The 144,179-nt window shown below is 38.2% G+C and overlaps 4 protein-coding genes across 10 annotated transcripts; 3 read left to right on the top strand and 1 right to left on the bottom strand.

Annotated features, from left to right (window-relative positions):
• Window positions 1-13,465: 13,465 nt before the first annotated feature.
• LOC307008980 (NLR family CARD domain-containing protein 3-like) lies at window positions 13,466-28,030 on the top strand (the record flags this gene model as incomplete). Of its 2 annotated transcripts, XM_079632340.1 has the most annotated exons (8): window positions 13,466-13,621; window positions 14,027-14,188; window positions 15,340-15,501; window positions 16,867-18,726; window positions 25,174-25,347; window positions 25,860-26,021; window positions 26,873-26,919; window positions 26,997-28,030. In XM_079632340.1, exons 2-8 carry the CDS (start codon window positions 14,040-14,042, stop codon window positions 27,554-27,556), a joined length of 3,114 nt encoding a protein of 1,037 aa, XP_079488466.1. In that variant the 5' UTR covers window positions 13,466-13,621; window positions 14,027-14,039. The 2 variants fall into 2 exon arrangements, with proteins under 2 accessions (XP_079488466.1, XP_079488467.1); XM_079632341.1 differs by lacking the exons at window positions 25,174-25,347; window positions 25,860-26,021; window positions 26,873-26,919; window positions 26,997-28,030 and having other exon boundaries at window positions 16,867-18,730.
• A 2,855-nt stretch (window positions 28,031-30,885) lies between these two features.
• LOC307008981 (NLR family CARD domain-containing protein 3-like) lies at window positions 30,886-42,790 on the top strand. Of its 3 annotated transcripts, none has more exons than XM_079632343.1 (8): window positions 30,886-31,008; window positions 31,313-31,470; window positions 32,646-32,765; window positions 36,107-37,972; window positions 38,693-38,866; window positions 39,319-39,480; window positions 39,816-39,862; window positions 39,955-42,790. In XM_079632343.1, exons 1-8 carry the CDS (start codon window positions 30,985-30,987, stop codon window positions 40,041-40,043), a joined length of 2,640 nt encoding a protein of 879 aa, XP_079488469.1. In that variant the 5' UTR covers window positions 30,886-30,984; the 3' UTR covers window positions 40,044-42,790. The 3 variants fall into 3 exon arrangements, with proteins under 3 accessions (XP_079488469.1, XP_079488468.1, XP_079488470.1); XM_079632342.1 differs by having other exon boundaries at window positions 30,923-31,008; window positions 31,298-31,470; XM_079632344.1 differs by lacking the exons at window positions 38,693-38,866; window positions 39,319-39,480; window positions 39,816-39,862; window positions 39,955-42,790 and having other exon boundaries at window positions 30,923-31,008; window positions 31,298-31,470; window positions 36,107-38,401.
• A 5,092-nt stretch (window positions 42,791-47,882) lies between these two features.
• daam2 (dishevelled associated activator of morphogenesis 2) lies at window positions 47,883-128,539 on the top strand. Of its 3 annotated transcripts, none has more exons than XM_079632336.1 (26): window positions 47,883-48,080; window positions 73,055-73,285; window positions 80,125-80,214; window positions 88,555-88,629; window positions 90,985-91,079; window positions 100,618-100,951; window positions 102,247-102,357; window positions 103,918-104,021; window positions 104,318-104,384; window positions 104,546-104,663; window positions 106,311-106,449; window positions 108,401-108,459; window positions 108,537-108,721; window positions 108,941-109,255; window positions 110,512-110,619; window positions 110,996-111,025; window positions 112,592-112,698; window positions 113,991-114,075; window positions 114,186-114,292; window positions 115,411-115,499; window positions 119,163-119,331; window positions 119,671-119,778; window positions 119,890-119,950; window positions 120,409-120,540; window positions 123,427-123,597; window positions 125,554-128,539. In XM_079632336.1, the coding sequence occupies exons 2-26, from the start codon at window positions 73,118-73,120 to the stop codon at window positions 125,767-125,769; spliced, it is 3,243 nt and encodes a 1,080-aa protein (XP_079488462.1). In that variant the 5' UTR covers window positions 47,883-48,080; window positions 73,055-73,117; the 3' UTR covers window positions 125,770-128,539. The 3 variants fall into 3 exon arrangements, with proteins under 3 accessions (XP_079488462.1, XP_079488461.1, XP_079488463.1); XM_079632335.1 differs by lacking the exon at window positions 47,883-48,080 and adding an exon at window positions 59,556-59,870; XM_079632337.1 differs by lacking the exons at window positions 47,883-48,080; window positions 110,996-111,025 and adding an exon at window positions 59,556-59,870.
• Window positions 128,540-129,864: 1,325 nt separating this feature from the next.
• On the bottom strand, window positions 129,865-143,510 carry mocs1 (molybdenum cofactor synthesis 1). Of its 2 annotated transcripts, none has more exons than XM_079632339.1 (11): window positions 143,195-143,510; window positions 141,379-141,511; window positions 139,250-139,417; window positions 137,903-138,067; window positions 136,198-136,259; window positions 135,640-135,751; window positions 134,256-134,368; window positions 133,887-133,997; window positions 133,677-133,797; window positions 132,953-133,015; window positions 129,865-131,772 (listed from the first exon to the last, which is right to left on the bottom strand). In XM_079632339.1, the coding sequence occupies exons 1-10, from the start codon at window positions 143,480-143,482 to the stop codon at window positions 132,960-132,962; spliced, it is 1,329 nt and encodes a 442-aa protein (XP_079488465.1). In that variant the 5' UTR covers window positions 143,483-143,510; the 3' UTR covers window positions 129,865-131,772; window positions 132,953-132,959. The 2 variants fall into 2 exon arrangements, with proteins under 2 accessions (XP_079488465.1, XP_079488464.1); XM_079632338.1 differs by having other exon boundaries at window positions 129,872-131,772; window positions 132,968-133,015; window positions 143,195-143,507.
• Window positions 143,511-144,179: the final 669 nt, after the last annotated feature.

The following is a 144,179-nucleotide window of genomic DNA, read 5'->3' as shown; positions in this document are numbered from 1 at the left end:
CCTTGAAGCTTGCAGAAAAAACAGTTTGTTGTTCATCGCAATTTCAAAATAAAAGTTCCCTCGCTCTGAATTTGTTTTGATGTGCACATGTTCTTTTTTAAGAAATTACAGCGGCTGTTGCATGTCTATCATACAAAAGTGACCAAATATTAAAGATTAAGTGGACATTGAATTAAATGTTGTTTGGCTAAACTGTGTAGGAATTACTCCCATCTAGCGGTGAAATGGTATATGACTACTAATTGAATATTACTTTCTAGCCCCTCCCATTCCGAGGGAGTTTTATTTCGTATTATTTCAAATCTGCCGGCAGTCGCGAGTAATCTCCCCCTCGCATTCGTCACGGCACCACTGAGTGTAAAAACACGAAAGGCGAAGCTTGAATTTCCCGGTATGTCCCTCTTTGGCTAATTTTCAAGATGGAGGCGCAACATGGCTTCCGCCATTCGAGCAGCTCACCCGTATGTATTATAAATGGCAGATTCTGCTCTTACGAGAATACTTTATTAGTTGGTAGAAGTAATTATACATTAATGAGCACTTATAATTTTGAAAGAACAAAGTGTTTTTTGCTAAGAATCAACTTAAAATTACACAGTTTAGCTTTAAACAAGGATTTGGTCATGCCATAGTGTAACAACACACAATCACATCTGTTATACATTGTAGGCCATTATAAATTATGTTAATATTATATAATTTTTTTACATGGTGTTTAGGCCTATTTTAAGTATCGTTCAATAAAACCCATATGATTACTTGCTTTGAAACTTAGTTTAAACCAATTAATGCTTGTTATTATATATTTGTATTTTAAAGGCTGTTATTCACTTGGATCTATCTTTATTACCACATTTTTGTCCGATTACTTGATTTATCGATGGAATAATCGGTAGAATACTCTATTACTAAAATATTCGATAGCTGCAGCCCTACTTTACATTTGCTTTAAAAATGGATTTCATAGACATTTGGATTTTATTTGGAGCTTTACTACTGAAGTCCTCTGTTGTTATTTTTCATCTGTAATGAACAAGTCCAGAACATGTGGATATATTGACATTCAGAACATCTGACTTTCTCAGACTTTTGTTATAATTAATATATTTTGTATTAATATATATTTTCATTGTTATGTTTATTTTTTTTTTACTTTTGAACATTTTTACTCTTTTAGCATTACATTTTGTCGAGGGCTTGTTTACATTTATACTTTTTTTTAATGGTATACTAAATGCCAAAGTTGCAAGTTAAATACAATGTTCTTAAAGGAACCTTATGTATGATTGTGGCCAAAACTGGTACTGCAATCACTTTCAAATGACTGTAGAGCGGTGTATCCCCTCCCCCTGACTCGAGGTTACCAGATAGGCGTTAACGTTAGACATTTTTTATCCGACTAGAGTTATAGCAGACTAGAGCAGAGCTGGCAACCCGGATGCCGAAACACTACTGACTTTGTGATTGGAAGATAGGTGGAGGGTGGCGCATCAGGGCAAAACACAACATGACAACATCAGTTGAGGGCTGCAACTTCACTTTTAAATGACAATATCCTGGCCGGACTACTGTTGTCAGTGATATACACTCTAAACACAAATGATGCTAAATAGCACTAAAAGTGGTTCATTGGCTTGTAATCATACCATTGTCAAATGGTGCTATGTAGAACCATAAGAGCACCTTAACCACCCCAAAGAACCGGTGAAGAACTGCTGAAGAACCGCTGAAGAACCAAACTGGGCTTAACAGGTTCTTAAAATGGCAGTGGTGCTATATTGCACCATAAGCACTGCAAAGAACCCCTGAAGAACCGCTGAAGAACCACTTTGTAAGGAGTGTAAGTATTTGAAATGAACATGATTTCTTAATGTCTACTGACATATCAGAGTCATTTTATGATGAATTGAAATACATTTCTTACATACGGTTCCTTTAAGTAAAATTGTTGATTTTGGGCGAAAAATTTATCATTTAGATTAATCGTTTAGAAAATATTTATACATTTATTTATTTTTATTTATTTTGTTATTATTATTTTTATTTATGTATTTTATTTATTTATTTATTTATTTATTTATTTATTTTTAATTTCTGCAAGTTTGGTCCTCCATATCCTTGGGGTCTATTTGACCAATCGGCTTTACCGTAGTTAATAAACACTGTTCCCTTCATCTCAGTTGCATAACATTTAATCACTTTTTCTACATTATCTATCTATACACACAAAAACTGGGCTTGATTCGGTTGTTCTAAAGCTAGCCTATGTAAAATAAATAAATAATAAATAAAAAAAAGTTCACACTTCTGGTCTTTCTGGTCAAAATAACCCCACAATAAAAATGTATGGGAAAAAAGAAAAAAAAAAGAAAAGAAAAAAAGAAAAAAATCTGAAAATGTTTATACCACAATGAATGCCTGATACTAGAGCAACAACGCAATGTGGAACAAACATGAACACTTTAGCGTAAAATCTAATATATATTTTAGTTATAATATATTACAAATAATCTTGGTACAGGTTAGTTAAGTCATGGGATACATGCTCAGAAAATTGGAATTAGATCTAGAGATGCAGAGCATAATTTTTTTACAGATGTCAATTGGTTTGATATTTATCACATATAATGGTGTTAAAATATTATAGGTTCATCCTAAAGATACTTTCCATAGACCCATGCATTATTATTTACAACAACAATTTAAACTGCCCCCTCTTAATCCGCAAACAAATAATCCCATAAACGTGTCAAACAACATAATACTGCGTAGTGCACAATATTGTTTGTAGATAATATGTGAAGCCGCATGCAGGCAGGTGTGTGTGTGTGTGTGTGTGTGTGTGTGTGTGTGTGTGTGTGTGTGTGTGTGTGTGTATGTGTGTAAGAGAGTGCTGGTGATGGTGTTTACCTCCTTTATCATCCTCGATCATTCCAATGGTTCCACCGGTGTATATGACCAGGACACTCACCTCATCGTCAAGAGGCTGGCTGGGAGATTTCTGCACCTGAAACGCATCAGGCCGACTTATCCTGCTTCGAGAAAGAGCTGGACCCAGAGAAGACATGCTTGTTGAAGACGGAGCCGGAGTTGTGTGTTTCCACTGCCATATCAGACTCATTTATATGAGTAAATAAAACCCCTCCCTCTGAAAATCTCTAGGACAGCCCAAAAAAGTCTAAATTATTCACAAGAACTGCCAAATTTGCAAATGAAGTACAAATGTGTGTGTGTGTGTGTGTGTGTGTGTGTGTGTGTGTGTGTGTGTGTGTGTGTATGTGTGTATTTATGGGTGACCAGGCATTAATAATCATCAATCAAGTTATAATTAAATATCAAAAAAGACAAAGTTATCGGGTTCAAGGATTTAACTCATGTTAAAGCAAAACTATTTGTATGTATATAACAAAGGCCTGAACCACATGTGTGATAATTTTAGTTGAAAATGTTCATACAGACTGAAACCTAAACATGCATTACATGCATTACAAAGAACTTTACATCTGAGGCGTTTAAAGACTCCATTTGTCCATTATTTATTTCTAAAGAAACATGACAATGTATAAAAGGCTCCATTACTTTGTATCTTACGTTATGGCCCCGTAGAAGCCGTTTTTTGTAAAAATAGGCTAACGATTGATTCATAACCACGCGACTCTCTGTCGCACTGTGGAGAAATTACCGTATAGACCGGTGGAGAAGCTCACAAGCAATCGGGGGGACATGGAGGCATAAACTCCGATAAAGTCAAGGGAGAAGCGCACAGAGAGTGATAAAGTTGCTCCCGCTGCTAGCTCATGGACAGCTAATGCTCACGCTCTCCGTCTCTGAGAGATTCGGAAGGGAATGATTCAGATTTCTCTCGGCACAGCTACTAGGAGACTTACAACTGTCAGACACGTTGCTCACGTCACCAAGCTCAGTTTGAGCCTGCGCAGTTCGCCCAGCCATCAGGAAGTGAGTGCTTCTAATGGGCTTCACTTTTCTCCGTTGAAATCAATGGGGTCGCTGTGTCCATCTTATATACTGTCTATGGCCCGCACTGATGCAAGCTCGGCAGCACACTTCTTCCCGACAGTCAAAGCGGTATTACGTCACGAAAGTGTGGACTCAGAGGAAGACCGCGAGTGCTTAGGGTGCCATTTGGGACAGGGCCGAAGTATCCTAGTTCAAGACAGTTTTACAGGCAGTTGCTACGGTTCACATTCCAGGCTGTCTCTCTCATCACGCGTGTTCACATGATGTATACAGGCAGGTGTATTCTACAGAAATTCACTTGAAATTGGCCATTCTCTTGAAATTCTGTACATCTGGTTTGTTTCCGAAAAGTATGGTTATCCAACTATTTCAAAAATTTTACGCACTACTGACAGGATGCTATGACTAGCCATTGTATTTTTATTTTATTTTTTGCGTGTGAGGCATAATATATTTAAAAGAATGATTGTGAATTAATAATAATAATACATTTTATTTATAATGTGCTTTTCTAAAACCCAAAGTGTTAAAGGCAGTAAAAACAAATAAAATACAGAAGTACAATAGTAAAACAAAAATAATCATTACAGTACAACACAGTAAAATACTAATCATGACAGTCTATAAGCAATTTTAAAAAGATTTGTTTTTTACAACTTCTTGAAACTGGCTGATGTAGGAGCATCTCTAACAATAGAGGAAGTGCATTCCATAAGGTGCAGCAACAGAGAAAGCTCTCTCCCCCATAAATTTTAATGTACAGGAAGGCTGCTGAAGAGTAATTAAGTGAATCAGTAGACCGAAGGGAACGGGAAGGTGCGTATAGGCTAAGTCACAGATATAAGAAGGGACTATTTCATGCATAGCTTTGTATGTTAGTGTGAGAGTTTTAAAAGCAATACGCGACTGAACAGCAAGCCAATGCAAGTTATAAAGCACGCCTGTTATGTGCTAATGTGGTGAAGTGTGTGTAAGCACACGTGCTGCTGAATTCTGGATGTACTGCAGCCGTTTTATAGATTTAGCAGGTAAACCAACAAATAGAGCATTACAATAATCAATCCTGGAAGTAACAAATGCATGAATAAGCCTTTCAGCGTCAGGTAGAGTAATTCTTGCAATATTTCTGAGATGATGGAATGCAGATTTTGTAATAGACTCTTAATATGTGAGTCTAGTATTAGGTGAGCGTTGTGATGGAATTTTTTATTAATCATGACTAACATTTATTTTTCTTGCAGGAATAACATTCATATGCTTTTAAATCTTAAATGTTTCCCCTTTGGTCGAAAACTCGTGACTTTGGGTGTGTGAGTGTAAAAATAACAAATACGGGAAATAAACCTAGACAGATGTCTAGGTTTGAGACCTTGTGATTATGAATGTAACTCCAGTAATGATACCCGCTATATTAAATTGGAGCCTGTGTAAGTATTTGTTTCATAGTTATAATTACCTATAATAATCACATCTATTTGCCATTCCCTTCAGCAGCAATACAGACTATTGAATCCAATACCAGTCTTTTTATAGATTTAAATAACCCAATGAATTAAGTAAATTAATGTGAAAGTAATAAAATGTAAAATTACACTTTTTTGAAATTAAATAAAATGTCATCCTTTTAAAGGATTTACAATTATATGAAATAAACCGAACACTTATCTTTACCTTATTTTCTTGACTGCAAATTTCAAGACTTTTCAAGACTATGTACTGTATATGGCATGTTTTGTACATGCAAATGGTACTGCATTTATATAGCGCTTTCACAGACCCAATGGCCACCAAAGCGCTTTACACATTGCCTCACATTCACCCATTCATACACCGACGGCGGTGTCAGCCATGCAAGGCGCCATCCGCCATCCGCCACAGAAATTCACCAGGAATATGTTATTGCCCATTCTCATGAAATGCTGTATACGCCTGGTTATTACCCAACTAGAAGGATTATTTGTTTTGTCTTGCCCACTCCTTCCTCCCTCTGATCGTTGTCTCCTGTGTTTTAATTTGGTCTTAAAGTAAGATATCTCTCTCAACTGATTTCAACTCAACTTTAACTCTGGGTCTTTGTTCATTGTCTCTCTATTAGACCAAGCTGTGTTCCCCAATACGCATCACAAGCTGCATCTATCACCTTTGTTCAGTTTCAGAATGAGAAAGTGTCTAAGCTTTGTCACTGCTGCCTCTGCCATCGAAACCTGTGGAAGTACAGAGATAAATTACTAACTAGCAAGCTATGTGTTAATCAATGTGTGTATAGGCTGTGTTCCCTGGACATGTATCGGCCATGTCCATAAAAGAGGGCTTTTATAAAATTGACAGTAAGATATGATAGGGTGACATCACATGAACAAATGTAACTACTTTTTTTCAAAAAGCAGATTTCACTTAGTGCACTTAAATGTACTATACAATACAGTACATGTTAAGAATGATTTAAAATATTTTTATTATTATTATTATTATTCTGTTAATGTTATGATAGGATTCCCTAGAGTCATTGGAGCAATAGACTGGACACATGTTGCAATCTCCACTGCTAGGAGAACATGAGGAGGATTATATGAATAGGTTCTTTCACAGCCTTAATGTTAAGGTAGGACTAAATGTGAGATGATTTTTATTTTCAGTGAGATGAATCTTTAAATGAATAGTAAGACTAACAGATACGACAATGATCTACTAAAAATTTAATCTGCAGAACGTATGATCACAAGCTTGAATGCCAAATGACCTGGCCAGTGCATGACTCACAAATGTGTCTGTGTCAGCGCTTTGAGGAAGGCAAGTTAAATTTAGTACAGTACAAAACACTTTAAAGTGTTCATTTTAATTGTGACAGCAAAACCTACACAATTTTCCCTTTTCTGTGGCAGGGCTTTTTGATGGGCTGTTGGTAGGAGACAGGGATTATGCATGCCAGAGGTTTTTGCTAACAACCTATTCTGACCCTCATACAGGGCCACAAAACTGCTTCAATGTGGCCCTCAGTAAAACCAGGGTCAAGATCCAAATGACCTTTGGCATCCCAAAGTTTCAACTGCCTTTGGCGCTTAAGAGTATCATCAGAGCGGGCATCAGAGATAGTGGCTGCATCTGCCATTCTGCACAATATAGCATCTTAGGCATTTAAGGTATGTTGTAGTTTTGAAGTTTACCATTGTGGTGAAGAGTTTATTAGCACTTGCAAGTGTGTGCAGAAATTCACCAGAAATATTGTATTGCCCATTCTCATGAAATGCTGTATACGTCTGGTTATTACCCAACTAGAAGGATTTTTTTTTCACTCCCTCCTCCCTCTGATCGTTGTCTCCTGTTTTATTTGGTCTTAAAGTAAGATATCTCTCTCAACTGATTTCAACTCAACTTTAACTCTGGGTCTGTGTTCATTTTCTCTCTATTAGACCAAGCTGTGTTCCCCAATAAGCACATCACAAGCACATCAGAAAGGACCGAGTACCACCACAAAACCAGCTTCTCCCAGATGAAATTGACCAGATCACACTGCAGCTGTCAGAGGTGCAATCACCATACAATATTTCACTTAATAAAAGCACATCGAAACATGCAGATATGTCTCAAACTGTTTTATTGGTTTTGTGGCATTGAAGGGAGAAAGAGAGCAAGAGAAAGTTGCATTAATATATATTCATAGTATTCATAATAAAGTGTTACTTGGTTAAATAAGTTCACATACTGTGATATGTATTTTTTCCAGCTGTTTGATCTCCAATTTAATTTTTAATTTTTCAATTTAATTTTTAGAGTGTCCTCAGCTCACAGTCCAGCTCCTTTAGTGTGCAGTCAAGGTTTGTAAAGGGCCATGGCTGAGTCTGTTTCCACCTGAAACATAAGTCCACCACAAACATGATCCTTACAAGTTTTCTGAAGGTTAACCAAATCACAAAAAGTGCCATGACTTCCTATAAACACAGGACTGACTGTAATTTGTTAAAGTCCCCCCATTATGGATTTTTGAAAATGACCGTTCATAGTGTGTAACAAGTTCTAAGTGAATGAAAACATCCTGCAAAGTTTTAAATCTGAAAGTGCATCGTATATAAAGTTATTGTCTTTCAAAAGTAAGAGTCGACTCTGAGTCAATGAAATTTAATAGTTTTTCAAACGAGTCATAAGCCGTTTCGTTGTGACGTCAAGACGCCCTCAGACACTGCAGCTGATTCCTGTGGATACTGGATAGCATCATGTCGAGAAGACGCTGTGCTCTACAATGTGAAGGTAAAGCCATTTTTTTCACTGCCCAACTTTTAACTTAAGTGAACTTAAAAACAATCCTCACATAAACCCATTATAATAAATGTCACATTTACTGGTACCTGTCTAACAGGTAGGAAATATGCAGAAATTGAATAAAGTTATAAAACAGTTTGCACTGCATAAATTATAAATGATATATAGTTTAATCCTTATTAAAGCTACAAAAGTTATTTAGTCAAGGGCAGTAAATTATTTTCTGTTACCTTCCTTTGATTAACAATAATGGCAGACAGCATTAGTGCTGTCACTTTAAGACCAGCCACTGCTGACAGACACACACATGCATCATTTTCTCACAACTCTTTACGTTCATTTAAAACGTTATTTAAATCACTTAAGACTGCTCTTATAAGCAGAGTCGACACAACGGACAATATGGCATAATTGCGTGTGTTATTGTTCGTTTCAAGCCAAAAGAGAATTTGATTCTGGCGCATGTCTTTCTGTGCGTTGTGTGCCACAGATGGTTTCAATGGTTTAAAAGCAATTGCATGAATATGAGCGTGATATAATGTAATGCTAGCCAACGGATGACAGAAAAAACGGATGCTGCGTTAAAGGGGTGGTATAATGCCACTTTTTACAATATGTAAAATGAGTCTATGTTGTCCCCAGAGTTTGTATGTGAAGTTTTAGCTCAAAATACCCCACAAATAATTTTCTACAGCATGTTAAAATTGTCCCTTTTTGAGGGTCAGTAAAGTGTCCCTTTAAATGCAAATGAGCTGCTTCTCCTGGCACAGAGGGCGGAGCTTCAAGAGTGTGTTAGCAGCTCAGATTACCTCACGCAGACAAGCACTAATCTATTCTGCCTTTAATGTTTAAACTGGATTCGGACAATGATGGAGAGACTCAAAAAGAAGTGACAACATGTTGAATGCATGTTTCTGAATGGTTAGTTGATGAATTTATGTTGCTGATGTTGAGTTAACTATCTTCAATTAGGATATTCTGTCGTGATAGCCTAATCTATAAAATCGCTTGTGTGGGAGCTGTTGTAGGATGCCTAAGGAGTGACCCGCTATTGCATTTGTGTTATGTACTGTATTGCATGTGAAAATGCGGATGCGACAGTTTGAGCAGACTCACAAATGCGCCTGACTACAACAACTCTTCCTCTTCTCAACATGGACTGTGTGTTCCCGGGTTTATGTAAATGTTAGAGTTAGTGATGTCACTAATCCGGGAGGAATGTCGTGTAGTCCCTACCAGCCGTTTGTTGTAGTCAAGCGGCAAACTCCCCATCTCTCTCTTGAAACCAACACGGAAGTGAGTTAAACTGCAATTCATCGACTGGCCGCTTGAGGCTGGCTGCAGAAGTGAGTCAAATCTGTATCTCCCCCATGTTAAAATTACCAACTGTACAGTAGAAAAAAAACATGTTTACAGCCTGGTTCTCTCTGTGGCTTTGTTCTATACAGCTAATTTTGCCCTTCTAATTTTAATAATCAACAGTCACTTTAGCACGAGGCCCTGTGGAGTCACAGACTTGGTACTGTGAGTAGCATACTGTATAGCATTAGCTCCCAAGCCTGAGCTAACTGATAATGACGTCGAGCTAGGTGGGCGTGGTTTCAGATAGCCAGGCTCCTCAGCTCCGCCTCTTTGCCCATATTCTGTTATCCGGGAGTGACGAGCGGTGACGCGAGGCCAAGATGGCGATGGCCCACTTTAGGCTTCAACAATGCTCTTCAGAAACCTACGGGTGACGTCACGGAAACTACGTCCATATTTTTTTACAGTCTATGGTTGTAGTCCTTAAAAAAACTATTTCTTTAAAAGCAAAAATCTTCCTTTGCTTTGAACTTTGATCAGTTTAACTTTGCAGATGTTGTTTATGATCAAACAGCAACATTACACACTAACAAGAGTTCGAAAAGTGAAATCATACTCAAACACCCCTTTAAATATTTACTCTTCTGGGAGTCTTCTTCTCCCATTTCTACCAGTGATGCTTGATTTAACTTCCAACGTCTACTACCTGCGCAGACATCAACAGCGCAACTTTGGTTGTAGTGTAGGTTGCCAGGTTGAGGTCACAAATGGGTTGAATTTTTTTTTATGATGTTTTGATTGTGAGAGATGCGTTTCATACAATATGCCCAGTGAAGCTAAGCAGGGCTGAGCCTGGTTAGTACCTGGATGGGAGACCTCCTGGGAAATCCAGGTTGCTGCTGGTAGAGGTGTTAGTGAGGCCAGCAGGGGGCGCTCACCCTGTGGTCTGTGTGGGTCCTAACGCCCCAGTGTAGTGACGGGGACACTATACTGACAAAGAGCACCGTCCTTCGGATGAGACGTTAAACCGAGGTCCTGACTCTCTGTGGTCACTAAGGATGTCTTTAGAAAGAGTAGAGGTGTAATCCCGGCATCCTGGCCAAATTTGCCCCTTGGCCTCTGTCCATCATGGCCTCCTAATCATCCCCATATACAAATACTCATTGGCTTCATCACTTAAGCTGGTGTGTGGTGGGCGTTCTGGTGCAATATGGCTGCCGTCCAGGAATTGGGCAGGAGATGGGTGTGTGAAATATGGGAGACTCCCGGAAAAAACGGTAATGATAACAAAACGGGAGGGGGCGGGAGATGGGTGTGTGAAATATGGGTGACTCACGGAAAAATCGGTAATGATAACAAAACGGGAGGGGGCGGGAGATGGGTGTGTGAAATATGGGAGACTCCCGGAAAAAACGGTAATGATAACAAAACGGGAGGGGGCGGGAGATGGGTGTGTGAAATATGGGAGACTCACGGAAAAAACGGTAATGATAACAAAACGGGAGGGGGCGGGAGATGGGTGTGTGAAATATGGGTGACTCACGGAAAAATCGGTAATGATAACAAAACGGGAGGGGGCGGGAGATGGGTGTGTGAAATATGGGAGACTCCCGGAAAAAACGGTAATGATAACAAAACGGGAGGGGGCGGGAGATGGGTGTGTGAAATATGGGAGACTCCCGGAAAAAAACGGGAATGATAACAAAACGGGAGGGGGCGGGAGATGGGTGTGTGAAATATGGGAGACTCACGAAAAAAACGGTAATGATAACAAAACGGGAGGGGGCGGGAGATGGGTGTGTGAAATATGGGAGACTCCCGGAAAAAAAAACGAGAGTGTTGACAGACAGCTATTTTGAACCATATATATATTTCATAGTTATATATAGGTCTACACACACACACACACACACACAAATAAATTAATTAATATAACAAGTTAAAGGACGGGGCATAGAAACAATCAGATGTCTGAATGTGCTATTATGTATAGAATAACTGTTTATGACAGAAGGCCAAAACCTTAATGAACATTACAAAAAATTATATAATAAGGGAATTGTTTTTGTTTCAAATTTGCTAAACAGTAATGATGAGATTCATACCAACAATTTACTAACTGACCATATTCATGAAACGTTCTTAAGAACTTCCGCAATAATATAAGCCAGCTAGAAAACTTCCGGTTAAATGTCACTTGTTGGTGTGTTGATATCTTTATTGTCCTGAGGTAGCTTTAACAGCACCAATAAGTTTATAATTAGAATATAGTCACTTAAATAGTCAGTAGCATTAATTTAATTATTCAAATGTTAGACGGCATAAAAAAGATATCCTCCTCAGCAAAATTCAATTTGACCATCAGTTTTCACTCCATGTAAAAAAAAAGCATCAACACACTGTAAATTAAAGATTTACTGTATGGTGCACTTTAGTTAGATTAATGGACTTTTCACTAGTGTGCCTAAATCTTGCACTGCACTGACTGACAGCTTCTGTATGCGTGATTATAAGGTGCTCGCTTTCGGTGTAATTCATTCCCAAGAAAATGTATTGTTTTTCATGAGACTGTGAGTAGGCTACTTCATGTACTTCGCTTTGGACGTAGAGATTTTATAAAGCCATTTACCGGTATTCTAAATTATGACAGGAAATGACTAATATAAGCCAATAAATGCTCCTCTGCACCCATGTACTGGTTATAATTAATTAATGTATTTTTTATTTTTAAATAAAAGTGTGTGTGTGTGTGTGTGTGTGTGTGTGTGTGTGTGTGTGTGTGTGTGTGTGTGTGTGTGTGTGTGTGTGTGTGTGTGTGTGTGTCCAATTACAGACATTGTTTCTTATTTCAACATACCCATTAGCTTTCGTCTTTATTACAATCAATAAAACTGCTTTATTGGCAAATTAGGTAAGTGTGATAACAGCATTAAAATAAAAACACAACATTACAAATTCAACTGTTGATGGTTTTGTGACGATGGACAGCGAGTAGGCTACGGAAGGACAGCTAACAGTTCACCAGAAATGCACAAGCCGGCTTATTGAAAACCAGTAGGCTAACCGTGCAGATTGTTAATTGACAACATGTTAGATGTGCATTAAAAGCGTTTGCTTATTAAGTTAACGAAGTTAGATCTCAGTTAAAGTGGTGTTTATTATTAGGCTAGACTTTGAGGCAAATTGCTAACTGAACTGTCTGAAATACCCAGCATCTGCGGTTTATTTTTTCTTAGTGTGAGTGTGCATGCAAACTTTTAAAGCATAAAATGTTTATAGTTTTGTTAACTAAATGTTTATTACCAGCATTTGCTTAATCGTTAACCAATGGGAGGATCCATACACACTCTTTGTTTACATTAGTTCAAAGTTACTGCTAGTTTTAATGTAAGTTGTAAATGTACTGTATGTTATGTTAGGAAACCGTGACAGTGTTGCCAGATTGGACGGTTTTGAATTTGTTAGTGCGGGTGAAAATTGGTTTGGGCAGGTAGACAAAATTTGGGCTGCTTTGGGGTCAGTTTGGAGGTTTTCAGACATCTACATTGTATTGTCTTAATTGGTTAATAAACAAAACTCAAATGTGCTTGTACTCAATAAAATTTGTCATCATGAAGTTACTAAACACTGGCATTTTGGGGGATTAACTGTGAGGTAATATGTAAAGATGACATGTTTTAGATAAAGAATAATTTGAGAAATTTGACTTGTTTTGTACTTTGTCATCCTTATTTGTCACATTTCAAGTCATTGAAATTTGGAGAAAGAATCTCAAATCATGACATCTTCTTATATTATCTCACACAGTTCTGTTACAGTATGTGGACATATTCAGAAATGAAGAAAACTGCTTCACAAGCGCAGGTGTTTTATGCCCAATATGGTTTTCTTCTCTCACTGGTCATGTGACACTGTCGAAAGTGAAACTATTTCAACAGAGTCCATTTTGTGAAAGGAAGAACATGAACATCCGGAGAGAAAAAACTGTGAATAATGAGAAACGATCAGTTTAATGCTGTTATTTAGAGACAGTTTGGATGTATGAACTGGTTTGTGTGTGATGTTCTTCATTGTTGAGACAGAGGTAGGTTTTAACAAACACATTTCTGGATTCATTCTCATGTGTTTTTTAATAATGGCATGTGTAAATATCTGTTATAATCTATTGTAATATTAGTTTTGATGCTTAGTTTTTCTTTCTCTTGATAGCCTTCCAAACTCTATTAGGAAGCATCTCTTTGTTTTGAGAGTAATAAATGCATTAATACGTGCAGGTTTCCTCCATTTTGCAGTTTCTTAAACCATTGAACGGGTTTGTTGTCTTTCCACTGAGTAAAGGATACACTCTAGTGCGTATTAGTGTACCTATCCAATAATTCACAGGCATACTGGAATTGATAAAGCATACCCAAGACATTTATATGTTTATTAAATGTTTCATTCTGTATGTCTAAAGATGTCATTTTTTGTACGTTGTGTGTTTTAATAGCTCTGTCTGTAAAATGAGTCTCTACAAGCAGCGGAAAGAGGGTGTTTCTGTTCAGACACGTAAAGCAGCATCTCCAGAACCCAGCTGTGTGTCTATGAAGAGTGACGCATCCATGGACCCTCCCCCTAAACTCAGTGATGAAGCAGTGACCTCTGACCCTGAGTGAGTATAATGTCATTTTAGACATTAAGATCCAGTGCTGTAAAAAAAAAAAAAAACATAGGTTACACACGTTAAGTCAGTTTTTAAATATTTTTTTTATATATAGAAATCAAATTTGGTCTTGCGTTTTCAATCATGTTTATTTTATGTTTCTGACATTTAAATACAGATAACTTGCAAAAAACATTCATTGTTAATATAAAATATACACCGATGTCTATGGAAGCAGCAATAATTCTTTCAAATATAATTTGATGATGTGTTTTATTGATATCCGATACGTAGGTATAAAATTAATAGTACCCCAAAGTTGTCGAATATCTTAGTTTTGAGGCGAAACGTCACACAGCCATAGGTGATTCGTGCAGAACAATCATTTGCATTGCGGTGTCAGTGCATATATGTTTTAAATGCATTTGTTTCTATAAGCTACAAAATAAGTGGAAGACTGATTTGATGCAGGACTTATAGTCCTAATATTTTGGAATAGCGACAGTAAATGCGTTAATAATGTATGTTCTCGCTTCGATAACTCAAAGGTATAATCGGATATGATGACACTGCAGTAATTATTACAGTGAAAGCTAAAATTATAATAGTTATTTTTATTTGGGGGTTAGTTTTCCCACATAAAACACAAACAGTTCTGCTGTCAGACAGTTGGTCAGAATGAACGTTAAAAATAATTGTTTTTCCGCATATATATTTGTTTTTTTTTATGCAAAAACTTTATTAACATTATAAGTGAACCTCAAGGAACATATTAAAATAATACAAACAATTAAAAAATTCCATCATGACCCCTTTAAATCATGGATGACAATGACCAGGAACACTAATGCAAATGGGACACTTTGAACCATGTTATGAAGTAATTCTGCTGGATAAGTTTCGTTGCCCCTTGTGGAGTTGGATTTCTGTTCAACACTCTGTCCAAGCTTTATAATGTTCTGTGTGTCCGACTGCTGATCTAAACTCAACCACTATGGAGAAGTTGAACACAAATGCAAGCTGGTAAAAGACTCAATGATTAAAACCCAACATGCTCATCATGAGTTATAACTTTTAATTTGCATTAATCAACAGTGAACACGCCTTAACACAACAGTGGTCTTAAATTAAGTATATTTATGTTCTGTGTGTTTTAATAGCACTGCCTGTAAAATGACTCTCTATGAGCAGAGAAAGGATGGGGTTTTTGTTCAGACACGTAAAGCAGTATCTCCAGAACCCAGCTGTGTGTCTTTGAAAAGTGATGCATCCATGGACCCTCCCCCTAAACTGAGTGATGGAGCAGTGACCTCTGACCCTGAGTGAGTATCAGTGTGAGCAGTGTGTAGTTGAGTCTGTACTTTATTCAATTGCATCATTTGTTTTTAAGGCAAGAATCAGCCGTGGAGCCCAATCATGTTCCTGGAGATCTACCTTCCTGATCCTTCAACTGAAGCAGCTAATTGAGATCTTCAGGAGCACTTGTTAATTACGGACAGGTGCAGGGCTCTCAAGTCTCACGCATTGGGCGTGAGACGCGCATTTCAACCCGTTCACACACTCACACTCCTAAATTTCTCACGCTGAGGAGTAAGGGTTAACTTGTCTGGCTATACAATTAATAGACGAGGCGCAGGCAAACGGAGGGAAGTTGTCTGCCGAGTTCATAGCATCAGTTTCGAGTTATACAGAGTTAAATGCCAGCTACCAGCCAATCAGAAATTAGAATGTGTTGTTTTCGGGTAAATTACGTGTTCCCGCTGCAAGCACTTTCGTTACTAGGCAACACACGCACACACAGTCACAGAGTGGAAGTTGGAAGAGCAAGATCTGATGAGGTTTGCGGTAGGAACCTCTACATGTTATTTTTTTCCTGGACGAAATCTCTTGCCTGTGATCAAAGACAGTGAGAGCTGATGTTGATGAGTAAAGCCAAATTCGTGCTAAATTATTTTTGATGCAGTAAAAAAACTCTCCAACTGCTTTTAAAGGGGTCATCGGATGCAAAATTCACTTTTATATGGTGTTTGCATATAAATGTGTCTTTACAGTGTGTGGACACAACCACCATACAATGAAAAAATCCATTCACTTTTTTTTTCTCCTCAAAAAGCCAAAAAGTTGTTGCTCATTATAATTTAAAGAGACATGTACCGAAACGGGTCGCTGTGAACAGAGCTGTTTTTGAGGAGGTAAAAAGGGTGTTGGTTTACACAACCATCGAGGAATTTTAACCAAAGTACGTTACAAACTTTACATGAGGAGCCCAAAGAATCATACCAACTTGTGGAAAATGGGCATCCGATGACCCCTTTAAAGGTGACTGGTTTGAGCAGATTTGGAAGGCTGTCTACGATTGCCAAAATGGTTTTAATCTCCATTTGTGCTGGACAATTTTGAACAATAGGCTAAATTGCTAACAAAAATTTAAGCGAAGGGGATGCTGCTGCAAATATTTGGGTGGCTCCTCCCCTAACAGATCTCACTCCAAACTTTTGATAAAACTTGAGAGCCCTGCAGGTGTGTTAGATCAGGGTTGGATCTGAACCCTGCAGGTAGGTTGATCTCCAGGAGCAGGATTGGGCACCCCTGTAGTAGGTCATAAGCTAACATAAAGTACACATAAAGTACCGTGTACCATTTTATTTATTAATTTTATAGTATTATTTCATATTTTTATGCTGCAGAGTGAAGAGAGATGATGTGATCAGATCAGTGACGCCCAGTCTGACCTGCACTGTCTCTTACTGGCAGACCCTCATCAAGAAGAGAGTCAAAGACCAACACAAAACCAGCATGAAGAACAAGTATGAGAGCTTATTTGAGGGAATCAAACTGCAGGAGAATCAAACCCTCCTGAACAAGATCTACACACAGCTCTACATCATAGAGGGAGAGAGTGAAGGGGTGAATGAAGAACATGAGGTTTTACAGATGGAGAAAACAGCCAGAACTCAAGACAGACCAATCTACTGCAATGACATCTTTAAACCCTTCCATCAAGCAGGATGTGAGGAGAAAGACACGATCAAGACTGTTCTGACTAAAGGCATTGCTGGAATTGGAAAAACCGTCTCTGTGCAGAAGTTCATTCTGGACTGGAGCGAGGGAACAGCCAATCAGGATGTAGATTTCATATTTGTGCTTCCATTTCGAGAGCTGAACTTGATTAAAGATCACCAGTACAGTCTTCACAGACTACTGCTGGACTTTCATCCTGAACTTCAAGATCTGGACTCAAAGATTTATGAGGAGTGTAAAGTTGTGTTCATCTTTGATGGTCTGGATGAAAGCAGAAATAAACAGATTTTTTCATATATAAAGAAAGTTTGTGATGTGAAAGAGTCTTCATCACTGAGTGTGTTGATGTCAAACCTCATCAGAGGAGATCTGCTTCCCTCTGCTCATATCTGGATCACTTCCAGACCAGCAGCAGCCAATCTGATCCCCTCAAAATACATCAACCGTGTGACAGAAATTCAGGGATTCAGTGATCCTCAGAAGGAGGAATATTTCAGGAAGAGAATCAGTGATGAGCTTGAAGCCAGCAGAATCATCTCACACATTAGAAGATCAAGAAGCCTCCACATCATGTGCCACATACCTGTCTTCTGCTGGATCTCAGCCACTGTGCTTCACAACCTCCTGAAACAAGATGACAGTGCAGAAATCCCTCAAACTCTGACTGAAATGTACATCCACTTCCTTCTGACTCAGATCAACATGAGGAATCAGAAGTATGATGAGAGAGATCCAGAGAATCTCATGAAGTCCAACAGAGACGTAATTGTGAAACTTGCTGAACTGGCTTTCAATCAGCTGATGAAGGGCAATGTGATGTTCTATGAGGAGGACCTGATTGAAAGCGGCATAGACGTCACTGACGCCTCAGTGTATTCTGGGATTTGCACTGAGATCTTTAAGGAGGAATCTGTGATTAATCAGAGGAAAGTCTACTGCTTCATTCATCTCAGCTTTCAGGAGTTTCTTGCTGCTTTCTTTGTGTTTTACTGCCATGTAGTCAAAAATGAGGAATCACTGAAGTTGTTTCTGAATGAAGGATATAAGAAGTACAGTCGGAATAACTCTCTGTATCTGCTACTAAAAGCAGCAGTTAAGAAATCCTTACGGAGTGAAAATGGACACCTGGATCTTTTCCTGCGGTTCCTGCTGGGCGTCTCACTGGAGTCCAATCAGAGACTCTTACAGGATCTACTGACACACACAGTGAACAGCTCAGAACAGCTCATAACACAGTTCATTAAAGACATGATCAAGGATGATGATCGTCTCTCAGCTGACAGATGCATCAATATGTTCCTCTGTCTGCTGGAAATGAAGGATCAGACTCTGTACAGAGAGATTCAGGAGTTTGCGAAATCAGAGAATCACTCAGTGAATCAACTCTCTCCTGGTCACTGCTCAACAATCGCATACATGCTTCAGGTATTAGAGTTGCTGGATGAGTTTGATCTGAAGAAATACAACACATCAGATGAGGGCAGAAGGAGACTAATACCAGCAATGCTGAACTGCAGAAAAGCTCTGTGAGTATTAATTTATGTGTTTGCAAATGTGTCTGTTTTGTTGAGACAGTAATATTACAATTCCTCCATCAAATCATGACACTGTTCTTTGAAATGACTATACACTAAAAGGAAATCAGAAGCTTTTTTTAAGAGGACAAAACTGTTTTGGTGCAAACAGAAATCCAGAAAACATGAATAGTGTCAGTGCAACAAAAGACAATGGTAAACTGTGAAGATGAATGATCGGGAACTGAATGATAAAGTATAATATGTATATGAATATGTACAAGAACAATGGCTGTCATTCTTATATCTGTTGATCTCTTATTTCATTTAAACATTTGACTGTTATGTAGAATATATATGTAATATATTAGATATATAATCAAAGTGTCTTGGTTGTGTGATTTCAGCAAACAGAACTTTACCTGTGTCAAATATGACTAACTGATCTTGAGTCAGTTTTATAATTAATTTATAGTATTAGACTAATTTAAACATATTTGAGCATTGTCAGTCAATATTCAGAGTTTACCTCCTGATAAAAAATATTTGTCATGTGATTAATATGCAGTGTTGGGGCTAGTTACTCAAAAAAGTAATATATTACATATTACTTATTACTCTCAAAAATAGTAATGCCTTACTTTACTTTATTACTCCCTGGAGAAAGTAACTAGTTATATTACTAGTTATATTACTAGTTACATTTTTTTTCTTAATTACTCTATAATTGCCTGAGATGCATCAGATGGAGGGAGAACATACAAAGGAGGAGTGTTCTTTAGGGTCTTTATTACGCCAACAACAGACTGGCACTGTCTAGCACAAATAACTACAACCAAATGTACTTGTGCAATCAAGTACAAACAAGTATTAACTTCCTAAATGTTTAACAAAAAAGCAATTGTCAATTTATAACAAGTCCAAACATATATTAACTTCCTCAATGTTTAACAAACACTGTCTAGTGCAAACAATCAATTTGATTGTCAATTTATAACAAGTACAAGAACATATTAACTTCCTCAATGTTTAACAAAAACCATCTAGTGCAAAAAATCAATTTGATTGTCGATTAACGTACAAACAAAATGTACAAAGTACAACAAAAAAAAAAGATTAACTTCCTCAAAAAAATATATCCATAAATAAAATATATCCATAAATAAAAAAGACTGGCCTTACCAGCACTGTGTAGAGGAGAGGTAAATTGTTAAAAAGCAAAACACAGTGCAGAGGACAGGTAGGTTGTTGAAATGAGTTAAAGCAAATACAGAAGACTCAAAGTAAATAAAAGGAAAAATACAGTTGGCATTTACTGTAATGTGCAAAATATGAGCTTCTGAATGTGTCAGCTTATTTGTCAAAGTAGTGGTTATACCTCATAAGGAGGAGTCTCTCAAAGCGCTTGTCTCCTAACCTGTTCCTCCTTGGAGTGAGAACAAGGCTTCCCAGGCTGAATAGCCTCTCCACTGGAGCACTGGATGCTGGTGCTGTATTGTATTTTAAAGATAAGTTCTTATTTCTGGGGAAGTTGTCTAGGACCCCCATCTCTGACCCAGACTTCAGGTACTCAATCACCTCCCTGTCTGGGCCAAAAGATCGTGAATCCTGCTCTTCCTCAAACACAAAAAAGTCATCCTCACTACTGCTGGATGCTGGACTAATCTGTGGAGGCCTGACCTCATGCTCCTCATTTTGGGGGGCAGCCAGGGGTGAAGCACGACACTCTGTTATCAGCAGAGTCTTTAGGGCCTCTCTCCTGGTCTCTTCCCTCAACCACCTCATCTTGAACTTCGGCAGAGTGACAGCAGCCAGGAGACCCTCCCTACTGTCCAAAACAGAAGCAAATCGGGTTTTGATGGCCTGTAAGAAAGAGATTTCTAAAATTAGATATTTCTCTTAAAGAGGAAAAACATACCTTCCTGTGGAAAGAGATGACATGTAAATGATGCAACAGGCATATTGACTATACCAGGTCTTCAGAAACACAGTACCAGTATACAATTCTTAAATTCTCTAAGAGCCTATTTCAGTGTGAAATTTAGAAGACTGTGATAATGGAAGCATCTGTGATAGTGGAGGGATGTGCAATTGTGCATATGACAGGCTTCTCTCATATCACACAAAGTTACAGTCAGTAAGTCTTAAATACACACTCACAGCCTACCTGCACTATGACATCAGGCAGATTTGCCATCATCTCGGAGAGGCCGGGACGCAACGCCAAGGTCTTTGACATCAGAGACTCCAGTGTCGGTAATAGATTGCCATAATAACAATCATTTTCCCCTGGAATGAATGAATATGAATCAATGAATTAATTACTTGTTTGATTCAAATGTTTAACATTCAAAAAAAGGAAAGGCAAGAAGCCACAGGTTTACATTAACCTATACTTTATCTCACCTTGTAAACGGTCCAAAGCTTTTGTAAGCGGTTTTGTGACTGTGCAATAGTCTACAAGGAATTTGTACTCTCGCTCGGAAAAGGCTCGTACACCTAACTGACTGCAGAGAGTTGTCAACTGTGGTCTGGATATCTCAGTTATTCGTGCAACTGCATTGTGGAAAGAGTTCCATCTCGTCACTGTAGGCACCATGAGCTTTTTTCCACAAAGGCTTTCCACTAGCTCTGCAGCTACTGTAGACCGGCTGGCCTTAGTCCAGAGGGCAGAGCACTTTGCAGTGGCACTTCTGTAAATTGTTTTGTTTGTCACTGTCAACCATTTTTCAATATCAACAGTTGATATCAAATTAAGTGTGTGCGAGGCACATCTTAAGTGAGGGGGGAGAGTAAAGTGTCCTGGGTCTTCTTGTTCCGTGGAGAGCACTTCTTGTACATTGGTAAATGACACTTCTTCATCCTCCCCTGATCCCTCGTCCTCTGAATCGGATGCTGCTGCTGCATACTCCCTGAATGTGACAAGTGCAAGAAGGAAAAAAAACGGTAACACTTTACAATAAGGGTGCACTAATAAGCATTAATTCATGCTTAACTAATGCACAGATAATACTGAATTAATGTATTACTAATGATTATCTAAGCTATTCATTAATGATTGCCTAATAGTAATGAATAATGTATTAATGCATATTAGTTTACCTGTATTATCTGGAAGTTGAAATATAAGGCTTTGGTTCATTGTGGTAATTAACAAATTAATTAACACTATTAGTTAATAAAATAAGGTATTATGGAATTAATACACATACACATTTAATTAATAACAATTCATATATGAACTAATATATTACCCAGACAGACTCTTCATTAGTTGCTAATGAGGCAATCATTAATGAATAGCTTAGATAATCATCAGTAATACATTAATTCAGTATTATCTGTGCATTAGTTAAGCATTAATGCTTATAAGTGCACCCTTATTGTAAAGTGTTACCAAAAAAACGACAATGTGTGGCCTATTCAATTCAAATGTAATCATATCATGTGTCTTCTTGATTAATGCAATCAAATTAAACAATTCATTAACTTATACATTTGCAAATTAGTACAAGTAAACTATTATTCAACTGACCTGAAAGCCTTGACAAAATTTGATCCATTGTCTGTGACTGTTGCTGTGACCTTCTCTGACAGTCCATAAGATGAGTGAACCTGCTCAATTTCAGTGGCCACAATGTCATATGTGTGTCGTCCTTTGATTCTTTTGCAGGCAAGGGCTGCTTTTTCACGATGGAAGTTGCTTGGATCAATCCAATGGGCAGTCATGCCTATGTAGCTTTTGTTGTGACAAGTCCAGATGTCAGCGGTCGTTGACACATACTCAGTGCTCTCAAACGTTTTCTTCAGCTCACTTTCCATCATGGCGTAACATTTATCTAGGTACATTGCGAAGGTTTTCCTGTCAGAAAACGGCTGGTCTGTCCCTGCTATCGGTATTTTGCAGATTATCTTTCTAAAAGACGGCGATTCGACGGTAGAAAGAGGTAACATTTCTTCTACAACGTACGAGGCAACAAGCTTATTTATCTCGGAGTTTGATGTTGGTAGTACTTTATGTTCAAATGAAAGTTTTTGCTGCTTGTGGGGCTGCTCGTTCATGTCACTCTGTCGCTTCGCAACGAGCTTGATGTGTCCGTGCTGTCGCTGCAGGTGCTTCTTCAAGTTGGAGGTAGAGTTACAAGCGGTGGAGAGCAGCTTTCTCCCCGGGCAGAGTGAGCACTTCACCGTCAAATTATTCTCCTTTCGCTGAACATATTCAAAATAATGACTGAATCTCCACCCGTCGAAACTAGTTGTTGACGCGTCCATTTTCCCGATCTGTCTTTGAGGGTGCCGCTCTGCTGCTGGCAGCCGGGTGTCGACCAATTGGTGATGGTAAATGATACCTCGTGCCAAACCCAGACCAATCACTGTGTGCCATTCACGCCCTCCTCCCCCTCCTCCCTTCTGTTCTCTGTGTTGTGTGCCTGTGTGATGAAGGTGCTACTGGCAAATGTAACGCAAGTAACTAGCTCGGGAAAACTGTAATAATATTACCATTTTCAGACGAGTAATGCCTTACACTACTAGTTACTGAAAAAAGTAATATTATTACAGTAACGCGTTACTTTGTAACGCGTTACACCCAACACTGTTAATATGTGACCATTTATTAAAAGTAGCCTACATTTACCTGTTGATGCCTTCACAAGCACACGTTAAAGCTTTTGCGTTGTTTAATTTGAGTCAGGAGCGAAAGGGACAATGCTGTATTTCTGTAATTCCACTAGGTGGCACTAATGTCGCAGAAACTACATACTTCATCAATCGGCTGAGGACACACATATAAATCAGGACACATATAAACGACAAATAAGAAACACCATGGCAGGCGTCAATTTAAACGTATACCAGAAGTGTTAAAAATAAGCATAACAATCATATTATAATTATAAATACAAATGATGAATAAAAGTAAAATATAATTAGAATAAATTTAAGTATAACAAAAAAAAGAATTCATTAAAAATATGTTGAAATAATGCAAATGTATGACTTTAACAAATGCATAGATTGATTTACAGCCTTGGGTAATTACAGGAGATCTTCAACAGTTTATACGTTTTCGTTAAAAATAAATTTTCTTATGGAGAAAAGCAAATACCCGTAACTCTCCGTGAGTGGCAGAATTACATATGTATTGCCAAGATTTGATCATGTAATTATTGTGGTGCATCTCAAACAAGGTAATTTATAGAGCCCTACTTTAACAATCTAAGTGCATGGTCTAAATCGCATGGCGCAAGTGCACTTAGGTCATGTCCGAATCCACTTTTGCTAGTTTAACAATGGAAAAACATGGTCGACGCGGCAGGCACATGGTCTTAAAAGGTTGTCTCTATTCTCATAATGAGTAATGGGTGTGTTCATCTCTCGTTCCCTTTAAATGCCAGTTGCGCTCGCGCCATGGCATGCAGATTCGCTATTTACATGATGGAATTTGATAGTGGAAAGACCGAACGCGTCTCCACAGCGCAAGCGGAAAAGGTTTAAGCGCGCGAACAGACCATCCACAGGACAAGCCGGTTTCCACCATATCTTTATGTACACAATAATAATCTTTTACATTGTAATCCTTTTATTTGTAATATTTGGCATGTTTGTGAGCTGCTGCGTGTCCCTGTGAGTTCAATAAGCAGAGTGTAGCGCGTTGTGGACCCGACTATAGGCGCACATTACTAACGCACTCTTTAAATAACAAAAAAATATTGCGCCATTGACTTAAGACCAGGTTTCAGTTGGTCAATGGCACAGTGTATTTCAGTTGCCTCAAAATAGCAATGCGCCAACAATGCGCCTGAACACACACCTCTTTTTCAGACCAGAAGCCAATGGGCGCACAGATGGGTGCAAATGCATTTGCTATTTAAACAACATGGCGCAGGACGTGAAAATGATAACTGCGTCAGACTGAAACTAGCAAAATAACTTGCGTCGCGCTTGGCGTTGCATTGCACCAGGTGTATGATAGGGCCCATAGAGTTAATGGGGAAGAGAAAAATACAAAATAGTCACCAATATAAAATAAACAGAAAAATAAAAGCAGACCATTCTAACCTCAGCTCCTCGATGGCCTTGGAAAGGACTCGGATAAGCTCGAAGTCCCTGGCCCATCGCACCAATAGAGGGGTGCTGGTCTTCGTGGGTGAAGAGCACCAAGTAATCCTCACGCTGTGGGGAGAGTGAGGCACATGGGAAATGAGTTGAAGTGACTGTGTCCTGTTTGCTCAGCCTAGCGACTCCGCTCCTTCCCTCGAAGATTGTGAGAGGAGGCGGAAGAGAAGAAGAGAGTGAGAGGAGTGGGATTCAATCAGGCTTTAGTCTTTTCAGTCAGAGAAAGGGATTTACTCTATAGTGTCAGCTATTGAGCAATGTTGAGAGACCGTTGTCGAAAGGGAACAATATTTTAATCTGCCATATCCTCTTTATTGAAACATATTTCATCTTCTATTATAGACTTGCTGACTGTAATCTCACTGGTCAGTTCTGTGAAAGTTTGTCTTCATTTCTACAATCATCAAACTCCTCACTGAGAGAGCTGGACCTGAGTAACAATGACCTGCGGGATTCAGGGGTGAAGCTGCTCTGTGATGGACTGAGGAGTTCTCACTGTCAACTCAACATACTGGGGTAAGAAAAACATATAATATGGTTCACGTGGTTATGAAATTAAAGATGCCTTCTGCTCCCGGTCCTAGGGACGTCAAATTGAGTAGGGACGCTAGGGACACATGTTCCTACCAATACCCAGCAACTACTGAATCGTCCCTAGCCATAATTTCGCAATTAAAGTAAAATGTGAATATTGTGCAGTGTAGTCAGCTTAATTGATCATAACAGGAGTTTTTGCGAGACTGACTAATGTCATTGACTGCTTCAGTGATGACGGCGTTCTTTACTCGCTTTCTATACATAATTTATTCCCAATTTGAATAACAGCAGTTTTTTTCATGCTACTACTCTTGTGATCCAAAACTGTCATGAGTATAACATGCTTGCTCTGACCCACCTCTGTCCTATTAAAGGCAGCTCAGACACTAAAACTGATCAAACATATTTGTGTGTGTGCGTGTGTGTGTGCGTGCGTGCGTGTCTGTGTGTGTGTGTGTGTGTGTGTGTGTGTGTGTGTGTTGTGTTTGTAGATTATCTGGCTGTATGGTGACAGAGAAAGGCTGTTGTTTTCTGGCTTCAGCTCTGAGTTCAAACCCCTCACACCTGAGAGAGCTGGATCTGAGCTACAATCACCCAGGACAATCATTAGTCAAGCTGGTCTCTGATCCAAACTACAGACTGGAAAAACTCAAGTATGTTTAACATTAACAATCATCCTGTCATGTGTGTTTGGACATGTGTGCGTTATAAAGTCATTGAAAACTCTGTACATAGATCCCTGCATACAGCACATACACATACTGCAGAGTAAAATTAGGACGTGTCTTGAACTCTGTGACTGAAGATGATTTTGATTCAGATCAACAGCTGCTTGTGACTCTGACTCATAACAGCAGCATCTGAGAAACACACTCTTGTCTCTCATCCCAAAACATAAATTCAAAGCTTGTTGCTGCTCTAGAAAGTAAGTTCTCATTGCTGTCAGAGACATGGAGCAAAAACAGATCCAATATACAGACACAGAGATCCCAGTCTAAATTAGAATAAATTATGTTTGACCTCAAGATACTGAATATAGCAGATCAGCCGAACAGCAAGAGATTTCTGCAGTTAGTAGATGAATATTGGTTATTGATTAAAACACTTGCACAAATGAAAGTGTAAAGAAACAAATTATCAGTGAATGTAAAGGTGAGTCTGTAGCTCAAGGCTTGAGGATCCTATCTAATGATAAAAGCTGTGAATCAGGAACTACATCAAATGCTGGACGACAAACAGAGGATCTCAAATGATCCTCATCAGAAGAGACATCGACTTGAGTTTGGAGATATAGTTCACTTTATTCCAGGTCTTCTTATGATACACAATAACTTTGTGTGACAAACAGACCAAAATGTATGTCATTTTTACATGTTCATTATGAGCTCAGTTCAGACTAACATGAGCATTGAACTGAGAGAATACTTTTCAATGTAATACCCACTTTTATTTTTTATATAAAATAATGAATATGTTAATTGACTGTGACATCTTGTTTTTATAGTCTGGATCATGGTGGAAAGTTAAGGACTACAAAAGGACTAAAGAAATGTAGGTCACACACACTCAAGTCTTAATCGTTGGTTTTGTTGCGTTATAAATGTTTTAATCTCTCTTCTTGTGTTCAGATGCATGTGATCTCACCCTGGATTTAAACACGGCAAACACTCGTCTCGCTCTGTCTGAGAGGAACAGTAAAATGACATATGTGGAAGAGGATCAGCCGTTTCCTGATCATCCGGAGAGATTTGATGAATTGCCTCAGGTTCTGTGTAGAGAGAGTCTGACTGGACGCTGTTATTGGGAGACTGAATTTAATAGTAGGACGGCTGATATATCAGTGACATATAAAGGAATCAGCAGGAGAGGGAAAGGTAATGACTGTTGGTTTGGATACAATGAAAAGTCCTGGAGTCTGAACTGTTTTGAAAACAGTTTCACTGTCAGACACAATACTAAGAGTACAGACATATCAGTCCCTTCACATCCCTTTAACAGAGTAGGAGTGTATGTTGACGTGTCTGCCGGCACTCTGTCCTTCTACAGCGTCTCTGACACACACACACTCACACACTTACACACACTCAACAGCACATTCACTGAACCCCTCTATGCTGGATTTGGGGTTTATATTGGTGGTTCTGTGTCTCTGTGTGAGATTAAACAGCTTCCTGTGAGAAACAACTGAGACACAGTTGAGTGAAAGAAACACACTCACATTATCTCTCTCTTTAACTCACACAGCTGTAAACTCTTTCTCTCTTCAAATCTTAATTTCAGTGTGTATAGAGACTCACACACATCGGACTTCGGTCTAAACGAGACACACCACGGACTAAGATTTAGTTTCTTGCTCACAGGAAACAGTTCTTAGCAAGTGCTTGCTCTGTTACTATGGTAACTGAGGGTCAGAGTTCATCTTCTATGCACACTTCATTATGAGTTGAAGATATGGATCAAAATCGTGTCACATTTAGTCTTTGTATCTTTTCAATAATCAGCTCGTGTCTTGAGCTCAACATTTTATAAGCTGATATTTTATCGTCAAATTATGTTTTTTTTATCCTGTTTCTTCCTAATAATTTGTCATTTAATAGAAACGTATCATTATAGGCCTATAATTAACTATCATACATTTTCTATCAATAAAATTATATTTTACAAAAAAAAAAATCATGCGTTTATCATTCAGTATGTGTCAAAGCTGTTAGATAAGTAATGTGTCCGATATTTTATTATATAAATATATATATATTATAAAAACGAATGAGAGGTAAAGTTTGCAGCACTTTAAGAATTGTTGATTTGATGGTTTGGTGTTTCAAGGTCAATTGTGTGTGAAATCTGTGAATCCAGATCCAGTGTAATATGTTCATCTCACCAGCAGAGATCTCTGTCTCCCGCTTATTAAAATGGACTCTAATTTGTGTCAATTCAATATTCAATAACACTGATAGTGAACTTATGTTCATCACAATCACTGTTAGTGAACTAATGTTACAGTCCTGAGATCCAATATCTGTGTTAATCTTTTCCGTTTATAAATGTATAAATACAGAGAACTATTATTTTCTGAAAAGTATGTGGTTTCAAAGAGATTTATGTATATATTTTTCAAATAGCTTAGAGACCTGATCTAAATAGGCTATTATCGAATTTGTGTACATTGTGATGTGTGAAAAACCTCTCTTGTTCTGCATTAGTTTTGGTGTAGGCTACTTTTTGAAGAAGCCTCATGAGTTGTAAACATGCATGACTGCATACAAAAGGTAAATGTATAGGTTATATTGTGCTTTTGTCTAATTATTTATAAGGCTCCTATATATATATATATATATATATATATATATATATATATATATATATATATATATATATGTCATGAAACTGCACGTGGAACAGACAGTGGTGATCCAAATGCAGGCTTTATTGAGGAAGATCCAGAAACAGGTACAAGGAAACCGGCAGGGGTCAAAACCAGGTAAGCAGTCCAAACAAACGTCAAATCCATGCAGGGATAAGGCAAACGGGAAACCGGGAACAGGCAGATAAACAGGGAACCGAAACACTGGAATACTAGGAAACTGGGAAAACGCTAGGTAATGCAGTCAGACACATACAATACTGAGCAAAGAGACAAAGGAAAACCAAGGCTTAAATCATAGAAGCTAACAAGCATAATCAAAACCAGGTGAAATACATAAAGCATAATCAGTCCAAATCAAACCATAAGAAGTAATGAAAAATAGAGAAGGAGTGCCCAGTGGCTCAAGCGAGCACTCCAGCGCTGATTTGTCACAATATATATATATATATATATATATATATATATATATATATATATATATATATATATATATATATACAACACCTTATACGTAAGTACCTTTTACTATACGTTATATATGGTACACCAGTCATGATGAACAAATGTATGAATAAATAATAAATAAAGTTATGGTTTATAATTGAAGGGTGATTTTAGCCTACTGAATGATTCATGTGGTTACAACATATTTGTAAAAATAAAAATAAATAACATTAGGCTATTAATTCAATATTTTAATTATAAAAAAACATTATATTTTTTACAATAAGTTCTGGTGCATAATTAAATGGTAAATTATAATATATTAATATTAGCCTATATAGTGCAGTACAACAGTGTGTTTATTTTCCAGGCGACCTTTCTTTAGTTGCATCGTTCCGCCAGTATGCAACAAGTGACTGCATCTCATGATGAGTCAGTCAAGTTGAACCCATCGATCGATTTAACTGATTCGAATTGATTCATTCACGTAAACACCACAACTGCTCGGAGACAGGCAAATGGCTCTGTTGTGGACATATTTTCATTAATGGGACACAAATAGACAAAGTAACAGACAGCGTGTCTAAAATGTGAGTACGTTAATCGTAATATCAAGTTTGCTTGACTTGTTTATCCCGAGATTTTCCCGCAGCCTGCCGGATCCAGGCCGTATCCAGATCTGACGAAGGACCTTCGCCTGGACCTGATGACAACACACATAACTATAGAATTAATTCTTGATGAGCACGTGAGCGCCATCAGTGTTTCTTACAGGTTCCCGTTTAAAGTCTGTGTAGAGAGAACGGTGTCGTCTTAGCGGCCCCTAATTTAATAACAAATTATCCTTTCGATGGAAGTGAATCAATCAAAACTAACTTTAGCTGGAAAATAACATTATTCAAGAACCACTATAAAGCCAAAACAATCCGTTACCTTAAATTATACATTAAATCTCTGTAAAGCAGCTTTGAAACAATCTACTTTATGACTTGACTGTTATTTAAAACATACAGTCATATTGTGTCATAACCTGTCATATTTCATACATTACTGCAGAGCTTGTTGACATTTTCTGAAAACGACAGATGTGACAAGTGACTGCATCTCATGATGAGTTGTCGAAGTTGAACCCATCGATCGATTTAACTGATTCGAATTGATTCATTCGCATAAACACCACAACTGCGTGTTGCTCGGAGACAGGCAAATGGCTTTGTTATGGACCAGAGCCATAGAGAGAAATTTCTCTCTATGGCTCTGTTGTGGACATATTTTCATTAATGGGACACAAATAGACAAAGTAACAGACATCGTGTTTAAAATGTGAGTACGTTAATAGTAATATCTTGTTTAATTGACTGTTGTTTAAAACTGTTCGTCAACCATCATATTGTGTCATAATATCTCATACATTACTGCAGAGCTTGTTGACATTTTCTGAAAACGACAGATAGTTTCAACTTCAAGATATCTTGTCATCTTAGCAGAGGTAAAGTCAGAGCATGACTAACGCTTTTGTGTTTGTGTTTAGACTAATGTTAGATTTGGGCATATTCAGAATATGAAGAAAACTACTTCACCTGAGAAGGTCTTTCACACCCTGTAAACACAAAAAGGTAAAAAAAATGTAGACCAGTTGAACCAGTTTGTTTTAAGTTGACAATAGAATTAATTTTGTGTGACGAACCTAAACATCAGGAGAGAAACGCTGTTTGTGAATAATGTGAGTCAGTTTGAGAAGAGACCAGTTTAGTGCTGAATCTAGAGACAAAATGGATTTATGAACTGAATGAAGTTTGTGTTTGATGTTCTTCTTTGTTGAGAAAGAGGTAGGTTTGAACAAACATTTCTGCGATCATATAGTAGCCTAGTATTTATTATAATTTATCTGAATGTTATCAGTGATTACTGAGACATGAAATGCAAAAGCACATCAGGGTGGCAGTAGGAGAATCTCAAAAAAAAAAGATTAAATAACAAACCATTAACCAAAAAACAAACATTAGTGTTGCCAGTAAACAATTCACTGCCATACTCAAATATGTAAATCATGCTTAAAGCCTTTTTTTAAATTTAAGTTCTGTAATGTTGAAAATGAAAACTGTTGTACATTTTTAGTTTGTGTGTTTCAAGTGCACTGCCTGTAAAATGAGTGTCTGTGAGAAGAGAGAGAAGGATGAGGATGTTCACACATATAAAGCAGCATCTCCAGAACCCAGCTGTGTGTCTATGAAGAGTGACAAATCCATGCCAGTTTCCCCTAATCTCAGAGCTGTGACCTCTGACCCTGAGTGAGTATAAACATGATCCAACTGCTGTAGTGAAACAAAATACAGTATGGAGTAAAAATACTGTTCACCTCTACGCCCTATCTGATGGCAGGTATATACAGACAGAAAGAAATCTGGTTTACCTGTGTTTCATAAATGACCATCTTTTTCTCAGCTCTCCTCTTCCTTGTGAAAATGAAAACCAATTAAGCCTGTTTTATAGAAACATTTCTGCGACCATTATCCTGCATGACAATCACAACTGGATTCAAGCACTTCTATGGGAGCAATCTCTGAAATTAAGTTAGTTGTATATAATTTGTTATACATTTGAATACGGTGCTTCATTAGTTCAACTCATGAATAATTCACAGCCATACTGAAATTGGTAAAGAATAGCCTAGACATTCATGTTTTTATCGAATGTTTCTTCATAGCAGTGAATATGTGGATTCTAGGTGTGTACTAACAATTAATGTTTGTCAGTACTACATTAAACTACTGTATATATAATGTTGAATATAATGTATAATGCTGCAATGGGGGAATATTTGTGGGTCCTGATAATGCCGAATGACTTTTGTTACCCGTAAAAAAGTAGCCTACATTATTTTAAATATATCTAGTCAGTGACAGAGTGCAAGCATATTCGTCTAAAATAGTTCTGTAGCTTTTTTCTGGTGTCTCCATTGTCCTGTGCATTGGGTTACCAGCACCAAGTCCAACCTTATTCATTTACACCCACAATGTAATATAAAATGTAGCATTTTTATCATCCTTTTATCGTCTCAGATGGATCTCTTATCATGTCTCGGAGTATCACGAAAATATGGTATCGTGAGTTCAGTACCGTGATATGTATCGAATCGTGACTTGAGGGTACCATTAAAGTAGCCCTTGAGTGAATATTTTGTTTAGGTAGATGAAGAAGAGTGTTCACTGAAGAACTTAATTTTTGCATTATTGCAAACAGCAGAGAATCAGGGTTACAATGTTCTTCGAGTTAAAAGAGACATTAAATGTACAATCTTAGTTTGATCACTGGGTAAACTAACGGCTCCAGAACCAGTGAGCATTGAGTCAAGAAGTCGCAGCATTTAGCCTAGATCTTCATTATAACTTGGAGAAGATGCATCAAGTGAAGTTTGAGAGGAAGCCTAAATTAAGTATTTTTCTGTTCCGTCTTTTTTCTACAGCACTGTATTTGAAATTAGAAATACAGCTTCTCCAGAACCCAGCTGTGTGTCTATGAAGAGTAAAGAGTCCATGCACATTCCCCCTAATATCAATGATGGACCAGTGACCTCTGACCCTGAGTGAGTATAAATGTGACTTAAAGGGATAGTTCACCCAAATGTGAAAAAACTGTCATCGTTTACTCACCCTCAGGTTGTTCCAAACCTGTATCAATTTCTTTCTTCTGTTGAACACAAAATAATATATTCTGAAGAATGTTGATAACCAAACAGTTGATGGACCCCAATGACTTCCATAGTAGGAAAAACATACTATGGAATCAATGTCAACGGGGTCCATCAACTGTTTGGTTACCAACGTTCTTCAAAATATCTTATTTTATGTATTATGTATTTATAAAGCAGAGCTGCGCTTATAAACACTACATTATTATAGGCATGATACGGAGGTTATATGAAAATAAATGCCATAAAATATTTCCTGTCCGAAATGCGAGTTTACAGGTATGATATAAACAATCATAAATGTGGCATGAATGGTCTATTTGGTGATAACAAACTGCTCTAAAAGCACAAGCACATAAAACGTGCAACAGCACCACATGGAACATGGAAACATGCAGTGCTCGAGTTTAATTAATTAAATCATAGCCTTTTGAAGTTTAATTATGACATTTAACCAATACTGCGATTCCTGTTTTTCCATCCCCAGATTTAAAACCTCCTGAAATTAAAATTAAGACTTTAAAGCAGCACCGATGGAACACAGTGACTGGATCTAAAACCTTCAGATGACACACTGATTATATCCACACTAGTGGTTGACCGATATATCGCCACTGCCGATATCTTAAATATTGACATCGGCCGATACGTTTTTCTAATTGGCCGATGTGTTGGAAGCGGGACTTTTATTTTGACGGACGGCGCTGAGAACAACAGCGCTCACTCACATTCTCTGTCTTCATTACGATCTCTGTCAGTGATATCTAATACTTTGTTAGACAGAACTGGTAAACAAAGAAAGTATGCGAAAAAGTAAAGCGTCTGCTTTTATATTATTTGTAACAGAAAAGGCAAACAATCAGGCTAAAATACTTTCTCATTTACCGTCAAAAAATATCTGTCCAATCCAGTTCTGTTTACACAGCAGGGCTTTGACGAAAATGCAGTTGCGAGTCCTTAAAAAACTTAACGGCTGTGTGAGTTTGTTTAAATAATGTGGTTGTTGCTGCTGTAAACTCATATGCAAATAATAATTAGAAAAATATAATTTGTAGGCCCCTGGGCTTCAGCCCATGGAAGCCTGTGCATTAATTCAAGGAATGATTCATTCTCATTTTAGAGCGTTTGCCTGAGAATACGGGACAAATTGCGTTCCATATGGCTTTCATATGGGACACTTCATTGATGCCTTAAATTCGGCACGATTCCCCTCCCCAGTGTAGGCCCCTGGGCTTCAGCCCATGGAAGCCTGTGCATTTTTGCGCCCCAGCACGTTGTAAGACTGGAAAAACTAGAAGAACTGGAAGAGAGGGCTAATCTCGGAGAGAACAAAGGAAATTAACATTTTAACTCACTCTTTTGCATCATTCGAGACGCAAGTCTCACCTCAGAATCATTCTAATCTACATGTCTTTCCCACTTCCCCCACTCACTTTCTCTCATGCTAAGATCACCTGAAATTCACCCAAAAATCTATCTGGTTTAATGTGAGGAATTACCATACAGTATTATACATGTTTGGTATCATTTGAAATGTCTCAAATGTGAAGTGTGACTGGTACAAATGTCTCATTCCCAAAGAAGTAAACCAAAAGGTAATAAAGTTCTTAAGAGTTTAGAAATATCTTGCACACAGGAGGGTGTGGCTTCCAGGCAAAGGCCTCCTGCTCTCAAAATGTGTAACCTCTGCCCCTTTTCCACCAAGGCAGAGCTGGTGCTGGTTCGGAGCCAGAGCCTAGTTTCAAATCGGTTGTTTGTTTTTCGACCACCAAAGCACCAGCTCCGAACCAGTAAAAGTGGTTCTTAAGTAGCACCAAAACATTGCTGGGCTAGAAGTAAGAACCGCTTGCGTCAGGGGCTGGGGGCGGGGTTATCATGACCAACAAGACGAAAGGAAACTTGTGACCGCCATTTTTTAAATAGCTGCTAATCGAGCTAATAGCTGCTCGATTGTAATCTCCGTCTATGCAAGTTACGGCGAGCTGCACGAACGCGTTTGATTCGCCGTGTTTGGATGCCGATGTAGTTTCGCAAAGCCATGAGCATCAATAGTAACGCAACGACCACCATTGTTGATGTAAGACTTGTTCGAGATGCATCAGAGCGGCGCGGACCTATCAGAGCTCCGGGGGTGTTTGGAGAGCATACGACTCCTTGTGCTTTTGGATCGCTTTCGCAGTGCTTTGATGTCACGCGGCGATCGGTCTGCGAGAAGCCGAACCATCTCGAACAAGCCTGGTGTGTTTTTGTTTGGCGCTGCCGCGCTAGCGTTGCTGGGCAACATGAGATGTATACACAGTGACCTTAAAATCTGGCTCTGTTGTGGCGCTCTAGCCTGTGGAAAGGCAAACCGGTTCTTAGAAGACCCGTCAGTAGAACCAACTCCGAACCGGCTCTAGCTCTAGCTCTGAACCAGCACCTGGTTCTTGCTGGTGGAAAAGGGGTATGAATGCAAATTCCCATTGTTAGCACATGTTTCCATGTGAAAGAAGTTTCTGTCTATATAATGAAATGCAGCAAGAGGCTTGGGGCGATTTGTAAATCAAACTAGCCCGTGATGATGAGAGTGACCAAGACTCTTAGCTTCACGTATTTTCTAATGTCAGGTTCGCATCTTTTCTCTTTATTCCAGAGCATTTGATGTTTTGTATTTATTATCTTTGAATTGATTATGAAATTGGCATGATATATTTACCTGACATAATAAATTGTAAACATTTTATTTTAATTGATGTTATTTTCAGTGAAGAGTTAAAAATAAGGAAGATATTTGCTTTTAAAGAAAAGGACTACAACAAACGGCTGGTAGGGACTACATAACATTCCTCCCGGGTTAGTGACATCACCAAAGTAAAATTGTTTACTATAAGACAGAGAAAAACGGTTACAAAAAGCTAAAAATAAACAGCTTCTGTTTAAAACGTCATCAGTTAGTAAAAAAAAACTTCATGTATCCAAGGCAGGTGTCAGTATAAAATCCAAAATAACTAGTACTATTGGTATAAATAAAAGCCAGCTACACCTGGAATTAAAATGTATAAAAACAAAACAGAAATATGTAAATACAAAGAAACTGAAATTTCAAAATAATTTATGAAACCTAAAATTAAATTCTACATTTGATAATAGTGTTAAATTGGTCTAAATGTGATGTAATTTCAGTTATTTAAAACCTTTTAAATAATTAAATGTTAGAGTTACATGTTAGAAACATTTATAATACTGCATTTGCACAGCTGTTCTTGCAGACTGAAGAGAGATGATGTGATCAGATCAATGACCTGCACTGACCCCGACTGTCAGACTCTCATCAAGCAGAGAGTCAAAGACCAACACAAGATCACCATGAGGAGCAAGTATGAGAGCTTATTTGAGGGAATCAAACTAGAAGAGAATCAAACCCTCCTGAACAGGATCTACACACAGCTCTACATCATAGAGGGAGAGAGTGAAGGAGTGAATGAAGAACATGAGGTTTTACAGATGGAGAAAACAGCCAGAACTCAAGACAGACCAATCTACTGCAATGACATCTTTAAACCCTTCCATCAAGCAGGATGTGAGGAGAAAGACACGATCAAAACTGTTCTGACTAAAGGCATTGCTGGAATTGGAAAAACCGTCTCTGTGCAGAAGTTCATTCTGGACTGGAGCGAGGGAACAGCCAATCAGGATGTAGATTTCATGTTTGTGCTTCCATTTCGAGAGCTGAACTTGATTAAAGATCACCAGTACAGTCTTCACAGACTACTGCTGGACTTTCATCCTGAACTTCAAGATCTGGACTCAAAGATTTATGAGTGTAAAGTTGTGTTAATCTTTGATGGTCTGGATGAAAGCAGAATTAAACTGATGTTTACAGATGATGAGAAAGTTTGTGATGTGAATGAGTCTTCATCACTGAGTGTGTTGATGTCAAACCTCATCAGAGGAGATCTGCTTCCCTCTGCTCATATCTGGATCACTTCCAGACCAGCAGCAGCCAATCTGATCCCCTCAAAATACATCAACCGTGTGACAGAAATTCAGGGATTCAGTGATCCTCAGAAGGAGGAATATTTCAGGAAGAGAATCAGTGACGAGCTTGAAGCCAGCAGAATCATCTCACACATTACAAGATCAAGAAGCCTCCACATCATGTGCCACATACCTGTCTTCTGCTGGATCTCAGCCACTGTGCTTCAAAACCTCCTGAAACAAGATGACAGTGCAGAAATCCCTCAAACTCTGACTGAAATGTACATCCACTTCCTTCTGACTCAGATCAACATGAGGAATCAGAAGTATGATGAGAAAGATCCAGAGAAACTCCTAAAGTCCAACAGAGACGTGATTTTAAAACTTGCTGAACTGGCTTTCAATCAGCTGATGAAGGGCAATGTGATGTTCTATGAGGAGGACCTGGTTGAGAGCGGCATAGACGTCACTGATGCCTCAGTGTATTCTGGGATTTGCACTGAGATCTTTAAGGAGGAATCTGTGATTAATCAGAAGAAAGTCTACTGCTTCATTCATCTCAGCTTTCAGGAGTTTCTTGCTGCTTTCTTTGTGTTTTACTGCCATGTAGTCAAAAATGAGAACTCACTGAAATTATTTCTGAATAAAAGATATCAGCGGTACAGTCGGAAAAACTCCCTGTATGAGCTACTAAAAGCAGCAGTTAAGAAATCTTTCTGGAGTGAAAATGGACACCTGGATCTTTTCCTGCGATTCCTGTTGGGCGTCTCACTGGAGTCCAATCAGAGACTCTTACAGGATCTACTGACACACACAGTGAACAGCTCAGAGACCATCAGAGAAACCACACAGTACATTAAAAACAAAATTAGGGGTAATGTGTGTCTCTCAGCTGACAGATGCATCAATGTGTTCCTATGTCTCCTGGAAATGAAGGATCAGACTCTGTACAGAGAGATTCAGGAGTTTGTGAAATCAGAGAAACACTCAGTGAATCTACTCTCTCCATCTCACTGCTCAACAATTGCCTACATTCTTCAGATATCAGAGGAGGTGCTAGATGAGTTTGATCTGAAGAAATACAACACATCAGATGAGGGCAGAAGGAGACTGATACCAGCTGTGGTGAACTGCAGAAAAGCTATGTGAGTATTAATTTATGTGATTAGACATCAAACTGAACAGTAAGACTGAATTCCTTCATCAAATCATGACACTTTTCTTTGACATGAAATGAGCAAAAGACAGACACAGTGTTTAACTGGGAAGATAAATAAAGGCTTCAATGATAAAGTACTTTAGTAAATAAGTGAACTATTTCGTTCTATTTTTTTCCTACACTGTTTGGTAGAATCAGTGTTTTTTCTGAAAACAATATTTGAACTCATCTCCATATTTAAACCATATTTCATCCTTGTTAGTTAAAGGGGACCTGTTATGCAAATGTAAATTTTACTTGATTTTTTAACCTAAATGTGTGTTGGCAGTGTGTGAACACAACTACCATTTAATGGTATAAATCCATCCACTCCTCTTTTTTAAATCCCCATAAATCATAAGCAGTGTCTCAGAACAAGCCGTTTGCAGATTCTAGCATATGTGACATCACAAATGACATCACATCACCCTATTAGCATTGACATAGAGTTATTCAGTTGAGAACAGTGAGCAATTGTCTTTTTTTCTTATTTATATTTTCTATAAGCTATATTTATATATAGTTATTTATTATATATATATATATATAATAAAATAAAATAATAAATGTAATAAATAATAATAAATGTGTGTGTGCGTGCACGTGCACGTGTGTGTGTGCGTGCACGTGCGTGTGTGTGTGTGTGTGTGTGTGTGTGTGTTTGTAGATTATCTGGCTGTATGGTGACAGAGGAAGGCTGTTGTTTTCTGGCTTCAGCTCTGAGTTCAAACCCCTCACACCTGAGAGAGCTGGACCTGAGTTACAATGACCTGCATGATTCAGGAGTGAAGCTGATCTCGGATGGAATAAAGAGTTCACACTGTCAACTAGAGATACTGAGGTAAGAAAAACAGATAAAGATTTACTTAGTTATGAAAAGTAAAGAGTCCCTCTGCTCTAGTCCTTATCTCTGATGTGTTTGTAATACATCAGCAGACCCAAAAATCTTAAGACTTTGAGTTTTTCTATTTGCTTCGGAATGTTATTATATTTTAATTTTTATTTTTTTATTCTCTGATTAAAATGTCGAAGTTGTAAGGAGTGGAGATGAACAGAAACGGTTACTGAAATAAATTTTACTCAATGTCACAGTGTTGATGGAGCAGAACACTGACCCAGATTAACTCCAACTGAACTGAACCGGTAATCAGTGATCTGTGGAGACAAAGTGCTACACTGAATCAGTGAATCATTTGATCTAATCTGATCACTCCTGTGTGTGATCTCCAGTCATAGATGATGTGATGTTCATTGCGCGTGTGTGTGTGCGTGCGTGCGTGCGTGTGTGTTTAGATTATCTGGCTGTATGGTGACAGAGAAAGGCTGTTGTTTTCTGGCTTCAGCTCTGAGTTCAAACCCCTCACACCTGAGAGAGCTGGATCTGAGCTACAATAACCCAGGACAATCATTAGTCAAGCTGGTCTCTGATCCAAACTACAGACTGGAAAAACTCAAGTATGTTCAACACTAACAATCATCCTGTCATGTGTGTTTGCTATAAAGTCAATGTAAACTCATATGTCCACACTCGTATCTCTGCATACAGCACATATATAGTTAAACATACTGCACAGAAAAATAAAGACGTGTCTTGAACTATGTGACTAAAGATGATCTTGATTCAGATCAACAGCTGCTTGTGACTCATAACAAGAAACATCAATTCAAAGCGTGTTGCTGTTCTAGAAAGTAAATTATCATTGCTGTCAGAGACATAAGGCAAAAACAGATCCAAGTGTGCGTATTGGCCGTTTTTACACTAAAATTAGTGACATCTTTTGTTTTTATAGTGTGGATCATGGAGGAGAGATCAGGATTATAAAAGAACCGCAGAAATGTAGGACACACACACACACACACACACACACTCACATACCTTGATTGTTGTTTTGTTGTCATAAATGTTTGAATCTGTTTTCTTTTGTTAAGATCAATGTGATCTCACACCGGATTCAAAGTGTTCTCGGGTTGTGTGTAATAAGAAGCTGAAAGGATGCTGTAAATGGGAGCCAAAATAGAACGGGATGGCTGATATATCAGTGACATATAAAGGAATCAGCAGGAAAGGATGGAGTTATGACTGCTGGTCTGGATTCAGTAAAACGTCCTGAAGTCTGAACTGTTTTGATGACAGATTTACCATCTATCACATTAATAATAGCACATAAATATCTGCCCCTTCATATTGCTCTAACAGAGTGGGAGTGTATCTGAACTGGTCGGCCGGCACTCTGTCCTTCTACAGCATCTCTGACACACACACACACACACACACACACACACACACACACACACACACACACACACACACACACACACACACACACACACACACACAGACACACACACACACACTTACACACATTCAACAGCACATTCACTGAAATCCTCTATGCTGGATTTGAGGTTTATTTTGGTGGTTCTGTGTCTCTGTGTGAGACTACCTGTGAGAAACAACTGAGAAACACAGTTGAGTGAAAGAAACACACTAACATTATCTCTCTCTTTAACTCACACAGCTGTAAACTCTTTCTCTCTTCTAATCTTAATCTCAGTGTGTATATAGAAACACACATGTTGACTTTGGTCTGAATGAGACACACCACAGACTTCTATTGTGTTTTTAAAAAGACATTTGAATGCGGCTCAAACAGAGTTTTGTCTTTCTGAGTCCTTGAGCGCCACCTGGAGGAAGATTTAGTTTCTTACTCACAGGAAACGGTTCTTAGCAAGTGCTTGCTCTGTTACTATGGTAACTGAGGGTCAGGTCAGAGTTCATCTTCTATACACACTTCATTACAAATGTAAAAGGCTGTGGAGCTCATCTTGTGCTCCATGTGGAAGATTCATGTCTCTTCCTGATCACTCATTCTCAACTGTCTGTCTTACAATCACAGTCAAACTGATTGTTCAATAGAGTTGAAGATGTGGATCAAACTCGTGTCAGATTTAGTATTTGTAGAGACTCAATGATTAGGGGAGTTTGAGAATCTCTCAGTTGTAGAGCTTGAAAACATTCAATGATCAGCTCATGTCTTGAGCTCAACATTATTATGAGCTGATATTTTATCCTCAAATTATATATTTTGTCTTATGATTTTGTCCTGATGCTTCCACATATTTACAGCCATTTAATAGAAAGTTATGATTAACATTGACATTTTGAAATTAATGAGCAATACAATGTATTTTGTCATAAAATGTTTTTTTTTTTTTTTCTTCATTTATTTATCACATAAACAGAGGAAATCACACATGGGTCAACACTGTTAGATAGTAAAAAAAAAAAATTGTAATGTAAAATGTTTATTATAAATATATCTATAGCCTAATGTGTCAAATATGGATTACAACCATTTTCAAATCTAGCATTTATGTGTCTGTTTTAAAATCTAATGGCAGCTGAAGTTGTGGCACGTTTTGTCTTAAGAATCAGTGACGGGATGTTTGATATTTAAATGGTTAAATGAGTGTGTGAATCCAGTGCAGTTTATCTCTCCACCAGAGTCTCTGTCACTCTTATTGAAATGCAACACATGAACAAATGCAACACAATTCAATATTCACATTATTTAATATTTATTCATCACGTCATAATGTCTTAATCTATTTAGATATCATATAAATACAGAGAGAACCTGTTTAGATGAGAGATTCCTACTTAATTTTTTAGCTTGCACCTCGTGGCATTCATAGTGACCAGCAGAGGTCGCACTAACCAAATGTACAGGAATAGATCATTGCAAATGCGGTGTACCAGGTAAATAAATGTAATAGAAAACAATTTAAGCATAGATTTACCATATTTGTGTAGTATATATCATGAGATCTATAACATCAGGAGAGATCTGTCCATTAGCATTCCCATTCTCAAGGGGTTTCTCCGCTGGTGGATTATAAACACAACTGAAGGAGACGATTTCATTGATCAACAACTTCAATTTCAACTGAAATGTCTGTCTAACCCTTTTAATGAAGTGATATGGATAATAAATCCAGATGATGAGCTATATTATGACAGGCTCCGATAATATATGATCCGTGTTTGAACATTATGTGAGTTCTTCTATAGGCCATAAGGTGACTTGACTGCATAAAACAATTATTTCTGCTGTAGTGCTGTTTAAATCTTTTAAAAGAGCCAATATTTCTCATTCATTTTCATGCACTGACTTTTATTGTTCGTTCACTGAAGTCTGTGCTTGACTGCTTTCCTGCAGTCTGATTGGAGAACATATCAATCATATTAAGTGACACAAGTGCTGTCAGTCATTGGCAATATTTACTGGCTGGTTTGTACATCTATTTGTATTTATTTGACTGATTGATTGATTGATTGTCTTGCCAGGAAAATAGCATTCAGCTCTGACATGGCATTAAGCAATCCTTCAAGCCTACTAATAACCAAATGATCTCGCTAACAACTAATAGCTTTAAGATAAACTTCAACCCCAGGTCATATTAGTTAAAACAAAAACTGAATCCGTTTTGATGTTACAGATCATGTCAGTATGAGAGTCATACTGACTCTCGCTCTTGTCCCTGGTTCTTGTCGATGGAATATCCCTTGGCACTGATTTCTGTATTGACCTCTAGCCGTTGACCTTGCTACTGATTTGCACTGTTTATGTTCCTGTTCACCTCATGGTGACCTTCTCGCCTGTCTGACTCCTCTGTTGTCTTCTTCCTGGACCTGATCACTATACGGACGCTCTCTGGTCTGACCTGCCTTCCCTGTCCAGCCCGATCAAATGAAAGTGCAAATCTATACAACAAATGTTATTTCTTCTCGTGCCATTTATACGGCATAAATAGTTTTTGCAGTTTTCGCGTGCATCTATAGCGTGTAATAGGCTACGCACACACTTCCCACCCCTAATCCTACCCAAGGTTTTCAGTGGATAGCATATGCACGCAAAAAACATTTTTGGCGTATAAATGGTATGAGAAATAACATTGGTGGTATAGATACGCACTTTCGTGAGGTCGTGTTGCCCTGTCTGACACCTCTTTCAGATGTGGCTCACCTCCAGTCTTTTCAGTTTGAAGTGCTAATAAAGTCTGCGTTAAGCATCTATCTGATTTTCAGTCCATCCTTCCAGAAAACCAGACATTTTTGGTCTCGCCATGCATGATTTCGGGAACTTTGACCCACTTCCGTTGTCTTTCTTGACTTGGACTCTAACCTACTCAGGTCTTGGCCTGGGTTTAGACTTGAATGACCTAGTCTCGACTACAACACTGTTTAATGATGCTCACAGTTTATGTGAGTTTAACACCTTGACCATTTCCATCAGGGCATGCTGCGATCTGTGGCAGACAGTTTTGTCATGTGATGATGTGACAACCCTGGCATTTTGCAGGTTCATTTTTCACAAGGTGCCAAGAAGTGAAAGCAAAACTGTTGTTGTTTGGTGACTTTACTGGAAGTTCTAACAAAACAACACAAGACGAGACGTGTTTATGTCTCAATTGATGAGACTGACATTGGAGATATGCATCTCTTTAATCCTCTTCATGTTCATTTGACTTATGATTCAACATTATGAAATGTTTTAAGTTTTGTGTTGGTGTTCACAAGACTAAATGAGGCGTAAATTTCATGCAAACATGGATGTTGAAGAACCTGTTTATACACACGAAAGCGGTTTGTGATGCGAGCACTTCAGTTTTCTCTCCTGCTTCACCTGTTTGTGTTAGGCTAACATGTTGTGAATGTTCACGCATCATCTTGTTAGCGCTTCAAAGTATATAGTTGCATATATAGTATTTAACACAATAGCCAATTAAAGCACTGATCCAGAAGGCATTCTAAATTATTATACATGCAGTGTAAATTATCTTTATGTCTACATTTATCTGTGTCAAAACACTTATAAAAAATCCATCGTTGCATGTTTGCATCATGTCTTTTATTTGTGTCATAGCATTTAGAAAGTATACAGCTTTTAAATCTTAGTAAGTTTTATACTTTTACATTTCTGTAAATGCTATTCAAAATCGTGCTAAAGTTCTATTTAAATTAAAACAATGTTTAATCAAATATAAGCGAGATGTGTTAAAGGACAATACTGCTTGGGAAGTTGGGAGAGTGAAGTAATTCATATTTAAAAAATATAAATAATCCGAAATATTGATTCTTAAAGAAGTCAAGCAATAATATCTATACGAGGCTTAAACTGCAGGTAAAGAAACTCTCTGCATTAAACTCCATGCATATAATTATAATTGTCCATCACTGTAATGCATTTCATAATCATAACATAAAGAAGTTACTGTTTTCTTAGTTTACCACTAAAAGAATATAAATGCAAACAAAAATTTGGAAGAAAACCCAGATAATGGTTCAATAACTAGCAGATATCCATGAGCTCACAAACTAATGCCCTAGTTTTTACCATAAAGGGTTTGTTTGCTTACATTCTTAAGAAGTATTGATCTACAGTCACAAACACCATTCTATAAATAATGAATAAATTATGAAGTCTATCATCGTGTTGATCTACCAGACCAAATTTCTTGTGATCTTTTATTTCTTATATTGAAAGTGTCTTCAATTTGATTTAAAATGGTCTCATTAAGCTGTTGAAAGCCAAACCAACTTTGGGGCTTTCCTGATAACATTTTGATATCTGCTTACGGAAACAGAGCCAAAGTAATCTGTGACGTGCGCTGTACACTTCGCCAAAGCTTTTAGGTGCATTCCATTACCTTTTATAGAAATGTTCTTTTGGAATTTTGCTGTGTTATGGACATTCTATCAGGGCCTCCCATGAAGGTGTCCTAGTCTCATGGTGGAATGCAATGAAAAGCACCTGTACATAAAGCGGTCTCTTTACCTTCTTTAGATATTTGGTACAGATCTTCCTCTGCCTGAGCACAGCGCTGTCACCAAACATTTTTCTTTTTGTGTATTTTGCATCTGATCAATCTGTGATCAAACATGCTCTGATGAACGTTTTAAAGATGAAAGCTAAAAACGATGATACGCCCTGAGTTATTCCTACTTCTGTGGGATTTTGGAGGGTGCTCGACTGTTTCACCCAGCATCCCAGCTGCTATTCTAACCTCAGCGAGTTCAGATTTAGCTGCACTGGGTAGGCCGGGACATCCAGCACAGCCTCTGGCACTGGAGCCCACAGCATGCTGTTAACCACCCCAAATACAGAGTAAAAATAGAGAGCGTTGGTTAGCAGGCCCACAGACAATGCCAACTCTCTCTCTCTCTCTCTCTCTCTCTCTCTCTCTCTCTCTCTCTCTCTCTCTCTCTCTGAGTTTGGGAGGAATCTAGAGGGATGGACAGAAGACTGAAAGCAGGGGCGATAAAATGTAATATATTGTTTGTATACTCAGGGCCATGCAGTGTCTGACCATAAAAAGCCTCAATATCAACTTTGACAACGCAGTGTTTAATTATTTTAAAAATACACTTTTTTTTTCTCCATTTCCCGAAAAGTATAGCGGTTTCAGCCCGAGGCCAGCAACAAACTGTAAGCTCTAGTGCATAATAATACATTTTTAACCAGCAGAATAATACAGCATCATGAGTCTATGACTTTTAGCTATTAAAGTCTTTCAAAAGACACTTTAGCTACCCTACTGGGTCTCAGGAATAGACTTTTGTGCACTGAAGTGGACATTATATTTTGGTGAACTTCTTTGAGAGCATACATGTCACCGTTTTAAAGGGCACCTATTATGGAATTTTGAAATTTACCTTTCATGTAGTGTGTAACATAGATCTAAGTGAACAAAAACATCCTGCAAAGTTTGAAATATGAAAGTGCACCGTTTATAAAGTTATTGTCTTTCAAAAGTGAGAGTCGACTCGGAGTCATATTTATGAAATCGTTAGAAGACCGAAGCTTTTTCTCTGACTAGATGACGTCAACTTGTCAAGTTATTTGAATACGATACGCCCACTTATTGCGCTCCAAGGACAGGGAAAAATATCATGGCGACGAGACGCTGTGTTCTGAAGTGCGGCTCAAAAGCAAACTTTTTTCATCTGCCCAAGGAGGAGCATTTGAAGACTAAGTGGCTACACTATACCACAGAAGTATAGTCCGAGCCTTGTGCTTTGTTCGCGTCATTTTGAAGACGATTGCTTTTTAAATGCAATCAAACTTGGATTCGCGAGCTGGCTGATATTGAAGGAAGGTTCAGTTCCAAGTGTATTTGCATCAGCTTCCTCCTCCGTATCACAACCTGTAAGTGTTATTAATAATTTTTGCTTTTATATTTTATGTAGCATGCTTAATAATTATTTAGTTTGTTGTGTAAGCACCGTTTAGCTTCTAGGTCTTCAATGACAATTGTATTGAGATATGTGAAGTGTTTGTCGTTGTTTTCGGAGTTGTCTAAAGAATAGAGTAATACCTCGTAGTAACGTAACTGCATTTTTTTTTTTTTTGTAAAAACGTTATGTTTATGCATCGGGCTAATGCAAACAAAGACTGATTGTGCTTTTACAATATGAACTCTGGGCTATGCTCGCTAACATAACATTAAATTCTTTATCTTATTTTTCGTTTTTTACTACAAACTATAAAGCAGTGGACTATAATCATTATTATAATACAATTTAATTGATAAAAGCATCATTGCACTCCGTGTTAAAAATAAGTATTATCTCTGTAAACACTGCTGGGTCATCTGACCAATCAACGCAGATTAGCGTCGCGCAAAGGAGGGGTTTGAAAAACGAGTCGTTAAACGAATCATTTGGGAGTCGGTGAGCAAATCAGGTAAAAATAAATGCATATTATACGAAAACAAAAGTGTTTTTTGTCATTGCATGCATGTAAAACTGTTGTTGGGGACTCCCACAACAACATTAGGAACATTTTAAATGTCATAATAGGTGCCCTTTAAGTCTGGATGTCTTGTAAAGAGCACATTTAGGCCTACCAAATGTGTTTCTTAATGTATACTATTTAAATCTGACTAATTTTCAAATTGTTTGTCATATATTAACATCTCAGGAAAATGTGGTTTCTAATCCAAATATGAGTTTTTGTTCCAAAACAGTGCATTGATTTCACACATGTCCACTGTAGAGACACCAGGACTTAAAGCATGTTTATCAGGCATTTTGGGAGACACAACAAGTGAATATGGAAATAAATGATATACCATTATACAAGTGTAACCATTATTACACTTGTTTTTTTTATTGCATGTTGCCCCAAGAACACATTTAATATGCAAATGTGATATGTATATATGTATAACATTGTGTTGAATGGGACTACCCATTTATGGCCATTTTACCCACATATTGCATGAAGTAAAATGGTATATCAATTCATTCCGCTATATCTTTCATAACATAGTTGAAAATCATCTTCATACAAATTTTGGTTAAAAAAAAAACTACCATTTATGAACTGTAATGAACTAATGAAACAATATTATTGGAATCACTTTTTTGTGATAAGAATATGTTTTTTTTTTCAGCTGATGAACGATACAAACATTGACAGCCAATCAGAATTCATCCTGCTTTAAAGAGCCCGGACACTAAAAAGACGGAACAATAATATAGCTACTCATCGTTATAATAAAAAAAACTTTAAAACATTTTTTTTTTCCTCACATTTGTTTTTTAAAAACCTGTTAGCCTTCACCAGAGCGAGGACGCTCTGAAGCGTTTTTTTTTTTTAAAACGTTTTTTTTTTCAGCTCTGAAGAATGTAATGACATGAAAATATACTAAATTCCAATAACTTTTTTTCTGGGTCTCGGGAGGCTGTAAGTTAGGCTACTATTGGCTTTACATCAAGTCAGTTGTCACTTTACATCTGCACGAGGCCCCATCGGTCGCACACTTGGCACAGCCCTGGTTTGGTTGTAGGCACGATGGACAGGACTGCTGATGAACTGTGTCTTTAAGAGCGACCTGTAGTTAGTAGGCGTGTATACCGCTTGGACTGATGGTGAGACGCTCGTCGTTCACTCACTGCCACTTCTGAAGTCACAGCGCTAAATTCACGGTACCAACTCAAACGGATTACAATTTGGACAACGCCTTTCTCTCAAATATGAAGATATACGGTAAGTAAATAAGCGCTGCTGTTTTGTGGCAGTCGTGTAATGATTTTTAATAATGATTGCTCTGCTAACATTGTAGAGACATTGCTGACATTACATATTCACAGCATCTCGGTTATATTTGGACCTATCCTTTTCACTTATTTAGATTTGAACCTGAAATAAAATCCACATTACTGCATCAGCATTTTCCTTTTTATATATTAAAGGCGACCTGATATCTGTTTTGCCAATTTCAGATGACACTCGTTCATGCAGCCGTCATGGCAGTCAGTGTCAGTGGTTGAATGTTTTTGTGAATAAGAACGTTGTTCTTTCACTTATACGCCATGTCTACTGTTGTGTATCAGACATGTGATTAAACACTATATTATTTACAGTTAGATTTCATTCAAAATCAAATTGCCGGTGTTGTATAGTGTAGTGTAGTCTGAGGCTGTATTTGTTTTCACGGCGAGTAGAGGGCGCTGTTTCCCTCTTTTCACATACAATTAAAAATTATAAAACATACTAAAACAGAGTTTGTCCGTGTATGTTTTAACGTTCTTCAAATAATCTTGTCACATTGTCTCTTTTATTGTATCTGACCAAATACACTATAGCTAATTTATGTACAATACTCATGCAATATAATTTTGTTTGTTACCATAATGCTGACCATACGGTTGGCAACCAATGAATAAAGTGGCTGTGTAGTGTGTAAAAAAAGAAAAGAAAAAAGGAATACCTGAAGGCCAGCGTTTAATGGTCATGCAAAGTTTTGTGTTCACATAGGAAGTTGGTGTGTCACTTATGGCTTAGTCCATGTCAGGTATCCATAAAATGATTACAAAATTTTTCCCCCATACTTAATATTAGGGCCAGCCTTGCAGCATGCTTTAGTAACACCATTTTGTGTTTATATACACACCAAGACCATTCAGAGTTTTCTTTGTGTCAGTTGCCCATCAGTGGCTGTATTCTCCTGACCAAAGCCCCAGGGTGGTTGAATCAGGTCTATGCACATGAGCACCACGCATTGTGCACACATGTATGCTGACCCAGTGTCCGAGATGGAAGTCACTGTAAGCAGCTCAGACTCTTGTGTTGTGGTTGGCAGTAAAGTGAGAATATAGCTAGGTGTTCTGCCGGCTGCTTCTGTAGAGAGACTGCAGCTTCTGGAAACATGCAGCTGAGGCGTTTGTGTCCAGATGTTGATTGACATTAGCACCAACACGCCAAAACTAATAAAAAGTAAACATGAAAGGAATATAGAGTATCTTTCTTCAATGGCTTTTGGTACTAAGGGAACTGTTAAATTCCTTTAAAAAAGACCAGATCTTCTTAAAAAACAAATGAATGGTGCTTGCCTGTGCTTGCCATGATGTTGGAGTTGGCCTGACAACTTGCCCAGTTCTTGGTGGTTTGTAGGGCATTGGGTTTTGTTTTGGGTGGTTGCTAGGTGTTTCCTGACTGGCCTAAGCCAAAACAGCCCATTTTAAGTCTGATTCATGTGTCAGGTGTCAATAATGAATTCAAGTTATGAATCATATGTTTCAATTCCTTGTTTTTTGTCATGTGATAATAATACATCTGATTTCTTAGCACGTCTCCTCAATAAGCCACACAAATTTCAATGCCATTCATGTCCGGATATATGTCCATTAATTTATTCACATATCAAAGTGCGGGACAGGTTTCAAGCCAACATTTTAATAAAATATTAAGACAATAATAAGTGTGAAAAATAGTAATGCTATTCTTCTCTCAGTCATCCTGCTGGACAGCTCACTGGTTTAGTTAAGTGTAGTGGTTCTGTGGACGCTGTTGACTCTGCTCCTCTGAGGTCTGTCAATAATTAGCAACTCAGCACAATATACAGTATCTCTACACCCCTCTCTGCCAACCGCCTGTGCCCAGCTGGTGTGTGTTAGCCAAAGAGAGTTGACTGCAGGAAAATCTGGAAGCATTTATTAATAGCATCCAAGCGTCTGTGCTAGAAACACACTGGATGCCTTTGTCTCCTCGCCACTGGTCGCCTGCCTGCTTTACAAAGGCTTGTTCTTGGGGTATTTTAGTGGTAGCCGTTCTTGGCATGTTATGGTTGCAGTGACCAAAGCGAGCGAGTGTTTGTAACTCTGACTGCCCCGTCTGGTGCTGTGTTTACAGAACATGACACTTTTTAGTGTTGGTGTAATAGAAATAAAGAATAAAGAAGTGCTCTCAACACAATACTAGAGAAAGTCAGTCTGGTGTTTTTAACAAATTATTTGGAAAAACACAAAATGCACGTCATGAGTGCTTTATAAGAGATAAACAGTGATAGTGCATGATCCAGGAATCGAAAGTGTGTAATGTATGAATAGATTTTTACTATTAATAATAGCTTGTTGAAGCATAGTATTACTTTTCTAAGTGATCACACCTTTGCCTTCTAGATGTTTGCATAGACACAAATCACATACATTTACTCTGAAGGAATGGTGCAATATCCATCCATCCTTTCCTCCATCCATCCTTTCCTCCTTCCTTCCTTCATCCATCCATCCTTCCTTCCATCCATCCTTCCGTCCATCCTTCCTCCATCCTTCCTCCATTCCTCCTTCCTCCATCCATCCATCCATCCATCCATCATATTTTGAAGATGCCTGAATCTGATCAGATGACCCCTAATGAGTTGGTAAAAAGGTGTTGAGTCACGTATGGATTGTGAGACGAGTTGGCTAGTTATCAGGAGAGAGACGATCCAACGCACTGGATGTACTGTATGCTCAGCGGTGCGAACAAGCAAGGAGAATGAGGGCTGAAAACCATGAATGCTGCATTTTGCATGTTTTCATGTTTCTACATGAAATATAGAAGAATTTCTGGGTTTCGGCCACGTTGAAGGGCAGAAAGTGGAGTCTAAAATGTTGATCTAATATTTAAAGGTTTTTTGTTTTTATGTTTTAGATTGATTTTTAGATTTGTAAATATACTGTCTGTAGCAAATGAGAAGTGATAAAATTACTGAATGTAGTTTTAGACAAAGGTCTTATCATTTGCAGCTTTTCCCCCCAGAGATTATCACCATATTTATAATGAAATCTTCAAATGAACAAATATTATATTTTTCATATTGTATAATAAAATATAAGTTATTATTGTGGGATCTTCTTCAAAGCATTCAGAATCTTTAGATTAAAAAAAAAAAAAATCTGTAGTTTCAAAATTAACATATTTTAGTAGTACCGGTCGGTATGTCTAACAATTGTCTAAAAAAGAATACTACAAACTTTGCTTAAGTGATTGTTTTGACCAAGTATTAACTTTATTCAAAACATTAAAGTGTGTGAATACTGAGTGTCTTTCTCCCATGCTGGTGAACTTGCGACCCCATGGGATAAAAGCCCCCCTCACCACCTCATACATTTATAAGATAACAAAACAAACCACTTTTATGATTTATTTTCCCACAAAAATGTGTTGCTCAATCACTGTTCAATAAAAACAGATTTCTGGAATCATGCACTACGGGAGTTGTGTTCATAGTGTTGTTGTTTTTTGTTTTTTGTAAAAATACAATTCAAATACATATTCAATTCATTCATTATTCATTTGATACCATAGCACATATTTGATTCAATCACTGTGTCATGTCTCCACCACCATACTTTTTTTTTTTTTTTTTTTGTCATGGCTCCACCACCATACTTTTTTTTTTTTTTGTCAGGGTTCAGCTGTTTTTTTTTTGTGTTTTTTTGTTTTTTATAGCTATGACAGTCCTCCCCCTTTGCAGAGAGGGGTTGTGGGAAAATTCCTGCTCTGTCCGTGAGAGAAACCACCCCTCTCCCAGATTTCCCAGGGGCTCAGTGTGCAAAGCCAGAGGTCCAGCTTCTCCCAGTAGCTCTTTTAGGGTAGCTCCTATTGCCGGACTATACAACAATGTGGCCGAAAATGTGGATTCTAAAAGAGGTCATGAAGGAACAAAGTGGAACAATGATTTACTGATTTAAAGATTTACTGACGTATAAACAGCAATAAACCATTTTGCGACAAAGAATGTCTGACTGGAGTCCTTTTCAAATATTACTGATCATAGATTAGGCATTAGAATTAACACAGTTACTTAGGCTACATGTTGCAGTATTACTTCATATCTTTCCTTAAAAGTCTTTGCATGCATCTATACTTGTTTGCTTGTTTGTTTCCACACATCTCTCAATTAATGCTATAAACTCTACAGGGAACCTAGACACATAGACGTATAAACAACATTAAACACTTGATTTTCACCACAGGGGGTCTTTAAATGACCTCTTTAATTCAGTGAACATTAGAAAAGTCCCTCTCACTTGATTCTGGACACAGATTTTACATTGTACATCGTGGCAACTTCACACACAGTACCTTAAAAGCTGAGGTAGATGGCCAAACCTTTTATATCGCCTGTGTTTTGTGAAGTCTTATCTTTATTTAAATCTGCTCTGTAAAGAGGTAAACTGCAGAAGATGGAAACCAACAAGTTCATTGGTTGCTCAATGGTGCATCTTCACTTTCATTTTTGATTTGGTGTTTTCGGGATTTTCCATTTTAGCGCCAGTATTTTGTGCAAAATATGAATGATTGTGACCCAGCTAGTTTTCCTTTTCAAAAAGAATGGGCAAGTGCAGCTCTATAGATTGGACTGATCTGATAAAACCAAGTGCACGTTATAAAATAGACTGTCACCCTGCACAAATTTGACTTGTAGTTTATCCTCTTGCCTAACCCTAACCATTACATACTTTGTGATTTTGGTTAAACATGCAAAAGAGCAGCAATTTGATGGTGTAATATCCAAAGGGACAAGTAGAGTTAACATGACCTTTCTCATAATACTGTTGGATAATGCAGTTGTGTGGAAATCCCTACTATAGACCGACTTGGTGACCAATGATCAGATGCTTTCTTGACACAGCACATCTTTTGAAGTGAAAACAGCAATAACTGAACAATGAAAACTTTCACTAGAGGTGTTTTAGAATGTATATTGGTAATGAGGCTCATTACTTTCATGGTTTTTGATTATTTTGCATTAGATTCCAAGTGGACTGTTGAATTAAAAGTAGGCTACCATTTATTTGTCATGGGTTTTCAGACAAAGAGCAGTGCAATGATCCATTCATTCATAAAAAAAGGACCATAACCTCAAATCCAGTGTGTTGTTCTTGATGTGGGTGTGCACATGTTTGCAGCACGAATCTTTATGGTTAGTTGCTTCCTCAAAAATATTCAAGTTAAATTCTGTCCAAGTACTTGTGTGACCTCTTACATGCCTGGCCTATTGGGCCAGAGCTTCCCTGACTGCTGTTTACTTCTCTTGAATAAACATGGAAGGGATCTACTATCTGCATTCAGGAAGTGTAGAGCTAAACAATGTTCTGGGGGCAGGCATTGGACATAAATGTTCTCCTAGTTTAGGGAATGCTTCTCTCTGTCCGTTTGGGAGTGTGTGGATAAAATCAACCTAGGCCTATCGGGAAAAATGTGCCTTTAGCAAAACTTCAAAACACCAACATTCCTTTTCACACAAATTATAACTACAGGAGCAGATAAATGAACCGATTAATAAAGACTACTATGTTATGTCCTCAAAACACTTTTAACATAGCGCATGATTTGTAAACATTGCATCAAAGAACCAGCTCCATGTGTATGGCTTTTCTAAGCTATACACCTGGTACTGGATTGCACTTGCGAAACACAAGTTCCTGTGGAACACAAGTCATGATATTAGAGCTCAAAGACTTGAAGAAGCAAGCTAAAATGACATAGTCATTTGTAAACCTACATTGCCAGATTCATCTATAAGATAAACTTAATGAGCTTTTAGCACCACTCACTGGAGATTTCACTAGTTTCAAAAGCGAAATCTGCAAGAAGAAAAAAAAAATATATTTTAAATAACTAGCTTATAGAATGTCAGTGAGTCTTTAAGATAGGCTTGCATCTCCTCAGAAACACTGTGTTCTGGTGTGAGGCCTTGATTCATTGCCAGGTTGCCAGGGTAATTTGCTGCAGTATATAAACGGTGAGATGTTTTGGGAGCTGTGGGCTTTGGAGCAGGAAGTCTTACGCATTCTTTATCTCCAAGCCTTTGGATGTCACTCAGGCAGCACACGGAGCAAATTCAGTACGGCATTTCCTCTTTCCACTTCACCTTCAGGAGAAAGGGAGCTTTCAGGAGAAACCATTCAAATGACCTTTTACAAACCACCATATACAGTATGACACTTTTTTTTTGTATTAAATCAAAGAGAGAGAGACAATTGCTGGAAAATGTTCTTTCCTAATTTTATCTGCAATAAGTATAGAGTGCCTTTATAACTGTAGATCCAAGTAACGACTATTGGATGATGAGTCCGAGCAGGATGTGATGACTGAATCTGACTCCGATCTGACTCAACTTGGCTTGGTTTTTTGACCGAGCCACAAAGCTAATGCAATGAACTACTTGGACTGAGCTTTGTGAGCTTTTTCAAAAATTGCTGCTCGCTAGTTACCGGCGGTTATGCATGCTATAAATGTGCTAGTAGTCACCTAGTTGAGTCACCACTTAAAATGAGTGTTCTTGAGAAGATTTAAAAATCTGGACATGTTCAGAGACAGGAGAAGAGATTTTCTGATTAGGGATGCTAATGCTTAATCAGTGATTGATTTAATTGTCTTTTAAGGGTTAGTTCACCCAAACATTTTGTTAGACTTTGTTCATCTTTGAAACACAAATGAAGATCTTTTTAAATCTGAGAGTTTTCTGTCCCTCAATGACTCCATTGGTTTAACCTCAATTTTATGAAGTGACATAAGTTCTTTGTTTGTGCAAAAAACATAAATTACCACTTTATAAATATTAATCACCAATATGCATTCATTAGAGCACACCGACGCATGCATGTTGTTGTTCAAGCGAGAGCACACGCCGTTGTTGGAGATTAATATTCTGTAAATTAAGTGGGTAAATTATGTATTTTTTGCACTTCTCTGTCATCATTCTTGTCTTCATGGCTGGGATTTTATCTTGACTGATGTAGTTTGTTGTGAAACGAGAATCTAAGAATGATGTACAGTAACATCCAGAAGTTCTTGAGGGGCTGGGTCATCATATTTTTTCTTGACGTATTAATGGATTATTGTATTGATTGCTCTTGTGAGATCTGTGTCATCCTAATCTTCAGCGAGAGTCTTTGTCCTCAAAAGGTGAAGTACCGGCTTAAGATAGGAGACGCTAACATATTCCTCTCCAGAAAGCACATCTGTAAACACCTGGAGTGGATGCGAATGTCTTGCCATGTCAGTGTTCGAAGTCTTGTTTTCCTGCCTGCAGACAGTACATAATTTAAAGCTTTGCATTGCTCCAGCACATTGCAATAATTTTCTTCTTTGGTTCCCCGTCTTGTTGTGCACTCTGTAATCTACCATGGCCGAGAGGGTCAAAACAAATGACACTTATGAAAACAAAATAACAAATCCAAAAACATGGCAACAAAAAGGACCTTTAAACCTTAAGCTGAATTATGATTGGATGAGAATAAAAGAGTGATGTAGCCTAAATTTAGTGTTAGCAGGCCATCCTAAAGCCAGAGTACTGTAGAGTCACGTTGCAAGAGCCGGAGAACCCAACAGGCACAGCTGGTTTCAATCAGCACTCCCAAAAAAAGCACAAAGAGCTCCCTCATCTGCATTTGCAGTCTCTCTCACTGTTATTCACCCTCTGTGACTCTGTCTCTCTCCTCTCAACCGCTACTCGTATCCTTTACTGAAAGTTTGCTTCTGCTCAGAGATGCCAGGTCCATGTGTACACACACACACACACACACACACACACACACACACACACACACACACACACACACACACACACACACACACACACACACACACGCTTACGCTTCTTTATACTGAACTTTTTTTCTCTACATTACAGAATCCCTTAGCATTAACCTAGTTGGAACTTTTAGTGCATAGCATTGAGCATAGTGGTACCCTGTCAGTTTTTTCTATGGCTAATGCCAATATCTAGAGTGTAGGGTTTCCAGTATATTTGTATAAATTAACAATTCAATAATGGAAAATAAGACGTAACTGTGTAGGTTAACAGAACACATGCTAGTAGGATATATCAGACATGATGCAGCTGGAGTCTTCTCAAACTGTTGCTGTTTCTGATAGTCAGCTTTTCAATGGCTATTCAAACCCAAAGTGCATTCACTGACGGTTAATGGTTTTATTTTATACGCTGACCTTTCTACAGTGACAGTTGGACTGTCTAAAATGAGAGCAATGTGTAGCTTTGAATCACAGTAGAGAGTGGATGGATTTCCAAGCCTTTGAGGAGCAAGAGGCATGTAAAACTGTGTGAGATATGAAACTTGAGAGTTATGTTTTCTAAACTACATACATGTATCACAATAGTTAGTGATGCACCGAAATGAAAATTCTGGGCCGAAACCGATACCGAAAATTTAGGATGCACTTGGCCGAAAACCGAAACAGATACCGAAAATGGCTTCTTTTAAAAACTTTAATATATATTTATTTATATTGCTTAATTTTTAATGGATCTGAAATGAAAAATCACAAACCAATAGAATAATCATCAAACTTTTATTACCACTAAGCGTTACATAACAAAACCTAAAATATTTTATATATTATATATATTTTATATTGCATGCGCTTCATGAGGCACACGCGCGCGGTCTCTTGCTCTCTCTTCCTCTCTGCCGTGCACGCGCTGCACTGTTTGGAGCAGTCAGTGTCTCGCGGGCGCGCTCGCTCTAGATTCCGGAGATTTAAACTAATTCGCGGGCATCAGTGAGCCGCTATCAATATGCGGGAGACTCCCGGAACTTTCGGGAGACTTGGGATGTCTGTATTTCTATACTAAAATTATATCGGCATTATAATTATTGATTTTCATTACGCTATTTTTTGGTGCCCTCTCAGCTCATGCGCGTGGTGGGAGCGGCGGCACTGGTTGTCCTCTTCTGAAACTTTAAAATACTTCCATACCGCTGACATGCTCAATCTTTGCAGACGCGTGCAAACAGCTCGACCGTGAGTGAAACCTGCTTGAGCACGGAGGGGAGGGGTGGGTGACGAGCATAGACAGTATATAAACGGTGACGAGTGACAGCTCGACCGTGAGTGAAACCCAAGCGCTTACGCGCGGATGGGAGGGGCGCGGTTGACATTCATTTTCGTTTTACATTTTCGGCTGGCTTTTTTATTTCGGCCCGAAACCGATAATGCCATTTTCGGCCGAAATTTTCGGCGACCGAAATTTCGGTGCACCCCTAACAATAGTTGAATAGTAATTGTAAATGCCACAAAGCATTTTCAGTGAGGTTAACTCAACTGGTGTTATTTTAGTAAGGCTTGAACTCTTGAAGGGTTTGAATCTCTTGAGACAATGACACTGTGGAAACAGCTCTTGTTATTCTGTAAGATAAACAGGAAGTGAGGGTTTGTATCATTTTGAAGAAAGTTGGTGCAGAGTCATGTTGGTGAATTATGTAGAGTTTAAATGCAACGTGTTTAAAGAAAGAGCTAATGTTTGTCACGATACCAAAATTTCATGAATAGGCCTACATGATTTGGTGAGGATTTGGTCTCCTCTCGCCAAACAAACCAACATGGTGTGATTGATTATGATTTCAGACTGCATCACAAGTCATATTGTGCATTTAGATCATTCAGAATATTTCATCCAGTTCCTTCTGCTTAAGGATTGTCCACCACAGAGAGCCACAGGATAAGAAATCTCTTTAGGTCTCATCGATTAAAATCTGTGTAATGGTTCAATAGAGTGATTTGTAGTCTTAAAATGCATAACAATCATGGTGGGAAATTAGCAACCGCCACCAGCCAATGGCGGGTACTTTTTCAAAGTGGCGGGTGACTTTGCCTTGTATACCAGCCACAGTGGCGGGTGCGAACGACTAGCGATCGTCACTTCAGTCGATAAAAACCTGAATCCATGGCAATTCAAACGTCTTTTTTAGGCGAATTCCCCGGGGATTCCCCTGCGCTCAGTTCGGGGGGCTTCGCACCGATTGGTTCGTGTAGTTACGCTGCTCTGCCATTGGTTCAGTTCCCACTGACCAGCCAATAGCGTGCAAGAAATGTAACATTCTCATTTTCCTCTACATCTCATCAGCAATTTTGATTTTGTCTCGCTCTGTAGCAGCTGACTACTAAGAGCGAATATACAGATTCAAGCTGTGCTTTCGCGCTATGGCTGGCGCTGAGCCAAAGACGGACCCGCTCAGTGCTTGTCATATAACACATAATGTTTATTTTAAGTTTCAGACATTTAAATACATATAATTTATAGCAACACAATACATGTATAGTTTGTAAAATACACAATGGTGTCTATGGAAGCAGCAATAACAATCCATTCAAATATATTTGCAGACTTGTTTTATTCATATCAGATACACAGTCGGCCCTATTGGCCCAACCCTATTACTGAGAGATGAGTCAATATTTGTTTTCATTAAACATGTAGGTCTACAATTACTGTAGAATATGACCAAACTGACCAAACACAATTTTAACATGGTCTCGCAGGCTTTTTTTTCACATCACTTTTTATTTGCCTATATAATAAAATAAGTATTAATAATAATAAAAAATAGTGCAATTCAAAATATGCTAGTGCACCTTCTTTTATAAATTTGATTTCCTGAAAAAGTGTCTGGTAAAAAATATAAGTGGCTGGTAAAATTGGGAATCCACCAGCCATTAAAAAAAGTTAATTTCCCACCCTGATAACAATCCATTTTAGTTTAATATAATCAGTTTGCAAAGATATCTGCAATTTCCAAAAATGCTTATGGATTATTTAATATTGCTATCGAAAACATTTGCTTAAAACTAAATGTATTGCCGTCTAATTAAAACAAAGAGACAAAATTATATTTTTTAATAAAATACATAGACTAATACTTCTATAAAGAGACACTTAAAGACTTTTACTGCATTTGAAAAGAGACATGGCCATTGCATCACTGTATTGTCTACATGAGTTGTTAGTCCCATTTGCGACTATATTTAAAATTTAGAATGGCTCTTTCTTCCACACCCTCTTAAATGAGTGTACACATTCTTCTGTCAAATGTTCAGTCAGAGTGTTCTGTATGCGCCCTAAAGCGGTCAGGACACAATACACAGTGAAAATATATCTGTGCTGAACTTATTCTTAACCTCCGGGCAAATTCCAATCGTAAGTGAGCATCCCTATCCCCGACTCACTCCTCACTAGTCACGCAGAGCCCTTGAAGTGGGGACTTTGGAGGAAGCAGGGCACTTGTGTGTCACAAAGACGCTGTTTGGAACACATTTGGCGAAGGGAGCAATGAAAGACCACGTAATTTCCTCATTAGCTAGGAAAAGACTCATTCCCTCTCACTCCATCTCTTCTCATGCTGGTTTACAGATACATGCTGTCATGTGCTAAACCCGGATTCCAGAGAAGGAGAAAGGGAGGGGAGTGAGAGAGAGAGAGAGAGAGAGAGAGATGTGAGAGAGGGAGGGAGCAATGTCAACAGCTTTGATTCCAGCACAGTCAGCTGAAATCCAGGCTCTGGCGGAGTAGCTCTCTGGTCGCTCTGGGTTGGAAGTATCATTTTTAAAGCGCAGATTCACAACAGTTTCAAATAAAAGAAAAGGAGAAACGTGTGTATGTGAGGACTGGGATGCACAGATTTAAAGGGCACTAGGAAACATTCTGGCTTACAGTGAGTAGGGCAAGGATGGTATATCCGAAAGGGCTGGACTCTGAAGTGGGTGAGTACTTGCATCCTTCCATTCTGGTGCATTTTATGGCTAAAAACCTTTTTACAAGATCAAATACTCCTCTTTAGTGCATTAAATGCATTTTAAATTAAGAAGGAGGGTTATATGAGGACTATTTAAATGGCAGATGTAAGCTGTCTGTCAAAAAAAAAGTGTGCGGCTGTTTCCATGCATTTGACAGCGCCATCCATATTTGATCCGGGAAAGGTGGCATTTTTAGAAATGAAGGATGAGAATTGAAGTGTTATTCATTTAGAATTATATAAAACTCCTGATTCATAATTTCTCCAGCATATGATAAATCTACACAGAGCAAAAAAAAAACCTGCTAATGACAGACAGCATCTCGATGTTGGGACACACTGCAATCCACTTACTTTGGGAGAATCTCCCAAGTTCTCTTAAAGTGTCTCTGAACAGTGTGTCTGTTCCCCTTGTGAGGGTGTTTGGTCAGTCATACATTTTTGAGATGGTAAGGACAGAGTTGAGCTCTCTCATCTGGAAAAGGCTATAACAAGCATGGTTGCACAGTTTTATTTTACAGTACTTGCACTTTCAATGTACTTACAGTGTACTTACCCACAAAAGTACTGAGGGTTACACTTTATTTTAAGGTGTCATTGTCACAGTGTAATTATATATTTAAGTACTGAGTAATATTAATTGAGAACATGTACTTACTGTAGGGTTAGGGTAGCATTAGGGTTTGGTTGAGGGTTAGTTGCATGTAATTATGCATAAGTTACTGTTATTACTATGGTAAGTACATGTAACATACAGTATGTAACACGGTCAAATAAAAGTGTTACTGTACTGAGTAGTGTAAGGTAACTCCATGTTTTAGGGGTAGGTTCAGGATAAGTACCTAGTTAGTGCCATTACTACAATAAGTACATATGTTCATGCAAAACAGGACTGTAAAATAAAGTACATCCACACGCATCTACCTTGAAATCAATTAAGTGCAGTCTCTCACAAAGATGCTCCTTCCGCACTCAATCCTGTCTGTTGTTCAACCATGCAAATGGCTTTTCCTGGCACAGCATCACATGAGTGGAACCAAGTGACATATGGAGAGAACTGTGAATGTACATAAGGACATTAAAGGGGTCATGAATGTCATTTTATGTTTCCCGAGGTTCAAAACTGTCATCATTTAGAAATTATAGGCCCCTCTAACCCCTGATTTAGAAATGTCTATTTTAAGACTTCAATGTAAAAACACTCTGGTATGTTTGTGTAATGTCTTTGTATGATATTAATAAAAGGGTCAAGACAAAATGTTTAATTATTACTGCATCAAACTCCAAAGCTGAATAAAAGTTTATTTGTCGCTAAATGAATCACACACATATGATGTCTAGCATGAGCTGGTTTAGGGGTGAGAGATTAGACTCACGATAACAACACATATCTCAATATAGTTATTTTATTTTGATATTAAAAATAAGAACAAAAACTGCAAATTACAAATAATAGGACAAATACAATACAATAAAGATATCAGATAAAATCGATAAGGCATTAATTTATTCAGGTACAGACTATTTAAGAGTAGAATGCAAGTAAGAAATACTGCAGAAATTGAATAATCAATTGTGAAAATATAACATTATATAGTCAGACTCGTCACTGTATGAATTAAAGATACACTGATCCTTATTAAAACCATAGGATTAGTCAATCAAGAGCAGTGAGTGATTCTCATTTTCTTTAGTTGTTTGATCAGCGGGTATATTAGGCTGCTTTCACTTTAATGCATTTATCCAACACACTTATACACATTCGATTTACTCTCAGCGGACTGTGTTTATGTGAATACTTGCCAATGCGATCATTTAGGCCTAGAATTTATTCCGTGTGTATTTGACCGTTCAGTCAAAAGTCGCAAATCATCACAATCTGTGTTGGCTTTCTGCCGCTTCGCGCACATTACTTGCCTTAATGCTTTTACAGATTTGAAAGTGTGCTGTCGATGGGATTTGGACTAAATAAGAAAACAGTTTTTATGTCCACACTACAGGATGCCCAGGAATTTGATGTGGGGCACTGTATGATCAGGTTTCTCTCACAGCCCCAGTGACATATGGGAAATGCCCTGTACAGTCTACTGGAATGTTAAACATCTAACAACTAACCAGTAACTCTGGGTATAAATAGTGTCCAGTTCAGATCAGTCAATGATCTATTTGTGGGAGTCTCAGAAACGGCTGCTTGGGAAGAAGTGTCTCAGTGGTACAACATGCTTGAGAGTGTCCTGAATTCCACTTCATGCCCATATACTGTAAACATCTGTCCTGTTTCTGGCAGGATGACTTTATAAACAGCTTGTTTATTGCAAGGCGTTTAAGGACAGATACCTCCGGGGAACCTGGAGTGTGGAACGCTAAAGATCTGGAAAAGTATTCTGGATATTATTGGAAGACTTGAGGGAATGATTAAGTCAAGTTGAATAATTTACACCACCAGGTTTAGTTGGCAACTTTTCACTTCTAAATTTATCGAGTTAACATGTAAAACTGCTTGGAATAGAATAGTCTCTTTCAATCAAGAGTATGTTTTGAATTAATTGCACAGCTAGAAATATTAGGAATTTTGTATTTTACCATGGTAGACCAAAGAAGAGTGTGTACCATACTTAGTATTAGTCATGTCAAGTCCCATTTATTTATACAGCACCAGGACAGCCTGTGCAATTCGGATGCCCGTTTCAAACCCAATTAGAAAGAAATACATTGAATGCAATGCCTAATGATAATAGTCCATAAACGCATTCGATCTACCACCATCCACACATTCCATCTCTTTTGAACTATTCTTACAATCACGACCAAAAATAAAAAACAGCAATATAATCTTCGTCACTCTCTCTGCCCCCTCAGCGAAAATAAAATTATACTTTTAAATATGAAACTAAAACCGCCAGTAGATGGCAGCAAATCATTGTCTTACTGAGTAAGTCATTGAATCATTCAGTCAAAAGATGAATTCAAAACGGCTGACAAAGCAACTAGGAGTGTGTCTCATTTCTTATTTGTGCATCCCCGTTTCCTTTCTTTGCTTCCTTTCTTCTCGTCTCATCTCCATCCCTGTTAGTATGCGAGGAAGTGAAAGAAAATTCTAGACACTTCAGAGTGAGGCATCAGCTGCGCTTGAGGGATCTGCCCTTATATTGTTGAAGTTGAAGAAATTAATCATAAATAATAATAAAGCAAGATGCCCTGTTGAAATATACGAGATATAAACTGCAATGGTAACATGTTGATTCAATGCAGTTCAATAACAGCGTCGATGTTGCAAAGTTTATCAATGAGGAAATGATTACAAACGCAGATCATTTATCCATATCATTTCAGGTCAAGTTTTTGTTCTCATGCGATATTGCCAGTACAGTCAGGTCGATAACATTTTCTGGATATTGTTTGTCTTTTAAGCCCCAAATGAGCAAGCCAATGCTGACAGTAGCATGGAACCAAAACTTCATCAGGGGACAGAAGTGGGAAAAAAATAACCTTGGGAGAAACTCGGGGGGCCAGTTCTCTTCTGGCATTAAGCAAATTCCTTCATGCATCATGTATTTTTGTGTAAGCACTGCATTACTCTGCAAAAGTCTGTGTTAAAAATGGAGACCACTGTGTTTGTCATTTTACTCCTTCAGACAGTGAAGCTTGGAGGAATGTTCTACTCTAAATGTAAATCCATCACATCCTTGACCTCTGATTTCTATAATGCTCTCTGAAGTCTTTGTTAAAGGAGAGAAACACGACAGCTGCATTGTAAACTGCGCTGTCAAACTGACGTATTGCAATTTGTAGTCCTCCGTTTTAGTTAAAGTGAATGAATTCACAATGACTAGAAGCAGATGTTGACATGGTTTGAATTTATTAGAGAGAATGAATGAAACCGGGTTGATCAACACTCTTTGCGGATCCTTGTTTTCTAGTAGTTTAGCAGAATGGTTTAAACTTTTAGAAAGGCAGATTCAGAAGCTCTAGCCAATGGCCAGTTGTTTGTTGGGTTGTCATCATCTGCAAGAAAACAAAAGTGCAAGAGGGGTGGATGTTAATGTTGATAGTTATGTGTGCAGTTGACAGAGTAACTGTTAATCGGTACCATATTGAGTCAAGGACTTGTGAAACAAAATCTAGTCAGGAAATCTGTATTGATCCTCAGCCCTAAAAAGGTTATGATTATTTAAATCAAATTAAAATGTCAATTTCCCCAATAATTGTGTTTTATGCTTTAAACAATATCGGATAACAACATGATTATTAATGTTACTCTCGGTCAGAGGAGCCAAGTAGTTTGGATGTAAATTTGAATGTCAGAAGCTGTGAGATGCAGTGATTTAATTAGCGACAGTGTATTGAATACAGAATCTGCATCTAAAGCTACATACATATCACAAACGATGCATTGACACGGTGATCAATGCAGCATTTAGGTGGCAAAAACATGTACAGAATTAACAATTACACACACAAAAAATGGAATATATGATTTTTGTCATTAACAACATTTTAGGGACCATTCACAAAGCATTCTTGCATCTGTCTATGCTATATTAATTTATTTGAGTCATATCTAGCATGCTTTTGTATGAGTTTTAGAAAGCTTTAAACAGAATTGGAAGCAGGCAACTGTTTTGGCTGTGTGTAACAGCTTGGCTCAGGTTTTTACTGTGAAATTTTTGATTGCTCCTTCCCCAAAGGCTGTAGTCTTTCTCTTATCTTACGAGAGGAGAGAGAGGAAGTGATTTGTAGAGAATAGAGGAGAGATAGGACGGGCTGGGTTTGCCGGGCATCATCTGTGTTGCACGTAGGCACTTAAAGGTCCTCCTTCATAGATGTGATATACTTTGCCTTGACAACTCAGATCATGCCACAGGTCAAAGACCTTTCTGTAATCCTGTAACTCAAACAGTAAGTTAAGTAGTGCTGTATGCCTTCCATGCAGTATAAGTCACTATGTATAAAAGCGTCTGCCAAATGCATACATGGCATGTAAATACTCCTTCCCCTTCATAGATTTATCCTCTCCAGTCCCCTTTTTCTAAGTTATGTGTTTTTCATTGGCTTGAAATATGGTCAGTCATCTATCAGGTTTGAATATAATCTACATAACTATGTGTAGTTTTAGTTAGACGGTTGGTGCACATGTGTTGTACTAAAATGTTTGTAGATGGCAGGCATGTGATTATGTGAGTCAAAGCAGATGAGATAAATCAACCCATGTTTGCATGCAGTCAGCCAATGCTTTAGCCCTGTTATTTATGCAATGCCCTCTGTCCTTCCATATTAAACTCCCCTCTGCACGCACACATGTACACACGTGCCAAAAGACACACAATTGACACACAACAGCAGTCAATGACCTGAATGCTATATTGACCATTTTCCCATTATAGTCCCATTGTCCCAGATGCAAACTATAAGCAGCAAAGAAAACATGTTGGTCACATTCTTAATAAATGTTGCACCAATTATTACAATATGTTGCTTTCTCAATATGGTGTGATGCATTTGACAGTTTTAAGTTTAAAAGACAGTTTTTAGATAGATATAAACATGTTTTCACGTGGTTTCACTCGCTTACAATGCAGGCGTGATCGGGCTTTCGCAGTGGTCGGCCCTAAGCTGTGGAATAACCTACAACTACTTGTTAAAACAGCTTCCACATTAACTGAATTTAAATCCTTGCTAAAAATGTTTTTTTTTTTTCTCTCTTGTGCTTTTAATAAACCGTAACTTTTATGTTTCTTGCTCTGTTTTGTTTGTTGGGTTACTTTTCTGTACAGCAGTTTGGCCAACCAAGGCTGATTTTAAATGTGCTTTATAAATAAGATTTGATTTGATTTGGTCTCAAAGCATTCACTTCAATGGAAATAAAGCCATTTTATAGAACTCATTAAAACTATCATGTTTTGAAGTGAGCTGCAATGCCATTTACATTATAAAGTAACATTTAATCAAATTATGTAGAGAAGATTTGCACAACAAAAACCACAACCTCTTAAAATCTCTTTTAGTGTGTGCAAATACAGAATTGCTTTCTGTTTGAAATGTTACAGGCTTCAACCAAACCGGTAAGAAAGCCTACATTTTTATTGCAGTTGAAAGATGTAAAGCATATCATTCACGTGGGTGATGTGAAGGGACTCTACTTATGATACACGAATAATATGCGTGGCAGCAGAGAAAGTGTCAAAGAATATCTATGAATGAGAAAACAAGATTGGTGTACAAGATAGGGAGGAGAAGACAAAAGTACAGATTTTGTAGTTTCTCAATTAATATGAAGACATAAAAGTTACATGCATGCTTTTTTTAAGAATGTTTTTAAATTTAAAATGATTTACTCTACCTTGTACAATGCAAGACTGGTTAGCATGACTTTTCCCGGTGGAAAACAAGATTTATCATGACGTCAAAACATACAATGAAAAAGCATGGTGAACACTGGCTTTCAAGTTTCATTGGCCATTTTTATTGGTTTATTTAAAAATGTAAAAACATAACATCTCTTCATAGGTGCAGAAGGTTGATGCACTTACAGACACAAATGATACAAGAGCTTGGAAAAATGCAGAAGTGTAATCATCAGTTTCCACTGAACTAATGCTGAAGTGAACTGGTTTCTTTGAGTCATGAGAGGACCAGAGATGAACTTGATTGTGAGATTCTGGGGAAGTTTGATTTATTCATTACACCATCCTCCAAATTGGCTGACATGTAAGAATGCATAATCGTGGTCGATAACACTCATGCTGAAAATCAAAATCAATATATAAACAGACACAGTGCATGTACAGTGTGAGTGCAGTGTCCTTTATTTGTGAGTGCACATCAAATGAAGATATGCTGTATACATTAGCAAAGTGAACCTTTTCAGCTGAAGAAAAGTTCATTGCCGTGAACATCACACAGCTGTTTTTAAATGTATAAAGGTTAGGCTAAGTACTGAATTTTAGTTATTGTAAGTTCATTTAGCTGTTGTACAATTTTGTAAGACCGGCTATGTCCTGATGCTACTGTACTGTATTGCTTTACTCTAAAGTAAGCAAGCAAGCAAAGTATTTCCTTTTAATGTGTAGTTTGTGAATTGTCCCAGTTATCTTGTTTGTACTTAATTAAAAACTGTTCTTATTTTCACTCCCATAACATAATATATTTATTCCAGTTGGGCTTTGTCTGTTGTTGCTCTATTTTTTCCTCAGACACTGGGAACGAGTGGCTATACTGGCTTTGGAGATCAGATGGGGGCCCTCAGGAAAGGACAACCTCTCTGATATTACTTGTAAAAACAGGGAGAGAAAGAGAGAGTAATAGAAAGAAAATGAAAAGATTCCATTTGGCCACTGTGACAGAGGCGTTTTGGAATGCCAAAGATTCCTTGGAGTTCCCTTGGGTTTATTGTGAGAACATTATGAAATGAATTCTGGGGGAAACGTGTGGGGTAGCATTACATAAGGCCCAGGCTCTGTCTTTATAGAGAGAACATACAATTATTTGGAGGAGAGATAAAATGATGTGAGAGAGGCGTCTGCATGTGTAACAGCAGCAGAAAGAAAGAGTTTATCATTGTGCTAAACTCATCGCCACAATGCTGTTTTTGGTACATTGCTAAGGGGTTGCTGGAGTGTATTCTGGTTGGTTGTTTAATTGCACTGGTCAAAAGATCCTTCATCCATGTCTCTATGATATTTTTGTCTTTCAATATTGCTGAGGTCGCCTACCATAGGCTCACTCAGCGCTGCGTCTTATACCCAATGTAAAATCTTTTGCTTTGTAGCCATGAGCTACACACAAATAATTGACTGATCCGATTTACACCACAGGCTCGTGTGGTCGTTGTAAATCTTCAATCCCCTCACAGATTATCTTAAGTCGCAAAAAGACTTTTGCTGAACCAGGAGTAAAATCCATACAGGATGCACTCACCAACAAGGCCTGAAAATTACAAATACATTTTAGGTAGGCTACGTTAAGGCCATCAACCAACTTTAGAGTCAGAAATGCGTGTATCTAAGGGAATGACTTCAACTTCATGAACGGAGCCCGTGTGAAGCCTTCCAGGACCACAGATAGTCCCAGGAAGGAACATAAATGGGACAGGACGTTCTCATCCATCTCATCCCACACATAAAACGGAAGACAAGTGAACTTTAAGAGTCACCAGGCCCACTCTGACAGAGACATGTTCCTGTAGGATCTCCAGCACTGGTCCAAATTGCAATTACTTGTGATGCCATACTTCTCCCCGAACCTGAGATAATAGTCCGGCTCTGATCGGACTCCACAAGAGACGCAAACACACCCCAAAACACAAAGTTATTTTATCTTTTGACAAATAAGAAGTCATTATACTATAAACAAATACTTTTAGTTTCAGACATTAAAAAATCCTCCTTAATGCAAAAAATAAATAAAACCAAGCTGCCAGAATGATTAATATTTCTGTCCATTTGTGGTGTCACACTGAGACCGATATTTGCATTTCACCGCCTCTACAACACACACAGAAGTGACATGAGGAAAGAGAGAGGTAGCCTAACTGCAACTTTTAAACTAGTTTTCACAAATATTAAGATGTTGGGGAAGATTATAAACATTATTGAAAATTACACCAGATGCGAGCGGTGTGATGCCTCACGTCAAAAGCACATAGAAAACGCTGACTACACTGGATATGGACAGTAGACAGATGCCCAGTTTTATTTTTTACTTACTCCATATGCTACTTCTCACAACAGGACAAATGAATAAGGAAAGGCTGTCTAGTTTAGACAGCGAGTTTGTGTGTCTGTACAGGCTGAAGGACTCCAGCGTTAGGGTGTGAGCAAAAACACGCTATTTTCGTGTGTGTACCTTTAAATGAAAATGAGATGTTACTCCCCTCCCCCTTTCCAGAAGAGGGCGGAGCCTTTACAGCTCATGCCTCAGACACTCCAGCAACAGCAAAACTGGAGAATTTCAAGCTACCAAAATGTCAGAAATTGTCAGTAGGTGTTGGCCTTAAATGTTCGAACCGGAGTCGGACACTCATGGAGAGCCTCGGGAAGAAGTTACATTTTTTTTTTAGACGGCAACATTTCTAAATGGTTAGTTAATGAATTTACCGAGGATTAGTGACACGCTGAGAATGGCTGATTTCAAGATATCGAAAACGAATTATTAAGATCTGTAAAGAACAAAAGCAGGAAAAAAAAAGAAGAATAAGAAATTTGAGGACTGATGGCGTGGGCACCTTATGAAGTGTTGGTGAGGAGGCGTCCGCGTGATCAGGCAACTAGTTGCTGTGTTTCTATATGGGCTTCAGACAATTGTCACATCTAGAGTCTGTCCCTAGAGCGTCAGCTACTGACACAACGTTGAGTAAACCTATTAAAAGGAAACCTTATTTCAATGTAAGTATAGGGGATAGTTTTACTTTTTAGATAGATAGATAGATACTTTTTAGTATATGGCTATATGGCAAATGAAAAGCATAAGTCTGATCACTTGTAAAAAGTTATAGTACTATATACTTTGGTATTTGAGGTATCATTTGTGTCTGTAGCATAAATGGTGTAGGATAAGATACCAAAGTTTAATACTTAGGTTGAAGATACTAACCGAAGTATGCACACAAATAATAGTGATGTTACTTAAGCATATACCAATAATGGTCCCAATAATAAGTAACTGACCTGGTCTATTCTGTGTTGTTGAAAGCAGGAACATTTTTATTTTGTTTTGACTGTACAATTTTTAAGACACGTCAGTTTAAATAGTTATTTCACTAACTAATTTTAGTTGAGAAGGAATATGGATGTTTTGTTTATTGGTATGTTATTTAATGTGATTATCTGATTTAAGAAAAAAATAAAAATAATTCTGCCTGAGACCGATGCTGCTGATCACACAAGCAATAAAAAATAATGCAGGAGATAGAAACCAGTGGAGCAGTGTGTGTGTGTGTGAGGGAAAACACTCCTCCTCTCCTCCACTGAGCTACTTCCAGCAGCACACAGGATGATGTGGATGTAGTCATGAGCTGAATGAGAAATGCCAACATCCCCCCACCACCACCACCTCCTCCTCCTTCTCCTCCTCCTCATCTCTGTCTGACTCTTTCCCTGTCTCTCTTTATACACCACTGCTCTCATAGTTTACCCTTCATGCCCTACCTTGCATGAGACACAGCATGTAGATTATTATGCGACTGCCGCTAGAGATGGTATGAGGAGGAGACTACTCTCTGAAAAATTAATGGAGGAAAAAACTATTGTTTAATATGGAAGCTGTAGAAATGGAAGTCCTGTCTTTCATTTGCAAGAGCCAGTCTCCTTTTTTCTTCTGTGAGCTGCCGTTCTACTGCATATGTAGGCAGCATCTCATAATTGAACCTCATAATGTAAATGATTTGGTTTTTCTCGCTGCACAAATGTCCCTCCTCACCATCCTCATGAGCATCTGAGACTTGACATCACACTAAATTATTAAAGTTAGGTCCTAAACTTATCTCGGTGTTAAAGATAAAAGTTGTGTTTGTCTTTGCTGCGTTTATATATTCAGAATGTTGTTGCTTTATTAAGAAAAGGGTTAATATCTTTAAAGTACATTGGCAGTACCACTCTATTAGATGTTTAACATGTTTAGAGACCGATCTTCAGTCTCTGCTTCCTTTAATGTACGCAGATTAAAGCCTTTGCTGCTGTTCTATACTGCAGTAAAATAGGCATTTATTTGAGGGCTGTAAGCAAACTGCATGAAGAATTTATGTAGAAGCTATAAAAAAATTACTTGATGGTTATGTAGTGATGTGATTTCCCGTTTAGAACTGATGATACATTATTGATGGGCTTTAGGGGAGCTTGATATACTTCCTAGGGATGGAAATCATAATGAATTTAAATTTTACATAATATTCCTTAATAATTAGCCTAACAATTATTGTATTAGTCTAGGATCAGTGTGATTTGTGTTGTTGACTGATTCATTAAAAAAAACAAGTTATGTTTGTTTGTTGTTGTATGTTAGTGGCAGTCTAGAAGATGAGATTTTAATTGTTTCGTTTATTTAGTGGCAACTAGTCTTTCTTTAAGTCCTCCTCTCACATCACATTTAAGCGAATTTAACAAAAACACATTTTTTTTCCATATCAACTAATTTTGCTGTAGTACTTTAGATACAAAGTAGGACACACTGTCTGAGTATACAAGTAGGATTAGTAGTATTTATATTAATAGTTGTGTTCTGTCTGCATCAACCTGCTTTTGGTTTACATGGTTTTTAGCCAATTTGGGCTGGTCTAGATGGTTGACCTGCTCAAGCGGGCCTGGTTTTAATCTGGCCGGTCATCTTGGACAAGCTAGTTAGAGCTACTAGATTATGTCACACCGTGTTGGTGTTTGCAGCAGGGCCTAGACTTGCACCTGTCTTCTAGGGTTTGAGAAATAATCTGAAATAAACCAGACTGACACTTTCATTTCCGTGTCACATTTTTTTTGGTAAGCTTAATGGAAACCACTACCATTCTGAATATGGTGGACGTACTTGTGAGAACAGTGAGTCTAAGAACGCTGGGCCTGTTTCCCTCTTGTGTTTTCTCCGTTCCGGTGAGTGTGATGGGTACGGCCGCCTCTTATGGCAATTACTCATGCTCTCCCTCGCTTTCCCTCTCTTTTGCCATTGGCGATCATTGTAGCCTGGAAACAGAGAGGTCTTTGTAGCGCCCTGGGGGTTATGCCAGCACATCCAGAGAGGTGCCAGGAGGTTCCATTCTCTGTGCCCACACGGACCGAAGAAGCGCTGGAGAGGGATGAGAGTTGTTGCTTTGCAGAGTCCCAGCTCCTTTATGGCCACTCCACACAGCTGAAGGGTTTCAGCCTCTAGAACAGCCTCTGTCTTTCATTGATGTTCCCATTCTGATGCTGAGAAATTAAAGCTGCCGGACTGCTGTGAAACTGCTTTAGATCCAATATCAGTGAGGTACATTAATGAAGGGAAGAACATATCGGGCAGTACGGAGGTCTATTCTAAACTCTCAACATGCTTGAGAAATTTTTTTTTTGGGTTCCATTTCTATTTATTCAGTTTCTTGTTGTTTGTCTTTAATGTTTTTCAATGCATTTAAACAATTTGGTTAGTGGTATTCAGGGCTTTACATTAACCTTTTTTTTCTCACCTGCCACTGTGGTGATTACTAGCCACCCAGCATTTTCACAGGCCACAAATTTGACATCTATACCATGGGGAAAAACTGCCATATAGGTATTTTTAATATTATCTCATGATTTGGCAGCAGGTTTATTAGGCTGCTGTCCCTTTAAGACCTGACGCACTGATCCATTACACTGTTACACATGCATTTTCTTTCTAAACTGTTTACGTTCACAAAACATAACGTGTTTATTTGAATACTCTGCAATACCAGCATTTTGACATTGTTTTGTGTATTTATTACTGTTTACGTGCAATACGCAAAACAAACTCAATTTAGTACTAAGAGGCGGCACTTTGGGTGTGAGCACAAAATCTGCAGGAATGAGTAAAATTATGCGAAATATACGCAAAATCCCACGCTGAAATTCAAGCCCTGTAACACCAACAATATTCATCTGGAGCAAATAAAACGAGTCGAGTGAGGCGGGTTTGTGTGCAACTCGCAGTCGGAGAGATTAGAGAGAATGCGCTGCTGGTATTGTGTATCCTGCGGAAGAGTTTCAGATATTTCAAAGTAACACTACTTTTCACTAGTTTATTATTTCAGATGCCTTTTTAAAAGACTACAATTGTAAAGTGTATATATTATATATAAAATGCAAGCTGCTAAAGTGGCTAGTAGGAGTGACTGCGTTACACGCCACTGCTGAAATCCACCTGCATTTGGCGGGTGTTAATGTCAAGCCTTGGTGGTGCTGTATGATTACGGGTATTTCATTAGCTACCTTAAGGCAAGGCAAGGCAGGTTTATTTATATAGCACATTTCATACACAATAGTAATTCAAAGTGCTTTACATAGAAGAAATTAAAATAATCAAAATAAATAAGAATAATTAAAACAGTTTAGAATAAAAAATAAAACAAAATACAGTACAAACAGTGGCACAGTGCTCATTCAGTGCTCATTAACATGGCCGTTTTGTGTGGTTCTAATTAAATCCTGATTGGCTCTTTTTTCTCTCTTTCAGATCATGCCCCGTAGATAGCAGACTCTTGGCTCCCTGGTTGTCGGCTCCTCCGGATTGGAGAGGATGCCTCCCCGGAAGCGCACGCGGCCCGCCCTGGGCTTTCTGTGCTGCTTCAGTAGCAGTGAACCTCCTGAGATCAACCTGAAAGACAGTGTCCCGCTGCAGCTGCTGGAGTTCAGTGCGCCCATGCCCCCCGAGGAAGAACTGCATGCCCGCTTCTCTGAATTAGTGGTTAGTATCTGCTGGCTAGTCTGCTGGTCGTGGTTTTTGCCCTGAAATCTGTTTAATTTACTTCTAGATTCATTCAAGGAATCCATAATGCAACACATAAGTGGAAAATTTGAGGCGCAATCTGTGTCTCGGTGACTTTGCATAGTTTCCTCAAATGTATGATCAACTTTTCTACAAGTGATCCAAACTGATGTTAGACATTGATGCTGACTTGCATTATTGAGGTTCGGGCAATCTTACAAGTTCAGTGAAGCAAATTCAATACTGATCTCGGCTGCTGCCAAACAACAGTGGTTTGGAGCATCTTGAATAATACAGTTTAATGAACAAAGTAGGGCATGTAATCTTTAAATGACTTAAACATCCAGTTATAGGGATAGTTCACCCTAAAATGAAAATGAAGTCATCATTTACTCACACTGGTGTTGGTCTAATACTGCATGCCCTTCTTTCTTTTATGGACCACAAAAGGAGAATTAATTTTATTTTTCTGTCTGTCTCTCTTTTTCTGTCTGGCTCCTTTTCTGTCTTTCTCCGCCCTGTATTTGAGCTAAAAACAGATTGTGGAAAGGAAATAAATAAAGCAGCTCATCATTTGGAGTCAAAACATGCCCAACATATGGGAGCTGTTAGGTAAATCACAGCAGCCTCAAGCTTGATACAAAAAGAAAAATATATAATATAATATCATTGGTTTTACTGAAAAAAGCAGACTGCTGCCATGCACCATTCTTTCACTATGGGTTATCCCTATCCATTTAAACAAACAAATGAACAAACATGCCCTGCTCTGCCTGACATGTAAATGGCTGCAACGCATGTGGAGCAAGACTTGTCCCTGTTCTCCAAAGACCAAACAAATACCCAAGTGACAGTGTTTTCCATATATGAGAAATATGTCAAATCATGCACTTGTTGCAATAATATGCTAAATATTCTCTCACAGGAAGCTGGAAGAAACCTGACAGAACTGGGTCACTGTTGACAGGATTAACAGTTTTTTGGAAAACAGTTTTTTTGCACATACGTGAATATATTTTGGTTTATATTTAATATGTATAAACCTGTAGTAGGTTTGCTGATTGGTGGTAAAATAAATAGGCAGCGGATATTTACACCGAGTGCAAATAGAGTTTGGTGCTATTTACAATAAAGTGAAAATAACAGTATTATCTTTGCACTAAGTGTAAATAGTAGTTAGATGCTGTTTACACCGCGTAAATATTGGCAGATACTGTTTGCACATCGGTGTATTAAAGCCCACCCCTACACCTACGCCTAACCCTACCTGTTAAACACTTTATTCCCGCTACTAAATACCCATTAGGCACTTCATTTCTAAATATGTATCAACTTGATCTCCATGCCACTGCTATCAGCAGGATTTCTTTTGTAATTTTGTCTGGCTCAGTCAGACAATGGTGGGCGGAGTTAGTGTAAAAAGTTACTTTTTGAATTTCCATCATAATTTCAGATGTTCGTTCTATTTAATTGATTTAATTACTGACAAAAAAAACAACTCTTCCACCCCATAACATTAATGTAGGTCTTGTGCGCAACAAGAACACAAAAACAAACAAAAAAATGTTGCTTTTTAAAGTAAAGTTCCCCAACACAACTACCTTCCTTTCCATAACTTCAGCATGTTAAGATACATTTACTTGTCAACTTAAAGCTGCAACACAAACCTTTTGCCTCTCTATCACCATCTCTGTTTGAAAATAATATTGCAAGTTACTTGGAGAGTTATTTTTTACACGGGTTGTGCTTCGACACTGCTCCGCTGATGAATGTGATCAACACATCAGAGAGGATCTGTCAATGTACATTACCATGAGAATAAGAAGTAAAACCTACTACTTAGTAACATATCTGCTTTTTTTTGTTCGGACCAAATTAAAATGTAAATTAGTTTTTGTTTGTTTTTTAAATCTAAGGATTGCTCAGTCATATTAATCCCTTCAGATCTCAAAGTTGTCGCCACCTCTGAAAAGCCATGCCGATATGTACTGTATTCTCATTTTAGCACGGGCTCTGTCACTTTCCCTTTTTGACTGCTTGCTCTTAGCAGTTTGACTTTTCTTAGTTTTGTCAACAGGTGATTCCCCAGATATTCTAGATCTAGATGATACTTTTTAAATTCTAAGCAACTGCATCCTCAGTATATATGCCATATCATAGCCGGGTCGTCTTCTTTCTGTATACGGACGTGTTGTAATGAAATAACCTCAAACTAACATTTCCCGTGAAATCGGACCCGACTGCTCAAATTATAAATACATTTTGCGAATCGGGGTACAAGAAAGGGAGACTGTTTTGAACACTGATTACTGTCTTTACTATACTTGTTCTAAACAGATTTTTAAAAAATTGTTTAACCCAAAAAAGTTACATACTGCAGCTAAATAGCAAACATAGCTGACTTGTATATCTGTTGTCTATTTTCACAATAGCTCTCTAATCTGAGGATTTGAGAGCCATTTGCTGCAGAATCAGGTTTGAAAAGAAGAAAATCTTCCAACTGTTAACAGCTTTGGCCTTTTTCAAACAGTCTTTGTCTCTGACTGCACGCATGCCTATAGAGTAAACGTGTAAGCAACCCCTCCATGCAGATACGAGCTGTAAGCGAGACTGGAGTAATTTCCTTCTGATTGATCGCTTCATGATGGGGATAGATCACACGACAGGCTTGAGTGGAAGCAATCAATCAGCAACTCGTGCAACTCACGACCTCACGCACGTGGTTGTGTGCGTTCAGAAAAAATGTGATAATGATCATGTTTAAGACTTCAGTAAATGGCTTACACATTTGGATACAACAGCCTCTTTGCAAACACGTGGAATTTATCAGAAAGTTGTGGTTCTGTCACTGGCACATTGTCTTGTGTTTGAGTGCACTGTGCTTGTGTGCATGTGTGTGTTTCTTCACTCATGTGTTTACTTTTAAAAGAAATCTGCACATGGGCCAGCTGTAGTAATGAGTTATGTGAGGACATGACACAGGTCAGCTAATCCCTGAGGTGGACTGACATTAAAGCTGATGGCAGAAATGAGCAGATGCATGAGCAGATGCATGAGCAGATGAATGAACAGATGAAGTGTGTCCCTGCCATCAGAGAAAAAGAGAAACCTGACAAGCCACAAAGTTTTGAGGGAGAAAAAACATGAAACACAAATCAATGCACAGAGAAAGATTGTATATGTCTGAAGACGCTGTCAATAACAAGATGCAGTAATTGATGCATTAATATAGAATTTAACTGATGTGCCGTCACTTAAACGAGTACTTTATCACTGGTGAAATGGGCTTTCAATAAAACTTGTCTGCCTTTGCAATAGAACGGTGGGGAAAAAAGGAAATCGGTGCCACCTGACTAGAGAAAAATAAAAAAGGCCGTTGTCTTCCCTTGTGTAAAATACCTACAGTAGGAAAACTTCAACACCCATAATGCACTGAGCATGTTGCCGTTCAAGACCACTCCCACCAGTCTGCAGTCTGCTAGATACGCTTACCAGAGTCAAATACTACCTTGCTTTAGTAGGAAATACTGCTTTGCAAACTTTGTTTTTGCATATTGTAGGCAGTGGCTAAAGACTGCAAGGAATCATAAATATGGAGAGAGCGTTGTGACGGATAATCTGAAAAACCTCTGTGTTTGTAGTTAACATTTCAAACTGGATGACCACGAAGTGTTTTATGCCTGTGCCTAACTGTTCTGTTGAAAACTCTCTGTTGATCCGACCGTCCGTGGGCAGAGAAACAAAAATGCGGAAGTATAATCTTTAGTTTTCATAAAAGCTAGCTCTTTTGACAAATAAACTTGATTTTTCTCGGCCCAGGTAACAGAGAACAAGTATTCATTCTAACAATATATAGCGTGTTGGAAATCGCCACACTTAAAATGCCCGAATGCCCAATCAGATGCCACTTGTTTATTGCGTTATTTTTAAATAACTCTAATTTTACTTATCAATTTTTGTACATTTTTTAAAACTACTGGTCTTAACCTACTGATTGTGAGTGGATGTATGAAGTCAGGTTCCCTAAAGTTCACACAGTCCTAGGAGACACAAGTTTAGTTCATCACATTGACCATTAACATGTTCCTCAAGTTTCTTTAAAATGAATGACACTTAATTTAAATGAATCTTTTATACGATTTTGGTGGGCCAAGAAGTGTTAAAAAAGTTTTGTATCATTCCGCTTGTCTGTGTTTGTGGCGTTCCAGACAGGCTGTCAGTCTGTGGTTTATGAGCTTCACTGAATCATCTGGGTTGTTCAAAAACACATTAATAAAACATACCTACTGTGTGTTGCTCAGAGACCAGCTTCGGTTAATCCTGCTTTGGTTTTGTTTGAACATAGTAATGTAATATCACATTTATGCTTTTAATGACAATGGTCCTAATATCAGCACGACCACATTACTTGTGGCCACGTGCTGCCGGCGAATCACAGCCGTGCTGGTATTCGGAAACAACAGAGCCCTAATTAATATTGTGTAACAAAGTTTGTTGATGAGGGAAGGAGAAAGCGGGAACCGGCGAACGATCAACGTAAAGTTTAAACGAACAACAAAACGAAAGTAAAGCGACAGCCCCTCACGGACGACTGACGCATAAAAACATAATAAAACACAACATAAAGTCCAGGCCTGGTCCTCTCTCAACCGTGAACCGTCATCACTCCTCCTTTTATCCTCCGTGAGACTCGAGACTGGTGTGGTGTGACACTCATTAGCACTCGCTCCGTTCCCACGGCTCTCGGCCCCACCCGGCTTGCCATATATTATAATATTGCTTAGTTAATTCTTGAATACACATCCTTTGCAGATCCCTGATTAGTCAGACAGTTTTTATTTTATTTTAAATAAAATAATGATTGAAGATTACAGAATAACATGGCATAATAACGGTACAGCCCTTTCCCTTCTTTCGGCTGCCTAGCCTTCCTTCAGTGGAGAGGTCAGAGATGTGTTTCTTCCTCATTTCCGTGGCTGAGAGCTCTGGGTGTGGTGGGATCGGCCAATGAGCTTCCTGACTAATGCTGCCACCTCAGTGTCCTCAGTCAACCTTTCTGTCCGCGCATCGTGAATCAGCTGATTAGATCTGGATGAGAAGGGAGGGGGTCAGTAGAGGAAATGTTTGACGAATAAGGTTTGGTTTGTGCTGTCATTGTGAGAGATTGTTTCTGCCAGTTTAGGAACGTCTGATTTACTCGAGTGCTAGTGAGACTCATCCTTAATGGAGTATTAATTTAGAGGCAAAATTGCATATTATTGAGGGTGTTTCAGTTGGAATTACACATGTATTGCCCTTATAGGAATAGTGAACCCCAAAATACCTAAATCCATCATCACTAACACTTGTGTTGTCCAAACCCTGAATCACTGATTATTTTTCAATAAAACATAAAAGAGATCTTTTGAATTTTCAGAGTGCTCATTTTCATAATGGAAAGTAGTCCGTAGAAACCCATGCACTGGAATGCTACTCTTCAAAAGCTGTATGTTATCCTTCATCATAACCTGTCATGTACTTTAAATATTGTATATATTATATATTTAAATATTGATACAATTATATTTTTGTTGTCAAAAATGAGACACACAAAAAACAATTAGGTTTAACATCATTAACATCAGGCCTGCTTTTATGGTACATTTTGCGTTTTTCATATTTAGACTAACTATTCCTCTTAAGTTGTTCTTTCTTTCTTTTGTATGATGCTTGATGCTCTCCGCTTGGTCACTGCTGGCTGAAACCGCTTCCTGTCAGTCCTCTGTGGGCCACATATGACTTCCTTCCATTTTGACCATCTCCAAATCTTTCCCTCACGAAGTCTTTCCTGCACCTCCCTCATTTTAACCCTGCCTTTTTTCCTGGTTCCCTCTCTCACTATTATTGTATGCCCATGGCTCTATAGAGAATTTGCACGATTGTGAATAGATTTGTCAGTGCCTTTTAAACTCAATTCCTGAAACATAATTCTATTGAAAAATTTAATTAATAGAATAATAGAATGAAATGTATCATGCAGTGTGTAATTATTAACAATACATATAATTTGTGATCATATTTAACCTTATATGTGACCCTGAACCACAAAACTGTGGTCGAAAATAGCATCAGGGATGTTTCATTTTTGTTTTAAAAAAGTTATTAATTTGGTTCATGGTATATATATACAGTATATATGTATATATCGCCACTCTGGAGTAAACCATGATGTCATCGTCCAGCTCAGTTTGTATAATAGTGTCAATGCAGGCAGATCAATATTATTGTTGAATATTAAATTAAATGTTAAATTTGATGGCCCCAACTAAACAAGCCAAGCCAATGGCAACAAAGGTGGAAAAAGGCGACAGTGGCAAGGAACCAAAACTCCATCAGGTGGAAATGTATTAATGTAGTAGTAAATGTATTAATGCATACGTTTCTTAGCTTGTGCTGCCTATTGCTTCATTAATATGATTAGATATTTTCTTATTCTAATTAAATGGCATTCACACACTTAAGGCTATGTGAGTTTCACACTATAACACTGGATTGGAAATAGTTGAAAATCCACGGCAAGTGACATGAGAACTAATCCTCTGTTTTTTTACAATATGTAAAGTTGAGGTCATTACACGCTTTCTCTTTAGCTTACACACTCTACACACACACCTGAATGTACTCCAAATACACATGTACACCTGTTTTATTTTAATGCTGTAACGATTACAACACACACAGTGATAAATGAATAGGGCTGGCATTATATCGATCACCATGCTTTTTAAGATATATGAGGTTAAGTGTGGCTCAGTTGTCGTGTCTTTTCCTTTCTTCAGGATGAATTGGATCTCACAGACAAGAACAGGGAAGCCATGTTTGCTTTGCCTGACGAGAAGAAATGGCAGATCTATTGCAGCAAGAAGAAGGTGAGTCCTTCACAACATCATTAATCATTTAAGGTTTTCTTTAGCAGTTTGCTAAAAAAGACTAAACGTCTCTGGCTATTTTTTTTTATTTTGTTAGTCACCGACTATAGAAAGGTTTAGCATTCTTTGCAAGGAAGTGCTTTAATTTTTCATAGATTCAGAATTGTAAACATTTAATTGTGAGACAAAGCCTTTGCAATGAATGTTGGAAAACTACAGCTTCTTTGAATCCTCCGGCCAAAAATTCTACCACACTTACAGTATCACACACACACACACACACACACACACACACACACACACACACACACACACACACACACACACACACACACACACACACACACACACACAGCCTCTCCCTTCCTCCTCTAGACACCATCCTTTTGAAACCCATGTCTGTGGTCAGCCACTTTCAGGATATTACTCCCTTTCTCCCTGATTACAGAGAGAAAGAGAAGACATTGACTGCTTTCAGAAGCCTCAGTGGAATACAGATTTAAATGAATTGGCTTTAGCCATTTCCAGGTTATGTTTTTATGGAAGTGCTATTGTTTTGAAAGGGCCTGCGGAGTGAACGACAACCACTGTAGCTCCGGTCTGGCAGCGTGGTCTTCATTGACTGTTACAGTTTAGTTTCCATTGTATCTACAAAGCCTTGTAGAAAGTTTGGATCCATGCTTGCACCTGGAGCTCTGGACACTTGGCCTGGGTTTGGGAGGTGGAATTATTGGTAAAGTGGGATGTGGCTATGTGAGGATTTGTAGTTATTGTAACAAAGTTTCTGGAACAAAGTTGTCAGCAGTTGAGGTTCTCTCAATGCTGCTGCGCTCAAAAATTACTTCCTCTCAGTCAGAGCTGAAGGTTAGAAGTGGGGAAAGAAATGCTCAAACCAAATCCAGGAAACAGGAACCAGAACCAAGCAACAGACGTCTTGGAAAACAAGTTGTGAGATCAAACAAAAAGCTCATTCATGTCTGCAGTAATGGAGAATTGCCATAGAAGCCCACCACATGGCCTGCTTAAAATGCACAGCAATGTAAATGGAACAAGCAAGGCTATGTGTTTAGAGAAATTACTTCGAAAGAGAGACTTGAATGAATCAAGATGGGAGAGAGAAGTTGAAGCTGTTCCTCTGAGGTTCCCTGCACTTAAAGACTATCAAGTGAATATCTGTGCACACTGGAAACAATTCATTGTGTAATTACACAGTTACTTGCAGCAGAGATGCCAAGTTGCTGTATTTTGGCTTACAGTAAGTGCACTGTAATGCAATTTACAGTATACAGAACAGTAATTTATAACTATTGTATTATACTGTAGTGTACTATAATATCTATATTAATACATTACTGGTAAATATTCCTAATTAGAATAAACACTAATAATAATAATATTATAATTATAGTTAGTATAGTATATAATTATATAGTTACTAATATTGTAATACTATTATAATTAAGAAAGAAAAATTAAAAATTCAAAGGCAATCTAAACGATGTTCTTGTCAAAACTATTTTTATTCAGTCAATTCATTTAAACTGTCAAAAACTCAAAAACATTTTAGTACTGTGTTTGTTACTGGGTTAGGACTGGGTTAAGAATCATTGTCCTAAGAGTGAACTTGACTTATCTTAAAAATGATACTAACTGTAGGGTATATGGGTGGTGGAAAACAGGCCATTGGCCCGTAGTCTGAAGTTTTCCATTCAAACTCCATCAAGGTCTGAATGAAGCTGTTGACATGTGGGTTAACGATCACCATCTTCCTCCACACCACCCTCCTGGTCTTCCTGCTCACTCCCTGTCTGGCAGTACAACCTGTTCGGACAAGCTCGGACCCCTTACTAATGACCACAACTGAACAGCAATGGTGAAACTGGTACCAAAAGACAAGCTCTCTAACCACAAATCACCCATTTACATTGTAAGGGAAACTTCTGTATTTTTCAACCTGGACATTGTTTTCACATGTTTTTGTATCTAAGCGACTAATTGAAATTGGTCCAGTATTGACCGCATCCACTGCAGTCGTAATTTGAGCCTTTGTGCACCGTCAATATATGTCTACTCAAAGTGCTTGTTTTTGCCACTGACAGGCTCGAATTGGACAACATTATGGAAAGGATCCCTTTGACAGAGATAGACATTTTTGTTAATCATAAGATCCTTTTTGTTTAAACGCAAACAGCATTTTATCGCTCTCCTCAAACGCACCAGACTCCATTGACAAATACAGTAATTTTATCATCGTAAAACACAATAAAGCCAGATAGAAACAAAATAAAACTCACCAAAACCATCTTGGTTTGTCTTTTCACTATTCCAACTCTGGTTTGGTTGAAATAAACCCTTAGATAATTTACTTGAGTTGTATAATAAAAGTAACTGATAATAATTAAATAAAAGTACAGCACTTCCAGAAATCCACCAGCAAGGCGACAGGAACACTAAAATATACTGTAAAATAATCTTGCTCAATCAAAATTTCCCAGAATGCCATATAAACTAAGGTATTTTACTGTAATGTGGTATTGTACTGGTTCTTACAGTACCATGCGACAAATCCCACTGTTTTCACCACCAAGATGTCTAATTCTGCTGCTTGTGTATACGTTCACTCATGCCATTCATGCAGATAGCTAATGCACCCTTTAGTTTCTTTATTGCAACACAGTCAGTAAGTCAATGAGAAGTGCTTTCAATGAGAAATATCTCAGATGCGTATAGGTCACCTTGGTTCCCTGAGTAGGGAATGAGATGCTGTGTCAGTAGCTGACGCTTTGGGAACACTATACCACTGTGCCATAATACGAAGTGACTGCCAGTTTATCAGCCTGTGAAAAGTATATTTGCACAGACTGACAAAAAATTAATACATAAACATCCAGATTGTAAATTCTAATAAAAGTATGTGAAAAAGCTCAGACTGCTGCCACACAAATATCTTTTAAAGATGCACACTTGTGAAGCAGCAACACCTCTAGTAAAGTGTGCTTGAATACCAATACCAGCAGCCATTGCAATCTCTCATTCCCCTGTGACTCAAAGTGCAGAGGAGAAAAGATTGCAACACAACAACTTTGAAGTGGAAGCAACCTTTGTTATATCCTAACCTTGGTCGCAATAAGATCTAAAAAAAAAAAAAAGAAGCTCACAGATAAAGCCTGCAAATCTCCAATCTTTTTGAAAGATGTCCGGGCCAATAACAAAATGTTTTTAAGAGTCAGTATCTCTCAGAGGCTGAAACAAGGAACATGTTAAACCTTGTATAAGGTAGTCTTCTATAGAAAACTGCCCTGTAAAATCTAATTAGTTAACCTTAATTAAAAAACAAAACAAAAAAGAAAACATTCAAACCGATTGCCTTAAAAAACAACAACAAGTGAAATAAGAATAGTATGTTGTGCTAACAAATGCTGTAGTGTACTACAACAGTGTAGTGTTCACAACATTAGTTTTAGGTTGACTTTAAACATCCTTGACTGGAATTTAACTGGAGAGAAGTAGATCTGGATAAATCATTCTAAAATACAACAATTTATTTTTGCATTGGAAATTAAATCTCTGTATATATTGGCAGGGTAGAAAAGAGGACAACCCATCGAGATTCTGGAAAGATGTTTGTCTAGATCTAAAAAACAAGGCCAATTACTGTGCTGGCTTCGGGACAGGCAGAACTCTGTTTGCTAATGTGATTTAGCTGGAAGATTCTGGAGAGGCAAACTGTTATTGAAGGAACAGATACTTGTTTGGCCCACAGATTTAGTTCTGTTCTCAAGTCACATAACATACTGTTGAGCTTGTGCAGACTGTTCGAACTGTGTCAGAGCTCTGTGTCGGTGTAGCGGATCAAAGACACATCGCAAAATTACAACTTCATAAATGCACTCTCACTTAACTTACATGTAAGGGATAATGTACATGCATCTGGTTACATCTGTATTGTAAACGCCATCATGTTGTGCCTGTTGTTTTTGGAGTAGGCATACCAACGCAACATCATTGCCATAGAAAAAATTCCGGAAAACGAAACAGCGGCATGGACACACAAATCAGATCTGAACCGTTGCGATAAACAATGTGGACGTCAATTATTTTAGATCAGATTCCAATAGGTTACACAAATAAACGGATTTGGACTGACAGAGTGAACATACCTGTAGCCTAAGTCACTGACATGGACCTTAATGAAGTAGAACCATAATCACATTGCTCTGGTTTCCAACTATAAATAAATCCGATTCCGATTCAGAGTGAAATCTGTGATTGTCTTATTAATGAAGGATACAGATTTTAGTAATACTGAACATTGAATCGATATATTTTCTACCTCCAGTGTTTACCTTTACTTACAATGGATATAAAAAGTCTACACCCCCCGTTAAAACAACTGTTTTTTTTTGTGATGTGAAAAAGGACAAATATAAATAATATCAGACCATTTGTATCTTTAATCTATGCAATGCCACTAAAAAACAAATTTTTTCAGAGAAAAAATATGCAAAATAAAAACATAAAAATTATCCTTTTATAGCAGGTTATGCGGCTTTGTTTAAATCTAATCATCAAGCTGATGTGAAATAGTTCCTGTCTTCACCTGAGGTGATTCTGACATGTTTCTGTTGCACGTGTAACGAAGGCCCGCTAGTATAGTGTTTTGCTAGTAACTCCCCTGTCCTCAACAGGCGCGCTAGTGTCTGACGCTGGAGGCTGCGGTCTTCTTTAGTCTTCTTGTTATGTTCTTCTCCCATGCTGGAGACGCCTGTTCGAGTGGGTCGAGTATGGCCGGTTACACATGCTACTACAACAGCCATGGGCCGCAAAGAGCTTACAAAGCATAAAGGGGATCGTTGAATGGTATATGTAGCTGTGAGCTAAAAAAATGCAATAATTATAAGATTTCCAAGGCATTGAAGACATTCATCAACGAGTTGAATACAATAAAGTATGGCACAACTGTGACATTATCAAGAACTCCAAAACTGACAAAGAGAAAACCGGTAAGGGAGGCTGTCAAATAGGCTTCCCATTTCCAGGACACACATATTTCATCACTGGACTGTAGTGATATACCACGACACAAATCGGCACAATGCCAAATGATTTTGTCTCGTTATAACAGCAGAAACGACTTAAAATAATCTGTCATTTATGGTCACACAGATAAGAGTAAGACTGCCTTTTATTGGGACAGAATGCTCTCAGATTTCATCAAAAATATCTTTATTTGTGTTCTGAAGATGAACGAAAGTCTTACGGGTTTGAAACAACATGAGGGCGAGTAATTAATGACAGAATTTTCATTTTTGGGTGAACCATCCCTTTAACAGGTCTGGAATGTTTTTGCAAAGAAGAGTGGGAAAATATTCCCAAGTCAAGATGTGCCAAGCTAATAGACTCCCATCCAAACAGACTGAGTGCTGTAATGAAATCAATGGGTGCTTCAACTGTGTTAGTTTTTTCTCTGAAATTTTACATTTTAGGTTTTCAGGGACATTGCATAGGTTGTAATAAACATGCAAAAATTCTGACGTGACTTATCTTTGTTTATTTTTTTACATCACAAAAACCAGCTGTTTTAAAGGGATGTGAAGTTTTTTTTTTTTTTATATATATCCACTGTTAATGTATTATATGTAGGCTATTATTATTATTTGGAGACGGCTAGAACAGCCAATGCTGTACCTGCCTGAGGTTCCAAGGAAAGCATTTGCAAATGTCCATTTCATCTCTACATCTTGTTGAGCTCCTGCCCTGAGCTGTCACTCTTCGAGGTAATAAGGAACAGATCCACCAAATAATAAAGCTAATATCGTTGGCATACCAATAAAAGTTTAAAGGTTAAACATGTGTTTGCATTGTTCTCAAACTCTCATAATCTTTTTTACCTTAAGGATACATTCCGATTATGCAATCTATAAAAAATTCAATATCCTGTAGCCTACTTTTTTTCTCCACCCGACTTGGAGGCTTTTTTCCACACTAATAAAGGGACCTGAGTGCAAAAGCCATCCTTTTAGATGCAATCCACTAACCATATAATTATCTATAGACGTATCTGTCCTCTGTTTCTTTGATTCATCATGAAGCACTTCTTATTTGCTGGAAATTACAACTAAACTTTCTGATATGTACAGAGATGTCAGTTCTGTCAGGACCACTATCGTCAAATATGATTGACAATTAGCATACAGTTTGGATTGGCGGTATGGTTCCTTTCTGGGTGAGCCTAGCTTGGATAAAAGCAGCAATAACCCCCCTTAAGGTGAACGGAACAGAACCAACATGAATGTATGCAAATATATTTAATTCAAGATTTTAAAGTACAACATAATTCGAGAATTTATTCTTATTCAAGTGGGAATCAGAATGCCAAATCCTGACTGGAGACAGGCGGAGCTGGGGAGGGAGGAGGGTAATTCGCTCCTGAGAAACGCTCATTCCCCTGTGATGATATATGTATACGGTGATGGGCGACTTATTCCTATAGGTTGACGTGGATCAGCTGAGAGTCACTGATGCGAGCTTGACTAACGTGACCTGCCAGAACTAACGCTACGCTTGATGTTTACATTCAGCTTGGCAGTATAACAGACACGCAAGATTTATGAAAGAAAAAAAATATATTTTACATGGCAATTTGGCACAAAGTCAACCCTTTTGAGAGTGATGGTTTGTAAACGGCATACCAGTTGTTTGTGTATAAGGTTGCAGAGTGCACACCCTTCACAAACATTTATCTGTTTCCTGTTTGGATAACTGTGTCATCATATTCACATTTTGACAGCTGGACCCTCAGAGAAGTCTTTGAGTTCAGCCAAAAATGCTCCAAATCTCCATAAACACTCATGAGCGCAATCTGAAAGATGAAACGGTGTTCAAACAAAACCACAGAAATCGGAGAGATGGAGAAACATGTCAGCGAACGCACAACCCCAGAGGTCACCCTGGTCATGGTGGGATTGAATTGTACACTGAGAGAATGAGCTTCTTGAGCAAAGGCAGCCAAACGTGTCCATTATTCCAATGCAACACTGTGTGGAAACAAACTCCAGTGATGCCGATTAACAAAACAAAAGAAAATTATTCTAGACTTTGTATTTGGGTTTCTTCTCTAAACTGTGTTTGACCCATACTGGGAATCTGCTGGCAAAAATAATGTTTATTATCGTTACCTCCTCTATTGCTCCTTTTTATTGATAGTGCAAATATTGACACACAGGAAGAGCAGTTCACTACTGTGCTGACCTTAAGCCAAGAATGCCCCATCTCTCTCTCTACCGCTTTTCATTTGTACCAGAGAGGGAAATAAGGGCGTTCTAATAACCTTTTTGAGCTGGTCAGGGTTAATGTTCGGAGCAACGTTACGTGACATGATTGAGACTGTGAGTGATAAGAAATTGAGGGTTGAAGAATGTGAAAACTCATTCAACTGTATAATCTAATTGTCACAATCAGTTTGGCTGCAACTGACATCTCTGTACAAATCAGAAAAACACAACACATGATCGAGCTCCAGGCCAAGCGGTTGTGCTGCGTTCCAGCATTGTTTCGCTCTGATGTTGAACACTTTCCGCTGAGAGGAAAGAAGCGAGTTGCTGAAATCTAATTGCAAGTTATACATCCTAGGTTGTTGTTGTTGTTTTGTCTGGCTTGGCTGTGTGTTGTGTTGTGTAGTGCACAAAGCTCTGTTCTTCAAATATTTCTGATAATTGCCATCTTAGGCATATCGTGTCCCTCTGTTGTACAAGACATCACATTTCGTGTGAAATTTAAAAGGTAAAACTCCTGCAAGATACAAACAAGCAGCATAATGGTTGGAAAATTTAATTTAAAAATAATACTTTTGCAGCCAACCATCACATAATACAACCCACAGTTAGGAAAGCAGCAGGGAAAGTCAGTCCATGTTCAGCATAGCAATTATATTACCTGATAAACATATACCAAGATAAGATGGGCTCAGATTAACCTGAACTGTTTGATATGATCTGCTGTGATTAAAACTAAAATGTTTAACTAAAAATAACCAGAGCATCATGCACAACAAGTCAGAAGAAAACCAAAACTAATCCCAGACCTCAGGCTCCAAAGCACCATGACTCAATTTCATTACAGTTTTTCAGTCTTCTCTGTAAACACTGATCTAGTCACTTTACTTGTTTGGGAATAAACAATTTCAGTTGTCATAGGCTGGTTTTATATTGACATAAGCAAGAGACATCCTCTGAGGGGGGAATGCAATGCCAAGTTGTTGTTTTTTCTCCCCCATAGTTAGATAATTAATACAATGTGGAATCTACTATATTATAACTCTCTCTGGTGTTCTTGCCTTAGGAACAAGAGGACCCCAACAAGCTTGCTACCAGTTGGCCTGATTACTACATAGACCGCATCAACTCCATGGCAGCTGTAAGTATTTACTCTGTTACCTTTACATTTCTTACATGCACCGAAACATTTGAACCCTTTGGGCCCTATCTTGCACCCAGCGCAAATGACTTTGTACAACGACGCATGTATCATTCCTATTTTGCACCCGACGCACAACGGACTTTTCCCTCCACAGACGCACGTCGGTAAATTCGAGAATGAACTTGCGCTCGGCAGGGCGGTGCAGCGAAAAGAGGAGGCGTGTTCCGGCGCAAACGTTCCCTGGTGATATTTTGCAGTTTCAGAAAACAATTCCACCACAAACCAGGAAAAACCTTGTCTAAAGACAGTGTCGCGTTATTCAGATGCTATTTTAAGGGCGCATGCTTGCCCAGACGCAGATGCAGCAGTTCCCTTTTTCGCAAACCATACATAATTACAAGGAAAAATATTATCACACGAGATCATTGTGGTGTGCATGAAGATAAAAAATAGGCATAAATCTAGATTACACATTTACCCAAATTATTCAGGCTAATTGTAGTAATGACGGAGCAAACCTGTTTGATCAATAGTGGCGAGACACATCGGTATATAAGGACATCTGACAAAGTGGTTTGTCCGTCAAGAACCAGGAAACAAAATTCTGAAGACTGCGAAATCACCGTTACCATCATGTAAGTTGCGTGCGCTGGCAAATCCGCCGTTATAATAGCAATCTGCCATGGAACAAGCGCACCGGCTCTTAAAGGGAATGTGAGAGGACGCTCTGATTGGTTTGTTTCACGTTACGCCCAAACCACACCTATGAGTAATGTAGCGACTTCAGGCCAACACAACAGATCCGCCCACAAAGTTACTTGCGTTTTGCGTTTGATACTTGTGTTTCAGATCATTACAATAGGGCCCTTTGTGATGAAACCCAATTTTGACACCAGATGAGGTGGGGAAAACTTTTTCTCAATAAAGTTCTAATGATTTAAGGTTCATGTGGAATAACATGGAGATTAGCTACTAAAATGTGAGCTTTTTCATTTTGTCTACACACAGAAATAACACCAGTGTGTTTTGGTTGGACACTGCAGTCAAAGCTTCATCTGATTTCATTGAGTTTGACGAGTTTAATGATTCTAGTGATTCTGATCTACTGCTTTGTCTGGTATTTGTCTTGTGTTGGGCATATATAGTACCTGAGTTTGCAGTCTAGATTAATTCACAAAATAGAGTGTTCCTCATTCAGCCAAGAACACAACCAGTTATTTCAACTAAAATTACCAAAAAGACTCACAACAAGCCCACAAGTTATCCATTTGAATTAGTCTAAAGAATTTGGAAACCTAAATTATGTCTGAGAAATCTGCCAAGAATGTTCCACCACTGCAAAAACTGTGTAGAAAACACTGCGTTGACTGTTTGTGACCATCACCCAAGACTACCAGTTTTTCAGTGGATTCATGCTAGCAAAATAGACTGCCAAAATGCAATCAACCTTATGTTGTTTATAGCACTGTAATATGTTATTAAGCTGCCTTTCAGATGTAAGCTTCCCCTGATAGCACACGCTATTTACAGGTCTACTGATTTTGCAGATGTTTGTTGCTTATCGTCTTGGTTTCTGAAAATAATACAGTGAAGTCCCAGTCGGCTTTGGAATTAAAATATGAAAATACAAATTTCCTTAATTATTGTCATCTCAAATGCTTTACCAATAAAGGCTTTGAGAGAGATTGAGCTGTTTTTTTTTGCATATACTTGCATGCAGATATCTCTGTTTATCTATACTTTAATCTTCATGGATTCTGTCTGACTTTGCACCATGACTTCATGCTATGTGGATGAGTGCAGCTGAATTGTGGGATGAATCTGGTGGCTCTTAGTTATTAGATGAGCTCATTTTATTAGTGCTGAGTCGACACATTAAAATTACACTTGCTCCCAGCAGCCATTCATAAAACACTGTTAAGACTGTCACATGTGACTGGGCAACTGAGCTTTCCCTCTGCTGTTCAATTTGAAATTGTTACTGTCAGAGATCAGAACAGATATATCACTATAAACAGTCAAATGATGTTAAACAAACGAAATAAGATTTTACCAAGCCAATGATGTACAGAAGCATCAGAACTTGGAATTAAAGTTAAGGAGATCTTGAACTATGAGAGCTTAAACTAAGCCTAATTAATTGATGCTTAATCTTAATATCCTAATATTCCAAAGCTTGGTATTCTGACAGTTCTAACAATGTTCATGTACAATGTATGATCACCATGCTAAAATAAAGTTGCTGTTGGACTGGACATTTTTTAAGCTTCTTTGAAGCACACTTGTTCTGCTATGATTTTTATCAGTGTCATTGTCGAAAAGGTAAACGTTTGACAAAAATCTGTATTTCAGATGCAGACACTTTTTGCCTTTGATGAAGAGGAAATGGACATGAGAAACAAGGTGGTAGAGGATCTAAAGACGGCCCTCCGCACTCAGCCAATGAGGTGAGAGAACGGTGATTCTTATCATTATGCTAATTCACAATTCTGCTCTCCAGTCCAAGGAGTCAGGAGTAAATACCTTGAATTAAGAGTGCTGCTCTCAGCAGGCAGTTTTCCATGTGGCAACTAATTTAGGCTTGGATTATGTGGGATCCACGGATCAGGAAGCCTCAGGGTTCCTGCCATCTGTGAGGATTGAAGGGGATGTGAATTTGACTGCATCCATACTATCGTCTGTGACTGTCTGGCGTGGGCGGATCTGTTTGAACACACTCAATTGCGGTGTATCATTCATTCAGCTGGAACAGTCACTAGCTATGCTTCCATCCACCTATTTTTTAATGCACATTTTTGGATATTGCATAAAAAAAACTGCTTTATGGAAACGGCAAGATGCGAATAAATTCTAAAAATGCATTGAGTCCGATACTTTTTTTATATCCAATAACAAAATGTGCATAAACTATGATGGAAACACATTTACTGAATAAATTCCTTGATGTATATTTAAAAAATCACGTGACTTTGCAAGATTGGATGGTATAATTGGATTAACCATCCTTTTGTCCATCATCTGAAATGCCTGAGCAAAGTCTGTTGTCAAAGTGGTCTTACACGACTGTGTTCCCAAATAGCAGCATCTTCCTCCGAAAATAAGTTAACATGACACAGTTTATTGCTCTGCAGTTAAATCTAAACAAGTTTCGGTTCGCCTGCATGCTTTTAGGTGCAAATAATTGATTATATACAGTGTCAATGTCACTTTATTTATAAAGCACTATTTTAAACAAAAACAACTGTTGGCCAATGTGCTGTACATAGCATAAACATAAATACAATAAAAACAAATAACAGACAATAGAACAGATAACATGCCACTCTATAATCAATTAAAAGCTATTTCAAACAAATAAGGCTTCAGTTTTGAACCGGCAGACTATTCCACAGTTTGGGCGCAGCTACTGCGAATGCCCGGTCACTATTTTCATTGTGTCCTTGGAACCATTAATAGTCCCTGATTTGAGGATCTCAAAGACCTCCCTGAGTCATGATCCGACAAAAGATCGGTGAGGTAAGAAGGTGCTAAGCCATTTACAGATTTATAAACCATTAAGAGGACTTTAAAATCTATGCTATAGCTGACCGGCAACCAGTGTAATGACATTAACGTGGGTGTGATATGTTCATATTTCTTAACCCCAGTCAGGAGCCTAGCAGCTGCATTTTAAAACACTTGAAGACTAGAGAGAGTAGCTTGATTTATCCATATGCGCTACTGTAATCAAGCCTTGAAGTAATGAGGGTGTGAAAATCCCTCTCAGAGTTCTCTAAAGACTTCACCTTTGCCAGTGCTCTTAGATAGAAGAAAATAGATTTGACCACAGAACTGATCTGTATATCAAACTTCAAGGCACTATCCAAATGGACTCCCAGGTTTTTTACACAAGGTTTTGCGTATTGTGAAAGAGTGCTTAGCTTAAAATTGGAATACCAAAAAATCTCTGTCTTATTTTCGTTTAAATTTAAAAGATTTACAGCCATCCAGGCCTTTAAATCAGCTAGTAGAGAAGATCATTTTGAACTTGTTTTAGGGGCAGATACATTTTAGTGTTGTCTGCGTAGCAATCATAGGAAATGTCATATTATTTTTTTTAACTTATGGAATCATATAAATGGAGAATAACAGTGGATTCTCCTCATTTTCTTATCAGAAAATTAAGATTTTGTTTTCTTCGACTCACTGGATGGAAATTATTTGCAAATGTTTTATGCGATTTCCAATTTTGGGCATAAGTTAAATTTGCAACTTTGGATATAAACTACTACCGACTGCATCCAATGTTCTGTACTGGTCCCTCTTGTACATAAAAACAGTCAGAATCCTTTGATAAAACAACATTATTGTTCTAATCCTTGAAAATGATTGATCTTTTACACAGAAGTTTCAGATTAGACCGGCAGTCTGGAGTCTCTTTCATCACCGCAGACGAACAGAAACAGAGCTGCTTCTCTGAGTCACAAAGCAAGAAGTCTGAGCTGCCAATCATGCAGGACTCTGTTGTCTAGACATGACTTTAGTGGGACTGTTACATTTCAGGGAAAAAGGAAGCAGTTTAATAAAGCATAAACAACAAAGCCAAACAAGCAGCCTTTCTGCCGACTGCCGCTTATAACATAATTAACCAACAACTCAATGTCCCAGGCCCGGTCCTCTCTCAGCCCTCACAGTCACCAGTCCTCCTTATATCCCTGCAGTATTCCTCAGTGAGACTCGAGGCCGATGTGACACACACACACACACACACACACACACAGGTGTCTCTCATTAGCATTGGTCCCGCTCTGCTTCACACCACAGGGACGTGTTGAGTTCTCTTAAGTCACCGCTCTCACATTGCCATATATGAGGGACCGTCTGGACTATGTCTGTATTTTGTGGTCAGTTTTATCAGTTTTGTTTAATATTAGATTTTTTTGTCTTGGTTTAAAAAGTGATTTAACAAGTTTTTGTCTATAAATACTTGTAATTCATGAATTTGTGACGAGTTCTTTGAGAGCAGTGAGCCATGCCTTGTAATCCGCTAATGGTTGCTTTGAGGTTTTAAGGTCTTTTTTTTTTTAACCTCCTTAATGCCAGTGCAGGGATTACTTTAAATGAGCAGAAGGAAATTAAAATATTGAATATCCAATTTAGTGTAGTAAAATGTGTTGAATACCTACAGTCCTTTAAAGAAAAAGTAAATTCCCGAAACTTCCCACTCAGCACATTCTTGCGAACAATCGGCTGTGGTTATTCTGATGGACCAGAAAAGTGTTTACAAGCCAGCCTGAGTGCTTTTTAAAAACTAGCATAACTTCCTTTCATACATTCTCTGTGTGATCTTTATTTCAGTAATGCTATTTTTGCAGATTTATAATAATCAGTTATTGCTTTAAGAGTCATTTTAGACTATTAAAAAATCCAACCGGTGGCACAATTAGATGATGTAACATCCACAGCAGTCGTACAGTAACTAGCTAGAATAGACAGCGGTGCACACACTGCTTTTCTATGAAGAATAATTACAGCCTTTAGAAAAACTGCTTTTTTACAGTGATCTGATGTTCAGTAACGCACTAAAGAGAGTTGAATGTTGAGAGTTGAATGTACTGAGGTCAAAACTGGTTACATTTGTCAAATCATTTTCTGGTACTACGTCACGACACTCTCCTCAAATATCTATTGAAATGTTCTCAATCTTATCAAAATTAGTGCATGTGTCTCTTGAGTATTATTTGGTTTCTGGACTGAGTTATATTTGCATCATCGACAGTATGTGTAAGCAGCTCTTAACTACTGTAGCTATACTGTAGGTAATGGCTTAGTAGAAATAATGACGGCTTCTCTGAATATTAATTGTTTTTTAGCCCTTATTTAATCCCTTATTTTGGCAGGTCTGCATACGTAGAAGTTGTTGGTGGAGAAATTCGAACACAGTGTTTCATTGCATTGTTTCTCAAACTGTGATGTAAACTAAAGGCTATTTTTTAAAAACGATAAAAATGTATAAAAAATTTGGTAACACTTCCGTTTAGGGTCCAATTCTCATTATTAAGTTGCTTATTAGCATGCATATTGCTATGATTTTGGCTAGTTTTTATAAAGCCTTATTCTGCATGACCATATTCTACATCCCTTTATCCTACCCAATACCTAAACTTAACAACTACCTTACTAATTACTAAGCAGTAATTAAGAGTATATTGAGGCTATATTGAGTATATTGACACATATATAAAAAATAGTTTATATATGTGTGTATTTATATAAACAAAATAATTATATACAGTACACATATATTATTTAAACACAAACTTTTATTTTGGATGCGATCAATCGTTGCCCATCCCTAAGTGAGGCAAAAGTCATAGTTAATAGTTAAGTAATAGTGAGCAATGGACCCTAATCTAAAGTGTGACCAAAAATTCTAGCCCTGTTTCAATAGAAATACATCAACACGGCAAAGAAAAAGACATGCCAGTGTCTGTGCTAATGCATGTTTACACTATTCCGTGTCTCAGTTTATCATTGATTAATGATCCAGCAGTGCTCCTCTATACACTCGCTGTCTCTGACGGTTAGCCTACTGAGAACCACTCATTATTCAGTGCAAACAATCTGCCGCCCCTTGTTAACACTGGAAGCAGGAAAATAAATGTGCCATCATGATGTTTTGGCTCTGACAGTGCAGTACTGTGAAGTATGATTAAGGCAATGAGTTCAGAATAGAGTTTAGAAAAGATAGAAAATCAGCAAATTATTTGATTAAAATCTATATAAGCCTATATAAGCAAAGTATTCTTATATAAAGCACCGTCACTTCAAAAGAATTATACTTGAAACCAGACCCCTGAGAAATGCCTTTCAGACGAGGCTCATGTTTATTACCGTAATCTTGGGCTAATGTAATCATCTGGTTTTAGCCAGGATTCTGTAAAACACAGCACATCTACTGTATGATCTGTGATCATGTCGTTTACAACAAGTGTTTTTGTAGAAAGGGATTGCTACAAGCAAATCTTTACAATTTGTTTATCTGTATTATATATGTTTTTAATTTGTTGGACATTCATTTAATTATTAGGTTCATTAGGTTCAAAAAGGTTAAATGGTCCTGAAAAAAAGTCACATTTAGTATATATACTGTATAGAACAGATATTATCCGAATTGGGATGTAGCCTAAAGCTGCATTTAAGATATTATTAAATTTGGTTGTTAATTTTCTGATTGTAGAACACTTTCCTCATCTACACTCTAAAAAATGCTGGGTTGTTTCAAGCCAATTTTGGGTCAAATATGGACAAACCCAGCCGTTGGGTTACATTTTTAAATTACATTTTTAACCCAACATTTGGGTTTGTCCATATTTGACCCAAAATTGGGTTGAAACAACCCAGCATTTTCTAGAGTGTAGGGTTGCTCAGTGCATATACTGTCAGCTCACAGCAAGAAGGTCCTCCTTTTTTTGGATACCGTCTTCAAGTTTCATGCGCTCCACCCTCTCTCTTTTTTAGTCCACATTCTGGAAGGCCGTGCAGATGACAAGCCTTTCTTAATTTGGTATTTTTAATATAAACTGTGCAGCCGCGACACAGGGCCTCTGTCTTCACACTGCTGGTCGACCCACACAAAATGTCACTCCGAAGCGAGAGAGGTTCCGCAACATCCTCCCAAGCAACCCGAATCTCTCAACACCACAATGATGTGCTCAGATCGGCAAGAATACTTGTGTCAAGTCAGTGAGAGAGATGGAGGCAACATGTTTATTGACCTTCTGAATTACTGAGGTAGTTTTTTATGTGGCTTTAAGGGGATGATTAAAATTGTTCAATTTGTTTCGACATGGAAAATATGATGCACTCTTACTCCAAGTAGACAAACACGCTGCGGTTCAGTTTAGGTCACTGGAAACTATGTCCATCTTTTGTTTAAGGAATGTTTTCCCTGATGTTTGGACAAAGCTGCCCTATTATTCTAAGGATGAATGGTCAATAGGGTCTCAATAACAGCCATCTCTTCTCCACCCTATTAGGCTTCAAAATATATGACCTCAAAGAGGTCCAAATATATTGAACTCAACCTCTGTGTTTTCACATTTGTCAAATGCCTCCATGGAAATGATACCCCGCATGCTTTAAGCGTTTGGACGGGTTTGTGTTTTTCTCCCCGTGCTGTGTAAAGTGTAGTAGCTAGATCCAGTGAGCGTCGGTGACTGAAGGAAAATAGAGTAAAGTGCAGGAGAGGTAGCTTCAGGCGTTGCTTGTGTTGGCCATGGCTTAATGGGACAATGTGCTACCCCACCTGTGCCCCCCACATGCTCGGCTTCCAGTGTAATTTACACACTCCCAGCTGCCCGTTCCTGCCAGGTCAACGGTAACTGATATGCAATACTGCACACGTGCATGATTTTGTTCACGTTTAGTCTGGCTGAGTGTGACTGTGAACAAGTCAGACAGCTCTTTATCAAAGCTCAGCTGGCTTCATTTTACTGCTCATGTTATGACTTTCCCAAATGATCACTAAAGTCTTTACAATCGCTTTTTAAGACCAGTTAAATCACCCTGAATAGCTTTAACCTTTTAAACAACCAGATCTAGTGTTTCATGTGACATCTTTCCATTCGAAGAGTTTAAAAAATAGGGAGAACACATGTGCTAGAAGCTTCAGCAGTCAAGGGGTCCCAGGCTCCGGTGACACACCTGGACCATGTTTCCAAACCGCTTGTGTGTGTATATATGAGACCCTGGATCACAAAACCAATCACGAGTCGCACGGGTATATTTGTGGCAACAGCCAACAATACATTGTATGGGTCAAAATTATAGATTTTTCTTTTATGCCAAAAATCATTAGGGGATTACAGTTTGTTCCAACTGCTTACACACTAAATCTTTTCATGTCACACGATTTTTTAAACTTCTCACTCAAAGTACAAAACTACACACCAAAGCTATTTCTCAGCCTTTGACTCCGTTTTCAATTGCATAAAACCCTTTTTTCAAAACACCACACACAATTCTCGACCTAACACACAAAAATTGTGTTTACGGTATATCCAAAAATGTACTATTATGAAAGAAGTGTTGCCATTTGATGCAAATGCTTCATTCTGACATGTGTTTATGGCATTATGAATGCAGTGTTACATTTTGAAGGAGATGTGAGGCATTTTGAATTTTGTATGTGCAGTTTTGGGAATTGTGTATATAGTTTTGAAAAAGGTGACATAGTTTAGAAAACGGTGTAAGCAGTTTGAAAAAAAATGTAAGTAAAGATCATGTTCCATGAAGATTTTTTGTAAATTTCCTACCATAAATATCTTAAACATTTATTTTTGTGAGTGAATGCAGCACAATCGTGAACATAAATGCACAACTCTAAAGGAGATTTTCTCAATGTTTCGATTTTTTGCACCCTCAGATTCTAGATGTTCAAATAGTTGTATCTCGGCCAAATATTGTCCTATCCTAACAAACCGCACATCAATGGAAAGCTTATTATTCAGCTTTCAGATGATGTATAAATCTCAATTTCCAAAAAATGACCCATGTGACTGGTTTTGTGGTAAGGGTCACATTTGATGTGTAGTGTCCCAGTTTAATTGTAACTTTCTACAACCTAAAATATGTTTGTTTGTTTTTTAAAAGACCATAAAAGGCATCTATTGTGGCTTGCAAGTGTTGATGAAACCCGTGGAAGCAGTAAGTCCTGCTTCGCTGGCATCTTCACCTTCACAGCAGAAGAAAAAGCCAATGATGACAAGGTCATGAGACTGTGTTTAGGGGGTTATAATGTGATTATCAGATGTGGGACTGGAACCAGCTCTATAAGGAATCCAAAAACAGCATCTCGGTAAACAAACATGTTTTTTTTTTCTTTTTTAGGCAAAGATACTGTTCCACAAAAGTTGAACAAAAGTTGAAATCATCAGAACAGATCACACTTCTTAAGACTTAGCGCCCAAACTTTTTTATGTAAGCAGCCTTGCTTGCCACCATGGATGTATAATTCAAAACCTGTTCCGGAATGTGAGTTTCTTGGCTGAATAGGAGTTTCAGTTCAGAAGAGAATACTTTCCACAGTGGAATAATATAAATAAAAGTTCATATGAAATTTAAAACTAGAATCATGAAAAGAAAGAACAAAGAAACGGCAATGGCATCATCAGGTTTTTCATTATGCGTAAATAATGAAAGCGTGCTTTTGTGCTTGAATGAGATCTGAGAGAATCACATTAACAGATTCATGTAAATCCAAACATCACGTCTGACTGTGGGGAGCCGTACTGTACATTTCAAATGAAAGTAGTACTCTTAAAGTAGTAGCAGTTCTGTGGTGCAGTAGTTGAATCAGATCATAATACCATGGTACTACTAAATAAATAGCATATTCGTACTGTATACCGTGCTTATTACTTAGTACTCCAAGGGATTTAGAATACAAAAAACAAACATAGAAGTACATTGGTTCTGGAATAAGGTGACATATAGGTGGCATGTTTATGACAAGCTCCTATATACAGTACTGTAAGCTGGAGTATCAAAATACTGCTAGACCATGAAACGGTCCATGAACACTTAGCATAGATTTGATGTTGAAATTAGATAAGGGGGTAATCCAGGCAGTAGAAGTGAGGAGAAGCCAAACAACCATGGGCCAGCTATGATCTCATGTGTACATCGCTCCCGGAGATTTTCAAGATTACAGGTCGCCCAAAGATCTCTGAGCCATGGCCAGGTGAGCCACGTCTGCTAAGGTTTGATCGCGGTGGCAGGAAATACAGAGCCACAGTAAATGGGATAATAACGGACTGATTTCCTCCAGTTGGAGGGCGATGCATGTTTTTCCGTTGCCAGCGGGTGCTAAGAAATCCATGCTGTGGCTTGAACTTGGCAAGCTTTGTGAAGTCAATGCATCTATTATGATTACAGGAACACTGCTGCCCCTCAACCCCCCTCCATCTCCCTCTGTTGTCAGTATTGTCTTCCATTAGGGCACAACCGTGCTGCACCCTAGTGTTTGGTTAACATGCAATGTGAGTTACCTAAGTTGAGTTGGCAGAAACTATGTTTATAGTAGATAGTGATAGTGGTGATGACATAAAGTCTCTGTAAGGAATAGTTCACCCAAAATTTTTAATTCTGTCATTAATTATTCACCCTCGTGTTGTTTCAAACCTGTAAGACTTTCGTTCATCTTCCAAACACAAATAAAGATCTTTTTGATGAAATCTGAGAGCTTTGTGTCCCTCCATTGACAGCTACACAACTGCCACTTTCAAGCGCCAGAAAGATAATCCATTTGACTCGAAGATGTGATTTCATTAAAAAGATTTTAATTTGTGTTCTGAAGATGAATGAATGAATGACTTATGGGTTTGAAATGACATGAGAGTTTGTAATTAATGACATAATTTTCATTTGTGAGTGAACTATCCGTTTAACCCTTGATCGGCCACTCTTAAGGCGGGGGTAGTGACATGTATGGCCTTAATTAACCTGATTAATGAGTCCTGGGTTTAGCTCAACATGATGAATGTGAAGATGCATGCCCATTCCACACTGAAGGGTTTTCATGGTTGACTTGTTTATTTATGCAGCTGAGTATATACAGAAGCCATCTGGGATTTTTGCCAAGACTTCTGCAGATCAGAATGTTTTCACAAGCGATGCTTTAAAGTCCCTCCTGGTTTTTAGCAAATATGTCCTTGGATCATTTACATCCAAATGGCACTGAATTATATTTATATAATTCTGTGTGTCAATATATGTTATTCTCCTTGGGTAAAAGCCAATGACCATGGGATCTCGAAGGGATTTTCATAGTTTTGGCCCTGTTCTAAAGGCACTGCCCCAACAAACACTAACTTTTTGGTTGGTTTTGTTGGATCAGTGTGTTGTTAATGTTTTTAGGGCTGTGTGGCAATGATAGTTACGTTTCCTAACATTCTAGGCACTGGAAAAAATAACCTCACAAACCCTTGGTGACTCTCCCATCAGGTTTGTGACGCGCTTCATAGAGTTGGATGGCTTGACGTGTCTTCTGAACTTCCTGAGGAGCATGGACTTCGAAACCTCAGAGAGCCGCATACATACCTCCATCATCGGCTGCATCAAAGCCTTGATGAACAACTCCCAGGGCCGAGCCCATGTTCTGGCCCACCCCATGAGCATCAACACCATCTCCCAGAGCCTCCGCCAGGACAACATCAAGACCAAAGTGGCTGTGTTGGAGATCCTGGGCGCTGTTTGCTTAGTGCCTGACGGGCATAAGAAAGTGCTTCAGGCCATGGCACACTACCAGAAGTATGCTGCAGAGAGGACTCGCTTCCAGGTAATGTTGCCTTTACTGAGAGTTTTGTCAGAATCAAAACAGAAATTCCAACGGAAAACAACTGTAATCTTGTTTGGGCAATTTCAGCTCTATAATCTGATTGGATATGTAATATAATTCATGTGTACACATGTGCCCACACATCAGTCAAATTTGTCAAGTGTTGCACCATTCATAGAGTGTTGTCATTGATTGTCATGTTGAATGAGAACTATAAGCCTGCTGTTATGCAAGTGAACTATATTTCTGTGTGGAAGGGTTTGATTATTAAATTATTTAACCATTTTATATCATATTGCTGTTGCTAATATTTTATAGGAGCACTCAAGGTCATGCATTATAGATATTTTCCGACATTCTTACACCGCGTCTTACAGTAACTGGTCAAATCAGTTAATGCTCACCTCTTTTGTGGCTTATTGTTTTATCAACTCTTTCCCCGGCTGGCAACTTTTTCAAAAAACGCTGGCGGAGAAAGAGTTAATACATTTTCTGGGATTTTAATCTCTGTTAAATTGGAAAAATAAGAAATATGAGTGTGTCAAATTGTGGGCAGGATTTAGTGTAGTCTTTGTAGACAATTCAATACTTGGAGGGGGAATTGGGTATTGTCTGCATTTCTTAACATTCCCCATGGGAGACACAGTAATTTTAACCACAAAAAAGAAAAACACACTCCTGGAGGCCTTATCTAATGTAGCTTAAACATATGTAGAGTGATTTGTCTTTACTGTGTTTATTCATGTACAGTGTAGTTGACATGCTTGGGAAAAACAAACGTCTGTGTTTGAAACATTAGCCGGTTAAGCATGGCTGGTTTCTAGTGACCCAACAGCTCTCTGAACACACTTGACACAATAAGCACCATTAGCAGACATTAGAAACCCATTCCAGAGAAACAAAATTCCCACCAGCCATTACCCATTAAATATAAAAGCATAAATCGACCATCCATAAACACCCCAGATGGAAAATAATTAAACAAAATGTAAGATCTTTATTGTTCATCAGTCGGCATTTTCACATGATACATCAGCTTGTCTACGGAAGCAGCATCCTAATCTTAATGGAAACTCATGTGACTTTACACATTACATAGGCAACTTTCACATTACATAGTCACTCACACACATCACACAAAGACTGCTTTTAAGTGCATCTAACATTCACAGTAATGTTTACTCCTAGCTTAGCTTACTAAGCTAACAATGCTATTCTAGAACAGAAAACAAATATTTGGTGAAAAAATCCATTAACTTGTATTTAATTAGATATCTTTGTATTTGTTACTCAAGTCTCTCTTGAACGAGCTGGACAGAAGCTCAGGACGCTACCGGGACGAAGTAAATCTGAAGACAGCCATCATGTCATTCATCAACGCTATGCTGAACGCTGGGGTTGGAGAGGTCAGCAGATAACAGAACAATTTGCATGTTGTTCGTATGTGTGCGTGTGTCTGTATATAATATAATTTTGTAATTGGGACAGTATGGCTATTAATTCCGGCTTAAGGTGTGATAGTCTTTTCTTCCCTATTGTGAGGTACAGTGGTTGGACAATGAAACTGAAACACCTGGTTTTAGACCATAATAATTTATTAGTATGGAGTAGCCTTCTTAGGAATGATAGATACAAGTCCTGCACAGTGGCCAGAGGGATTTTGAGCCATTCCTCTTGCAGAACAGTGGCCAAGTCATTATGGTCCTGTTTACACCTGGTATTAAGATCGGCTCTCAACTGGATGAGGCTAAATACAGGTGTAAATGTTCATGAGCTTACTTCGTCCATTAGATTGAAAGATCTGGAGAAACCCATACATTTACCCGCCCGTAGACCCTCCCCTCGAAGAAATCCGGACAGAAGTGGTTGAAAGCGGACAAAAGAGACGGATTAAATCTCCAGGTGTAAAAGGGAATGTGTGTTTCCTGACTCGCTCATCCAAAACATCTAGCACAAGTAGTTGGCCTTGGGAATGCCATGATATTGCAGCCTAAACCATCACAGATCCCCATGCTTTACTCTGGGCACGCAACAGTCCAGGTGGTAAGCTTCCTTGGGGCTTCTACACACTGTAATTCTCTTGGATGTGGGAAAGAAAATTGTGGAACAATACTTGTTCCACAAATCCACTTTGTCCACAGACCAATATTTCTGCTGAAAACCAATATTTGGCACTGGCACGAATGACCAAAGGTTTGGCTATAGCAACCCGACCATCAATATTGACCTGTGGAGCTTCCAACGAACAGTTTTGGTGAAAACAGAAGAGTCGAGGTGTGCATTTAATTCTGCAGTGTGTTGGGCATCCCTTTCAGACAGCTTCTTCTTTGAGTCGACAGTTGCAGTTGAAATTAGTGAAGATGGGCCGCCAGGCCATGCATATATAGATGAGAATCCTTCAACACTATATTGGCCAGACTTTCAGTGTCATTGTCCAACCCATGTATATCCAGTTCAACAGTTTCTTGAACAAGAAAAATAAAAATAGGGTGGGACTTGATTTTTTCCATTTGAAATTAATTGGATCGTTGTCATTTGCTATTGCTGCAATCTCATATGAGTGAGGCCCTGTCCCAAATGGAAACCTAAGCCCTCGCAATCTTCCTCCGAGTCCACACTTTTTTGACATAACGCCACTTTGACTGTCATGTAGAAGTCGGCCGCAAAGGGCTGAAACCTAAAATGATAATTGGGACACCGTAGTGGCCTTGTGGACTTAACGGACACGCACATGCGGCGGCAAAGTCCACAAGAACGCAACTGCACATAAAGTGTGTGATCTGGGACAGGGCCTGACCGGATGCCCCTGACAGGTTGTCCTGACACATCATCAGAGAACGGGAGATGTTGTTGAAAGAGGGATTGGAAGTTATTATGATTAAATATTACGAGGGCACATGAATTACAAAAAAAGATTTTTGATTTCATGATGACTTTAACATAATTATTCCCTGTTTCTCTCAAAGGACAGTCTAGAGTTTCGCCTTCATCTTAGGTACGAGTTTCTGATGTTAGGAATTCAGCCAGTCATCGAGAAGCTGAGAACACATGATAATGTCACGCTTGACAGGTAAGAACACCAGTTAAAATTGAGCTCATATCCTATCTAACAATCAATATATGCATTCGCCCAGGAGTGTCAAACTCCGATCCTGGAAAGTTTAGTTTCAACCCTGTTCCGGCAAACATACCCGTAGTTTTCGAATAAGTCTGAAGGGTTTGATTAGCTGGATCAGGTGTGATTATTTAATCTAAATTCTGCAGGTCTGTGGCCCTCCAGAAACTGAGTTTGATACCACTGCATTAGCCCATTGTTGCTAATGGAAAGGTCGTGTGTGTGTGTGTGTGTGTGTGTGTGTGTTTCAGACATCTGGACTTCTTCGAAATGGTGCGGAATGAGGATGAGTCAGAACTGGCCAAACGCTTTGACATTGTGAGATCTGTTATTTATATGCACAAGCCTTCTGCCATATTATGTCTTTAACGAGTGCTTATTATGTACAGAACAGCATGCTTTTTATTATTATTTGTTTTCAAGACTCCTGACTTCAATTGTGTTCCAATTGAGAAAATAAATGTATGTTTTGTGTTCAGACACACGTGGACACCAAGAGTGCTGGCCAGATGTTTGAGCTGATCAAGAAGAAATTGAGCCTCACAGATGCCTACCCTCACCTTCTATCTGTCTTACAGCACTGCCTACAAATGCCATGTGAGGACCTGAACTCTTCCACATATTCAAACATACCTTTACCTACACAAGCACACTCCACCATTTAGCTTGTGAGCTCCCTCAGTATTTGCTGTCTACACATGCCATATATGGGTACTTTACTTTTTCTCCACTCTGTGTGTAATCTTGGGTGAAATCTTTAGGTTTCCCTTATTCATGAAGGATAACATTTTGTGCTGTTTTATAGAATTTGACCAAAATTAGGTATATTAGCAAGTCTTGGTGTCTTGTGGCGCTTTTCCACTGCATGGTACGGTACGGTTCGGTACGGCACGGCACGCTTTGGCGCTTTTCCACTGCATGGTACGGTACGGCTCGGTTCGGTACGGCTCACTTATGGCGCATTTCCACTGCATAGTACGGTACGGTACGGCTCACTTCGGCTCGCTTTAAATGGTACCACCTCTGTTGAGGTTCCAAGCGTACCGTACCGATACTAAACGTGACGTGAAAACCCTGCAGATCACTGATTGGTCAGACAGAATCGTCACTTCAGCGTCATTGTATTTGCAACACGACAGGAGACATTAAACCCGCTAGATTTAAATAGCCAGACAACAGCCAACGCAGTAGCAACTGTTTTTAGAGTATTTACTTGACAAAAATCAAAAAAGAAATGGCTGAATCGTGGTCAGTGGACGAGGTGCAGACGTTCCTCTCGTTGATTGCCGCCGGACCTACAAACAGTGTAGGGACAAAGAGGCGACAACTATTAACAATCAGTCCCACCCACTTTGAAACGGTACTAACTGCAGTGGAAAAGCAACCGAGCTAAAGCGAACCGAACCGTGCCGTACCGAGTTGAGTCGTACCACGCAGTGGACAAGCGAAGCGAGCCGAACCGTTCCGCGCCGAGACGAACCGTACCGAGCCGAACCGAGCCGTACCATGCAGTGGAAAAGCGCCATTGGTTGGCAGGTTAGATTGTAGGTTTGGAACAGATCCTATATGTTTGCATTTTTGTATGATTTTTTCTTTATTTAGTTATTACCTCCCTTCCCAGCATTCCACAACAAATTGTTCCACACACACTCACACACACACATACTGCTTGCATATAAATCACTGTCATCCTAAGCTGGTATAAAGCCAGGGTTTCATAATTTCTCTGTTAATTGCTCTGTGTGAAGCTAATTAATTGCCTGGAATTTTAGATGGATGTATAGGAGTATAGATGTATAATTTTTCTAATATTTAACTGCCCCACATAATTGTTAAGTGTAGCTATTAGCTCTATAAACACCTGCTTAAATATAATTATGAATCACATGAAATTATTTGGTAAGCCTATAGTCATTACAATTTATTGCTTGTTCGGTCGAAGAAAAACAAACAAACAAACACACACACACAGAATTCAGTGCCGAAATGATATTGTTAAGGACTTGCCCATAATTAAAATGAAAAAGCAGTACTGTTGTTGTACCATAGTGAAGTGTAATACAGATACTAATACAGTAGTACTTTGATATATGCCATGGTACTGATTTTTGAAAAAAAATCATGTATTCATGTAGGATATCATGATATTTACATGTTCTAAGAATACCATTTAATTACCATGTTACATGTCCAAAAAAACATGTCCACATCCTAAAAACATGTTCTCTTGTAAAATGTTTTCAGATAAACGTAGTGCTGGCAGCATTCAGCAATGGCAACTTTTAGACCGCATCCTTCAGCAAATTGTTCTACAAGATGAGAAGGGAGAAAATCCAGATGTTTCACCCCTGGACAATTTCAACGTTAGGAACATCATTAGAATGTAAGTGCTCAATTCATAACGCTTTCTATTTAAAACACATTGTGCACATGGTTTTAACCATCCAGATGCTCTTTAATAATCCTGATCATGAAAAGTTAATCATAACTTTGAGTTCACTAGTGTGGTGTAATATTTTTGAAGCCAGGAAGCTCGATAAGGTACTGGATCCTCTTTCGATCTTTTGAAGGTCAGTGTTCTCCCTGCTGTATCTCAGTAGGGATACTGAAATGTTTTGTGCTCAATGAACCGAAGCTATGTTTTGGCACACTGCTGCGATCTGATACTGTTAACATACTGGAAGATGATTCACAATGCTGTGAATGCATCATGAAACTGTAAACCAAAATGGAAGTTGGTAACAAACAACTTTAAACCATTGGGACATTTTAAAGGAAGACTACAGTAATCAACACTGGTAAATCTGTCATTAATGTGTGCAATATGTATTGAATTTCCAGCCATCTGCTCACCACAAGTGTCCGACAGTTCTCTGGGCAAAAAAAAAAAGAAGTATTTTCTCTTTGAAACATTTATTACCGAAGTTGTGCTCTCGCCATCTTTCACCCAACTTTCCACACATTTTACTATCACAGGACAAGCATTCTTTGCTCCTTTCTTGGCATCTTTGCTCCTTAGTACCTGTTGGTCCTCAAATTTGCTAGTTATCAAGTTGACTATTTCCACCAGTGCGCCAGAAGAGGTTAAAGCTGACATTGGAAAGAGTAAGAATAAGGAAACCTTGGCTTATGTTAGCCATGCATACTACTAGCAAACATAATTGTATCTTCTCATGCTCACCCATAATGTGTAACTCTTGGGCTATTATGTTTCTTTAACCAGTTTAGGAGCAAGTTGTCCAAAAGAAAAGCTAATTTCCAGTGTTGGCTTGTAGCTAGCAATTTATGGTTATACCCCAACAATGTCAGTCTGCCTACAAAAGAATCAAAATTGTGTTGTTTTTTAGGTCAAAACCTTCTTAAATAAGTAAAGTGCAATAAATCCATTATATGTTGCCGGCTTGTGTGGAAACTGCAACTTTATCATCTTTTCCTAATTTCATGTTAGTCATGTATATCTTTCATTTCTTTGTCCAATACTGGCAGTACATGTGTATGTTTCACTTCTCTCCTTCTGTAGCTATGGAAAGCAGCGCATGTCAAGGTGTCACTTTAGATTTCTTTACTAAATCCTGATCCTCACATAAACCTCCAACAGTATCCACTTACAATAAGATTCACAACCAGACTAAACTAATACCTTTTATATATATATAAATGTTTTTTTTTATTTTTTATGTTTTGTTAAAGAAATCTTCCCCAACTGTACGTCATTGCTTTGGCTTAACAGTGGCTCCTTTGGTTTAAAGACCCCATGAAATGGTTTGACGAACAGTTTTCTTTGGTGTGTTACCATCTGTGTTACAACCAAACTACAAACCACATAGGAAAACCGTACTTGACAGTTTGTACCATGGATGCAACCAATGAAGACAACTTCAAAATGAATCAATTCTAACCACTTGCTTCGTAACCAATTTATGTTTTGGAAAGGAAACTGACGAACCATAATTTGGCACTTCCTATTACTATTGAAAGAAGGTGGTGTATATATAATTAAGGGTAAGGGGACATTCTCATTCTTGAGAGTATTTTAATGGGAAAAATATACACCTCAATGGACAAGAAGATTAATCTGTCTGTTTGATCTGCTTTATGACTACACTTGGATATAGATATCATTAAAGCTAGCAGACATTTATTAAACACAGAAAACTAAAATGTTGCTCTCATGGGGTCTTTAATATTGGCTTCCACTTTTGCTAACACCATTGATAAATAACAAGAAGCAGTTAAAACTGATAAATGGCTGAGGTAAGTGTGGGCAAAATTAATTGTATAACCCTATGCAATTGAGTGCAACATAATGACACTTGTTTGTTTCCCGTCTACAGGCTTGTCAATGAGAATGAAGTCAGACAGTGGCGAGACCAAGCAGAAAAGTTCAGAAAAGGTAAGAAAAGGCAACACTGACTTGCATAGCTGAGCCTGAGTGAACTTATGTAACGATAATGCATGTCTGTTTTTTAGAGCATGTAGAGCTGGTGGCTCGGCTGGAAAGGAAAGAAAGGGAGTGTGAAACCAAGACACAAGAGAAGGAGGATATGATGAAGACACTCAACAAGATGAAGGACAAACTGCAGAAGGAAGGAGTGGAGTTGCGCTCTGCCAGGGAGCAAGTATTAGACCTGTCCTCCCGCATTAGCGACATTTCAGTGAGTTCACCATCTGTTACTTCCTTCTAGTGTGTTGAATGCATTTGTAAGTATAGCGTTGCACATTAACATTAGAACTTCCATGTTGATGTCGCTTCTTGCGTTGTTTAGTTAAAGATGCTTGAGGAGTTGGTTAAGCAGCATGAGTTAGGTGTGATGATTTATACTTTCCAGCAAATGTGTCTAACATTTTATTCAAATGATTTGATTGTCTTTTAGAGTGAAGTTCCTTTTCCTGTTCCTCCTCTGCTCCCTGGGAGTCCAATGGCACCGCCTCCACCACCTATGATGATGGGTGGCTTCCCTCCTCCTCCTCCTCCTCCTCCACCTATTGCTTTCTCCAGCCCCCCACCACCACCTCCTCCACCTCCCCCGGGGGGTCCCCCTCCCCCGCCTGGAGCCCCGCCAATCTTTTCTGGGATTCTGCCTCCACCTGGACCTCCTTCCATTAGTTCCACCACCAGCCTGCAGACAAAGAGCATCCCCCAACCTTCACAACCACTCAAATCCTTTAACTGGTCCAAACTGGGAGAGGTGAGTCAGTCACGAAGCATTTGATTGTTTGCACTATTACCATTCCTCATACTTAGGGTTAATAGTACATAATAGGGGTGTAAACGGTACACAGAAGTCACGGTACGGTACGTACCTCAGTTTTGGGGTCACGGTTCAATATGAGTTCGGTAAACAGTAAAAATCACAGTAAAAATCAACAAATCCCCAATGCTAGGTTTCTTTTCATTTATTTTGAACAGATAGTAGTGCAGATTACAGTTTGTTCCACCTAAAGGCATTTATTCCCCCCTGAGGTAGTTAGTACAGTACACCTTTAGTGTATTAAGCAGTGAACTGAATGCACTCTTGCATAGGTTATATTTTTTTGTAGGGTTGATAAAAAACGAAAGGTATTTGGTCACAATCGGCTACAAAACTTGTGTTATAAAAGTACAAAATAAATAGAATAATGAAAAATAAAACTTGTGCAGAGATTGGTTTTCGTGGCGTGAGAGAGTTCATTAACATGCGGTGACAATGGCGGATGCAGTTCAATATTACTCTTTTTCAAGAAATCACAGAAAGATGAGCGAGAAGGAGAAAAAGAGTCGTCTCAATCTCACGTTTCAATGAGGAGACAGCGGGACCTGCGGCTTCCCTTTTCCAGGACACGCATATTTCGTCACTGGACTGTAGTGAGACTTCCACGACACAAGTCCGCACAATGCCAAAAGATTGTGTCTCATTTAACAGCGGAAACAACCTAAAATACTTTGTCATTTATGGCATGCATTTTGGTCACACAGATAAGAGTAAAACTGTAGGGTCTATTTTTATTTGTGTACACTCACAATAAATACGAAACATTGTGCTTTTGTAAAATAAAGCCGCTTTCTGCCGTCCTGGTTTCCTATCCGTGAAGTTTGTGGAGCGCCTCACAAAATGAATCAAAACTCAAAGCGTATACCGGTAGGCTCTTACGTGCCATCTGAACTCTTGTTTTGGGTTGGTGCGGAGATCGTCTTCTTCTTCTGCTCTTTTTCCTGTTGTAGCGGTTAGCAATCAGCATTGCATTACCGCACCAGCTCCCTTCTGGATTGGAGTGTGGATCGCCTGTGATGACTGTATTCCTCGTCTGACTGTACGCACCGAACCGTGACGTCCATACCGTGACGGTTCGGGACGAATACATGTAGCCTTACACCCCTAATTTAAAATATTTTAAACTTTATTTAAAATAACTGAAATTATCTGAGACTAACACTACTTTGCTGATTATCTTCCTATGTTTGCAGAACAAGATCACTGGTACCATCTGGTATGAGATTGATGACAGAAGGCCCTTTAAGGTTCTTGACCTGAAGGACATTGAGAAGATGTTTTCAGCTTATCAGAGGCAGCAAGTATGCAAGAGTTGTATCTCATATTTATGGAATGATCTTCTGGAATGACAGCTTTTTAAAAGGCTTTACAGCAGTTCTTCTTTGCTGGATGGCGTGTAATAGATGTCTTAGTGCTTTAAGCATGAAGTAGCGTTTTAGTGCATTTAGAGCAGAAATGCTGCAGATATGCTCTCAGGCCGAATATCAACAACATCAAAGAGCGATTTCAAACATAATAATCATGATTTCTTCAATGTTTTGAGAGCCATTCCGAGGCCTGTGAGAATGTTTGCTGTAGTCAGCTCTGGCTGGTTGTTCTGCTGCTTGAGTTGTTAACTTCTGCATGTGTTCCCGATGTTTTTGTTCTTTCTCTGTGGCTGTACCTATGCCTGGCCAGGAGCTGCTCACTAACCAATCCTTCAAGCAGGTGAGTGGTTGCTCCGATTAAACCTACTATACTGCCAGAACCTTTAGCCCAGCACACTGCACACCTTTAAGAGATGTTTACACCTGGTGTTAAGATGCGTTTTGGTCAGTCGGATCACAAGTGAACAACGCTAAATACAGGTGTAAACGGGGTCTAACATTTTTGAGCTTGTCCACTTTCGACCACTTCCAGAGTCAAAAACGCATTCGACCGGATTGCTTTCGTAGTGTAGACGCTCATGTGGTTGAATGCGTTCAAACAGCCACAAAAGACCGTCTACTCTCCGTCTACTGACCTAATTCATAAACATCATGGGAAGCGCGCTAGCCAGACGGGATTTAAACTTTGTCAGCTGAAGACCAAACGTGCCAAGTGCAATGTTCTCTCACCATTCCTGATTTCTAACACACACTCCCAGCGTTCGGCTGGTCTTGCGGCTGTCAGAGCAGAAACGAAAGCTGATTCTCTGTATGTTTTTTCGTTGTCCCCTTGAAGAAATCAGGACAGAAGTGGTTGAAAGTGGACAAAAAAACGGATTTAAACGGGTATGTGTCTCCATCGTCTACTTGTGATTCGATCAACCAAAACGCATCTTAATACCAGGTGTAAAAATGGCCTAAGAGCTCATCGAATTACATGTATCTTTTACATCTATCTTGCCCAGTCGCCAGAGGAAATCTGTATTAATATGACAGTTGGTTGAAAAGTCGGGATTAAAATCTTAAAGGAATAGGGACTTTGATGGCCTCTGATCACTGTATAATTTGGATGTGTGGAAAGAAGCATGACAGTTTGTTTGGAACAACATGAGATCAGAAAATTATTTTTTGATTGAGCTTTTCCTTTAAGTCTTTCAGAGATCTTGCAATAGTAAAATCGTTCTTCTCGAACGCCTAGAGTGAATAATTAGTGCATAATTATGAGAATCAGCTAAACTACTGTGATAGCACAGTGTAATTGGCTAAATGACTGTAATTAGCACACCAAGCTAATTATTGAACAGTATTACACAGATGTAAAAATGTAGATGAGGCATGTTTTGGGAAGAAATTACCTTCCACCCAGCCTGCATTCTTCATGTTACTGCTCGGAGAGAATGGTGTGTTAGAAGTGTGCTTTCTTTGGACCACTGTGGAGTTGCATGACCCGTGTAACCTCATCGAACATTCACAGCACAGGAAACGGTCTGGACCTATAAATAGATGTAAATGTTCTCGCTAAAACAGCCAAGCTTCTTTCAAGCATCTGTGGTTCTTCAGCTGCATGATCATTTCTGACACACTGTTCTGAATACTGGCCTTTTGAGAGACAAATGCAAAGTTACGCATATATTGTGTGTTTTATTCTCACTGTAACCATTGAAATGACGGATTCAGTTTTGAAAGACAAAACATATAATTGTTCATTAAAAACAGCAATGGAATCATTGTCTTGCTTGACGTTTTGTTTTCAATCGTTGATATCTGTTTATTAAAAATTTTCAATCAATAATTATTTTACACATTTCATTATTATAAAGAGGATCCAAACAGCCTTGATGATAGTGGGTTTTCTCCTCTTCTGCAGAAAGAGACGGGATCAATGGATGACCTTTATCTAAGCTCGCGCAAAGTCAAAGAGCTGTCAGTCATCGACGGCCGGAGGGCCCAGAACTGTGTCATCCTGCTTTCCAAGTACGTACTGGTCCCTGAGTCAGCACCATTAGCATTTCATTAATGGATATCCTGGATAACAGATGCTATGCTTATTACACTCTGAAAAGTAATTCAGAGGATCTGTTACCACAACTTGGCTGCCAGTAAGAATTTCTAGGTCTAGTTTCACAGACTGGGTTTAGATTAAGCCAGGATTAGGCTTTAGTTCAATTAGGACATGTATGTAGCTTTTATAAACGTACCTTAGAAAAAAACATTACCGGTGTGAATCTTGCTGCAAAACAATGGCACTGGCATTTAAAGATACTTTCAGTTAAAATGCTCAAACATACATTTTAGTCTGGGACTAGATTTAAGCCTTGTGTGAGAAACCGTGGGACTACAATACAAATTGTTTGAGGAACTTCATTTTTTTTTTTAGAGTAATCAACTTAAAATTGTAACTTTGGGTTTATGTTACCAATTATTAAGTTCTTCTAACTCAATAGTTTGTTAGTTGGACATAATCATTTTTTTTTTAAAGATGCAAACAGTTAATTTGTTTTTGTTGAGCCAACACATTATTTGTATGTTGTAACTTTATAGCAGGGGATAGTGTACTGATATGTTCTGTGACCCATTGCATACCAATTTTTAGACTAGTCTTAGTCGTTTTTGTTAAAACTGGTCATAACTTATTTTAGTTACTACTTCTATCTTTTTTCGGAGACAGATTGCCACTTGGCTAACTGATAGTTGATCAGACCAGTTCTTAAATTCATTATAAATTCAATATTGACAATTCTTAATGGAATACTGGATTGGTGTTTATTATAAATGATTTATTCGTGAACATCATGTTTTTTGTTGTTGTTGTTTTTTGTTTCAATTAACGTACCCTCATAATCTTACTTCAAAAAAAGAATGTACGTAGCCAAAACCAGGAGTTGATTTAAAATTTTTTTTTTAAAGCTTATTGACTTGAACATTTAACTACTTTTTTTCTGCAAAGACATTCAGTGCTTTTCTTTGAGCTTAAAGAAAAAAAACATGTGAGTTTTGAAAACAGAAAATTGTGCCAGTGCAATGGAGAAACAAGCTAGCTAATGCAATTCATAATGACTTAATGAGGCCAGGAATAGATTGATCGTGTTCTGTGATGTGGACAGATTTATATTGATCACAACTAAGGGGAGAGAAGATTGATTGTACATTGATTGTTAGGCCATACCATAGGATGATTTGACATACTATTGGTGTTTTTACTTTCTTAACAACATGTTAAATATTAACAATTTACAGAATTAAGAAAGCCCTTTCTGTTCATACAGGTTAAAAATGAGCAATGAAGAGATAAAAAGAGCCATTCTAGAGATGGATGAGAGGGAGGAGCTGGCTAAAGACATGTTAGAACAGGTGAGTGCTTTGTTGGATTCGTCATTAAAAAAAGTACTATGTTTTTGATTAGTACATTTAATGCTTATGCGTAAACACTCTGTATGTGTAAATGTATTGTACATGCACAGCTGCTGAAGTTTATTCCTGAGAAAAGTGATATTGACCTTCTGGAGGAACACAAACATGAGCTTGAGCGAATGGCCCGGGCCGACCGCTTCCTGTTCGAGATGAGCAGGTACTGCTAAACGATTGAAGCTTAGATGATAAATGAGCACAATGATGCATGATTAATAATAATAATAATAATAATAATAATAATACAAATGAAAGTTATTTATCAGAAGATGTATTATTGCATAAATGACAAAGCAGGCAACAACCCAAGTTTAGGAGTGATTTTTGGTTGATTTTGTGATTTATTTATTTTCTTTAGTGATTTTTTTTTCCAGCATATTTTTTACCTCCAAAGAAACAGGCCACTATAAAAATCTGTGGTGTCTAGAATTACCCAAATTCTCTGTTCAATCTCACATCACATCATACCATGGGAGATCCATCATTTATCAGAAAATCTATGCAACATGCAAATCCAGAAAAGATGAACAAGGCCACACACACATACTTTATGCAAGTACATGAACGCAGCCATGATTGAACAGCATGTGTACTTCTATAAACGACATTGACTTTGCAAAGCAACAACCTGCAAAGTCGTATATGTTTGCTACATAAGTTAAGGTAACTTGGACTTACATATACTTAGTACATACATGTTTGTTGTTGTTTTTTTAAATATAATGTGTTCACGATTTTTTTTTGTCATGACATTCTTTCCCTGCCCTTGACGAATTTTTGGGCAATCCATGTTTTCACTATTATACGGTAGGGAACAAGTACAAAAAAATAGTAAGGAATCTTAAGGAAACGCAGGCAAACAAGCAGCAAAAACAAGTGATAGAAGCATTGCTTATGCACATGTAAAATAATGCGATCATCAAACATTAAACGGCATATAATATACAGCATATATGGAGCTTTTTTAAAATGGCGAGTAAAGAGTTAAGAACCTCAGCCCACCACCACCTCCATATCTCCTCACTGTAATGTGGACACAAATCCAAGTCTCATTACCGTAATGCAAAAACACAAGCTATATTATATAATAATATTTAAGCATTATTTTTTAAACTTGACCTTTAATGTAATAAAAATGCCATTGATAATAATGGGAATTACTGGAGGAAAAAAACAATCAACATTTTTTTGTTTCCATTTTGGGAAGAAATGTGACCCTGTATGGGATTCACCCCAGTGGCTGAAGCTGAATGATTTTGACTATTTTCTCTCCACCAGAATCGAGCACTATCAACAGAGGCTCCAGTCTCTTTTCTTCAAAAAGAAGTTTGCCGAGCGTCTAGCGGAGACGAAGCCCAAGGTTGAAGGTTGGTAGGTTTAGTGTGATACCACTGGAGGAGTTTCTTTGCACATTAACGCAGACTCACATTCAAGGGATAGAGGCCAGAAACTGTCCTGTAAATATGGGAGAAGTGAATATGAGAGCATGAGTCAGGTCTGGTGTGTTTGTGAGTGTGTGTGTGTGTGGCTCTTCTACTTGAATTTATCTCCAGTTCAAATAAAGAGCAGTGTTTCCACGGAGGCTGTTTTGGAAAGCTGGCACATGTTGAGAGGGGAGAGTCGTTCTCATAAACACTGCTTTTTTTCTTCAAAGAGTTTCAAGCTTTTCATGAAAGAGTCGTGGCGTGCATGTGCGTACAAAGTACTTTGGATGAACATAAGCCAGCCCAAATTCTGGTTCAAGACCTCTCTCTTTTAGCTATCCTTAAAGTGACAGTTCACCCCAAAACAAATGTATCGTCCTCATTTAATCGCCCTCATGTCATTCTCTGTGGAACACAGGAGATGTTTTAAAGGATGTTCACACTTTCCATATTGTGATACACAGCCATACAATAGCTTTGTGTGAGAAACAGAACGAAATTTAAATCTAATTGATATTTACTGAAAAGATCACTTAACATATTGGTTATCCTCAAATGTATCAGTACACACACTCACATCTAATATTGACAACTAATAACTTTAACTCATACTGGTTTACACAACCTGAAGTGAAAAAAGCATAAAGATAAAGGATGCTAAAATGCCATAGTTTCCCTGACTTGACAATATCTGCCGTGTCTACAAAACACAAGCAACAAGACTAAGCTGATAGCGGTGTCTAATAAAGTTTCACAGGGCAGAGAGTTTGGGCAGCATCCACACAGACAAAACAAGTCAACCTCTCTGGCCCAAACTTGCACATTAAAATGTGTCAACAGGAAGGCATTTTGAATGTTTTAACATCCAGGCAAAGGAAGTCTAACTTTGGCTAAGATCCTCCGGGAAATCTTTTTTTTTTCTTCTTTTTTTTTGTGGGAAACTGGCGGCGGGAAAATTGTGGACAAGCGTCAAATTTGCATGCTCTTTCTTGTTGCCGCTGGAGCGACTGCTGTTATGCAGGTCTATGATGGGAATTGTGAGGCAAAACTGGAGTTGAGACTAGTTCACACACTCACAAAAACATAGTGAGACTAAACATCAGTTTAGGACCAGTATGGTTCAATAATTTCACACTGGGCTGCATATGGATTCAGTTGTGTAAACCAGAACTGAGAAAGAGTTAGATTTCTTTCAAAAACTTCTTTGTTGATCCATTTTGACATTACTTTGGGTTCTGAACTTGTATAATGAATCACATTGTACAAGACTTTCTAATTATACACAAATCATCTGAGCTTTCATGTCATTATTTCATAATTTAGAAATAAAAGGCATTTTTCCAAGCCTGATTTTAGCCTCTGCTTTGAACGCTCTGATTTAAGGGGCGTGTCTGTGTGAGATTGTAAACGCCCACTGCTGTGATTGGCTGACATGTTTGCATATGAAATAGCTAGTATTATATGTGGAACTCTCTCTAAAACTTTTACTACGTTTTTACCATTGCAGCTATCGAGAATTCTGAAACATATTGATCATAATGATCTATTCCCATCACATGAAAGGTTGCAGTGATGAGCATTAAGCAGATCGCGTTGATCGCGTATATGAAAAGATCTTATCATTGCAACGAATGCTTTCACCAAATAACAATGCAAACACAATGTAAATACAGTAAAAGCTTTGTTGTACATTGTAACAGCGTCATTGATTTTTATGATTGATTTCAACGAGTTTTGGCAAGTGTCCAGATAAACTTGCACTGTTTGATTGACAGCTTGGGCGATTGGAAAGGGAGCGTTCTTTGATCGCTTTCTTTAAATAATTTAATCACAGTTTAAATAAGATTATTTTCATCCTACTAAGAGAAACGACGTGAAGTTGATTTAGTCACTGGCTTGATTTACTGAATCAAGTTGATTTACTGATGCATAAACAGTATTGAATGATTTTGAGAGATAATCTGTCTGAATTTGAATTATTACATCAGAAATCACAGATCAGGCATTAGAATAGACATGACTAGCCTACTTACATGTTTGTGGCGTTGCTGGCATGTCAATATCGTAAAAGTCTGTTTGCAAAGCCTGCACCGAAATGTACAGAATAATCCACAGTGAAATAGCCCTACACCGAATACAAACAGTGCACTGCTGAGACATTCACATTGTTGGGGAAAAAACCCCACTATCCTAGCATTATGATAGTTTGGAAGGTAATGGTGTTGATCCTGTGTCGATCTTTTCTTGTTCTCATGTCACAGTTCACTAACGCTCCAGTGGGCGGGGCCAAAGACGCGGTGATGTAGACGTAGGCGTTGAAATTCTTCTGCAAAGGCGGTCTACAGCTGCCACGTGACGTCACAAGTCTCCACTTTTTAGATCCTGCTGTTTGCTGGCCAAGCAGTTTTTGGAATAAAGTTTTGAGTTCTGAAACTTACAGGGTATATTTATAGTATAACAAACTCTTAACTGTCAAAGGATCAAGGAACATTTGAATTCTCAATCTATAAACCCTTTAATAACTCAAAGGTACAATGTGTAGGAATTTCTCCAATCTAGCGGTGAAATTGTATTTTGCATTCAAACGAATAGTGTTCTCTAGCGCCTCGCTTTTTCAAATGCGAGTTGCAACTACGGTAGCCGTTATGTACCAAGAAGCTATGACAACATGTCTTCCACTTCATCGAGTTTAACTATACATGGTCTACTGTTGTGCTGCCTATATAATGAATTACACAACCAAGAAAGGAAAAAAAGCTTGTAATTTAGACCGTAACATTGACTTACCTGTCAAAAAGAAAGCAGGCAACTTCAGCGTCCCTTTCAAAGTCTTTCTCCTTCATTAGCTATTTCCACCTGGGAAAAGCTATCCCCATATTTACCCTCGGTTTTTGAAGTCGCCGGTCACGTTTCCTTTAAAATACACTTTTTTGCTTTTTTGGCGACAAGGATTCCTTCTCCTGTGGCCCGGCATATGTATGAAGTACCGTGCAGTGCAGCCTTTCAATTTGCCGGGGCTTTGACAAGCGTGCGCCTCTCACTGATCTCCTTGTCCGTTTCAGTCACGTGACGCTGGCTCTGAACGAAAACGCGTTGAGGTAGCTAGTGCTTTTTGTCCCTCTCTGCTATTATAGTTTTTCAAGATGGCGGAACGACATGGAAGCCTCTATGGACTTACCTGTCCCATGTAAATAAAGATAAGAAATTCTTCGCTTACGAGGATAAGTCAGATCATTGGCACAGGTAATTCTACACCAATGAGGACATATTTATGAATAAAGACATTGATTTTAGCTATTAAAATACTTAAAAACTACACAGTGTACCTTTAAAGGAATACTTCACCCAAAAAATTCTATTCTGTGATCATTTATTTGTCCTCGTGTCATTCCAAACTCGTATAGCTTACTCTCTTCTGTGGAACACAAAAGAAGATATTTTATGAAAATGTCAGAAACCAAACAGTTGATTGTCCCAAGTCAATGTGTGACTTGTCAATTGTCCCATCAACTGTTTGGTTACCCATATTCTTGTGTTCAGCAATATGTTTCAGTAATATGTAGACATCAGTTACATTTTTGATACATTTCCTCATTTCTTTTCTAGCTATTCTGTGTGCGTCGCGTGAGGTGATGAGAAGCAAGCGTCTGACGCAGGTTCTGGAAGTGGTTTTGGCATTTGGGAACTTCATGAACAAAGGACAGAGGGGCAACGCATATGGTTTCAAAGTGTCCAGCCTCAACAAGATCGTGGACACAAAGTCAAGTATAGACAGGTCAGAGGTCAATGAAGAGGTTTTTGTTCGACTCTTTCAATCAAAGCATCTTTTGGCCTTTTCACTGCTACCTTTGACAATTAATTTTACTGAACTGAATTCACTCAATGAATTGTCAAAAAAATGTAGTCCTCACATGAGGCATTATATCTGTTTTTTTTTTTCTTGTTCTGTTTTGTAATACAATGTTTATTGAATTTCTGTTTTCAAATAAGTTTGATAGAATAAATTGCTTTAAGAAGATTTGAAGTGAATCTATTAATAACACTGGAATATTTGTTTCTTATTTTATTGCTTTAATCTTGACATAAATCATTATTCTATTTGCATTTTCAACAGGAACATCACCATGTTGCATTACCTGATCATGATCTTTGAGAAGAATTACCCTGACATCCTCAATATACAACAGGACTTGTTCAGTGTACCAGAAGCTGCCAAAGTCAAGTGAGTCCCACCTTGCATATGTACTCACTGTTATCATTATATTGTTTGTGGTGTGCTTAGGCTTTTTGTGGATCAGTGTATGGTTCGAGACTTACTGTTACTTTCCCACAGTCTGGCTGAGCTGGAGAAGGAAGTGTTCAGCATCAGGAACGGCCTTAAAGCTCTGGAGGCGGTGAGGCATCAATCATTTATTACTGTGAACAGTTAAAAACGTTCTCATCAGAGACACCCCTCAAACATAGCTGACATACTCTTTATTTAATATTTTATTATTAGCTACCTAATGTTTTTCTGCTAGCGAAGAATCATGGTAAAATATGATGCTCAAAACTAGTGGTTGACTGATATTGATTTTTTTGATTGCCGAAATCTCAGAGAGCAGAGTGGCCGATATAAAGCATATTTATCATTTATATTTATTTTACTTCATATTTAATAAACTAAAGATAAATAATTTGAAAATGAATTAAAATATACATTTGTAAAATAAACAGTCAATGAAAAAAATATTGCCTACTGAATAAGTAGGTTTATCAGTTTATTAGTAAAAAAAATATTCTGTAGTAAAATGTATTTAGGAAGAGCAATAAATGAAAAAGATATATATAATAATTGTTCTGTTTACATCAGGAGTTACGATACCAGCAGAGCCAAGCATGTGATCGAGGAGACAAGTTTGTCCCAGTGGTCAGTGACTTCATCACAGTGGCTAGCTTCAGCTTCTCTGAACTCGAGGAACTACTCAATGAAGCCAAAGATAAGGTAACATCTTCTCTTAATAATTCAGTCTCAATAACCTCCAACCTTAAATATCCAACCTAATAATGCTTTTCCTCATCTCCATTCCAAAAGAAAGGGATTCATTTTAGCCAGATACAATCGCACAAAAGAGTTCCTTGGCAGAGAGAGCGAGAAAACAAAAGGCTTGGATTTTCCTTCAGTGCCTAGGGCTGAACATGTTTTCTCCAACATGAGCTCAGAGTTATTGTTGAGGGCAGAACAGGGTCTTTGAGTGGGTCGCAGGAGAGGATTGTAGAGTGCAGCTTGGCGTTTTCAGGATGAAACCTTCCCAACCCCCTTCTCCATCGTTTCGAGCCCTGCCAACCCTGTGCATGGACCGGGGCCTGATATCTTAGAAGGATGAAGGAACAGGGAGTGAGAGAGAAAGAAAGAAAAAGACAGAGAGAAAAGAGAAGGCTTTGTATACTCGTCCTGGCTCGGCATGATGACTTAAACATCCCGGGGAATCCCGGCAGCCGGTCCTAAATTTCTCAGGGCTTTTTCTCCAGGGGTTTGAGGAGATTTATTTCTTTTGAAATGTGGCTTGGTCTTAACCCCACCCCCACTATGGTATGTCCCCAACTCTCAAGTACATGAAAGAGAAGCATTCTGACAGCCATTGGGAACGCTTTGGAGATGTGTGCATGTGAGTGTGTCAGCCATCTATTTTTTGGTGGTGGAAAGTGTGAGTAGGGATTTGTTTTGGTCACTGGGCAAGACTGACTTCCGAACTCCATTCCCCCATAACTGAACCGTCACTTTAACCCTTTCCACCATTTTCCAAGTTATTTATTTAGTAATGCCATAAACGTTTGGAGAGACTTCATGAGAAATGGCTGACGCTGAAGCTCTATGAGCTGTGAGGACACAAAGGCCTCCCTGTGCTTTCCAGACAGATCTACCTCTTCCTGCTTCCCTCCAAGGGTCAGAATTCAGTCTCCTGTAAGAAATCCTGTCCCCTGAGGTGGGTTAAAATTAACACAAACTCTATGACTGAGAACAAGGGAGGAGTATTGTCAACACTAAGATGCTGAAGATCTCTGCACTGATAACTTGTGCAGGAGTTGTTGGGACTATCACCACCTGAAGCTTGAAATGTACAGTACATGCAGTTATTAATACAAGTTTCTTTCCATAGTCTGCAGATCGACAGCTAAATGGTGTGGTGTGACTTAATGGTTAAAGCTCAGTGGTGGAAACCAGAATTATTGATTCAGTTTCACGATTAAGTTAAGTCGACACATTTATTTATATATTGCTTTATACAAAACAGATTGTTTTAAAGCAGGTGTTAATGTTGTAAAATTAATAAATTATGAAACAAATTAAATTTCAGTCGTAAAGCAGCTCTAATAGAGTAATTCATTCTGCTCAGTTCTGTTGTCAATTCAGATCAAAAACAGTCAGTTGCTAAAAGTGGCTCTGCGGAAGTCAACAGTGTCATTATTCAGCTCTATTCAGTTAAATTGTGATTCAATTCAGTTTAATAACAGTCAGTGTTGCGAAGTTAGTGTCATTATCCAGCTCAGAGGAGTTGAGCTGAGGAGACGGAGACAAAGACCTTGGCCAGAATCACAATGAGAGAGATGACAGTTAGAACTGAGATAAATGAGTTCCCCATGGAAAATCTACTGTGGATGAAGGCTTGGTATATACTCTCTTGGCAGACAGATCTTCAAATGGCTTTTGGAGCAAGGGTCTTTGACACCTTGATATGCCAAACCACACTAAAAGTGGATAGCCTTTTTGGGTATGTACATTTTGTTCTCTACAAAAGTTCAGCCACATCATCTCTGTGCAATTCAATTATGTAGCTCAGGCAGTAACTTATTAAGTCAAGATCGAACCAGCTTTGGAATGTTTGCTCCAAAACTCTAAAGCGTACTAATGACTGCTGTATCAGTTCTGAACAATCATTGCAAGCGTATGGCCCAATGCAATGATTTAAGACATTTCTGGGCACTCACAGTGAACAGGATTTATCTCCCTGTCTTGGCATCCATGTGTATGTTTTGGTGGCAAATGTAGCAGGGATTGCCAATGCATTGAATATGTAGAATGGTGGAGTATAGAGCCTATGAGATGTCAATAATATGTCAATGAGATGTCTATGAAATGTCCATGAAATGTCTTTGGAGATGTCTTGGAGATGTATATGAGATGTCTATGAGATGTCCAGGAGATGACTAGGAGATGTCTTGGAGATGTCCATGAGATGTCTAGCAGATGTCTTGAAGATGTATATGAGATGTCCATGAGATGTCTAGGAGATGTCTATGATATGTCCATTAGATGTCTAAGAGATGTATATGAGATGTCTATGATATGTCCATGATATGTCTAGGAGATGTCTTGGAGATATCTAAGAGATGTCCATGAGATGTCTAGGAGATGTCCATGAGATGTCTTGGAGATGTCCATGAGATGTCTAGCAGATGTCTTGGAGATGTATATAAGATGTCTAGGAGATGTTTAAGAGGTGTATATGAAATGTCTAGGAGATGACTAAGTGATGTCTAAGAGATGTCTATGGTACAAAAGCTCTCACTGGTTAGGTACCCTTTCAAAATGTACTAACATGTACCAGTTAGGGACTAATATGTAGATGTGTACAATTTTTAAAGGGTACCGCCCCAGTGACAGCTTTCATACCTTTTTTTGAGAGTGTTTATTACACAGCCTTAGCCAATAGCTACCTTGTCAAGCATGCTACACAATAAAATATCCAATTAACAGGTTGCCCCATATGTTGCTTTTTTTTCCTCTTCATGCTTTTCCACTTATTTGAGTTTCTTAGCTTTGTCTCAGCCTAAGTACACGCTTATCCTCATTAGGTTATCACTCTCCTCTCTTTCCTCTTCACTCCAGTTCTCCAAGTCTCTGAAGCATTTTGGAGAGGAGGAAGGTCGCATGCAGCCGGATGAGTTCTTTGGAATCTTTGACATCTTCCTGCAGTCGTTCAGCGAGGCCCGACACGACCTGGAGAACATGCAGCGACGCAAGGAGGAGGAAGAGAGGAGAATACGCATGGAGGCCATGGTACAATACACATTTACTGAAACCGCAATACTCAAAATACACACAGAGATGTTTACAGGATCCAGAGATAAAGTTCATCTGGATAATTTCACACTAGCTTGGAGGCCCTTCTGTCTTTGCAGCCTCTAATCTTTAACAGCTGGTTTTCTTGAGCGGTAACATGCCTTTTTTATTATTTTATGTTCCTTAAGGTTTACTTATATTGTTGGTAAAGGTAATTTTGCACAAAAACGGGGCTGTCACCTTTAAGGCTTGTCAGTAAACGGCCACTGGATTTCTGACGTCAATGCCTAGAAAAAAGTATGTTCTATATTCTTTGTGAATCCTACAAAACAATCTGCAGTGAAATGCTCCAATCACACATATAATCCTCTGACACAATCCAGGACGTTGTTAACTCTTAACGGAATTTTCTGTAATTTATGAGACAACGCTCCCCTGCAATTGACCATGTTTTCACTGCTATATGGTAGGGGGCGCTATTACGCATCTTCTGAAAGAGTTCAAAATCTCTGGATCAAAACATATCGGCAAAACAGCAGAAACAAGTGATAAAAGCATTGCTTATGCATGTTGTAGTCTTTGAATTTATTTTTATTTTTTCTCAGCTTTTTGTTCAAAAATGTTGCTTTTTTAAAGCTACACTGTGGGATTTTTTAAAAAGTTGATTCTTAGCAAAAACCACAAAATTATATGTGCTCATAAATGTATAATTACTTCTACCAACTAATCAAGTATTCTCGTAAGCGTAGAATCTGCCATTTATAATACATACGGGTGAGCTCCTCGAATGGCGGAAGTCATGTTGCGCCTCCATCTTGAAAATACATTAGCCAAAGAGGGACATACCGGGAAGTTCAAGTTTTTCGCCTTTCGCGTTTTTACACTCAGTGGCACCGTGACGAATGCGAGGGGGAGATTACTCGCGACTGCCGGCAGATTTTAAATAATACGCCACCGTAGGAGTTAAACCGTGGGAGGGGCTAGAAAGTAATATTCAGTTGGTAGTCATATACCGCTAGATGGGAGTAATTCCTACACAGTGTAGCTTTAATGAAAATGATCCATATTCAAGTGTTGATAAAAAAATAATACATGAATAACGCTAGATTTTATTTTTTTTAAGCAGATTCTCTGTTCTTTCTTTTGATATATTGTGTAGTAAAAATTACTAATTTCTTGCTTGGTTCCTCTCAAGGCAGAGATGCAAACACTGTCTAAACTGGATGTGTGAAAGCCAATATTCCACATAAATTTCAGCCATAGCCATGGTCTCTTGCTTCAGAGGCAGTTGCTTCATATCCAGATACAGTATATTTGCCATTGTGATGTCACAAAGCTCCCAACACCCAACCAAGCTTTTGGAACTTGGTTTAAATAAATGTTTGTTTGTTTTCATTTTAAGCTATGATACATACAGTATGTTTTAAATGGTACAATAATGTCCTTCATGTCATGATGACACCTTAAAAAATTTGCTGCAATTAAATAACGTCATATTATGCATGGCTTTTCTGCAGGGCTCTTTTTCCTTTTCTCAATTTTCAGCCTCATGTGAAACAACACTCAAATCCGTCTACATTATATAATAAATCATAACTGTTAGGACATACACATGCACACTTTTACCATGTACATGAAGTTTCATGCACTTCAACAAACACATGCTGTATGAGGGAAACCGTTCCATACGTGATGACAGCAGCGATGTAGTCGTGGAGTAATTGGTAGCAGGACCCAGATGCAGATTTATTTGTTGTATTCACTCATGAGACCAGGAATCGCCTCAGAACTGCTCTGCCATAATACGACAGCACATTTTCCGAGATTGACCGCTATCATATGATTAGGATATCCACTGATTAGTGTTTATATGTACTTAAAAGACAATATGAGGCCGATATCCTGTATGATCACAGCTATTTGACATTGTCTCTGTTCATTTATCCATCCCAGCTGAAGGACCAGCGGGAACGAGAGAGACGAGTGAAGAAAAGCGTGGGCGGCAGTGTGTCAGAGGAGGTGGGGGAGTTCGATGATCTTGTGTCGGCGCTTCGCTCAGGTGAAGTCTTTGACAAGGACTCGAAACTTAAACGCAACCGCAAGCGCTCTGTCAACCAGCTGGTGGAGGGAGGGGGTCGTGAAAGACCAGTCACCAAGGTGAACTATTGACCCCAGTGAATACAGTCAAAAGGAGACCAGACTTCCTATATTCACAGACTGACGGGGAACTCTCCTGAAATGTTGTACACTGCCCTATATTTTACATTTTGCTCAGACCAGTAATAAGTGACAAGCTCAAAGATGGACAGGCTCACTGTAAAATAGTCTGGACATATGTGAAGGATACCCTGCAATCTCTCTCCTCGTGTTTCTGCTTCTCAGTCTTCCTTCTTGTCATGGACACTCAAACTGACATCTTACTATTGGTTTTTGTGGCCAAATGCACAACCTGATGTCCAACAAGTTCAAGAAGAGTAGTCTGGCGCTGCGAGATCTCACAATACAAGACGGATCACTTGTCGAGTCCATTCTGTTCATTCTTATAACCAGCCGAGGTTATTGTCCTTTCTCAGCCGCCCATTCCCTTCCTCTAACTTTGGGAGATTGAAAGAAAAAAAGTCCCATTTTTGTAAATCTAGTACCTCTAAACTTCGGATCCAACTGTGCTTTTCGATTTAAAGGACGCAGCTGGTGCTTCTCAAACATGAAAATGGAGATAAAAAAGGAAATATTGTTCAAAGCTAGATGTTATGAATTGTAACACTGTGGATGCAGCCTTACAGGTCGGGATACTCCTTCCCCAAGTGCCTCTACACATGAACAGCATCCCGAGGACCTCCTGACGAGAGAATAACACTTACAGAGAGACAAAGAGAATCGGTCAAAACCGGAAGAATTATGACATTATGAATGCAGAAATTCGAGCTCCTTTACATACATTGTGTCAAACAGTTAAAAGAGCCCATAGGATTGTCATGGCATTTATGTATTTATATGTAGAAGCAGACCCACTCTCATATTTCATGTTTAGCGCTTTTTCTTTGAACGCTTCAAGGTACACCAAAGTAACACAATAGTACATTGGTTGTTACTGGAATACTTTTGTGACCTTGGATCGGTCATAAATGGTCTTATTTGTCCTCTACAACCGCAGCTTTTATCCAAAATGCTCTTAGGTATCATTCTAGGAAGGAAGGGACAATGACGTTTTGTTAAAAGAAGTGGTTAGCAATGAGCAAGTACACCATGTGTCTTTTTCAGGTAAACATACTGAATCTTTGGGCCTTGATTATATTACACAGAATAATGCCTCGCATATATCTAAATGTTTATTAGGAAACACTAGGTACACATACTGATATTTTCCAGGTCTGAAAACAAAAAGTTGTCTCCTAAATCTCCAGTTTTCCACTGAATTTCAGATTTAGACCTTTTAACTTGAGGTAACATTATGTAACCCACTTTGGTTTTCTTGTTTATTATATATTGTGCATATTTTTAAACATGTATATTAAGTAGCTGTAGTCAGGACAAAGGTTGCAGAAGTCCACAGAATGACCTTGTAGTACGGCAGAGAAAAGACACTAGACAATGAAGGCAATGCTAAAGGTGTGTGTGCAAACATCTGAAGAAGGGATGTAGAGTCCACTGAGATGGTCATTATGTATTGAAAGCTTTTTTTTTTCTCAAGAGGTATCCTACTGTTTTAGCGATAGGCCTCCTGTCATCGGTCCAGATGGGGTCACAGCGGGCGTTCTCTATAAGTTGATTGTGTTGATCTTTAAAGAGACGGTTAAATATGGACACAAATGGTGCTAATTTTCCATTTTTGTGGGTACAGCTCTGCGCCGCCTGACCCTGCTTAAGAAACAACATGGGTGTCTGTATGAGAGAATGGACTTTGGTATATCCATATTTCGTTGAGCCAGTGGGATAATTTATTAACAGTCAAAAAAACACAAGTTTCAACGCTAAGCTTGCAAGTGCCAATACAAAGGGCCAGTACTGTCATTCTCTCTTTTCTCACTTGCATCAGCTCATTATGTGTACTATTTAGATTTATTAATTGAAAGGTGTATATTTATGTATATTTTGTCAATGGTGTACCTATATACCAAATTGCAGTCCCTTCTGGTTTAAGTCACGTGTTTGACTGATGACTTGATCACTTATTACGAGTCAGTGTGATTTGTACAACAGTTGTGCTTAAAATCTTTTTGGTTTTAGGTGAAAAGAGCACAGATGGTTGTCTAGAACATTTAGGAAAAGACAATTATTGCCTATTTAAACCTGAACGTTTCAGTTATAGCTTTAACTGTAATTAGTTTGATTGCACTTCTTAAGGATTCCCCATGGAGATCTTACGGCAAAGTCCTAAAGCTTGAGCCGATTCATTCGAGATCACGCACAATTAGGAATGTGGGTTTGCACAATTTACTGTTCAGGGCGCACCGAAATGAATACGAAGGCATATACTTTGTTGGACAATTTTATAATCTTCCATCTGATTAATTATCTAAAAAAGATGATCCCCTTGCCAAATTAATATCGGGGTGTTTTGGGCTATTTTATTTCCTTTATGTCGTTATTGTTCTTGTCATGAGAGGACTGGTTTTGCAGACACCTTTGTGTTCTGTCTTTCCAGATCCACAGAGTATTCAAATCTTCAGTATTATTATTTGTATTATTATAATTTTTTGTATGTACTGTATGTATGTATATTTGGTCATTGATTGTCCAAAACAGAAAGGAAAAGATGTAGCTATAGTTGCTTGATGCACTTTTTTGTAGGACAAACTTTTCCTGCACCACAAACCTGAGGAGCCAAAGGCTGATAAAAAAATATGAAAATTTAAGTATATTTTTGTAGTTAAGAAATCAGGCCTTCGTAAATAGGTGTAAATTTATCCAATAATCCAAGTTCCATTGTTGTTGTTTTTATAACACTAAACCTTTTGTTGGATTGAATATTGATAGATACGACGTGGGCCGTGATATGAAGGGTAAAGAACATTGATTGTTTATCTTCTATGTTATAACGAAGTAAATATACTGTATAAGACAGTCATTGTAATCAAACTGCTTCTGAATACAGCAAGAAAAAAATGCCTAAATGTATCACTCACTTTTATATCTAGATATTTTTGAAAGAGAATGTTTTGCCTCACACTTCTGCTTGGTCCAATAATGCACTTGATGTTTTCCCTATTGGCTCGAGTTGTGCATAGGTGTGGTTCTTTGATAAAACCGGTATATTATTATTATTATTATTATTATTATTATTATCTGTGACATGAAACACTCCACCCCTGGTTTTGAGGTTGTAATTGTGCCAAATGCACACTTTTAAAGGCTGATTTGACACAATAGATGTATAGTTCTCAAATCTTTTGTACACCATCATAGAAACAAGGTCACATTAAAGTCTGAAGAATGTGGAAATGATTTTTTTCCCCTGTAAATTGAAGCTCTATTTATTTAGTTTGCTATATTTTGTATGTATTCACAACATTATGACAGAAATGGTATAAATATAACTATATAGTGATTGATATTTGTCAGATAGTTTGTATGAGAATGGCAAGCCAGGAATGGGCAAGTCCAGTCCTGAAAGTCCAGTGTCCTGTAGAGTTGCTGACCCCGCTGTCTGTCGCTGTCCAGTGATCGTCCAGAGCTCGGTTAGCTTGTTCAGGAGAGTTTCATTAGACTTGGAGGTGAACTCTGCAAGACTTTGACCCTCCAGGACAGAAGTTGCCCATCCCTCATTTATATATTATGGTTCGACCCTCAAACCCTCCTGACCCCCTTTCCATGTGACATTTTGTAGAGTAAAAATAAACTTGTTTCACTGACATCTGCATATTTTTTTTTTTCATTTGAGTTGCACTCCTGTACAGCTGGCTCTTAAATCATTTATGTGTCTAACGCTGTGCTATGAATATCCCAGCAAACAGTCTTCCTTTCATTCAGTGATGGCACTTCTCAGAGATGTAGTTTCTCACGGCGTAACACTGCCCTCTTCTGAACAAACTGCTCCCGGGACAACATCGGCACGTCCTAGCAAGCCAGTTACACTTTATTTTAAGGTGTCATTGTTACAGTGTAATTATATATTTAATTAGCCTACTGAGTAATATTAATTAGCAACATGTACTTACATAGGGTTAGGATTTGGTTGAGCGTTAGTTGCATGTAATTATGCATAATTCACTGTTATTATTATGGTAAGTACATGTAACAAATGTAACAAGGACATTGTAAAATAGAGTTAACAGTCAGTTTATATGCATGACTTTACAGTAATAATAAGTTAAATAATTATATGTATCCATAACAATTGACAGAGACAGAAAAAAATAAGTATTTTGCTACCAAACACGTCATTTAAACATTTTATTATTGCAGTTAAAATATGGAGCAGATTATACATTGTAAACTTTAGCAATTTGATTAGAAAATGATCATTCTGCAGACAAATGCTGGCGGCCCGTCCGGTACAAGGCTTCACTTGCTTTTATAAAGAAGGTTTGTGAAATAATCCACAACAATCCAATCAATTCTTGATGGACAAAATCAAGTCCAACGTCCAGCCCTACAGTTTGTCTTGTTCAAGAAGCTTTTTCACCTGGATATACGTCACAATAGAAAAGGGAATACTAGTGTATCCTCTGTTTCATGCCGACTTTAATCACAGACCTGATTTCAGGCATGAACCCCGAACCCTTTGAACAGGAAGAGCTAAAATAATAACTCCAGGTTTTTACATTTTCCAGTCATTTGTATTTTGTTTTAAAGGGACAGTTTCATCATTTACTCAACCCTTGTGTTGTTCCAAACCTGAATGCACTTATTTTTCTTCATATTTTAACACTGGGGTCCAAACAACATTAAACCCTATTGACTTTCATTATATGGAAAAACAAACAAAAAAACTGACACGAGTCATTTTTCAAAATATCTTCTTTTTTTTTTTTTAGATGAAACATTCCTTTAAATCAAAAGAATAGCCTGACCACAGTTTTGAGAGCAAAACCGTTTCAGAGCAAAATAGGTATCCTGCTCTTTATCATTATCAAAATAAATCTAGACCAAAATATAGTATTCTTCGTGTTAAGTAAATTATTCTTGCTCGAATAAATCACATTTCATGCTGGTCATAGACACAGGAATGAGTAGTGGATCATCTAGACGCATCTGAAGGCACATTTTGCTGGAGAAAAGCTGACGTCGCTCTAGAGCTACATTCACACAGGTGAGAGTCGGGTCAGCGATGGAAATCTCCTCTCTGCCCACCCGTCTTGCTGAGTAACTTGATGTCAGTGATGATAATGTCCCGGCTGACTGACTTGCACATGTCGTAGAGAGTTAGCGAGGCGACGGTAACCGCGCTCAGAGCCTCCATCTCCACTCCTGTGCGGCCCGTGGTTTGGCAGGTCGCCTTCACGGTGACGGCATGTTCTTCCTCCAGCAGCTCAATGCTAACGGACACATGGTCCAGAGGAAGCGGGTGACAGAGGGGAATGAGGGATGAGGTCTGCTTGGCACCCATGATGCCCGCGAGCTGTGCTACCGCTAGGGCATCGCCCTTGGCGAGCTGGTTGGCACACACCAGATGAAAAGCTTTTGGACCCAGGATGACTTTACCACAAGCTGTGGCTGTGCGACAAGTTACCGCTTTCCTGCCCACATTAACCATGGAGGCTTTACCCTGGGCATCAGTGTGGGTCAGCCGATCAGAGCTTCCATCAGAGCTGGACGACTGTGTGTCTGTATGTGGCGTTTTTAATGTGTGGCAGTGGCGTGCAAACTGCAGAGATGAACCTCTAAATCGGAGTGTCGACAGTAGTGCACTGAGAAGGGGGACAGGAGCTGATGTTTTGGACTGTCGCTGTGGAGGAAGGGGTTTTGAGGCACTGGGATTCACCTGACGATGAGATTCGGTCATCGCGTCACTGTAAAGTCCCAATGAGGCTGCGCGCATGTGTCTTATATTATTAATGCTCATCATGGGATTATCCTTTCTATGAAAATGAGTCCAGCCTTGTGCATCATTCACAAAAGTGCTTGTGTCGTCCTGATGGACATTATTAGTGAAGTGTCGAGTGTCATGTGGTAAAGCGGCTGCTGGATCAGTGCTGTGGATGAGAGGAAGACGCCAGCTGTGATCTCCACCTGTGAACAAGGACACACACATTCAACAATACTGAACGTCAATCCTCCACTGCTGGACATCTGGGATACATGTTTACCTGAGTCAACAGGGGTGGCTAATAAACAATAAATGTTGGTTGAAGGTAGGGGTGTGCATCTTCTGCAATATAAATCATCTACGACAATATCCTAATTGTTGTTTTAATCATGTGGAAGCTGGAATCATTGAGTATGTCACTAGCTTTGAAAAACACGAGTGCAGATAGTGATTCATCTTTTATGAATAGTTTAAATACTGGTGTCAGGGATAATGTGTGAGCCGTGAGCTTAGCTTAAATGTGTGAGGATTCTCAATTGAAACAAGTCGCAGTCTATATTTGCTCCATTTAGCCAACTAAAATAGTTACTCGAAAAATTAGAATATCGTGCAAAAGTTCATTTATTTCAGTAATTCAACTTAACAGATGAAACTAATATATTATATACACTCATTACATGCAAAGTGAGATATTTCAACCCTTTATTTGTTATAATTTTGATGATTATGGTTTACAGCTTATGAAAACCATTCAAAATTAGAATATTGTGAAAATTGGTTTTCATAAGCTGTAAGCTAAAATTATAACAAATAAAGGCTTGAAATATTTCACTTTGCATGTAATGAGTCTATATATTAGTTTTAATTACTTAAATAAATCAACTTTTGCACGATATTCACATTTTTTTAGTTTCACCTGTAATGATGGGAGGAATTGAACCAATCGCGTCGCAAAATGATTGACAGATTTGAAGCGTTAGAAGCGCCACACGCTGGTGACCTCTGCTGGGCAGAACTGTGCAAGTGCAGCAAAACCTCAGGCCAAAACATGCAGAAAACACAATCCTGACGTCAGGGGTCACTCTCAGTGAATCAGCATAATTCACGGCTTCACAGAAATCATTATTTTTTGTCAATATCGCACATCCCTAGTTCATCAAAAAAAGACATTTGTATGGAAAAAAAATATATATATAGACAGGTTGCTTGTACTTTAAAAATGTATCTAAAAACAAGTTATAATGTAAATGCATTCATATTTGACTGGAATGTACTTTGCAAACAATTTTTTCTGCTTTGACAAACTTCTACTGGTCCATCACCCTAACCCTGTGAGTGAAAACAGAGAAGCAGAGCGAGTGATGTGGGAAGTGTGTTACGTACAGCAGTGTCACCCACCAATGAGGATCATCGGCCTGTTCTTCATCTGAGATATATTCAACATCCCTGAAGAAAAAAAGAGAGAAAGTTATATTCAATTCCAAGAACATACATGATGATGTAGAGTTGTTTGTGTGTGTGGCTGTGTTCGAAATCACCCCCTATACCCTCATTCACTATTCCCTACATTAGTCCACTAATATAGTCCACTTAAAGGAGTGAATGAGAACGAGTGAGTGAATTGGGACACCGAGTGAGCCGGAAGTGCTGCTGCTTTTGCATAGTTTGAGCTTGCAAAAAAAATAGCAAACTGGCAGCTCCAGTAGTAATAAAAATATGTATCTTGAACTAGCATGTATAAACCTTAATTAAACAATGTAATAATCAATTTAAAAATGAATTTATACCTGTATGATATTAATCTGTACCTACACTGGACCAGCGGTTTGGAAAATGGATGATTGAGCTGCAGCGCCATCTTCTGGTCAGATGCGGGAATTAATTCAGCGCACAACTCTCACAGTGCATGATGGGTATTCTCTAGCCGTTGAGCATACATTGGTTGTACACTCGTTATTGCGGTGCATTGTGGGATTGAATGAGTGAGCTCGATAATGTCCACTATGGTTTTGGACACCACTACAACTGTCTGTTCCCTCGAATAGTGGTATAGGGGGCAATTTCGGATACTGTGTGTGTGTGTGTGTGTGTGTGTGTGTGTCTTTACCCGCATGCTGTTTCTTCTTCCTCCCGACTGCGGCCCCTATGATGTGCAGTAGTTCCTCTTCAGGTGCTCCGGAGCGCAGAATATCCCTCAAAGACACCTCTGAATTCCCAAACAAACAAACCTAACAGCATGCCAACACACACACATATATAAAACACAGAGTAGACAGCTGGGTGAGAAGCATAAGGGTGTGTAAAACACAACATGTACCTTCAGGTTGCCGTCGGCCGTGATGCGCAGGCGGTTACAGGAACCACAGAAATGGTCTGACATGGAGGTAATGAAGCCCAGCTGGCCTCGAAACCCTGGAACTCTAAACGCCTGTGAACGCACAACACAGAAATACACACACGAGGGCTTATCCGCTGATACTTCACGATTCAAGATTGCAAAAGGAATGTTTTGATAAAAAAAAGATTTTCGGCCTATTAATAACATGAGAAAGTTATAAAACATGTACAGACCACTGGATAATAACTGGAAATAACCTCAGCAATGAGCCAAAACAAAAATATTTTCAAATGAGCTCCAATGAGAATTTGGCCAGTGGTTTATGTATCAGTCTGGAGCTGGGCTGACCTTGGCCGTGTCGGTTTCCTCTCCAGGCACAGCTTCCAGATTGGGCCATTTTTGCTTTATACAGTCCAGCATCTCCTGAAAGCTCACCATCTTCTTGAAGTTCCACCTGTTCCCTACAGAGACAGACAATGTGTGTAAAGATGCTTACAAAAATGTAGTTTATGTAGAAATGGTTTCTCCAAAGATTGATTAAATTGCAGATTATGTTCATTAAGATTTTGAAAATGTATTTTCTGGTGAAAGACATACAGAACTTATTTATATTTTCAAAATATTTTTATTCAAAATATTGAAAATCATGTATGTATATTTATGGGGTAATCCATTATTGTAGAGGGGGGGGGGGGGGGGGGGGGTCAAAATGACCATTTCCACCTGAGATTTTCACCTGAAGCCAATTTACATTGGGGTAAAAATGACTTTAGAAAGATGACAGCATCATTCTTTTATTTTTACACAGAGATTGGTAGGTCTATTAGTAAAATATATTTACTTTAGCCAACTTTGTTGCATTATATGCCAACAATGACAGTTCAAAAATGGGGGGAAAGTACTTGTGTTTTTGCTCCAAATCGCAGGTGAAAATTTTCATTTTGACCCCCCTTCTACAAAATAGTGGATTACTCCGTAAATATACATTCACGACATTTAATGTTTTGACTTTTGTCAGTATTTTTGTTTGTTTTTCTTCAGAAATAAAACCAAAAATATGAGCCGGGGTAGTTTCCAAAACAATTTTTGACATGAAATGACCCTGTATTTAAAAGGCAAAGTGTCAAAGGGTGAAGTAAGATATTAATATTTAACTCAAACTTGGAGTGTTTCACTACAAAACAAGAAAGAAAATGAATCTAAAATGTCATAGTTTGTTAGTGAATTTTCTCCAGAGCTTATCTCAACCTTTCTGAACCTTGCAATGAAAATGCAATAGTTCAAAACCAGCCTTTTAGTTGGGGTCTATGTAGTCATTCAGTTTCACTTTGTGTCGTGAGTTAGATGAGTCACTGTTTCCACACCTCACAAACGCCTCATTGATCACAGTATCTAGTCAGTTTGCTGTTGGAGTGACTGCTGTAGTATTGAACCTCAAGGGCAAGAACCAGAATCCAGTTAAAACTTGTTTCTGCACATTGTTAAACCAATTTAGTGGTGAATATAACCTAAATGATTCTTGGCCTAAAACATCTCCAGAATGTGGACTGTGTAACATGTGTTATGAAAATAAATCCTGAGGAAAACAAAGTCTCACTGACCTGGAAAGATAATAATCTGCACTACTAATACGATTAGAGAACTGGGGCAGAAACTGCAACCTTTACAACCGAGCCAATGATCCTACAACCTGTAAAAGTGTACATGAAGACTTCAGCGAACATAATCTTACCATCAAACGGCATGTACTCAATGAATCTCACATCCAACGGCTTCCTCTCTGTCAGTGACACAAAGTCAATCAACTCGTCTTCATTCAGACCTCTCATGACCACGCAGTTCACCTGAGAACAGTTATAGAGTTATAGAGTAATATAGTAGTATGTTTTCCATACTATAGAAGTTAATGAGATCCATCAACTGTGTGGTTACCCATATTCTTCAAAATATCTTCTTTTGTGTTCAGTAGAAGAAAGAAATTCATACAGGTTTGGATCAACTTGAGGGTGAGTAAATGATGACCGAATTTGTATTTTTGGATGAACTTTAAGAAAATTAATATTAACAATAAACTTATTTGGGTGTTGCTAGAAAGGTAGTAATAAATGCCCTGAAGTGAGTTTACGGGGCTCCAGCATTGGGTTACTTTTCACAATAACAGTGTTTAACAGTTAAACAGTCACTGTTTTCTAGAACTTTTGCACCTTTTTGAAGCTGTAACCTTAGACATTTATCATTGCATGCATCAAAAGGGATTCTAAAATCCTGTGTTTTGAGAAAGGTACATTACCTTGACTGGATTGTAGCCCATTTCAATAGCCTCTTCAATGCCATCCCTCACTTTATGAAACCCTGCAGGTGGTACCAATATTGAGCGTCAATTAGACAGTATTGTAGGCAAGACCATTTAAAATAATGCTTGCCAATATGTGACTTTCTAAATTCCATTGCCGTATATATTTCAATCTATTTTGTAGTAAAAACATGCAGTTTTCTTCTAATTAGAACATGTTCATTTAGCTAAGACAAACGTTTTGACACAATGTAACAAGACTTAGATTTGGGTTAGAGTTATGTAACAAACGCGTACTGTGTTACACTGTACACTTTTGTTTTTCTGCAATGTGTTTTGATTCTGAATATTCTTACACTGACTGTACATCTTCATAATCCTGTTGTTAATAATTTTTCTATATTTGAGATCAACAATTAGGGCCCTATGAAATAGATTAATTTTTTTCCCAAATTCCGTTGAAAAAAAATCCCAAATTCCCAAATTCTGCTTTTTCCATTTACAATTTTTTATACCGTTTTTTTTTTTTTTTGTAAAAAAATGTTTGGACTCCATTTTAGTGGTTAAATTACATTCTAGTAATCAAAAAACATGTATAATTAATTGAAATCATGAAATTTTTACAATTTAACAACAATTTATTAAAAGTTATAAAACAATTACATGTTTACGGCCCTATGAAATACGTTTTATTTTTTACCAAATACTGTGCTTTCTGTTTTAAGTATTCTGGATTCCATTTTAATGGTTTAATACAATTGTAGTAATCAAAAAGTATGTCTAATTAACAGAATATTATACAAATAACAATTTGTTCATTAAAAAAAAAAAAAGTTTCTTTTTTTATTTCAGAAATTCTGTGTTGTGCATTTAATTTTCCTGGCAATCAAATTAAGGCATAAAACATTAATTTAATTGATCGTTTAATCATATAAAATTAAACTAAAAATAAACTAAACTAAAATTGTCAAACAAAGTGCTGCACAAAAAAAGGTTTTAATAATAATGTATTATTATTATTAGTGTTAGTATTATTATTACATTGAGAGACATAGCTAAATTCTACTGTACAACAGACATATATTTATGTAGCATTTTCAAGTTATTTAAATTTTATTTTGACAGGTTGCCGTGAAGACCTTTGAGTTTCTGTGTGTTTATGATATGACGATAGTTTTTCTCAAATGAAATGGTAAAATTCTAATGAAGAGACTCTGGAGCTGAAGTTCATGCATTCATGTCTTCATATAGAGAGGCGGAAGAGGCTGAAAACACTGCAAGCGTCACGCAAGCTTCAGTGTGTGTGTGTGTGTGTGTGTGTGTGTGGTAAATTAAAGCATTCATTCACACAGAGACATTGCAGAACATGCAGGATTCACATTTAAATAGTCTTTTTGCAGTTTAATTCACAGACACTATATCACGATTTGATTTAATTGTACTGACCATCTTATTATTTAGTCATCCAAAATTTTACAAATTCCAAGAATTTCCGCGTTATACAGTAAATTCCGTTTTTATGACTGGATTCCATTTAGCATAGGAAAGCATCCGGCCCTAAACAATGGAGCTAAACTGCTCTCTATATTCTGCGTCTACCTTTGAGCCTTCATCCGGGACACCTCATGCTGTCTATCTGCACCTATCTACATCTGTCCTGGAGGAACACAAACTCTGTGTTCGGATATAGGTGTTATATTACCTTTTCGTCTAGCGATGAACTCAAATTTGGCCGGGACCAGAGTGTCCAGACTGATGTTGAGTAGATCCACCCCAGCTTTCTTCAAACCGGGCAACAGCCGGCTCAGATTCATGCCGTTTGTGGTGACTGCAATGGTCTTCAGACCCTCCAACTTCCTCAATTCCGCTTTCAGAAAGAAGAAAAGGGTCAACTATTCAAAGTTTAATCAGCGTTTCTGGCTGCATTATTGGTTTGGCATGCTTGTTTTTCAGAATAGTCGCCAATAAGTGTGAAATGCTGTACTTTTGTGTCCATTTCTTTTTCCTTTTTTACCAGAAATTAAATACACAGGATGCGATTTCTTCTTTTTTTATTTAAACACTGATTATTAGAATAAGCAGATACAAGCTTATTATCCATGTCCAGGTGAAACTCGAAACATTTTAATCTCGTGCAAAAGTTCATTTATTTCAGTAAATAAACTTCTACACGATATACACATTTTTCGAGTTTCACCTGTACAATATAGAATATTCCATATCCATATTCTATTAAAGATAATATAAATTATATAATTTGTTTGTAAATATGTTAAATTGAATTTCTAGGGTTTGATTTATACGTCAATACAGATGCTAAAAGTGCCTTAAGTTTCTTAGTTAAAATATCCACAGTAGGCCCTACATGAAAAATACAAACTGATTGTCATTTCTTAATTGACCGTTCGCATAGACCATTCGCCGCCCCCCTTAGTTACTGTTGCTATGTCCGACAAGCTCTCAACACCACACCATGTTCTCACGCAGTGAAAAACACATCGTGGAGCAGAGAGGACACTGACAATATGCTGACAGACAGGACAGACCAGATTACTTTTCGGTTACTTTTGATATTAAACATATTAAACAAAGTCTCACCTTTCAAATTTGGTCATTTTTTAAAAGAAATGTAAACAATAAATACCGTTTTGTGGCTCTTTAATGTGTCGTGACAGATCACTGTAGAGCATCAGTTAAAGCTGCTCATGAACCGATCATCTCTTCCTTCTAGTTCATTTATAGCATCAAATAAACGAATGAACATCAGAAGGAATGTTGTTTTAACCGTGGAAAGATGTCAGTACACTCCGCTTCTCAAGTTCAAATCCTCCCATGTTAATCTATTAACTCTCCTGACTGCTTTGTCGGACAAAATGGCGGAGGGCGAAGTATGATTGATCAGATCACCTGTCAATCAAGCTCCCTGCGAAGGGTCAATCGCAGACATTCCGACATGCAACATAAGATGCAGATTTCGAGAGGTCTATATCACTACTGTGATTCAAAGTTAACAAGCATTTACAAAGCTAACAGAAGGTGTAAAACGTACCTATGATATGCAGAGCGTCTGGGCGAATGAGAGGTTCTCCTCCCGTCAGCCGGATCTTGCTCACCCCCTGTCGTACGAAGAGTCTGGCTATCGTCAGTAACTCCTCTGTTGTTAAGAGCTGAGAGCGAGGGCTGAGCTTTACTCCTTCTTGTGGCATACAGTACTGACCTGAGAATACACAAACTAATCATTACTGATTCTGAACTCTTGTCTTAAAGAGACAGTATGCATGTTTGGCCGTTAGCGGTCACATATTCACAACTATAACAAAGATTATTATTGGCTTGATGATGCCGTGAAGGAGCGTGGAATCATGGGAGTTGTCGTTGTCTTCACCTCGACCGAGGATGGAAATCAATCCGACGGGACACAGGCAGAAATCATGTTCATGGATGAGCTAATGGATCTAAGTTTTATTAATGTTACATTTGATCACTAAAATTCAGGGGGGTTTTTTAAGAAAATATTTTTTTGTATGAAAATATATATTTTTATCAATATTTAAGAGAATTTTTATTTGAATATATCATTAAATGAATAAGAACATATAATATGAGAATTACCAGTGTGAACTCCATTGACTTCAATAGATTTAATTACATTTATTTAAAACTTATAACTAATGACTGCTCAAAACTGTCTAAATTTATGACACCTACATATTATTTTTCTAATAAAACAACATCAATATTACTCTGAAATGCTGTTAAACCAAGTATATTCATGCATTTGCATACACTTTTATGAAAAACATGAAGATGATAAACTTTTCATGCTGGTGGTGTGATGGATTTTTTAATGAATAAAATAAGTAAACTGTGTATAAAACTATCACTCTAACATCTAACCTTACTTCCCCTTTTTGGCCTACCAACACTTTGATACACAATGTACTAAAAACGTTCTGTTATTTTCTATTTGTGTTATGGAAAATGCTCAAGTGCTGATCATGACAAAATAAAAAATATACTGGCAGTATTATGTCAAGATATATTGAGTAATCAACTTTTTTGATGATTCGAGATCATTTTGCTTAAGCCAGTAACAGAGGGGAAGGGGGGGGGGGGGGGGGGCTTGCTTTACCAATTGAACCAATCATATTAATGGAAGGTGATGATCTTATTTTGATGTGTCTGTCTTTTATCCTATAAAAAATGCGATATAGGAAAAATCTACCACAGTGGCAATGATGAAATGTGGACTTTTTATTTTCCAAACCCTCTTTCCTTTTTCAAATTAAGACTATTTGGTCTATAAACTTTTGCTCTACAAACACATTAAGACATTAATACGTTTTTTGTCATTTTATTTTTATCTCAAAATTATTGTGTGGGTATTTGCTTTGTGCAAGCATATTTATAAACAAAACACAGCACCAATGGGAAGGATAAAAAATGTAGTATGAGTGAAAGAAAAAATTAAATCAGCATGAATTCAAAGCCAGAGTTCACTTTCGGGTCAAAACAGACCAGAACGCAAAAGGTGTAACAATTTATTTTAAATGGTTATACCTCTTACATTTTTTGTTTAAAAAATCTGTACAAAAAAAAACAAAAAAACGTATTTTGACATATCTTAACAAGTTTCACCTTCGTACTAAAAACTATGGGGGGAAAAAATGCAATGGGAGTCCCCCTGTGGTGAAAGCTGAGCTTTTAAATGTTGTTTATATGTCTTTGTGGTGTTTTTAATATGCTTTAAGACAAACCATGTGAAAATAGATGAATGACACTCATTTCATATTTGATGATCTTTAAACAGTTATTGAACAGAACTGAATCAACACTGACTTCATCAGAACAATGACACTATTGTCTTTTAGCAGTGGCTTTACAGCAGAATTGAGCTCTGTTTGCATCATTGAATCATTATTTTTCTGTTTATCCCTGTAAAGCTCATTTGAAACAATCTGTATTGTATAAAGCGTTATAGAAATTGACTTGGTGTCACAAACATGTAACCAATCCTGTCAATGTGCGGGCCGAGGCTTTTCCACAGAAAGAACACCTTAAAGAAGGAACAGGAGTGGGTGAATTATGTAGGCTATATATTGAATGGAGGTGGGGCTAATTTGCATATTCATGAAGCCGATGTCTTCCTACAAAACATGCAGTATTTGAGAGACTTACAGCGGAGGTTACATTTCTCAGTGAGGGAAATGCGAAGGTAATTATGCCTCCGTCCAAAAGAGTCCGTAAGAAATGCAGAGAAAGGCAGGATGTCCTTCAGAACTCGCCGATGACCCGCTGGAAGTTCTCGGACCTGCCGAAACCACAACCAGAGCATGATCAGGTCAGCAGAACTAAAGAGATTTTATACAGTTACATTATGCTCTTCCGCTCTAAATACCCCACAGATCATTAATTATAGCACTTGCCCCTATTTAGGTGTGAGCATGTATATGTGTATCTTTAAATGCATGTGTATCTTTAAATGCAAATTAGCTGCGGCTTCCCGCCCTCTTTCCAGAAGAGGGCGGAGCCTTTGCAGCTAATGCTTCAGATACTCCAGCAACAACAAAACTGGAGAATCTCACGCTGCCAAAATGTCAGAATTTATCAGTAGGTGTTCAGCCTTACATGTTTGAACCTGTCGGACACTGATGGAGAGACTCAAGAAACCAGAACGCAACTGGACGTTTCTGAATGGTTAGTGGATAAATGTATGTAGTTGTTGTGGAGTGAAGTTGATTCAAGTCATCAACTAGCATGTACCGTCATGTTAATCTAAAAATCTTTCAAAAACATGTTTGTGCAAATCATGCATTAAACTGTCACTTGTTCGTGAAGCAGTCGGGCGTAAAAATAATTTACACGAATATATAACACTTTAACGACTTTCTTCGGCACATTTCCTTCATAAATTAAATTCAACCATGTGTCCTCTTTGGCTCAGATGCTAGGAGTCTATGGAGATTCTTATGTTCGTTGGTACATCTAATAACAGAACATTTGTAATGGTTTATTTTTAATGTGTCTCTCTCAGGGCAGGATCTATGCTAATAGGGCAAATTGTCAGCAGTCATTGGCGGGGCTACTGGAACTACAAATCTGGAGCCACTCTTTGGGGAGACTGATTATGATTTATGGGGATTATAAAAAAAAAGAATGGGTGGATTTTTATCATTATAGGGTGGCTGTTTACACACACTGTGGACATACAGTACATCTGTGTTCAAACACCTTATAAAAGTAAAATTTGCCCCTTTAAAATAACCAATCAGCTATTTCGTTTTTTGTTTTGTTTTTTAACCTCAGCTGGACAAACTTTTGCAAAGTCCATAATAAGGGAGTATTTCTGTTATAATTTTAGAAAAACAAGTTATATAGTACAAATATGATATTTAGACTTAGTTTTCTTCATTTTGTAGGCCATTGCACAGTTTGTGTAAACTCTTTGATGGCAAGAGAGAATGCATAATTTTTCATGTTATACATCACGTGACATCCATGACTGATATGTCTGGTTTGGTACTTTAGTGAGGGTCTTATGACCCAACTGTTTTAAAGAAAGAAGCATTTATAATTGGTCATACTTTCATCAAACCATTATGTTCAGCACCCATTCTTGAATGAAGCATAAACGAGACCTTGTGCATGTCAGATAGCCATAATATTTTTTTTTATGTATTACATTTTAATTTTTAAATGTGGAATATGTTTCCAATTATTTTTGAGGCAACTTTATACACATTAAAATACTTTATATTACGCTAACAGAAAATAAACGACTCGTATAGTATATACATAGTAACAGCAACCACACATCAACAAAAACCAACAAACGAAACAAATGTTGTCACATGAAAACTGACATTAGCGTTACAATGTGACACAAGAGTTACAATCCCTCCCAAACCCAAGTGTATCAGTCTCATTTGTCACGTTAATTGTCACGTTTTTAAGTTGTAAAATATGCATTTTTAAGATATGTATTATATCTTACCTGTGCAGTTGTGTCCGAGTCTGACACACACACCTGCTCCAGTCTGTTCTCCTCAGGAGTGACACTGGAATACCTTCGACACACTCTGTATCTCCCACATGTCTGTTGAACTGCCCGCTGTGCGCAGGCCTCAGCCGCGGTCTGGGCTCCAGAGATAAGCCGACTGAATGTGCTGCAGTTTAACGCCATCATAAACGCACAAATGACAGTCTGTGCTGAAACTGGCACATTATCCGCTCGTCTTGTGGCTGAGTTAAACTTGACATGCAGTTCGCCTGGAACAACCATGAGGGGGCGTGTCTTTGCGCAACCAATCAACGTCGAGGAAAATATACAGGAACTCTGGGCAATGTAGTTTATCGATTGTGAACTACAAACAACGAAAAATGCGCAAAGGGATTTCGACTCGAGTCAGAAGTCGAGTGAAACTCAATGTTACACATATTAAAAGCCACCAGAAATTGTAACGCTGTTTGTCTTGTTCTGCAGACCACGCTCAACAACTGTGTATCATCATGGATGACATTTCTGGTAAGCAGCTGTCATGCTGTTAATAATTTCACAGTGCTTTGGACTTTGAGCTCACATGATGCAGTTCAACATGATGTTGATCACATGCAGCTGCATAAACACCCAAGAGAAAACCAAGCCTAGTTTGTACTTGTCTGAAATGGACAAACTGTAGCCTAATAGTTTGGAGAGGAGTCAGAGGAATTAGATTGTATTTACTAAGTAAAGTAAAGCAAGTGACAACAAAAGCCAAACCAAAAGTGTATTATAGCACCAGAGTGGATCAAAATTAGCAACAATACAAAAAGAAAAATAACAAACTTAACTTAGGCTATATGAGCTGATGAACAGATTTTCTCCTGCTGTAGCCTATGTTTAGAAACTTTTTTTTTTTTACTTAAAAAAAAACAATAGGCCTATATATTTATGAACAGTTTGCACCCGTTTTTGTTGAGTTTCAGACATTTATGTTTTA

The sequence above is a fragment of the Phoxinus phoxinus genome (genome assembly GCF_949152265.1).
Source record: "Phoxinus phoxinus genome assembly, chromosome: 13".
NCBI classification, from domain to species: domain Eukaryota; kingdom Metazoa; phylum Chordata; class Actinopteri; order Cypriniformes; family Leuciscidae; genus Phoxinus; species Phoxinus phoxinus.
The sequence above is the reverse complement of the archived record's forward strand: the minus strand, read 5'-3'. Positions and strand labels throughout refer to the sequence as shown.

Coding starts and splice junctions, on each gene's coding strand:
- LOC307008981 (XM_079632342.1), top strand. CDS start 30,985: ATGTTCTTCTTTGTTGAGAAAGAG. Junction 31,009..31,297: donor TCTTCTTTGTTGAGAAAGAG/GTAGGTTTGAAC, acceptor GTACATTTTTAG/TTTGTGTGTTTCAAGTGCAC. Junction 38,867..39,318: donor TGTCAACTAGAGATACTGAG/GTAAGAAAAACA, acceptor GTGTGTGTTTAG/ATTATCTGGCTGTATGGTGA.
- mocs1 (XM_079632338.1), bottom strand. CDS start 143,482: ATGGTTGTTCCAGGCGAACTGCATGTCAAGTTTAACTCAGCCACAAGA. Junction 139,418..141,378: donor TGAGAAATGTAACCTCCGCT/GTAAGTCTCTCA, acceptor GTGTATTCTCAG/GTCAGTACTGTATGCCACAA. Junction 133,998..134,255: donor AGGAAACCGACACGGCCAAG/GTCAGCCCAGCT, acceptor GTGCGTTCACAG/GCGTTTAGAGTTCCAGGGTT.
- daam2 (XM_079632336.1), top strand. CDS start 73,118: ATGCCTCCCCGGAAGCGCACGCGGCCCGCCCTGGGCTTTCTGTGCTGC. Junction 88,630..90,984: donor GCATCAACTCCATGGCAGCT/GTAAGTATTTAC, acceptor TCTGTATTTCAG/ATGCAGACACTTTTTGCCTT. Junction 112,699..113,990: donor TGTGTCATCCTGCTTTCCAA/GTACGTACTGGT, acceptor CTGTTCATACAG/GTTAAAAATGAGCAATGAAG.